This window comes from Phaseolus vulgaris, chromosome 1 (genome assembly GCF_000499845.2).
Source record: "Phaseolus vulgaris cultivar G19833 chromosome 1, P. vulgaris v2.0, whole genome shotgun sequence".
Classification (NCBI taxonomy): domain Eukaryota; kingdom Viridiplantae; phylum Streptophyta; class Magnoliopsida; order Fabales; family Fabaceae; genus Phaseolus; species Phaseolus vulgaris.
The window spans coordinates 4,214,473-4,332,023 of record NC_023759.2 but is presented as its reverse complement, the minus strand read 5'-3'; the positions used below and the strand labels follow the sequence as shown (position 1 = coordinate 4,332,023).

The 117,551-nt window shown below is 29.9% G+C and overlaps 12 protein-coding genes and 1 non-coding gene across 24 annotated transcripts; 6 read left to right on the top strand and 7 right to left on the bottom strand.

The window, feature by feature from the left end:
• The first annotated feature begins 2,527 nt into the window (after positions 1-2,527).
• Positions 2,528-4,476, top strand: LOC137816714 (L-type lectin-domain containing receptor kinase IX.1-like). Its single transcript, XM_068619986.1, has one exon. It carries the CDS (start codon positions 2,528-2,530, stop codon positions 4,388-4,390), a length of 1,863 nt encoding a protein of 620 aa, XP_068476087.1. The 3' UTR covers positions 4,391-4,476.
• Positions 4,477-7,019: 2,543 nt separating this feature from the next.
• Positions 7,020-13,914, bottom strand: LOC137816712 (enhancer of rudimentary homolog). Its single transcript, XM_068619983.1, has 4 exons — positions 13,747-13,914; positions 13,503-13,596; positions 7,964-8,084; positions 7,020-7,388 (listed from the first exon to the last, which is right to left on the bottom strand). The coding sequence occupies exons 1-4, from the start codon at positions 13,747-13,749 to the stop codon at positions 7,298-7,300; spliced, it is 309 nt and encodes a 102-aa protein (XP_068476084.1). The 5' UTR covers positions 13,750-13,914; the 3' UTR covers positions 7,020-7,297.
• A 4,314-nt stretch (positions 13,915-18,228) lies between these two features.
• LOC137816711 (probable folate-biopterin transporter 6) lies at positions 18,229-21,112 on the bottom strand. The gene is made up of 4 exons (XM_068619982.1): positions 20,219-21,112; positions 19,612-19,707; positions 19,212-19,385; positions 18,229-18,889 (listed from the first exon to the last, which is right to left on the bottom strand). Exons 1-4 carry the CDS (start codon positions 20,825-20,827, stop codon positions 18,296-18,298), a joined length of 1,473 nt encoding a protein of 490 aa, XP_068476083.1. The 5' UTR covers positions 20,828-21,112; the 3' UTR covers positions 18,229-18,295.
• A 3,442-nt stretch (positions 21,113-24,554) lies between these two features.
• Positions 24,555-30,406, bottom strand: LOC137816710 (phospholipid hydroperoxide glutathione peroxidase, chloroplastic-like). Its single transcript, XM_068619981.1, has 6 exons — positions 30,014-30,406; positions 29,697-29,773; positions 29,452-29,513; positions 28,805-28,923; positions 28,556-28,723; positions 24,555-24,915 (listed from the first exon to the last, which is right to left on the bottom strand). Exons 1-6 carry the CDS (start codon positions 30,368-30,370, stop codon positions 24,886-24,888), a joined length of 813 nt encoding a protein of 270 aa, XP_068476082.1. The 5' UTR covers positions 30,371-30,406; the 3' UTR covers positions 24,555-24,885.
• Positions 30,407-36,360: 5,954 nt separating this feature from the next.
• On the top strand, positions 36,361-43,803 carry LOC137816708 (probable protein phosphatase 2C 60). Of its 2 annotated transcripts, none has more exons than XM_068619979.1 (11): positions 36,361-36,688; positions 37,524-37,645; positions 38,511-38,574; positions 39,743-39,851; positions 40,161-40,314; positions 40,703-40,828; positions 40,931-41,054; positions 41,281-41,357; positions 41,552-41,604; positions 41,896-41,950; positions 43,325-43,803. In XM_068619979.1, exons 2-11 carry the CDS (start codon positions 37,529-37,531, stop codon positions 43,487-43,489), a joined length of 1,044 nt encoding a protein of 347 aa, XP_068476080.1. In that variant the 5' UTR covers positions 36,361-36,688; positions 37,524-37,528; the 3' UTR covers positions 43,490-43,803. The 2 variants fall into 2 exon arrangements, with proteins under 2 accessions (XP_068476080.1, XP_068476081.1); XM_068619980.1 differs by having other exon boundaries at positions 36,472-36,688; positions 37,528-37,645.
• Positions 42,332-42,403, bottom strand: TRNAC-GCA (transfer RNA cysteine (anticodon GCA)). The gene has a single exon. It is a non-coding gene; the product is annotated as a tRNA-Cys (tRNA).
• An 8,972-nt stretch (positions 43,804-52,775) lies between the features above and the next one.
• Positions 52,776-57,042, top strand: LOC137816706 (uncharacterized). 4 transcript variants are annotated; one of them, XM_068619977.1, is made up of 5 exons: positions 52,776-53,090; positions 53,189-53,244; positions 53,388-53,442; positions 53,904-54,127; positions 56,772-57,042. In XM_068619977.1, exons 1-5 carry the CDS (start codon positions 52,880-52,882, stop codon positions 56,778-56,780), a joined length of 555 nt encoding a protein of 184 aa, XP_068476078.1. In that variant the 5' UTR covers positions 52,776-52,879; the 3' UTR covers positions 56,781-57,042. The 4 variants fall into 4 exon arrangements, with proteins under 4 accessions (XP_068476078.1, XP_068476075.1, XP_068476076.1 ...); XM_068619975.1 differs by having other exon boundaries at positions 52,779-53,090; positions 53,388-53,480; positions 53,909-54,127; XM_068619974.1 differs by lacking the exon at positions 56,772-57,042 and having other exon boundaries at positions 52,777-53,090; positions 53,388-53,480; positions 53,909-54,384.
• A 108-nt stretch (positions 57,043-57,150) lies between these two features.
• Positions 57,151-58,477, bottom strand: LOC137816707 (early nodulin-like protein 14). The gene is made up of 2 exons (XM_068619978.1): positions 58,153-58,477; positions 57,151-57,668 (listed from the first exon to the last, which is right to left on the bottom strand). The coding sequence occupies exons 1-2, from the start codon at positions 58,334-58,336 to the stop codon at positions 57,289-57,291; spliced, it is 564 nt and encodes a 187-aa protein (XP_068476079.1). The 5' UTR covers positions 58,337-58,477; the 3' UTR covers positions 57,151-57,288.
• Positions 58,478-60,743: 2,266 nt separating this feature from the next.
• Positions 60,744-61,230, top strand: LOC137816705 (uncharacterized). Its single transcript, XM_068619973.1, has one exon. It carries the CDS (start codon positions 60,796-60,798, stop codon positions 61,054-61,056), a length of 261 nt encoding a protein of 86 aa, XP_068476074.1. The 5' UTR covers positions 60,744-60,795; the 3' UTR covers positions 61,057-61,230.
• A 1,423-nt stretch (positions 61,231-62,653) lies between these two features.
• Positions 62,654-67,567, bottom strand: LOC137816704 (transmembrane 9 superfamily member 9). Its single transcript, XM_068619972.1, has 7 exons — positions 67,151-67,567; positions 65,279-65,443; positions 65,085-65,194; positions 64,895-65,000; positions 64,700-64,812; positions 64,444-64,597; positions 62,654-64,156 (listed from the first exon to the last, which is right to left on the bottom strand). The coding sequence occupies exons 1-7, from the start codon at positions 67,256-67,258 to the stop codon at positions 62,999-63,001; spliced, it is 1,914 nt and encodes a 637-aa protein (XP_068476073.1). The 5' UTR covers positions 67,259-67,567; the 3' UTR covers positions 62,654-62,998.
• Positions 67,568-87,362: 19,795 nt separating this feature from the next.
• On the top strand, positions 87,363-92,617 carry LOC137816703 (phototropic-responsive NPH3 family protein NPY1). Its single transcript, XM_068619971.1, has 4 exons — positions 87,363-88,390; positions 89,523-89,592; positions 90,311-91,492; positions 91,795-92,617. Exons 1-4 carry the CDS (start codon positions 88,329-88,331, stop codon positions 92,332-92,334), a joined length of 1,854 nt encoding a protein of 617 aa, XP_068476072.1. The 5' UTR covers positions 87,363-88,328; the 3' UTR covers positions 92,335-92,617.
• An 832-nt stretch (positions 92,618-93,449) lies between these two features.
• Positions 93,450-104,702, top strand: LOC137816702 (small ribosomal subunit protein mS47). Of its 7 annotated transcripts, none has more exons than XM_068619968.1 (15): positions 93,450-93,799; positions 93,896-93,976; positions 94,059-94,127; positions 94,270-94,333; positions 95,452-95,531; positions 96,612-96,695; positions 96,792-96,876; positions 97,782-97,867; positions 97,952-98,073; positions 98,274-98,334; positions 100,945-101,043; positions 101,127-101,228; positions 101,302-101,343; positions 101,423-101,572; positions 104,354-104,702. In XM_068619968.1, exons 1-14 carry the CDS (start codon positions 93,674-93,676, stop codon positions 101,531-101,533), a joined length of 1,212 nt encoding a protein of 403 aa, XP_068476069.1. In that variant the 5' UTR covers positions 93,450-93,673; the 3' UTR covers positions 101,534-101,572; positions 104,354-104,702. The 7 variants fall into 7 exon arrangements, with proteins under 7 accessions (XP_068476069.1, XP_068476070.1, XP_068476071.1 ...); XM_068619969.1 differs by having other exon boundaries at positions 93,494-93,799; positions 104,396-104,702; XM_068619970.1 differs by lacking the exon at positions 104,354-104,702 and adding an exon at positions 102,752-102,800 and having other exon boundaries at positions 93,494-93,799.
• Positions 104,703-106,340: 1,638 nt separating this feature from the next.
• Positions 106,341-109,838, bottom strand: LOC137816701 (chorismate mutase 2). Of its 2 annotated transcripts, none has more exons than XM_068619962.1 (6): positions 109,463-109,838; positions 108,910-109,120; positions 107,991-108,077; positions 107,754-107,897; positions 107,136-107,228; positions 106,341-106,730 (listed from the first exon to the last, which is right to left on the bottom strand). In XM_068619962.1, the coding sequence occupies exons 1-6, from the start codon at positions 109,750-109,752 to the stop codon at positions 106,488-106,490; spliced, it is 1,068 nt and encodes a 355-aa protein (XP_068476063.1). In that variant the 5' UTR covers positions 109,753-109,838; the 3' UTR covers positions 106,341-106,487. The 2 variants fall into 2 exon arrangements, with proteins under 2 accessions (XP_068476063.1, XP_068476064.1); XM_068619963.1 differs by having other exon boundaries at positions 108,910-109,236; positions 109,463-109,646.
• Positions 109,839-117,551: the final 7,713 nt, after the last annotated feature.

The following is a 117,551-nucleotide window of genomic DNA, read 5'->3' as shown; positions in this document are numbered from 1 at the left end:
AATAATAATACTGGATTTAAATATAGTTTATCGGTGTGAATGGGATTGAGTTGGAAAGCATGAACACTGCTTCGTGGAAGTTCTGTGAGGGAAATTGTTCTTTGTTTTTCCAAGTTTTGTGATTAATGTGTAGGCCAACCTACTTGAGAAGAAGCTCCATTATTTCTTTATTATAGTAATCAAGTTTTTTTTTATGAGCATAGTAGTCAAGTATTCACATCATAGAGCCATTTGTATTTATCCCACTACAATTCAGACGTATAAAACAAGCTCTGCCTTGACAAATACACATAAAAATATGGGAGGAAATTCAATTGAATTAGGTTGAGACTAATTCCTCAACCTATAGTATAGTATAGGTCACATATCTATTTCCAATTTAACATCAACTAATTAAGTTAAGACATATTCAAAACCTAATCCAAATGGTTGCTGCCCAATGACACAGAAATTAAGGTAAGCAAAATACTTCCGGAAGAACATAGACACATTTTAGTTATTGTTAGGTTATTTAGCAAAAACAAATACCCAACTAATATATGTTTGCATTGTTTCTTGGTAAACTAATGTAGATTCTCCTCCTCACAAGAAGATGACCTTCATAGTTATTATAATTAGATAACTCCAAGAAATAAGATTTTTTTAACAAAAAAATTGGTAATAAATATAAACTTTTTCACTATTTATAATTTTTTATTAATTTTTATTTATCATAAATATTATTTATAATAGTGAGATATATAATTAAAAAAATAAAAAATATATAATCAGATCTCAAAAGAAATAAAGAATATTTTTAAATAAAAAATAAAATATGTTCCCTCCTAAATTTAGAGGTCTATACCAACCTAAGTTCACAGTTATCATGCATCAAGATTATAAATATTATTCAAGATAAGATACTATAAAAAAAAAATTATGGTCAAAAATCGATGCTAATAAGTAAATGTTGATCATAATTAATTCATAATATCAAATTTGCCTCTGTCTTACGTGTAACAAAGTCTAAAATTATGGGTGCTAATTTCTTAGCATTAACTTTTAAAGACTCATTGTAATTAGTGTGAGTTAACTTATGCTAATTCATCTCTAATTTTTAAATTATTCTTTTTATTAAAACAGTTTAGAATTAACTAAGTTGATGCTAATTCATATTTATTTGAAAATTAATTTAATTTAGCGTCAATTCCATTTATTTATTTTATTTATTTATTTATTTTCATTATTAATTTCATTTGCGTCCGTGTGTCCGATGCTAATGACAATAATTCAAAAATTGAGAAAGATGTTTCTCATACAATGTCTCCATTCTTTAGTAAAAAAAAATATAAACAAAAAATAGACATAAAAGCAAGTTTTGAGTTGAAGGTGTTTTATGGAGAATGGACAGAGAACAAAATTCCTTCATGAGTAAATGAGATAAATATAAATGAAGGAGATGGATATGAATGAAAGAGATGAGTGTATGAAAAATTATATAAAGAAGTCAAAGAGAAATTGTGAGTGAAGATATTTGTTATCTTAAATTTAGGTATTGAATTAAGAATAATCTACTATTCTTTTTCGTTGTCATAAAGACACATAGATTTATAACATATAAATAAAAGTTTTGTTGGTTTAATCGATGGTAACATAAACAAATACTAAAAATATATCATATTAGTGACAACCTAATTGATACTAGCTTAAATAAATATAAATACTAAAATTAATTTAAAAACAAGTATCAACTTAGAATTGATTAAATTGACTCTATTATAGTATCTAATATTAAGTAAACTATAATAACATTGCCTTAGTTGATACTAACACAAATATTTTTACTTATTAAAAAATTATCATCTTAGGTTCTGTTCTCATATAATAAACATAAATACAAAATTAAATTTAAAAATAATTAAAATTAACTTAACCAACACAAATAACATCTCATTTTGATAAATACTATTGTTTGGAAGCTTTTAATGTTTTATAGTAATAAGACACACATAAGCCTGAATTCTTAATTATTAATTAACCTATAATATATCTGAGTGACTTATTACATCCACTTAGATATAAACTCTCTTGCAATTAGGAAATTCATAACATATAATCAAGACAATGCCAAGCTTTGATAGCAACATAATGCCTAAAGCTTGAGAATTATTGAAGAAAAAATAAAATAAAAAATATAAAAAATGGTAAAAAAGAGTTGGAAGAAAAATTGCTAATTTATATACTCCGTAATGTATTATAAAAAAAGTATTGTTATGAATTTTTTTTATGAGAGTGCTCATTCACCACATCCATGATTATTTTTATTTATTTTGTAGATTAATTATTTAATTCCTACGGTAGAAGTAAAGTTTTTGGATTGTGCTCCACGTTCAAAAATTAATTCTTATGAACCATTCCCAAACGAAGACCATTTCAAAACGTTTGGTTAGAGTCTATAAGTCATCCTATTATAATTAATGTGCGTCATAACAAAAAATATATAAGACGATATCGAAATAGGTTTGGCAGACATAGACTCTGTCGTGACATGTTGGCTACCATGGAAAGTCTCCACAACCTTAAAACTTGTCTTCTTTTCTGCATCTTCCTCATTCCAACAATAACCATAGCTCAATCACTTTCCTTCAACATAACTAACTTTAACGATACTCAAAGTGCAAGCCTTGTTGGATATGCTGGTGTAGCCAAGAGTGTGAACAGAACCATAGTGCTAAATCCTCTCATCGACAATGGAATTGGAAGAGCCATCTATGGCTTCCCTCTACGCTTCAAAAACTCTTCTAACGGACATGTCACTGATTTTTCTACTCGTTTTTCATTCACTATCGATGTGTCCACTAGAACCAACTATGGTGACGGTTTTGCCTTCTTCGTCGCACCCCTTGCCTACCCGATTCCGACGGATTCAGGTGGTGGTAACCTCGGCCTTTACGGTGCCAACCAAAATAACATCATTGCTGTCGAATTCGACACTTTTCCAAACACTAATTCTGATCCACAAATGAAGCATGTGGGGATAAACAATAACTCTGTGATATCTCTCAACTCTTCCTTTTTTGATATTGACAGCAACATAGGGAACATGGGGCATGTGTTGATAACTTACAATGCTTCTGCCAAACTCCTTGCTGTCTCATGGTTCTTTGAGGGAACTAGTTATGGTTTTCTGCCCAACACTTCTCTTTCGTATCAGATTGACCTAGGGGAAATTCTCCCCGAGTGGGTAACTGTTGGGTTTTCGGGTGCAACCGGGGCGTCTAACGAAGAGAATGTTATTCATTCCTGGGACTTCACATCAACTCTGAATTCCACACATTTAAACAATAAAGAAAATGATGATGGAAATGACATCACAGTTAGAAACAAGCTTCCAGTCCAAGTAGTAGCTGTTGCAGTGAGTTGTTCTATTTTGTTTATGCTCGTGGTCGTTGGTGTGTCTTGGTTTATCATCATCAAGAAGAGAAGAACCGACGATGGCTTTGGTTTCGATGGAGCAGCTATGCCTAGAAGGTTTGCTTATAAGGAGTTAGTTGCAGCCACCAACGGGTTTGCAGATGATAGAAGGCTGGGAGAAGGAGGCAGTGGACAAGTTTACAAAGGGTTTCTGAGTGATCTAGGGCGCGTGGTTGCGGTGAAAAGGATTTTTTCTGATGTTGAAGATTCGGAGAGAATATTTAGAAACGAGGTGAAGATTATAAGTGGTCTTGTGCATAGAAACCTTGTGCAATTCATGGGGTGGTGCCATGAGCAAGGAGAGTTGTTACTGGTTTTTGAGTACATGACAAACGGAAGCCTTGACACTCATATATTTGGCAACAGGAGAAGTTTGACATGGGGTGTGAGATACAATATAGCGTTAGGTATGGCTAGGGCACTTCGTTATCTTCATGAAGAGGTGGAGCAGTGTGTTCTTCATAGAGATATAAAGTCAAGTAATGTTTTGTTAGACACAGATTTCAACACTAAGATTAGTGACTTTGGGATAGCAAAGTTGGTGGATCCAAGACTGAGGACTCAGAAGACAAAGGTGGTGGGAACATATGGGTACCTGGCTCCTGAATATGTGAAGGAAGGAAGGGCTAGCAAGGAGTCTGACATGTACGGTTTTGGGGTTGTGGCTTTGGAGATAGCGTGTGGAAGGAGGACTTACGAGGATGGAGAGAATAATCAGGTGCCTTTGACGAATTGGGTGTGGAAACAATATGTGGATGGAAATATTTTGAATGGTGCTGATGATGGATTGAAGGGTGATTATGATGTGAACGAAATGACATGTTTGCTCACTGTGGGAATATGGTGTAGCCACCCAGATCACAGGCAAAGGCCAAAGGCAGAACAGGTTATTAATGCTCTAAAGCAAGAAACGCCATTGCCAATGCTTTCACTATGACTTCACACACCAATGCCCTATCTGTTTCCTTTCAATTGTCTCTCTTTAACACCATGCAAATGTATCAGAAGACAGAATGTTGCAAATTTTGGGCTAGTTCTATCTGTGTCAGTGATTTGTATTTTATGCATTTATATGTTTTAATACGAATGAAAATATTGATATATGTTTAGAGACTTATTATAATTGGTCCAGCAAAAACTTGTCTGGAGATTACAAAAATATTTCTGCAGGCCGAAGAGAGCATTCCTCAAAAATTTGATGTACTCAGTCATCATCCTGTCATTAATATACAACAAACGCAAAAATACACAAGTTCTTTAAAAATCATACTATGAAGGAATTTAGCATCACCAACACTTTTAACTTTTCAAATTATTTCCTTGTGGTTGTCTTTTTGGATGGCAAAATAGTACACGAGGGAGATTACCTCCAAGGTTCTACTACCAAAATGTGTTGGGATATTTTAGGAATACATCTTGAAAAGTATAAAGTTGAGAGATGTTAGTGTTGTAGACATTGCAGACATTAACAAATTTTATGTTATGACAGAAAATGACATGTAGATTTATAATACAACTTAGCTATGTGGCGATGTCAACTTCTTGCACTTGAGTAATTTAAAGTTCCAATTATCTTCCTTCACAATTATTAAATAATCTATTGTATTTAAAAGGTACGTGAGAAATTATGCGTCTCATGCGTCAACCTCAAATAAATGAAATGCTACATTAAAGTAGTTTTACTAATTTTAAGCTTCTCGTGTTTAATTGTTACTGTTTTTCCTTTTTAAGTACTATTTTAAAAGTACTTTTATATGTATTTTAATTTCAATTTTTCCACTTTCTTATCATGCTAATTCATAATATTTTCATTTTCAAGTTTTCATTTTTTTCAATGAGGGAAACATAACGGCTAATATCATTAAAAAATTTAAATGCATATGCATACATGTAGCATTAACTTAAATAATTAAATTAAATTATAACCTAAATTTTCAATTTTTAGTATCTAATAATTTTGGCACGATTCAATAACTCAAAATATTAATTATCTTTAACTCAAACTTCCATTATATAACAATTCTTACTTTTAGAAAATACCATAACACTAAAGTATAAAAAATTAAAACATTTCATATTAGTAATCACATTTGTTAAGTTAGTTTAATATATAACTGGTACAAATTATACATGTATTATATAATTCAATTAATAAATTATTTAATATTATTTCGTGTGTGTATATAAATAGTTTAAAGAACTATCTTAATTTTAAATTAATTTGTTGCATAGCAATTTATTTATTGAACATTTTAATTTTTCTTTAGTTTGTACTTTTAAAAAAGTAGAAAAACTAAACAATTCCTACCAATTTTCCTGCGATGATACATGAGTTTTGGTCAAACAAAAGTCAGAATTTCCTTCATAGAAACTGAATTCTGAGCATAGACAATGAACCATGTTATCTATATAAAGATTTGTCATGTATATTATCAAGGTAAAATTTTGTAATCCTACGCTAGTTTGGGAAAATCAAGAATGGAGAAGAGTAGATTCTCCTATTGGCCCATTTTGTGATAAGCAAAAATTTTTAGGCTGTTGCTTTCTGCACTCAATCAATTCTAAACTGCATTCTTTAATTTCTGAAATAAAAATAATTGATTTTGATTTGGAATTAGAAATCTGAAATTGGGAAATACTTTCCAGAAATGGAATTCTAGAATAGATTTTTTGCGCTTTAAAAATGAAATATCATAATAGAATTGAAAACCAAAATCCTATTTAAAAAAAAAAATCAGAATACAAATAATAAATTCCAGAAAAAAAATCTTGAAAACATATTTTGAAAAGACTATTTCAGAAAGTCTAATCCCTAATAAAAAAAATCAGAAAAGGAATTCTTCCCAAAAAAACAATAGAAACGTATTTAGGAAAGACTAATCCAAAAAAGGTGTTTTGAAAACCCAAATTTAGAAAGGTGTTCCAAAAATACAGATCCAGATTACATTCTACACCTTCACCCCTATTTAAAAATTAAAGAAAACATTTTTTATATGTTCATATCAATGTGATAGGTTACATGTTAGAATTGATTGGAAGAAGGAAGCAAAAGCCATATTTTTCAGGTTACACAACTTGTTGGTATTAGCATTAACTTGGTCTGGTTAATTATCAGGATAGGCAATGAGAATAATTTTTAAAAAAAAATAGTGAAACACTAGTATTTCTACTCCTGTTTCTTTCTTTTTTTTTTTAACCAATCCCTTTTAATTCTCAATTTATTAATTTATTTTATCTAACTTTATTTCTCTCATCCTTACCAAACAGTGATTTTTGTGCATATATTTAAAAAAAAACATTTAGACTAAAATTAATGTAAGACTAATCAATTTAAACAAAAATCTGATAAATACTCAAAAAGAAAAAACGAAATCATCATATCTTTCAAGTCGAAATTCTCTTCTTAAAAATAAATAACTGAATATATTGGTTCTGCGTGCAGTTGATACCTCACATTTATAAGCATGTCATCCTCCACTACAGAAGAAATGAGTCATGTGGAATATGAACTCTCAAAACTAGCATTCATACGACATCGTGAATTATAATATAGATAGATAGATAGGTTACTCAAACGCTCCAACTTACTGATTAAAATTACAACTACAAGATGAAGATTTTTTAAAAAGGCAAGTCCTCAGACATTGAAGATAGAGCAACCATGCCCACGACAATCATTTTAGTTTGTATATAAAACTTCAGTAGCAGAGGTCGAATTATAATTACGTACCAGAATTTGCAGTATTCAGTATATTACATAGCCAGGGGGGTATAGCCACATAACAGACAGGTTCAGCCTTTAGCGATTTTCTTTACATTAAATTGCCAATAGTTAAGGGACTAATCAATGTGCCAATTTCTTCAAATGTTGGAAGGTTTTTTGCTTAATCCACTGTCGATCATGCGGCAAGTAAGCATGAATTGAACTATCATACCTGTGCAGGTAGAATCAAAACAAACTGTCATATTAATCAATGCCAAGGCAAGCCACAGGCAGAAAAAACCTAATAATTAAAAAACTATCTGCATAGACAATTGAAATTTCCTGTCACATGAGACCACTCAACTTTCCTAACTTCTTTCCGAGGGTCAGAACATGCAGAGCAAACATATGATGCAACAATTGCCATGATTCATTAAGTTCTTACCGACCCTCAAGGCTGATGCGAGGAGGAAGGGGAAGGAGGGTTGCAAATCCTCTTTTTTTCTCCAACAATGTTATCAAGGATATAAGACCTCTAAAAAAATATTCAAAATTTATTTGTGGTGGCTTATTTCATCTATAAGAGCACAGCAGCAATAAACAAGCTACTCTATTAAGACTCAATTGCTACCAATTTTTCACCCCATAATCTTAATTTCATTGGACTTGTGAGGATAATAATGTCAATTAACCGACAAACAGAAATATAGTGGAAGCTGTCACTGTGACTGCCTTTCTAATAAAATCTGACAGAATTAATGAACTATGCACGCACTTGACTTTTGAGTGAGAAAAAGAGAGACATACACTAGGGCGCTCATGTCCGCAAGACCATCTATGAAGTTGTAGAGATCAGTGATATCATAAGAGAGATTTCTGATGGCTGGATTCAACTCCTTCAGTTTCCTTTCATACAATGCGCATATGCCTGTACAAGCACAATATTAAAACCTGTATTTAATGCTAAGAATTTATGCATAAAATAAAAAATACAATATAAGTAAAAAAAAAATACACCAGCTTGTACCACAAAAAGAGAAAGAAATTATTTCCACCGTAAGCATCAGTGATCTATCTAACATTTCTAGCATGCTATATTTCTAAGTTCTGTAGACTAAAACCGCTGTTTTTTATGTATTATCTACATTTGATAAGTTATGGACATTCCTTTAAAATGTCAAAAGAATGTAACACCTTTTCTATGAAAATGGAATTCAGATCAAACAAAAAGTGAAATAGTCAATGTTCAAGGCTTTATTTGACTCTAGAACGGTTGAACCTACAAAATGACATGAAAACATTTTATTTGCTCTCTTTGGTTGAGAGCATTGCCCAAATAAGGGTTCAGTAAATTGCAACAAAAACCTATGAAGATATTGGTCCGATATTTTTGTAAATAGCAGATTATTAAACAAAAATATTCTCAATAAAGTGATTAGGAAAAATATATTTAATCTTCCTATTCATTTCTACATATTTTTATTTCCTTATGTTAAAGAATTTGATTATTACAAAAAGAGGTGATAAGAATTTAATTAGTGGGATTATTATTAATAAATAATTATTTATTCCCTCATAAAGTTTAAGTTGGTATCGTACTCCCATCTTGGGAGCCTGTTCACACTGCCACATTAACATTCGCCATCGTCGTTCACCATTGTTGTTAAAGTCAATGGTGAGTCAAAAAGATGTGTCCCATGTCAGCGATCACATTGCCAGTAGTTGCATCATAATCAGAGTTGTCACGCACTGTCATACATCACCACTAGTATTGACCCATGTAGCTCGCACCTTACTCTAGCAAAGCCCACTCACCACCACCACCATAAACACGATTGTTAGGACCTCCAAAGCCCACTCCAAGGGATAGTGACATCTCATTTAGTTCCGATTTTGAGTTGATCCAAGTTTTTTGGTTCTTTTGTCAAACAAGTTCTCTGTGCTACATCTTTGTTTTGTGATTTTTTCCAATGTCCAGTGTGAAAGTCTATAAGGAGGAACTTGATTGTTTCAAAACAATGATTGAATCAACAACTAAGTCCTTTAAATCATATACCCTATCTATGAAAATAAGAGTACATTCAATATCATTGGTGATGTCTCACGGCATTTGGATTCTTGATTCAAGAGCAACTTATCACATGACCATGAATTTGAGGACCATGTCATAAGGAAGACGATTTTAATTGCAAAGGAGCAAAGTCGGTTGCATTTGTTGTAGTCCAAGGAAAGAAGTCGGTTGCATTTGTTGTCTCAACAGTATTGTTCATAAACTAACATGTGTCTAAGTAGCTAGAGCGCTCTTTTTCCAGATGTCCATTCCCAAACCCTATTGGGGATATGTAGTATTAACTATCAGATACATCATCAATAACCCATTCATGTCTTGCATGAAGTTAGACCTATTGAGTTATTGTCTTTATTTCCCTCTTCTCCTTTAGTGTCAAACCTAACTTGTCAAGTATTTGGATATGTAGTCTTTTGTTCACTCTCATGATCCTAATCGCAATAAATTAGATCCTAAAACTTTTAAATGTGTATTCATTGGTTATCCTTCTAATAAAGGGTACACGTGTTATCATCCTAAGTTTTAGAAAGTGGACTATATGTCTAACTCAACCTCAAAAAATTAGCTTGTAAGGTGAGATTTAGACACAAGGACTAAATATTTCAAACATTGCAATTAGATATTTGTAGATAGTATGATAGCAAGTAATAAGCTCAAATAACCTTGCTATGATAGACTTAAATACCATTTTAGAAAGTGGAATTTAAACCTAACTCAATCTCACAAAAACAAAATGTAAGATGAGGTTTGTACTCATTTATATACTAAAATTTAGTCATATCTCTAGTTGATGTAGAATTTTCAACATTGAGAGTCATCATGTCTTTGTCACCATTGATGTCACCTTTCATCAAACACAATCCATTTTTGTCAACCCTCCTATTCAAGGTAGAAAGCACTTTAGGCACATAGCTCTCCTTCCAATCATTACCACAACTGTCTTTGCAAGATGCTCAAGATCTAAGTAATGAAGCCACCACAAATTGGATCGAACCAAGGTGAGGAAGAAGACAAATTCTTTGGCAAAAAGTATCAAAGAAGGAAACAGTCCCCTTTGACTCTAGATCAAGAAGAGTTGTCTAACTCAAAGGTGAGGATCCCTTGAGATAACAATGAGAAGGTAAGTGTTATTGAGAATTTACACATTACATTGAGAAAGGGGAAAAGATCATGTATTAAATATCATATTTCTTAATATGTTTGCATTGACAATCTATCATATAAACATCAAAGTTTTATTGTTGTCATTGATGTAACAAAAATTCCCACCTCAATCAAACAAACCATGAAAAGTGAACATTGGACTCAAGCAATGAAAGACGAGATGAATGCATTAGAAAGAAACTCAACATGGGAGATTGTTGACAAACCAAGAGACAAAAGAGTTGTGGAGTCCAAGAAGCCATGAAAACATCGGACTCAAAGTCATGAGAGAGGAGATGAATGCATTAGAAAGAAACTCAACATAGGAGATTGTTGACAAACCAAGAAACAATAGGTTATAGAGTGTAGATGGATGTAAAATATAAAGCAGATGGGACAACAAATAGTTATAAAGCCAAATTAGTTGCAAAGGGATACACTCAAACTTATGGAATTGGCTATGTAAGACATGTTCTCTTGTAGCAAATATAAATACAGTTTGAGTTGTTATTACTCTAGCCACTTATTTAGGTTGGGACTTATAGCAGTTGGATGTGAAGAATGTCTTTCTTCATGAAGCTTTAGAAGAAGTACACATGGAGATTCCTCCAAGATTTGAAACTCATAGTGGAAGGAATAATGTATGCCTATGCCTCCTAGAGAAGGCTTCTATGGCCTTAAGTGATCTCCAAAAGCATGGTTTGGAAAATTTACGAAAGCATGGTCTTCTTAGGATACAAGCAAAGTCAAGATGATTATTATACTTTATTCATAAAACACTCTGTTCGGTAAACTCGCTATATTGTTGGTATACGTACTGATATAACTATAGTAGGAGATGATGAACAAAGAAATTGGCTTTAAAGGAAAAATTGCCATATGAAAGATCTACTTGGAATAGAGGTTCCTTATTCCAAAAACAGGACTTTCATTTCCCAAAGAAATTAATTAGTTGATCTCCTCAAAGAAATAGCGTTGAGATGTAAAACTTCAAGTGTTCTTATTGAACAGAATCATAAAAAGGGAAGTGAAGAAAGTCCTCTATACAAAAGATCCACTATCAAATATTGGTAAAAAAAACATTTATTTATTGCAACCAAGACCAATCATTGCTGCTTATGCAGTTGATGTGCTAAGCCAGTTTATGCATGATCCACAAGAAAGACACAAGCAAGCAAAAGACAATCTTCAATGCTTGAAGTCAAGCCTTGGAAAGGAACTGTTGTTCAAGAAAAAAGATACCTTGACCTTAAAGATATATTCTGACAGACTATAAGGCTCTTCTACCAAAAGAAAGTACCATATATTTCTTGGAGAAAGTCTACTAACTTTGAGAGAAGCAAAAAAATAATAATAGAGTATCTCATTCTAATGCAGAAGTTAAATTTTGAGTCCTTGCTCAAGGTGTGTGTAAAGGACTCTCGATAAAAATTATACTCAAAGACCTTCAAATAAAGGTTGACATCCATATGCAATTGTCCTATGATAACAAGTCATTCATGAGCATTGCCCATAATCGAATACAACATGATAGGTCCAAACATATTGACATTAATAGGCACATCAAAGATAATCTTGACAAAGGACTTGTGGTTACAATTCACTAAATAACTTCCTTAACAGATTCCAAGATCTTATAAGCAAAATGGGAATAATTGATATTTATTTATCAACTTGAAAGGGAGTGTTGTAAATAGTTGATTATTAGGTAAAAATATCCCCAATATCTCTATAGTGATTAGCAAAAAATATATTCAAAATCTTCCTATTCATTTCAGCATATTTTTATTTCCTTATTTTAAAGAATTTGATTACAAAAAAAAAGTTTATGGGAAGTAGTATACTGGATAGATGCCTAAACAGTTTCAATTTCATGGCCTTTGAAAGACAGTTATTGATTGGGCCTCAGTCCATGCCAAACAAAAGACACCCAAAAATTATGGATTTCCAAAAGGCCAAGAACTTGGTCTTTTGGCTAAGATGAGACTTCACCAAATCACCCAACGAAACATCACATATTTTAACACTTACAAAATGAAGGATCCAAATTTATTTATTGCATAAAAACAAGACAATATTTAATCCCAATATATCAAATTCAGCACACCTGAAAAGATTCAAAGAAAAAAAAGAAAATACTGTGAATGACTTAATTATACAATGTATGACATTCTATTCTCAACGTTGGCTAGGATTTTAATAATGGATCAGCATTAGGTTTAATTTAAAACGGTTGATTGAGGAAAATTTGTTATGTATGTTATGGGAAGGAGTATTTTCCAAGCACAGAAATAGAAGAGGGTTAAAGGGTTATCTAAGAGCAATACTTGCATTCAATGGGTTCTAAAGCAAACTCAAGTTATAGTTTTAAAGGGATGAGTACAAATTACTGTTTGCAAAGGTAAAAAAATTTGATCAGAGTATAAAACTAAGGCAGCTTAAAAGGAGTAGCCTAGATATCATACCAAGGAACTACCGTTCTTTATCATCAGCATTACAATAGGATTTTGGAAGTTTACAAAAATTTAGAAATAATTCTTAAACAAAGAAAAAAGAATCTAAAGCATCTAATCTACAGAAAATAAATCCAAGCCCAACAACAGCCAGACCCTGGTCTTCCCAGAAAATAAATATTTTGAATATTACTAAAAGCTTATAATAAAGTTGTGGAAGAATACTACAAATTCAAAATCAAAACTAAACAAAAGTACAAAGATGAATTGATCATAGACGGGGTTTTTTTCAACACTAGTGAGTCTTGCATGCATATCCCATCCAGAATCTAATAACCCAAGAACAACAAAAAAAAACAGGGGCAAAAGTTACATGTACCAAACGTCACAAAAATCTTCTGGTTAATTATTGCTGTAAACAAACTGCTGACCTCTAGATCTTATTTCCAGTTCTTCTAATAGTTTTTCTCAACACCAAATTAATTAAACAAAACAACTTAAGAATAAAACCCAACACCAAATTACACTCGCACACAAATTCATTTAAGCAAAGCAAAACCCACAAACATCTAATTACAGTGAAGTCAAGCAAAGAAAGTCATAAAAAGGTGAAAAAATGAAAAACAAAAAAGTACAAGTGCACAGGTACAGTGCAAGATGCAAGTATTAATTAAATCAGTACCATCCATGGCCTGAGTGATGGATTCATAATCCATGAACGTCCTGGTTGCTCTATTCTGAGAGGTCTGCATTAGGATAATGGTGTGCCGATTAGCCTGCAAAATTTAAGAAAAGAAAAGCAATGGTGTTGAGTGAAGAAAAGGCGTGAACATGGAACAATCGGTGAGAGCGAAGAGAAATAGCCCTAATTGGATTATAAGGGGAAAGGGAAAGGGAAGAGCGATGGGGATAAAGGAAAAGCTTACCATCTAAGAAGAAGGAGAAGAAAAAGGGTGTGAAACTCAAAAGGATTCCCACTCTATTTGTCCAGAGTTTGCGTTTTGCTGCAGTGACGCGGACGACCACACGGTACAGCAGTGTTATTGGAAAATATGCCAACTTCAACTCCCACACGCGTACTGGTCAATTTCGACATTTTATAAGAAACCACGCTGTTAGCCTTTTTCCCTGAAATTATACTACTATAGTTTTTTACTTAGATCAAATTTATTCATAGACATAAATAATACATATTAAAAAATATTTAATATTTTATTTATAATGATTAAAATTTATTTAAGATCTATTTTTCAAGTACATAATATTATATTTGATAAAAAACTATACATAAGACTTTATTTTCTCCATATATATATATATATATATATATATATATATATATATATATGCACACATTTGTGTATAATTGTAATAGTTTAATAAATTTAGATTTCTTTAGTACTTTTTACAATATATTTATTTTTAAAATTAAATTGAAATATGTAATCTTATAATATTTACTAGAGCTTATTTTTTTCAACATGTTATATATGAGAATTTTTTATATATTTATAATATATATATATAATAGCATTGATTTTCTTATTAATTTTTGTAAAATATTTACTTTAAAATGTTTAAGTTTTAATCCATTTAAAATAATTATTTTATGTTTACTAGTCATTTGGTGATTCAAGAGCTTAATTTGTTTTGTTAAATATATTTTTTATTTATGTAGTTTTACATAAAATTTCAAAACTTTAGATTACTTGAATATTTGTAATATGAAAAAATTATTAGAATGTATTATTGACATTGCGTTAACATTTTCCTGACGTGACAAATAAATTTTTAGTATAATTGTGTTTTAACATCCACATAGATCGTTTATTGTGTTTTTTTTTTTGTTCATTATGAACAGTAGAAACGTGTTTAGTGAAATCGTGGTAAGTATTTTATATATCATTTGTTCATAAATTGGGGCTTTTGTGGGGTCATCTTTAGGGTTGAAGATCATTGCTTGTTTTCATAGGATGACATTAGTTTTAAAAGGTAGGTTGACACTTGAATAAAAATGTAGGAAATGGGGTTCACAGTGAGTATTCATCATATGAAAAAGTTTATAACGTCTATGTTGTTACATTATAAAGGATGTGAAAAACATGTTTTTCATTGGTTAGATTCAAATATGTGGTCATATTTTGTAGCGGTTGAGATAGTTAAGGAGTTTAAGTATGATTTTGAGGTCAAGTTGTGGTAGAAACCTAAGAAATGAAGGATCAACAAGATTTGAAACAATTAACCGAGGACATCGGAAGTAGAAATTTACTTTCAACATGGTGTCCTTAATGAACTACACATAATTTAGTATGTTCGATTTCATCAAACTGATGGAGTCAGTGCTAATGAGGGTGATGGTGTGGATGGTATTATGGAGGATGATAGGAATGATGTTCGGATTGTACTTGATCAAGCGGAGGAATTGGGGATTGAATTTGATGGTGTGGAATATGATGATATGCAGGATTTGGGGTCTGAATTTGATACGGGAGGATATTTATCAACAAACATTCTAATAAAGACCGAGTGACAAAAGTTGTGTTAGACAAATTTAGGACTGTTGGGAAACATGACAACCAATGACCAGTATTTTTCTTTGCAGTTGCGGTTGTGGAAAATGAAAACAAAGACAATTTGAGATGGTTATTGACCTTACTATTAGAAGATATTGATGATATCCAAACCCACAGTTGGATGTTTATTTCACATAACAACAAGTACCAAATATTATATAATTATTAATCTTATATGATGGGATTACTAATTACAAATTCATTATTTGCAAGGTTTTCTACACCTTTTTATGAAATTTTACAAGGGGTGGAACAGGTTTCTTCTGAGACATTTATACAACAATTTTAAGAAAATGTCTGGAAATTGCTCATGAAAGACCTCGGGGGTGGTGGCTGCAAAAGCAACCTACTACAAAACTTGGGATGCAAAGCAAGAGCTGAAAGAAGTAAATAAACTTGTATATTAATGGTTAATTGGAATCCCACGTTTAGCTTGGTGTACGCATGTTTTAAGCTACTACCTTAGGTGTCTGCAAACAAATCCAATAGTAAAATTAGTAAATCAGTGTTTAAAATATATCTGCAAACAATAAAAGTTAACAATAACAATAAAGATAAAATGGAGGTTGAGATAGTTGTGCAGAAAATATAAAAAAATTAAAATAAAAAAAAAACAGTTGATCCCAAGTTCTCCCACCATTGAATTCTTAACACGGGTTCTCTAAAGATTATTTTTTTATCAATCCTCTAATAGAGCTAAACCAAATTGAACATGTGTCAATCTTATTTTGTTTGAGATATTGTAAATTTTATTTTCTCTTTCTTCTTAAAATTTGTTCTCTATTTTGATTCAATAAGCAATTTGGACTTTTGCATATTCACAAAGGTTCCTTCAAAACATTTACTCTAAAAACAAAAAATTAACAAAAATAATAGTTAAGACCCAATTATATAAATATTAATTAAAACAATAGATTTATTTATTATTATAGTTCAAAAATCTATGATTAAAACTATTGAGTGTGAATAAATATATGCTCATCAATCTCATAATCATTTAATAGTATAATACCCATTGCTATAAATAAACTCATCCTTACAATGATTGACTGGATTATGATGTATCTAATGAGTAGGTTTACAAGTTTAAGAGAAAAATATGTTAAATATACTAGTATTGTTATGCTAAAGCATAATAAAAAGAGAGAGGGAGGTTGAGAGAAGTGGAAGTTGATTACCTATGTGGTCTAGACAGAATAAGTTTAAAGTTACACATGGTTTTACATTGGGAAAATATGTTGTAGATCTTAAACACCACATTTGTACATGTTACTTATGAAATTTAATAGGTATGCCCTCTAGACATGTTGTTCCTTCAAACAATTATAAGTTAGAGGTGTTGTTCCTTCAAACAATTATAAGTTAGAACAACCTCAAGATTATGCTCATAGATACAACAAAAGGGGAGTTTCAAAATCATTGGAAAGTAATTGTCATTCCAAGGGTGAGTAAAACCTTCAGTAATTCGTTAGCGATGTTGGATCTTTCAGGGAAAAACAAATCACGGATAACACACTTAGCGGGACTTAAAATCGCCAAAAATGCTTAATATAACCTCGTTAAAAATCATTTTTCTTGTAATGTGTTGTGACAAAGAATGAGTCACTTATTAAAATCTTGATTTACCAATAAATTTTTTTGAATGACTTATTCGTCAATAAATATAAAAATATTATTAATTTTTTTATAAATTTATCACTAAACTCTTAGACCTTATCGATAAAGATATTCATCAATAACATAAAAAAAAAGATATATATAATATTACTGACGAATTTTTATAATGTAGATATTATTGACAGAATTATCCATTGACAATGTCAAAATTGCTTATGATTGTCAAAATAAATTTAAATTCTTAAATAAATCAACATTTTTAGTAGATTTTATTTTGTCAAAATCAAAATCAATTCGTAGATAATATTATATTTTTTTAGTAAATTACCAACGAATATATCCATCAATAATATAGAAAATAAAATAAAAATAAATGTTTTAATGTTCCATCATAATATTTATCTTTCAATAGATTTAGATTCATCCATAATATTTTGTTAATAGTTTATAATTTTTTTTATAATGATAGTATAAATAGTTAAGATAAAATTGTCTCATAATTACATTAAATGATATAACTTTAAAAAAATGGGTGTATTATCTATTTTTTACATTTATTAAAAAATGAATTAACATATAAATTATATATAGAATTTACAAAATTGTCACTATGTTAATTTCTTTTTAAACCGATGTCGTATGCATTATGTAAACTCACCTTCTTTTATACGTGTCACTTTCAAACTTTTGTTGCAAGTCCAACAACAATTCAAATTTTCCAACACAATGAAATCAGTATCAATAATTAATTGATGGATGTTGTTGTCTTAGTAGATAATTTTCATAGTTAAATAAAGTAAGTACATGGTGTTATGAAATATGCACCAACTTTGTCAATGATCAAGAAATTAGCCCGTATCATGTTTTACTTAAAACAAAATAAATATATAACACTTTTATTTGTGAATGAATTTTCATAATACTAAAATAATGTGTTATGCATGTGCTTAGGTGTTAAAACGAGTTGAACCCAATAGATCGACCCAATTAAACCACTAAAATGTGTACAAAAAAATTTGGGTGATTCAATTTTTCAATCCATATTATCCAACTTGTAAACCTGCCATCAGAATGATTGGTTGACCTACTAGGTTGGTATTTTCTGGTTTTAGATGCTACAAAAAAATTAATATTTTTTTTTCAGTGTTAAATTTGAATGCTTATATTGTTGATGCTAAGATCATTGTTACCTAAGAAGAATCTATCTATCTATCTATATACATCTAAAAATCTCCAATTTAAGAATTGCAGTGGTTAAAAGGTGTATAATTGCAACAAAATTGATTTAAACTTCAGTCTTGCCTTTGGTAGGGACAAGCTCCAAAGTCTCTTCATCTACCTCATGACTTGTGTTATTTTGTGAAACATCAGAAGGAAGCAGTTCCTCATATTGACCTGTTTTAGGGACAAGAAAAACCAAAGCAAGTATTGCAAACCTAAGCATATCCCTTATGAGAACAGCCAACCAAAGGTTTGTGAAGTCAGTTCTGGTGACATGGAGAAGACGAAGAAGCACCCCTCCACCCCATTTGGATAAGAGGGCACCAATGCTATCAATGCACATTAACAGAGCAAAAAATGTGCCCTCAATGCCTAAAGGGCACAACTGGGTGCTCAGCACCAGCATGGGCATCCATCTGATTTTGCCTGTAATTCTTGTGGCAGTTTCTTCAATGACAACAAAGAAATAGTCAGGGATTCCAATGACCAAGTTCCAACGGAGGATGAAGATCAGGTCCAGCACACCAGATATGCCATATAGGAGTTGTGCATAGAATACTAGGTCTCTGAATGCGTAGTCTTTTAGAGCCTTGTGGTAGATTAAAACCCCTATTAATGATGCCACTGCACCGATTGCATAGATCACCCCTACAAACTCCTGCAAACAGAGGGACAAAATTAAGTTATGATGTTTGAGAGAACTAATTTACCAGAACCATCGGTTTAAACAACCATAAATTATTACAGGTTGATTTTTTTAAGTAAGAATAAGTAAATGACTAATTTAGTTACTGAGTTTGTCTCACATCCAAAAATTTTCATTTTGATCATTAAACATATGCTATTACCAAAATACATAAAATTGTAATACATTTCAGACTTATTTCAGAAACTAATAAGACACTAAGATACATTCCACAGATTACATTAAGTATTTATTCTTTACTATTGATCACTTGTAAACAGAATAGTAGGGATACCTGAGAGAATGCAGGGCCCACTTTTGGCTCTGTATACCAATAAAAATGGCCTTCGTGTGTGCTTACATTGAAAGCCAGGGAAAGGAACATGAACAGAGAAGGCCTCCACACTTGAGGATACCTAATTGTCTTGAACATGCTTCTAATAGTCGTTCGTACACTCTCCACCACTGCCTGTGAAATCTCATGTGTCTAGTTATATAATGCAGGTAACAAGCATATAGATGCAGAAATTCCAAAATAGGAAAATTCCTAGTTTTTGTCTATCGTTTCTAAAACACCATGTATCTTGAAATACATAGCAATTAGCATACTCTAAAAAACTAATAAGATGGGACGTGTGAAAGAGAAGATAAAGCAGTAAAAATAGTATATAAAAATAAGAAAAAAGTTATGAAACCTGTTTCTTTTCAATATGCGAAGTTCTGTTTTCGTAAATCACAAAACCCAGCACAGTGGTCAAAGCAGGAGAAAGCGCCATGAGACCAAGCGACTCCTACAAAATGATATTAACACTGTCAATCAAATCATCAATACCTGAACTTCTATTATAATCAATTATTTTTAAAATATATTAATAAAAAAATTTAATTGGTTTACCATAAAAAAGTTATATTTACTCTAATTTAGTTGTGTTAAGTTTTTATTCCTACAAGTTTAAAACAAATCCAATTTTAATCTTTCCAAATTTAAAACACTAAATTTTTTTAAAATTGTTTTTAATTTTTAAGCAGTAAATATGAAAAACTAAAATGGTTTGTTTTAAATTTAAAAATCGATAATAATTAAATCTAAAAGGCCAAAATCATATCACCTGCAATTTCAGAATTTAAAAGAAAAAAGAAACAATCCAAGAAAAAAAATTATTTTACTACAGATTTTTTTAAAAATATGCTAATAAGCAAAATCTAATTTTAAAATAATTATTACCCGATTAGTTCAAACAAAAAACCATGGAACCGTTGAAAAATGTAGAACAATGAAATCTCTTGGTTCTGTGTTCGTACCTGGGGTCCAAGCCGGTGCACGAAGAACCCACTCGCGAGGTATCCGACGAGGGCGCCGGCGCCGGAGCAGTACCCGCAGAGGCTCTGCAAGTCCGGCGCCAGCTCCCTCACCTCGATGCTGTTTCTCGCAATACACGCATCGATCGTGACATCCGCGATCGCTAGCGACGCCGACACGCCGAGGAAGCACATGAGCGCGGCGGTGACGGCGAGGTTCCCGGTGAGCGCGACAGTGACGGCGGAGACGGTGCCGATGACACCGGAGATGATGAAGTAGGGTCGGCGACGGTATCCTCTGACGGGGAAGGCGTCGGTGAGGATTCCCCAAAGAGGTTTGAGAACCCAGGGGATGAAGTAAACACCGACTAAGAGTTGAACTGTGGAGGGTTGAAGCTTCTGCACGTCTTTCCAGTAGTAGTCTGCAACTACCTTGAAGAGTGAGCCCGAGAGACCTTGTCCTAAACCGTAGATGAGGAAGACGCCGATCATGAAGGTAGGGTTTAGCTTTGAGGAGAGCATTTGCAGCCATTGGATTGGTTCTGTTAGAAGAGAGAGAACGGTTTTGGATTTGGCTCTGGCGGTGACGGTAACGTTAGTGTTCTCACCCATTGCCTGGTTGTTGGTTGGGTTTGAGTTTCATGGATTCATAAGATGCAGATTTGGTTTGACTTCAACGCAAGAAGAAGAAGAAGAAGAAAAACAAATTAAGCACAATATTCTCATTTTAATTATAATAATTTGGTGAAATATATTATATAAAAAAAACTAATAAAGATTAGCACATGTTTCACTATGCAATAAACTATATGAAATTATTCTTTTCAAAATTAAACTAAAATAACAATGTAATTTAATTTGGTTTATACAATTAGTGTAATATTTTCAAACTCTTTTTGACAACCGATCATTGTTGACCAAGAAAGATTGAGATGGGTACTACAGGTTGAAAGAGAGTTAACAGCTGTTCTTGACAGAGAAAAATCAAATATAGAAGAAAAAAAAGAGCACTCTGATCTATTCTATTACTATATAGGGAAATATATTAAATATGTGATTTGTAATTTTTTAAAATAATTTAATTTTTAAAAATACAAATTAAAGTTACAATAAATTTTGTATTAAAATAAAAAATTATTGTAAAATTTTCATAAATAAAAATTATATTTTAAAATTAAAATATATTAGAATAAATTAAAATATAAATATGATTAGAATTAAAATAAATTTAAAATAAAAATAACATAATTTTTCATAAAAAATTATATTACAAAATAAAGATATACTAAAATAAATTAAATAATAAAATATCTAAATTTAAATTAATTAATTATTTTATTATATTTAAAATATAATTATTAATATAATATTTTTAATAATTTGTTATAATAATTCAAACTAAATTGATTTGGACCAAAGTTTAAGCGAGTTAGCTCGGGCCTAGGTCAACTTGAGCTAGCTCAAGCATAGGTCAAGTTAAGTCAGTCCCAAACCAGGTTTAGTTGAGTCGACCCAAATAAAGTCTAGTTGAAACACCCATACTAGGTCTAATCGAGTCGATTCAGGTTCAAGTCGACATGCTAAGGTGCAACTAAGTCAGTCAATCTTAGGTTGAGCTGAGTTAGCCCAGGTTAAGGTTGAGCTAAGTTAGCCCAGGTCAAGGTTGAGTTGAGTTCGTCAAGCTGAGATCGAGTTAAGTCGTCTTTGGCTCAGGTCGAGTCAAATTTTCCCAAGCCCGTCTCGAGTTGAGTTGGACCAATCCCAAATTGAGTCAAGTTGCACATGCCTAAGTTAAGTCGAGTTGGCTCAAACATGTGTTGAACCAAGTCATCTCGTACCAAGGTTGAGCTAAGTTGACTCGAGCCCAAGTATAGTGGATTTGACCCATGCCCATAAGTTGAGTCGAGTTGGCTTAGATCCTTGTAAAGTGGTGTTAGCCTGAGCCTAAGTCAAGCTTAGTCAACCTTGATCCCAAGTTGAGATGAGTCAGCTCGGGCCTGGGTCAAGTCAAGTCAAATTGTGTTTGCATTAGGTCGAGACATTGGTCCCACATCCGGTTCGGGTCATGTCAAGATAAATTGTGTTGATCCCATGTTGAGTCAAATTAAGTTGATTGGGACAGAGATCAAGTTAAACTAGCTTGACCCCAGTTGAGTGATGTTTGACTCAAGTTAGGTTGGGTCCAATTAGGATTAGGTTGAACCCATATTAAATCAATTAGGTCGATCTCGTGTTACGTTGATTAGATGATCCCATGACAGATTGATCCCGTGTTAGGTTGATTAGGTGATCCCATGTCAGGTCAATTAGGTTGATAAATTTTATCTAATTGACAAAATAAATTTAATTTAGTTTTAATCCAATTTAAATTGAATTGAAAAATATTAAATCAATGTTATCTAGTTAAAATGGATTTGGATTTTAGATTCAATGTATTTTATTAGATCTGGATTGGATTTAGACTAGACTTTGAAAAATTTAATCCATAATCACCCTTAACGACGATGGAATGATGTACACAATATTTGTACAAAAGATTAAGAAAATCAATTGCAAATTGGGAAAATTTATTGTTGTTGAGACACTAGATGGTTTAAGATCCCATTAGAAAATCTTATGTATATAAGAAGTCTATGAAATTTTGATTATCACCAACAATATAAGATAAAAGTGTTTACTAAGAAAGTATTTTCATGTGCACAAATATGGAAAAATCATCATAATTATTACTATGTTTGTGTTCAACGCATTAGATAAGTTTATTATCTATCAAGTTAAGCCTATCAAGAGTTGTTAATTTTGAATTGATATAATTATGATTTCTCTGTATTTAATGTTCATTAATCAATAATGAACTTTGTGTTAATTTTGTTAAAATGATTTAGAATCTAAGATTGACTTCAATATTTTAAATATATAAGTTTGAAAAGAATTGGAAACTTAATATTCAAAAGAGGTTTTTGTTAAAAATGTTTTTCATTTATATGACTATGGTTAATTCTAATTAATCTGTTTTTATTACAATATATTTTAAATATGTTTGAATTATTTATATAAGTATATTAAAGCACAAGACGTAAAAAATCAATTACATCATAAGTTTCCTTTTCGAGCGTTAATTGCAATAAAGATGAAGGCATGCTTTTAAGATGTTAAAGCAAAGTTGAAGATCAATGATCATCTTTTGAAGCTTATATAATGAGAACAAAGGAAATGCTAAAGATACACAAGCCACATACAACACATGTTCATAAAAGATTCATTGTTCTTATTTACTAAGTAGAGCATCTAATGTACTGAGTTGTGAGAAAAGTTATATAATTCTTTGTTATGTAAAAGCTTACCCTGGTAAGCTTTAATTATGATGTTTTTGAAAGTGTTTCTTTGTTATCTTGAGTGATGGTGTATTAGTTTGTAACATGAAGAGGTTGGTGTACTGTATGCATTAATTATTTTTTTATCATTGAAACCTTGTAAGTTGTTTGCTTAAGAGAAAACTAGATGTAATCCACATTTTGTGATGAACTAATATAAATCTCTCTTTCTTTGTTTTGTTTGTGCTAGAGAGTCTCGTCTAGTTTGTTAGAAAAGAGAGTCTACAAAATCCCCCTTCTAAAGTCAATTGTTTCAATCCCCCTTCTAAAGTCAATTGTTTCAATAGTTGGTATCAAAACTAAGCTTTCCGGTTATCTTTAGTGGACTTTTTGAAGGATAAGTTCCCAATCATTTACCCACTCTTTAAGGTAGAAAAGTATGAACTCTGAAAATTGAAGATGATTGCCTTTGTGGAGTTCAATAATCTAGATTTTTTTTATGATGTTGGAAAGTTGTTGCAATAGGATGTCTGGATTGAAGATCAAAGATATAGATATTAGCTATAAATATATTGACATGTGCTCTTTCATAGGACAAAATCTCTAAGGTTCATTCCATGACAAGTGCCTAGGAGATCAAAGATATAGATATTAGCTAAATGTATTGATATGTGCTCTTTCAGAAAGAGCACAAAATCTAAGGTTCATTCCATGAAAGTGCCTAGGAGATGTAGGAGACTCTTGCACTGTCATATGAAGGATCCAAAGAGGTCAAGCAAAACAAGTTAACACTGCTTAGTCAACCGTCTATGATTGAACTTGACCTAAGAACAATAATTTGCATTTTTCTCTCCCATGAAACCAGATTTCCACTCAAAAAATGTAAACTAAAGTGGATCATGTATCAACTGCTTCCCTCTGTCGCTCTTTCAATAATCTTTTTAACGAAAAGAAATAAATTTGACTTAATTTATATTTTAATATTCTGTTAACCTAATTTTTAGACCAAAGCAGGAAAAAGAAAATAGTATACTGCAGCATCTTCATTAATTATCGCATGTTCGGATACACAAGTTACAAGCTTTTATATGACAGCAAATTACTTAGATAATATAAATGGCCAGAGAATTTTTCCACAAAAACAGAACGAACAAATACTAATATGAATCATTCTGGACCAACCAATTATAATTTTTCTTCACTAAACTGGTCATTTCTTTAGTATAGACACCATTCTAATTAACATGGCTATATTTATAGCTCCTCATCAGTTTTACGTATTAACTCCTTCTGCATGATCTTTCGCTTTATGCTCCTACGTACAGTTCTTGTTTCTGTTCCGAGTTGCAGACCTCATCATGCAGCAAGTAACCTCTGAATATCCTTCTGAAAAAATAAAACAAAAAAAACAGGTTAATCGTAGAATCTTTTTGATAGATTTAGTATCCATTCTCAAACATACACGTATAACTTGTCTTATATATAGTAAGAACAAATATATAGTTTCTTTTTAACTGTAATTCACTCTCAAAATCCAATGTAGAAAGCTGATCTGGAGTAAAAACTCAGGGTAAATCATCCGTGTTGGCTTAGTTCCTCTCCTAATATCTTCAATGAATGCAGCCCATTTTGATGCAGTTACAAGAAGCTATAAGAAAACCTAGTACTAAAACTAACAGTTATAGCTACCAAGTAACAAACTCATTTTCTGCTGCTCTTAAAAGCCTTGGAGCATTTTTAGTGATACAGAATCATGTCAATTCAAGATGTATCACACAATTCAAAACCATATGTGATTCCTCAGATAATTCGAATCATTGGCTTACCAAATCTTATCAACTTGAGCAATTCCAACAACAATGGTTAGAAGCTTCATTTGAGCCAAAATTTACGGGCATTTAGAAGTGAGCCAATGAAAATTGTATCCTTAAATATATCAAGATCTAGGGCCTATTTCAAAACTCAACTGTGCTGAAAATAAGTTACTCTAGTTTGTTAGAATCCTACCTACAATGAATGTAAGTGTAAACTGCTGAAACCATTCAGCATGCAAAAGGTTACTGACTACATTAAGCACAAATTACTTCGTTAGGCACTTAAAATATCCAGTTTTCAGCATTAATTTATTGTTTGGTAGAAGAAGGAAACAGAGGGAGTGAAAGTAGGTAGGTGAGATAAGGATAGAACATAAATAGAGTGGAAATATGTGTTTTTTGGTTTAAGAGAAATACTATGAAAAATAGAGTGGAAAAAGAAAAGAGAACAAAAAAAAGTTCATTATAATTAATCACTTGAGATAGATAAAAGAGACTATATTTGAGAGACCTTAACCTCACCTCTCTTATGCTCTCGTATTTATATTGATAGAATTTTGATACAATGAGTAGAGGGAAGAGCAAAGATAAAAAAAACCAGAACTCGAGTCCTAGGTACAATTCATAGGTACAACATATAGCAATTTTCCAATATAACTACTTATTACGTATATTTAATACTTATTATAACACTTCTCATCAAGCTGGAGGCATACAAATTGTATGTACCAAGCTTGGAACAAATAAATTCAATCTGAGGTCCCCTTAAGGATTTTGTTAATATATCTGTAAGATGGTCATTGGATCTGACAAACTCAACACAAAGTTCCTTGGCCAACAACTTTTCACGAATAAAATGACAGTCAATTTATGTGTTTAGTCCTCTAACGAAATACTAGATTGGAAGCAATGTGAAGAGCAATTTGGCTATCACAATACATCTTCAGTTGCTCAATCGCACAAAGTTAACTTCTTAAAAGAATTGTTACACCCAGACAAGTTCATAGGTGCGAGACATAATAGTTGATCAGACAACTACATTTTATTTTTTATTTTTCCAAAAAAATATATTTCCTCCCAGAAAAACACAATATCCGGTAGTAGAGAGTCTGTCAGTAAGGAATCCTGCTCAATCAGAATCACAATACCCAGAGATTTGGGTGTTTCCTTTATCTTCATATAGCAGACCTTGTCTTGGAGCCTTTCTAAGGTATCTTGGGATATGGATGATAGCATTCCAATGGCCAGTAAAAGGAGCATGCATGAACTAACTAACAATACCAACTACAAAAGACATATCATGTCTAGTAATAGTAAGATAAATAATTTTTTCAACCAGTTTTCTATTTTTGGATTATAGAAAGATTCACCTTGTCCTGTCATTAATTTCTTATTTGGGTCCATAGGATTATCCATTGGTCTAAATTCAATCATATTTGTCTCTTTAAGGATATCTAGAGCATATTTCCTTTGAGAGATTAAAACACCTTCTTTTGACTGAGTTACTTCAATACCCAAGAAATATTTGAAGCTTCCAGGATGCTTAGTTTGAAAATGTTTACACAAGTGTTCCTTAGCTGAGATATTCTAGAAGAGGTATGACAATAGAGAACTGAATGATTTGTTTCATTATGTTTCAGCCCAAATGTTTGAACAATGTGACTAAATTTTCCAAACCAAGCACGTGATCATTGCTTGAGACCATAGAGAGAGCGACACAACTTACAAACCAAACTAGACTCTCCTTGAGCAACAAACCCAAGAGGTTGCTCCATGTAGACTTCATCTTCAAGATCTCCATGAAGAAAAGCATTTTTAATATCAAGATGATGGAGTGGCCAGTGACGAATAGTTGTCATGGCAAAGAAAAGATGAACAATTGTCATTTTGGTCACTGGAGAAAAAGTATCACTATAATCAAGGCCACAAATTTTAGTGTATTCTTTGGAAACTAATCATGCTTTGGAACAATCAACTTCACCATTGGGGCCAACTTTAGTGGCATAAACACATCGACATCCAAATGTCTCCTTCCCACGTGAAAGGGGAACTAACTCCCATGTGCTATTTTGGTCAAGAGTCTACATCTATGCAATCATGGCTTGTTGCCATCCAAGATAATGAAGTGTTTCATTCACACTTTTGGGAATAGTAATAGAAGACACAAAGGATATAAAAGAACAATAGGAAGGAGACAACCTATGATAGCTAAGAAAATTATAAATAGGAAGTGGATTACGGGTAGAACGAGTACATTTTCAAAGTGCAATGGGCCAAGCTGAATCATCATAACAAAAGTAAAAATAAACCTAAGTACATCTGGAATATTCGTAATGAAAGTAAAAAATAATTAAAACCAAAAGATGTGACATGACTTGGCCCCAAATATCAGAATGAATGACAGAAAAAAATAGAATTACTCTAGATCTGGTGGTTACCAAAGAAAATTGCGACAAAAGACGGCGAGTTAGGATCAACTCGATCTGATACCAACTTGAGATAAGTAAAAGAGACTATACTTGAGAGAGCTTAACCACACCTCTCTTTTTTTTTATCAGCAAACTACACCTCTCTTATGTTCTCGTATTTATAGAGTTCTCATAAAATGAGTAGAGGGAAGAGCAAAGATAAAAAACCAGAAATAAAACTAGAGTCCTAGGTACAGAGATAGGTACAACATATAGCAATTTTCCAAAACAACTACCTATATTTAATACTTATACTAACACATTTTTATAAATAATAAAATATATAAAAACATCGAAGGAAATTACTCTTCTTGTTCGACATAGTGATATAAGGAACTAAAGAGAAAGAGCAAATTGGGTCACGAAATACAACAATAATCAATTATGTTGCCATCCTTGTCATGATTTATTTTGTGAACAAACAAAAAGGTGCGAGATTTGCACCTTTTTATTTCTTGCCTATCTAGTTTCACTAAACCAAACAGGGCATGTTTCCCAACATCTCTTCATTTCTTTGCTCTACCCTACCTTCCTCCTCTCTTCAACGCTATCAAACAGGATGTAAAAGTTTTAACACTGAATTTTCAGTGCTAAATTTCCCAATATTAACACTTACTCTATAACTCTTACCATCAATCTTGTGTAGCAAATCCCAAAGCACAATGACAAACTTCACTGGCTAATTCATTTCTATTGTAACGATTAGAACCTAGACATTTCCTTTTGGGGGAAAGCTTAACATACCTCAATTTGGAAAGGCGACGTTGTTGGTGGGTATCTTTCAATAACTTTACCATTCTTATCAACCAAGAATTTCTCAAAATTCCACTTTATAAGATCACCCAGAAAGCCTCCAGCACTTGATTTCAGAAACTGGTACACTGGAGCCGTAAATGGTCCATTGACATCCACCTGTTTTACAGAACTTAATTACTTTGTTTACTTGTACTTTAAAACTGTTCTGAACTGCTGACTGAAGAAACATTATCAAACCTTGTCAAAAATTGGAAATTCTGCTTTGTATCGAGTGCAAGCAAACTGCTTAATTTCTTCATTTGATCCAGGCTCTTGCATACCAAATTGATTACAGGGGAAAGCCAGAACCTCCAAACCTGAAAAGAAGCAGCATAAGGGCACTAGATGTGTGTTGCTGAGAAAACATATTAATTTAAAACTAAAAAGCTTAGGACCATATTCATAAAAAACAACAAAATATAAAATTGAATAAAAATCACTTTTGAACATAAGCATTGGAAGTATTTCAATTTTCCAAAAACAAAATCACCAAAGTTCTTCAAGCATTAAGAGACCAGAAATTATAAGACCAACACTGACCCATGTTCCACCATAGAGTAACATTTAATAAGAAACTTAAGGCGTGCTTGGTAGATAGAGATAAAAGAATGACAGATTGAAACAAAAATGGAGCAGCTACAATAGGCACTCTATCACGTAGGCAGGAGGGACATACTTCTTTCCTAGTTTTATACAGTACTCAACAAAAATAGAATGATTTGCACAAGTAGATAGATTCAGAACCAAGAAGATACATAAGCAAACACCAAGTAAAACATGACCAATCGTCATTCTCAGAAATATAAAGAACATACACACATAACACGCATCTGTACAAAACATACCTTGATTCTTATACTTTTCATACAAACGAGACAGCTCCGAGTAATTCGATGACGTCAAACCACTGCCATAGGAAGGAAATTTATTAAAGGGTATCATAACAGACAAGAAAGTTTGACACAGCTGTTAGCTATAACCAATTTGGTTTTATGATATAGAAAATTGTAAGAAAAACTAATGAAGAAAACTAAGGTTTCATCAGACATATTGAGCAACATATCTTGCTTGAACAGTGCATAACTCATACCATCGTGAAGCAACATTGACAATCAATAGAACCTTCCCCTTAAATTTGTTAAGAGGGACATCCTTTCTGTCAATATCCTGCATCATAAAATATAATATAATATATACCCTGAGCACATAACAAGTAAAAATAATAAAATATAAGACCTTTCTTATCTAAATCTCAAAAGGGTATCTCCATTCAGTAAAACTATCCATAAAAACAAATTGTCACGTTAAATTTTTTTATAGACACCCCACTTCTCAAATTCAAATTCCAAGGTTGACCCAATTATTTTCAAGTGAAAGGGTTGTGGAAATTGAAATTAAACATGGTACCTTGACGGTAAAATCATAAATGGTTTTTTCTGTGGCAGCTCTTGCATGAACTGAAAAAGACCTAGGCTTTATGAACCTGGGAAAAGTTGATAAGGTTTGCAGGGAAAGGGTTGGATGGAAAAAGGTTGAGTTGGAGGAAGCAAGGGAGGATTTGATGAAAGGAAAAGAGGGAGAATTTGGTGGGTTTGTTCTGGTATGAGTGAAATCATGGAGAGAAGTGAAGAAGGTGGTGGAGAAAGCCATGGAGGACATTTTTGGTGATTGGGAAGTGAAGAGAGTTCTCAAGTTTGATCCTTTCTTCAATTGAAATATGGAAGATAAGTTGTGTCTCATGGAGATGTGTGAAACCTCAAACATTCTTAAAGGAAAAAAAGAAAGAAAGAAAGAATAGTATGTGTATAAATTTGTGTTAGTGAAGAATATATAAATGACAATTATTTGAATGTCATAATTTAGATTTATTTTATTTTATTTTCATAAGTATATTTTATGTCATAATATTAAGTATCAGTACTAAGTAAAACTTTTACAGTTCTAGAAACACATTTTAAATGTTATAATTGTACAAATTCAAAAAATATCATACATTTATGTGAAAAAAGTAGTTTAAATGTAGAAACGAAAATAAGTTAAACTAAACTATTATTTATCATTGGAAACAATAATTAACACTGTTGGGATTTTGAGAATTTAACATTAATCATCTTAAATTTTAAAAAAATTATAAAATTTTGTCTATTTAACAAAGAATAAGTTTTAATTCATAACACAAAAAAATAGAAAATCAATTAATTAAATAGATACAAATATTCTTTTTTTATTACATTATTTTAGTGATATATTAAAAATAGAGATGTATTGACTTAAATATTAGACATTTTATATACATGTAAAAAGAGAAAACAGGTTTATCTATAAAAAGAATAGAGTTTATAATTTATTTTCTATATCTTAAGTATTACATTATTTTAGCATATCAAAAACCGAGATTTTATCTTTAAAGATAAAAATGATAATATATGTTTTAACTTTTAGAATAATAATATAATATATTAAAATTATATGTAATATAAAAAAATAATCATAACTTTTTATCTAACCTTGCATAATTTAAAATTCACATAAAATAATTGATTTTAAATATAAATTGCTCCCTGTTATTTTAGTTTCTATAATTTTTTTTATATTTTTAAATATTTAACATTCTATTGATACCTTTTCAGTTATTATTATTAATTATAAACTTAGAGTCAAATGTATAAATATTAATTATAAACATTATATTATTTTGAAGCACACTTTTTTAATTAATATATTTAATATTTTCTACAAATAAGATAATCATGATTTTATCAAAATATTATTTAATTTACACAAACAGATAATTGAATAGTATTTTTTTTTATAAAAGTTTTCATGTTAGGCATCATTATGTAACTTGACATCTCAGCTAGACTGATACCTCAAGTAACAACAATCATCTGCCATCAATTGAATAATATTTTTGAATTGATAAAGTATCAAAATTAACCTTATTCATTTTTCATGGTTTCTACACATCCTCTTTTCCTCTATTTCTTTTTTGTCTACCCTATTTTTGCCTTTATCCAATGAAACATTTTTTTCTATATTAGTTTAAAATGTGAAAACATTAAGATAATTAAGATGTGTGAGATGTGAGGAGGTGGAAGGTTTGAAACCTCAAGTCAAGATTTGGAGGAAATTGTTTTGTGTGGTTCATCACTCACCACACACTCTTATTTGTCTTCATTTATCACTCTTATAAACAAATATTATTTTGTTTGCTATCAATTTACTATTTTTATAAACAATTTTTTTTTTCTATTTTATTCTATCTACAAGTTTGATCTCCCTATTTAAAAATAAAATAGAGACATTTAATTTTCTTATTATAAAAAACCGACAATGTTTTTTTATATTAATTTCTTATATTTTAATTATATGTGTGTGTGTTTTTTAATGAAGCCAAAATAAAATTAAAAAATATAGATAAATTTGAGAATTTGAACAAAATTATAGAATTTTCAAAAAAAAATTATCAAATGCTTCTATTTTAAAAAAGAGATAAATTAAGGAATAAATAAAATAGGAAATCAAAATTATATTGAAACCTTTGTTTTTCTTTTTCATTTTTTACTCATACTATAGATATATACAAAAAAAAGGACTTTTTAAGTATGATTTTGATGGTTTTCAAAAGTATATACAAATTTTGCTGGTATCCAAAAATATATAAATTTGGTAGATTATTTTTAGGACAAATTTTAATGGGCTTTAATATCTTTTTAATGTGATGTAAAACATGGTATTTTGCCAAACTCTTTTTCTTTTCCTGTCATTTGCATGACTTTTTTCATCCATCACAAATTATCTCTTCTCTCTTAGATAAAAATAATATAAATATTCATTTATTATAATTGATAACTTTTCTTACAAATATAATATTTTAATAAAGATTATAATTTAAATTTATTGTTCAGAATAATAGGAACATGAAGATCTTAATATATAATAGAAAGAGAGTTAGAATTAATTAACGGCTTGATTGGAAAGAACTTAAACAAACCTAAAATCCATAAAACATGTTTCAGAAATATCCTCAGAACAATCATCCTCAAAGGTCACCTCATGTTTTAACTAATAATAACTGTCACCCTCTCAAATATAATATTAAAATATTAAAATAACTTAAAAATTAATCTATTTATTAACTTATCAACATTCACCTCATTGATGTGACAACTTAATAACATTAGAAAAAAATACATTTAAGTCATTCAAAAAATATACCGAATTAAAATTTTCAATAATGATAAAATAAAGCTGAAATGAAACAAAATAAGTCATTAAATCTTTAATTTAATATTTTATTTTTATTCTTAGTTATAAAATAATTCATTAAAGTGTCATTTTTACATCAACGATTTATTTAATACACTTGTTCGATATGTCATGTTAGGTATATGTTAGATCAATAATAAAATACACTTAGAAAACTATAATAAAAATTAATTATATTATTAAAAAGACAAATAATAAAAATTATATTTACAAGCTGTAGTGGATCTTCAGAAAATATTTTAGGGCATCAAAACTTTTTCATTCTAGATGTACAAAAATTTAAAAGTGTCAAATATATAAAATACTAAAATTAAAACTATATTTATAAGCCACTAAACTAAGTCACTCCTTATAAGTTTAATGCATAAATTTGAATAGGGTTAAGAAAACGAAAATTAGATTGAAAATTCTCCATGAACAAAATTTAAGGTTACAACTCCATCAACTTATATTCACCTTAGCATTTCCAGAATAGCAGAACATCATCTTCCACACAAGTCAAATCAATACTATGTAACACCATTACCCATATAAATTACTAAAAACTTAAATCTATCTTATTGTTCCACCATCATAACACTTCCACCTAAGCTAACCTAATACTACGTGTCAAAAACTCATTACACACACCTAAACAACAATAACAGTATAGTGCACTGTCTTCCACACAAGTTCATAAAACACTATGTGACAGAAACCTAAAAATGTAGTTTGTGGTTTGTATGGAACTCTACTTAGTTAAAGTTATCCCATATAAATGAGGGCCTATGCAAGCTGTTGTTTTTCCTGAAGGTTTGTGGGAAGAAGGTAAATTTTTCTTACACCTCTATGTCTTTTTATTGAACATTGTAAAAATTTGTTTTTAATTTTTTTTAAAAAATTAATAACCTAAATGATGCATAATCTCAATTGTATTATGATAGTCTATACCTTTTTTTTTTTTGTGCATACCTCCTTCTCAATTATAACACTTTCATCTTTAGTCATAGTGTTTGAGAGAACAGTTTCATATTTTAGTGCATAAAAAAAAGTTGACGAGAAGATTCATTGTATTCAACATTCACAGTGTGAAGATAATTCTTTTTTTGTACTCCTTTTTGCACTTTGCTGATTTTTTTTCTAGGTTTTGTAGCTTCTAAAAAAAATACAACCACCACTAGTAAAAACACTACAAAACTTATCTCAATCACCAGTAGTCACCACAAACAACTACCACCACTTGAAAATGAAAAGGAAGGCATCATATTTTTCGCCATACTCAAAAGGAAATTTTTAGAATTAAAACAAGTATGGAGGTACAGGTGGAAAATATGGAGGTGCAAAGAATTTGGCAGACAGAATCATTAAACCCAATTAGCATATTTATTATTGACAAATTCTCCCTTCACTACCATATTTTTTTTTAATTTCAACAATACCCTTCTGAGTATGGTGGAGAGTGTGTATCTTCTTCATTTTCAAGTGACGGTAGTTGCTTGTGATGGTTTCTTGTGGTGGTTGATGGTGAAAATTGGTGGTTGAGATAAGTTTTGTGGTGTTTTTATTAGTGGTGGTTGTGGTTTTGTCACTTTTTTTTTCATTTTTTTGGAAGCCACATAACCCACAAATAAAAATCAGCAAGGTGGAAAAAATGGGGTACAACACTAAAAAAAATTATTTCACACTGAGAAATGTCGAATACAATGAATCTTCTTCCCAATTCTCTCACATACGCTCAAATGATATAATTGTTTTCTCAAATGTTACAGTTGAAGAAGAATGAAAATATTGCGTATGGAATGGAGGAATAACGGTGCAAGATGCATCTAAGATTATTTAAAAAAATAAAATTATGTTTCCTTTAAGATTATTTAACTTTTTTTTAAAAATGTTAAAATCGACTTTTCACAATACGGAAGGTACATGAAAAAAGGTACTGAGGTGGAGGAAGAATTTGTTTTTATTGTTTGCAAATTGGAAGAGAACATTCCTTAAGCTTTTACTTTGTACACTTTCATTTTTTTTTTCTTCCACATCTTATTGTAATGAAAATAAAGAAAATAACCTTTGAAATTTTGATATATTTTAAAAAAAATTATTATCCATAATAACATTTCCAATAAAAAAATATTTTGAAATGTGGATTTCTAAATACATTTAGAATGTAAAATTTAAAATTAATTTTTGACTGCTTTAAATTATTTATTCTAAAATATTTCATAATAAAATTTATCATTATAAAATAATTTGTTTATAACAATTAAAATTTATTCAGGAATACTCTTTTCCAAAACTAAAAAAAAATCTGATTCAACTTAAGGAGAAGCTTTCAAATGAGCAAAATAAAGTTGGAGGATCTAGTGAAGATATTATTTTAGTAGTATAATGCAATAACTTGCATAGCTTCCCATATATGTAAAAGCTTGAAGAATTTGCACAAATTCTTTCCACAAAATATCTTCCTATAATCACTGGATTGACTCACATAATCAAAGCTCATCAATTCCAAAAAAAATAGAAAAATATCTTCAAGCCCTAACCATTCAACAAAAAACAACAAGGTGATCCACAACTTCACACTTACAAAGACTTTAACCCTAAACCCAGAATTAAATCATTACATAGAACAAAATAAATGATTTTTACTTGGAAAATAATTTTTTTTTTATGGATGTTTGAATCCAGCTTAGCTTAGCTTGGCAAAGACTTTGACTTAGAGAAGAAAAGTCATTGTCCTTCATCAACAACAACAACCAACTACACCCATAGCAACTACTCATACCACATATCATTTACTATGTGTACCACAATTTTAAATTTTGCTTTTGTTTATTTCTAATTCTATTCTATTCCTCACTTCTACATCATCTCTATCTTTCTCCACTCCAAAAAAATCTATTATTTACTCTCTGCATAATAAATATATTTACATATTCTTACATGTCACTGTCTTGTGCAGAGATTTTTTCTTCGTCAATGACTTCTTTGTAAATTCTGGAAATTATCAATTTGATTGAAATGAAGGTTGGTGTCTGATCTTGACTATCTAAGTCTTGTTTTTAAGAACAGTAAATAGCAGACACTGCTTTTTTTTTAAGGAGAACAAAATCAAGAAAATGACAACAAGATGACACCAAAACAACAGAGACAGCAAAACTAGTTGTATCAATAGTTACATATTAAGGTGATTATTTTTTTACAATTTTACTTTTTAATATATATCTTCTAATTTATATCAAAACTGCTTTATTCATATTTAATCTATAAAACAGAAATTGTTTTGTCATAGTTAAGGACAGGTGTCAGTAGCCTTGTAATAAATTTTATGTTTTGAAAAAACTAATTTTTAGTGAAATTTCTCTTTCAGTCACATTCTATTATCTGCATCAAATATTCACTAAGAGAATTGAGTAATTGGTTGAAAACTTTTCTGAAAGCATGTATGATAAAAAAAAGTTCTTTCAAACATATGTTTATCTTCTAAGTATAAATTTAGAAAGATTATGCAATCATATAGTTGAAATTGCATGAAAAACTATCGGTGGATGAACAGTGTCTGACAAATTCAAAGGCTCTAAGCCATAAATAAAGAAATATCATTCTTTTTCACAAAGTCTTTTTCTTTTCTTTTCTTTCTTTATAATAGTGGGGGTAGTAATTGTGCCTGTTTCTGTGTTCTCTTCTTCATTCTCTTTCCTTTACCTTTCTGTCTAAACTCCAAACTCAACTACTCACTCTCTTCGAACTTCAGACCTGTTAGTAGCAGTCTTCAATCTTCCCATCATACTTTGTTCATACTTCTCAAAAGTTTAAACAAAGAAGAAATAATTAAAAGTAAAGTCTCATGAACTGTTGTTCATTAGATTCTCTTTTTTTAACTTTCAAATTACAAAAGACAGAATTATGAGTTGTGAACTCTTATGATTAATTTATTGTCATCTCGGTAGTCCTTGATTATGGATTCTACCCTCTATTGGTCTTTGATTATTGCTTCTTTGCTTCTCTCTTAATTGTTGATTAATCTTGATTTTCCTTATTTTCTGTACATTTCTCAACACAATTAAGATTCCAAGAATTTCCAATTTTTCTCTGTGGTCATCTTTCCATATTAAGCTCTAGTTCTTCTTTATCCAGCTTTCATTATCTATAGCTTGAATTCAGTTTGCTCTGTCTCTTTATATTTTATTTTGGGTTGAAACTTTCTGTTCCTTCTTGTGTTGCATGGCTTTAGTTTTAGGATCTGTATTCATGTCAGTTGTCCCTTTTTAACCCTGCCACTAAGAAAATGGAAAAAGAAGAAGAAAAGGAGTTTAGATGAGCTTTTCGTTGACTGGAGTCTTCTTCTTAGTTCCACTGTCATGCTTGAAAACTATTCCCTCATCATTATCTTTCTTCTTCTTCTTTTCTTTTAATCTTTCTTCTGAAGTACTACTGCCATGTACTAGAATAGCAAAAGTTATGCTTCACACTGTTCTCCCCATTTAAGTGACTTTTCCGTTGACATTTTCTTTTATTCTTTCTGCTTACAGCTTATTCTTAATTTTCAATGTACACATTAGATTTGTCTTTGAGCATCATGACTTTTCTTTTCAATCTTTTATTTTGGTATGGTTTTCTTTAATTTTTCATGCTTGAAGAAATAAAACTAATGCTTATTTGTTTTGTTCAGAAAGAATGGGAACAAATCTCAGCTCTCCCAAAACTGAAAAGTCTTCCGATGATGGTGAAAACGACCATCTTGGATATGGTTTATCATCTATGCAAGGCTGGCGTGCATCAATGGAAGATGCAGTGAGTTTCTCTGGAAAAGTTGCTAGTTAGTTTATTAAATTGATAATCTTGTGTGTAAGAAATATTGAATTTTGTCTACATCAAAAAGAACTTCATTAGAATGCTTTTTTTTTTCTCTCTAGTTGCATTGGAAGGAATACATCTTCACTCCAGCATCTGTTTTTCCAATTTGTTGTACTGTTTGTAAGATTGATGGATTGACAAATAGTTTTAGTAACAGTGGTTTATGGATTAGAAGGTCATTCCTAGCTAGATCAACATGCAGTAAGAATTTTAGGAAATGATTTATTCCATAAATAGATAGGAGGGACTTGCTTCCCCTTGCATTTTGTCATACAGGTCTTTATTTCTTGTATAAGTGAATAAATTTCGCTTATTGTATATCTTTGATATGCAATTTACCATGGTAATTATTGGTTCTTTTAGTCTGATACACATATTATTCTTGTAGAATTGTATAAACAGAGTATTAAAGTCTATGAGAAATGTGCAGGTCCTATGATTCCTTAAAATTTTGAGCACTCTGGTAGGGATGTTTACAATAGGTCTGATGATCTGATATTTTCTGTGCCGCTCAGTTCTTCAGTTTACTACAAATTTGGGTTTTGCTGAATGCACTGGCTGGTAGATGCTCAGGTTGTTAGGGGATTAGAAGATGTAATTTTATCTTCTGTCTCATGTTTTAGGGACAATGAGATTTTGGGTCCAGTCAATTATGTTTTCTGGAATGAATGTATATACCATTAATTATGCTTTTATAGTATAGTAGTTTGCAACTTACTTCGACTTATTTGTGTTGCATAGATTGCTTTAGTTGAATCATTAATCTGCTGTTAACCTTCTTCATTCTCTTTCCTTTTGCTAGCATGCTGCACATCTTGATCTGGATGCATCCACTTCCTTTTTCGGAGTTTATGATGGTCATGGAGGTAAGATTTGAACAAGTTTGAGTATTTAGAAGGATGGCTAAGAACCAGTTTTACAATTTTATTACTGATGTCTTCCGTACAAGTTAAAAATGACTTGCTGTTTCAATATCTTTTTCAGTTTTACAACTTTTGTACCTTTTCTGTTTCATTTTTCTCTCATTATCTTACCCTCCTAACCCCTGTAGTTAAAAAAATTATAATTATGATATGATATATTCTTGAGGAAAATATATTCTTGAGCAGATAATATAAACACCAATGCTCTCTAACTGATAATTCAAAAGAGAGGCCTTTTGCAGAAATTAATTTCCTAATCATACAATTTTCAGTTTTCTTTTTTCAGCAAAATTTCTTATTTTTTCATAGATAGCATCTAGTTAGCCTTTGGGTGACTAGTTTCTTGTTGCCACTTATTTGAATATTTTTATTCGAACCACAGTTAAAAGTTATTTGCTGATACTTTATTATCATACTCTAATTTATGTAAGTTGACTAATATACTTCTAGGTAAACACTCAAAAGAAAAGAAAAGAAAATAAGTCAAGAAGGAAAAATGAGTCTAAAGTTCTTTCGTAAGTTAAATTTAACTTTGCCCCTCAATTTTTGACAATTTCTCCCATCAAAATTTTCCATATTTTGATGTCCATAAGTTAAATTAACAAATAACTTATGACAGAAATTTGATTCATTCCTCCTAGATTATTTTATATTTCTACTCTTGTTAGTGTTTCTTGAGTTGAGAGACATACTCAAACTCCAAAACTTGTGAAACATGTGTGAAGACCCTAGCACCATTGCATGTTTAGTAAAACTCCTATGCATTGATTCAGATTACTCCTCACAAGATTCCATCTACTGCTAATTGGTTTTTCTGCTAAGCCTCTAAATTGAGTATGTAACTTACTGTATATAGAACATATCATGTTCCATTTTTTTTCTTTTTCCTTTTCCACTTAATCTTTTCAAAACCAATATTTGCTGGCTTGCCTGCTAGACCATTATCTGGTAGAAATTGTGTAACTCATGTACCTCAATGAATACTCCTCTACTTGTTGCTTCAAGGCTTTGGTTATCCCAACCAAGGAAAAAGGAGACTACAAAAGAAATCGTGTCTTATTTTGGAATCAGAAATATGTTATGGATGCTGAATTAACCCCAAAATTTTCAGGTAAGGTGGTTGCTAAGTTTTGTGCTAAGTATCTTCACCAACAGGTGGTGAAGAGTGAAGCATACATAGCTGGAGATATAGGAACCTCTCTTCGGGAATCATTTTTCAGGTTAGAGGAAAAAGATTGGACTTCATGTTTATTACTAAAGTGGTTCTTGAGAATATAGAAGCTGAAGCTGGTTTTATATTTTTCACTATAGAAAGTTTATCATATGTTCAATTTACTACATTTCATTAAAATCACAGAATTGAAGATCACATAGGAAGTATGGCATTCAAATGGTATCATAGACAAAAAAATGTGTTCACTGGTTCCATATCCATTCATTATTTTTCTTCCAATCCTTCAACCAAAACACAGGAATAAAATGAAATAAAACAAATGAGTAATGAAATAACATTTTTTTAATTATTGCAGGATGGATGAGATGATGCGTGGTCAAAGGGGCTGGAGGGAATTAGCAATTTTGGGTGATAAGTTCAACAAGTTCAATGGTAAGATAGAAGGATTGATTTGGTCTCCACGAAGCAGAGAATATAAGGCTCAAGAGGATAGTTGGGCCTTTGAGGAGGTAGGTATGACATTTGAAGGTCCATTTTTAAAATCATAGCTTTCATGGGTTATACCTGGTCTATTGTTACCAGCCATATGGCTTTTTAGGTAAAGAAACAAGGTTTTAAATTGTGGTCAAGACTAAGGTTTTGTTGCAATCCTTGACATTGAAGGAAACTGTGGATAATGCAGTCACAATTACAGTTGCAATGCCATTGTTTTTTGGCCGAAATCACTGACCATTTTTTGAGACCTTGTAAAGAGTATTGTTTCCATAGATTTAGAGTGGTGTTTCTCCAAATGTGTTGGTTGTGTGTGTGTGAAATTATAATTTCTTTGCACCTCATTTTTCTTTTCTGGCGTCTCTTTTGTTGCATTCAGTAATATGTCTTATGTATTGTAAGCAGGGTCCTCATTCTAATTTTGCTGGACCAACTTCAGGAAGCACTGCATGTGTTGCAATTATCAGAAACAAGCAACTTTTTGTAGCAAATGCTGGTGATTCACGTTGTGTAATATGTAGGAAGGGTCAGGTAACTTCAAGATGGAAATTCTTGGATTTTCATCTTCAAAATAACAGATATCGTGTGTAATTATTACAACAATTTTCTGACTATTGCTCATATTATCTACAGGCCTATGATTTGTCTATAGATCATAAACCTGATGTTGAGACTGAGAAGGAAAGAATCATAAAAGCTGGTGGTTTTATTCATGCAGGACGAGTTAATGGGAGTTTAAGCCTTGCAAGAGCTATAGGTACTTGTCTACTAGCAAATGAGCTTTTACAAATGTTTATTAGAGGTTCCTCCAATTTTAGTTGCTTTTGAATTGGAAAATTGAAAATTTCATATATATGTATTTGTTTCTTCTGGATGCTAATTTCTTTATGACATTAATATAAGTTTATTTTGGATTTTTGGGCATGGTGTACATTGGTCATGGTTTATATGGTCCCCATTCAATATGTTTTACTATTCTGCAGGTGATATGGAGTTTAAGCAGAATAGATTCCTTCCTGCTGAAAAACAAATGGTGACAGCCAATCCAGACATAAATACTGTAAGTTTGTTCCTTACAAATCAGCTTACTTCACATGTGATACATAAAATTGATCAATTCTACCACAGTTTCATGGTTGCAACATGGAATAACAAAAAATGAAAAGCTTGGTAAAGACTTAATAGTCTCAATATTTACTACTGCATTAAGTTTTCAACTTTTGACTGAGTATTATTTTTTACATTTGATCACAGATTGAACTTTGTGATGAAGATGAATTTATAGTGCTAGCTTGTGATGGCATATGGTATGCTTTCTATCCCCATTTCAGTTCTGAATGTTCTCTATTGTTTATTTGGGGGAGAATTATTTGTTCTTGAGAATTGATAGTTCCTGACTAATCTCTATATGACACTTAAATTGAGTTTATTAATCATTTTATAATTCAAAAACTCAATTATGTGTCATGTTAAGATTAACCAAGATCACAAACATTTGATGATCTGAACCATATAATAACTTTTGGGGGAGGTATTGCCATGTCTTCAAGATTCTTGAGTGGTTGATTTATATCCTTTGTTGGCTCTTATTGCTTCAGGGATTGCTTGTCAAGCCAACAATTGGTTGATTTCGTACGTCAACAACTTCTCATTGTGAGTTTCTAAGTCTTAAATTTTTCCTAACAAGATGGTGAAACATTCAATGAAACATTTCTTGAATGGATTTTCTCATATTCATTGGTTTTAGATGGTGAAACATTCAATGAAACATTTCTTGAATGGATTTTCTCATATTCATTGGTTTTATTTTACTCACCACAAAAGTCTCTATAAAACATTATAGTTTTGACATTGATTGCTGGAGGCAAGAGATGTGGTGAAAGTCTTGGCTACCTTGCCTATTGTTGAAACTTGAGAGTTGATGATTAAAATCTTGATGTTATTTTGCAAACTTAAAACTAAATTCCTTTATTACCTATACTTAAAGTGATCATGTATAACTATAGTATTATTAAATAAAAATTAAAAAATTAAAGGGCCCAACCGGGTTCGAACCGGTGACCTCTTGATCTGCAGTCAAATGCTCTACCACTGAGCTATGGACCCTATATTTTCTTTTTCTGTGCTGATCAATAAATACTTATATTTTACTTGAAATTAAAACATCATGTGAAATAATCCTTATGTGAATTTTTCTTAGTTCTAGGAATAAGAGGTACTTGGAGAACATATATGAAAGGGAACCTTATTAAGAGAGGATCACGTTACATAAATGAATGAATGAATAGTATGCTATGGTCAAGAACTTGTTGTTTCTTAACCGTTTTCACCCTAGTAGAAGAAGAAACCAAATCACAACAACTTAAAGGAATCAATGATATGTGTTAGAGATCTCACACCGACTAGAGAGGTAGGACATTTAATTGTATATAAGTGAGTGCAAACCTTATCTCATAAGCTGATTTTATGAGGTTGAGTTAGGCTTAAAATCCACTTCCTAATAATATGTCAGACTCAAATGTAGTCTGCTGAATGGTAAAATCTTTCACTATAGAAGAAATTTTAAGCTTGATCCAACTGCCACCACAACATTTAAAGCATTCATTTTGTCAATCTTGCAACTCTACTTCTTGGCTACATGGATATCCAAGAAATTGTGTGTTGCCACTATCTATAAGGATATGCAAGGGCATTTTTTTTATAGTACCCTGCAATCCTCACAGTGCAAAAACTAGCAACACCTGTTAGAGCATTAACAAACATTTGTGGTTCCTCTGCTGCCAATACAGTACCCATGTTCTCTAATTGATCATCTTCATCAGAAATAATACATATACTTTTCTTTCCAATGTTGTGTTGTTTACTCTATTTTTCTTGTGTTGGTTTCGATATGTAACAGTATGCAGATTTTGAATTTTCTATTCAAGTGATGTGTCTATTTGGTTAATGATCCAAGTTATTATACCAATGTGGTTTGAACTGATCCATGAAACAGATGTTTTGACATTATACCATTTTGTCTCACAGGAAACTAAACTTTCTGCGGTTTGTGAAAGAGTACTTGATCGATGTTTGTCACCAACAATAGCTTTTGGTGATGGATGTGATAACATGACCATGATTTTAGTTCAGTTCAAAAAACTGGCCCAGTTCACTGCACCAACACAAGAACAATCATCTTCAAATGAATAAGTTACATTTATCTGAACTGAGAATTGAGAGCAGTTAAATTTAGCAGGTTTTGGACAACAACACTACACACATGTATTGTATAGTGTGGACTACTCCTTTCTGCTTAGAATGAATCTAGATTGACATCTTCACCTTTTGTGTTTACATTTTACTGATAGAGTTTTTGTTGCTTATTCAATAAGCAGCTCCAAATGTTAGTGTTTATAGCTATATATTAGCACCAATTTCAGGCATTTTGTGATGTTTAGTTTAGGTCTCAACTTAGTATATTGTATATATATCTCAGTAAATGACCTTATTATGTGAATGTCTTACCAGTGAGTCTGAAATTGATTTATGGTTTTGTCTGACCATTAAGAGAGAAGGGTTGAATGAGGGCTTTTTTAAAATTACAAAAAATCAATAAAATTCATTTGGTGCTTAATTTTGTACTTAGGAATATAAACAAATTGAGATAAAGATATTATTTAGATGATCATTTTCAAATGCATGAGTAATACTGATTATAAGAATAAAACTTATTTTTTAAGTTTTAAAAAGTAGAAGTCTTAATAAAATAAATAAATTTGGAGTCTTATGAGATTTTTGCATTGAAACAAAAATTGCAAAAATAAATATTATAAATTATTTGACATAATGATATTACATAAATAAAAATGGGGTTTTTGACCATCATGGGGTTATTTTTTTTTGTTTTTACTAAAATGGGGTCTGTTTAAAAAAAATTACAAATTTAGGCAAGTTGTGTCAATTCGGCACGACTTCATATGCACAAATCGTCTCAATTAGGCACGACTTCTGCCATGTCATACTGAAATCGTGCCAACTTGGTACGATTTTTGCCACGTCATAATTTATATTTTTTTTTAAATTTTATTGTTTATATATTGTGTAGTAAGTTATATAGTGTTAAAAATTAATTTGATACATAATGTAGCAAATAAGTCAAATCACAAATAATTTAAAAAAATTATATATATTTTAAATAAGTCAAATAGTATAAATAATTTGACTAATGTAGCAAATCACAAATAAAAAAAATTATAAACAAATCATAAATTATGATTTTTTTTGAACTAATAATTATTTTTATCACAAATCAAATAATACATTTTTCGTAAACTTGTTTATTCTTTTAAATGTCATTTATATTAAAATATAAAAACGTATAAGTACTATAATTATTTTCAAATGATTAAATAACTGTAAATACTTTTATTTATATATATACTATGAATAATTTAAATAATATAAATAATTGCATTTTTGTAACAAATCTCAAATAACAAAAACAGATTATTCATGCTTTCAAACAAGATTTTTATAATAATTCATTCATGATATTGTAATATCTTTAAACAAATTCAAATAAAATAATTTATTTATATTATTTTGTTATTTATTATATAAACAATAAAATTAAAAAAAAAAAAATATATATATATATATATATATGACATGGCAGAAGTCGTGTCAAGTTGGCACACGGCTTCAGTATGATAGGGTAGAAGTCGTGCCAAGTTGGCACGACTTCAGTTGACATGGCAGAAGTCGTACCTAATTGCGACGATTTGTACATATGAATGGCACGACTTGCCTAAATTTGTAATTCTTTTTAAACGGACCTCATTTTAGTAAAAAAAAAAAAAAAAACTCCATCATGGTAAAAAAACCATAAAAATAATGTTATACTGATAATATTATTTATAATACTACTTGACAACTATTTATTAATTATTTGTCAAAATATCATTTTTGTAAATTTAAATGTTACTACTATTACCTTAATGTGAAAGGGTTATCAAACCCATATTTTTCTAAAGTAAAATAAAATCTCATAATAGGACTATTGTATTGGAAATAATGTTATAAATTTAAAGTTGGTGTCTGTTACAAAGGATTACTATGAAAGATCGATCTTACTTTAGGATATTAGTTTTTAATTTTTATGTTTTAAAGAACTAATTAGAAGAGGGCTTATATAAGGCATGAAAAAATATTAAATTTATTATTTTTATTTTTATTATAAAAGCTTTCTAGTTAAATTAATTTATTTGTTAAATGATTTTTTTACAACAATGTTAATAATTTCTTTTGAAGAATTCAAGTGTGAAATTAGAAATTTTGAGTGAAGATGAATGAGACTAACAATATATAAAGAAACCATAAATATAATATTTTAAGATTTTTGGTTGGAAGTGGTGTGAGATGTTTTATATATAGGTTAACTCATGTCTTGAAAGAGTAAAATTATGTCATTTTTTGTTTATCTATACTAACATATAAAAAAAATAACAATTTCATAACTATTTTTTTGTGTGTATTTTTTTACAATTGTATCTTTAGGGTTTTGATAATGTACCCGTTATTCTATTTTGATAACTATTTTTTATTACTTTACAAAAATATTTACATATGCATTATTTTCATTAATTTGCCTTTGATTTTTATAAAACGAAAGATCAAAGTGAATTTTGTAAATAAATGTAAGAAAAAAATTTAACCTATTTTTTACTACTAGTTTTTAAGAAATGTTAGATTCAATTTAGAATTAAAAAAAATAAAAAGAAATAGAAGAGACTACACTAAGAAAATCATGAAATAGAAATCAATTTGTAGAAACCAAAATAATTAGTTGCAATAGTAACTAAATTAGAGACCATTTTAGAAATTAAAAAAAAATTGGTTTCTAAATTAGTTTATATTATTGTTAAATAGTTTCTAAATTGATATCTAATTAGCAACCAAGGTTTTTCTACCAAATTTAGAAATTAAATAATTGGTAGTTAAAATCTTAGTTGTTAATTAGATATCAATTTAGAAACTATTTAAAAATAATAGAAACTAATTTAGAAACCAATTTTTTTTTTAGGAAAATTCTTGAGAGTGTGATTGAAGAAAATTCTCTAAAAATGTATTATTCAAGATGGTTATTCTAGTTTATATAAATGTATTATTCTTGTAAACTAGTGATTTAGTTTGTACATTGTACAGGGTATTTTTTTTACACATTAATTATTATTTTTTAAATAATATTTAAATTATGTTGTAACTACAATTTGTAAAAAAAATATCTTAAAACACGTTAATTATATTTTGGATTTATAATAAACAGTTTAAATTGTTATTTATTCAATTTAGAGCAAAATATAAAAAGATTGTAGATAACCAGTTAAATATAGATAACAGAATAAAGAAAGATAGTTTGAAATTATTCAAATAATATACTTGTTTAGTAGTTACCGTAATTGTGCAAAATACACATTCAAAGAAAATGAGAAAAAATATTAAAAATATGTAATTGAGAATCTCATTTTCAAGCTTGTGTATTTTAATCTATTAAACTAAAAATATTTGTCTTTCTTATAATATTAGTATTTTTCTTTCATCAGCTTTTATAAATCATTAGCTAAATTTAAAAACAAAATAATTATTTTAAAATATTAATTTTGAAACTAATTTATAAATTTTACTAGTAATAAAAACTATTTTAAATATTAATATTTTTTAATTTTTAAAATAGATCTAATTTAGTCAATATAATAAATAATTATATTTTATTTAATAATTTTTTTATATGGTGGATAAATGTAATTTAAAGTGATATCTTTATATTTTAAAATTATAGTTTATTATTCTATTGTCTGCATATAATAATAACATTAAGAAAAAACAAATTAATTAGAAAAAGATAGGAAAAATTTAAATTATATATATAGTATATCAACACCAAACAATCTTATTTAAATTGAGTTAGATAGTTATTATAAAATAAAAAAATATTTTCAAATATCCAACACGTTTAAAATTTGAATTCAAACTTCATTAAAATGAAAAAACTTCATCAACAACAACATTTATCACCTTAATTTTTCTCTCCATAATATAATCTTCAATCAAAATTATTGAAAGATATTATAAAAAAGAATTCATTATATATATATATATATATATATATATATACCTACCTCTTTTTCTCTTTCCTTTATTTTCATTCTCTCTCTACAATTAATTACAAACTTTCAAAAAATACACTAAACTTATTTTATTTTTTATTTTATTGAAAGAAACAGAAAATCAAATCAAGAATTACAAAATCCACTTCGTTATCTTTTTTTTTATCTCTTATCTTCAATATGATTTCAATTATCTATTTAAGTTTTTTACTTTCATCAAAGCAACACAAAATCGTTCTTCACTCAAGTATGTAGCACAAAGGACCCTCTTCTTCTTCGTCAAGGTAATGATCATTGTACTATTCATGTATTTTTTTTATCCCTTTTTTTTTCTCAATTCAAATTTTAATTCTTGGGTTCAAACCTTATCAATGCAGATTTTTTAAGCAAAAAGAAGTGAAGAAGGTTGTGAGAAATTTTTTCATAGAAAGTTGATTCCTCTTGATTTGAAAACTCATAATTAAGGGGAACATGGAAAGGAGTAGTGAAGCTAGTAACTACAGTGAATATGGGAAGAGCACTCTTGAATACAATTTACTATTGGAAGATTATTTACAGATACAAAAGGTTAGAATTGTTTCTTATTTTTATACCAAAAAATCATAATTCTTGGAATAGTAATTTATTATTTTTATTAAAATCTTTAATTTATTGCAACGTATATTTGGATTGAGGAGTGGATGTGTGAGGATTTGAGGGAGTAGATGTGTGAGGACGTGGGAAGAAAGTGTGAAAAAAGTGAGGTTGTTTGTTTTGTAATATGATTTTATCTTTATTTTTTATTTGTTTTCTTGTCCCATTTATTTTTTTCTTTGCTTTCGGCATGTCAAACAAAATTTGGAGTAAATTGGGAAAATCACCAATGCTGACGTGTCTTTCCACAACAATCTCTGCATATAGAAGAAATATGATTTTCACTATTCATGTGGACATCCTTCCTCACACTTTCGCGTACATCACTTGATCCAAATATGGGATATCACTGCACTTTCATCCTTGTGAACAGTACTTCCCTTGAAACAAACCGACCCTAAAAGTTTTAGTAACATTTTGATTGGAAAAATTTAACTTGTTTACATACTATGAATTGATTTATATTTTAATTGTAATGTATTTCAATCTCAAGTACGTGAGATAATATTATTAGGATCAATATTACTAGGATCAATCACGGTATCCAAAGTATTGTCCATTTTGAAGGTTGGTGCTCCGTCACGATTTTATCCTTAAATGAGGAAGGAGTTTATAAACTATTCTTGACTCCTGAACAAAATAAGACTATATTGGCAGTACCAAACCAAGCCCCCCAATTGAGATCTAAGAGAAGTGATGTTTTCCTAGATAAAGAACTTGAGACACATTTTTACTCTTAAGCGATATGAGACTATAGGAACATAATATAAGATTTTTACTACAATTTCAAATTATCGAATTAAAAAATTTTCAAAATATCAAACTTACTCTAAAGTGTATAAAACAGTAAAACATTGACAAATCTATCATGTTTAAGTGGCATTGAATATTTTTGTCTTATACAATTAGAAATATTAATTTCAAAGGATGTTTGCTAAAAAAAGATTATGACAATGTTACAGGAGTGTGTTTCCAAGAGAAGGAAAGTGCAAGTAGAAAAGCATAAGAGAGAGATACTTGTACATGAAGTTGGGTATGAATCCTTCCTTGTCACCTCTTATATTTTATTTCACAATGTTGTGACCAATGTTTTCTGATTTCAGATTTTTGAGACAAAAGCATAACTATTTCACCACACCACTCATAGCTACAGATACCCAAAATGAAGAACATGTTCATCATGTGCCCATTGTTGCTGAGGTATTGTCACTGCTTAAAAGATCAATTTTTTGTTTTCAATGCAAAAAAAAAGTAAAGTAAGTATTAAAATTACATTTTTTATAAAAGAAATCTTAACGTATTTTTACTGTTAATTAAACTTTGTGAAAAACTATCAAATAGTAAATTTTATTTAGCAAAAAGTGAGTGGAAAATTTAATTTATATTTCCTAATAAATTATAGTCAATAATAATAATAATTTACAAAGTGTGTTATTTATTTCATTTTTCTTTATAACATACTAATAACCAAGAATACAAATGTTCTGAGTTTATTTGAATGGAAAAAAGAAATTAATTGTGTTTGAAATTGTTTGATGCAGAGTAACTTGCAGGAAGAAAGCAATGATAGAGAGGAGGAAATGGTGGACAAGTCAGTGCATGTGAACTTGTCGATTGATGAAAACAGAAGTAAAAAGAAGAAAGTGTCATGGAATGAAAAAGTGGTTGTGTACACTTTTTAACAACAATTCTGAATTATTTTCTACGTTTTTGAAAGTTAAAATGTGAATTTTATTATATTACTAAGCAATTCAAATTTCATTTTGTTGAAATAGAATTAATTTTAAATAATTTATTCTTATTTAAGTTAGTGTTAGTTGAGATAATATTATTAGATAATCATTATATTTAAAGTATTATTCTTTTAAAATTTAGAATTTTATATTTTGTTTTTTTTTTAAATTGTTTTTAAAAAATGTTTTGATAGGTTAAGAGGGTATAAACTATTTAAAATACAACTCTTTATTTTATAATTTTTAAATATTAATAGAAAATAATATGTATTATTAAAAGTTAGTTATTGTTTTTAAATGTATTAATAGTTAATTAATTACTCAAAAATGAATTTTTTTAAGATTACTTGAATGAATAGTTTGTAACTGATAATAACATTTTAATTTAAAAATAATGTCAAGTGCATAATATTTAAATAAATGTCTAACGATGAAAATTAGATGAGACTAAAAACTAATTTTCATTATTATTGTTATAGAAACTAATATGTTTAAAGTTGTTGTTTGTGGCTAATATAGTAACAATATTTTTTGTGATTTTTTTTTCCTTAAGTATGTTAGACATGTTTTTTAGCAGGATTTTATATTTTAAATATATTTTTAATGGCTTCTTTAATTGAATAAATTACTTTATTTGGTGTTTTTTCTTGATTATATTTTTTATACCATATAAATTAACATAAGATTGAAGTTTGTACTTGTTTTTCTTTATTCTTTTTGTAATTGTATTTTGTCGTAGTGGGATATTGGTGATAGAGTTATAAATTTCAATAAGTGTTTTTGGTGTATTGTTTATTGGTCTAGAAGATAACATCTCAATCCTTTAAATTAATCTATATTAAACAACCAAATAATTAAACACTAATTATGTATAAGAGCAACCTGCCCAATTAGCCTAGACTTATTTAGGTAAAAATTCATTAAAGAGCTATTAAGATTAATTTTCAATCTATGTATTTTTCATTGAGTATGTTTTTATTTCTATACCTAAATCTAAGCTAATTTGAGTGTAGAAATGTATTCATAGGCATACATACCCATCAAACAAATGTTAGAAGGGTATATCTAGGATAAAAGGAAAAAAATGAGAACATCTTGAAGATAAAAAGCTAGAAAGCAAGAGTGAAGACTCTGGTCCTTTTAAGAGCATTTGGTGTCCATCCGAAACTAAATTGAACTTTCACATACCATACGGTATCAACAAGAGGCATGTCAAATGGCTAGCAACAACAATTATCAGAAGTGCAAGTAAAGCATCTAAGAAAGCAACAATATTGTTTGAACATAGAAAAGAATTATTCGATCTGAAGGAGAGAAACATAGAGGATATGGAAGCTTTAATCAGTTTTCACTTACACTCTTTACACGAAGTCTTAATCGTCGTCGAAGTACTTTTTTCAGGTCAACCTCGATCGAGCACCAACAATTAAAGGAGGAGAATTGAAGAAAGGAATGAGGAGACAACTAACACATTAGAATTCTACAACCAGTTCTAGATACTATCTAGACCTACTTTGTCTATACAAGTATCGTTAATATAATATTTTTCTTTAATAGATGGGATTAGATAAAAGTTGGATGCAAATTGTTGATTTATATCATTTTCTAAAAAAAAAATTGTTATTAGTTATGTTTATTCTTAATGAATCATATCTATCTATTTATTTTTAAAAAAAAATAGAGAATATGGATGTCGTACCTATCCACTTTCAAGAAACTTGGGTTTAACGTATACTATGATTGTTATGAATATTGAAGTTGAATCTAGTAGTTTGGTACTTAAAAACTCAACGATTGAAATTTAGAACCGAAAGTCAATAATCAAGTTTTCAATAAGCAAATATATTTATGTAGATGCTTATAAGTTTATAAATACTCATCAACATCAAAAGAAGTACTCACTCAATTCTTATTTTTCATTATTATTATTACTTTAAGCTCTTACTGACTTGAGTGACTAAGAGTCTTATACAGGTGAACCTTCATTTGCTCCTCAACAATCCAGTTAGAGTCCATCCTCAAAGAGTTCACGAGCTCGAAAAAAAGACTATACTCTTTTATAAAGTAAATCATCAACTAATATCATTCATCTTCAAATTATGCTTGTTAGCCATCCACCAGTAGAAACATCCAACATTAGAAAATACAATAGTTTATATACTCATTTAAAGGCCTATTTGACTTAAGCCTACCTCTATTATGATATTTAATAATAAATTGTTATCATGTTTTAAAAATTATACGTGAAAACATATAATTTTTTTACCATATCCTTTCTTCTCAAAGATTTCGGTTCACATTACCATCATAAACATAAATTTACTATTTTATAAAATTATATAATAAAATTTATAATTAATTAATAAATACTTATTTTAATGAGGTGATTTTTTATAAAAATACTTAAATGAAATGATAGACAAATTAAGCATGACGCGCGTTACTTGTTTTATTCAATAAGCCATTCAACATTTTCTCATTTTTTTTTGGATATTAGATGAATGTACCACAATTTGTTCATAGAATTAAAAGAAATGAAAAAGTTGTATTTGTTAGAATATCTTAGAAAAATTAAAGTGATTCATTGGAAAAATATAGTCAAACATTTATTCGTTGTAGACTTAAAAAAGGTTTTTCATAGCAAATCTTCTATTTATTTATTTTAAAATTAGATGTAACAAGTTAAAATCTTCAATAGAATAGTGATTCTTATAAAATGAAAAAAGAAAACAGAATATAGTTGACATTAAAACTCTTACTTGTTACATTTATTATGATCTTAATTAATATATTTAAAGTCGAAGTATTTTAATATTCACAGGACATCAAAATTTTATTCTTATATTTTATAATTTTATATTGTCACAATTTACGTCTCTTCTACGCTTTTTATTCTTTTTTCTTTCAATTTATGATTTAAACCAAAGATAAATTCATTTATATTTAATTAAAAAACACTGGTTTTGTTAAGATTGAGAAAGAAAGAAAATAAGGAGATTAATATTTGTATTTCATCTTCTTTCTTCTGTGGCTCCATGGGTAGAAGAAACTGTTGAAGAGAGAAAAAAATGGTGAAAGGAAGCGAAATTGATGGCGTAGAAGTACCTGAAGCAATGATAGAGACTCTGAACCGCACTTTGGGAAGCCTTCAACAGCTGGAGACTGAGTTACCGCAATTTCTCTCTCTCTCTGACCCTGATCTTCTCGCTCAATTGCCACTTCTCGAACGTGCTCACTCACTCTTCTCCCTCGCCAAACTCGCTTCCACCCTCTTCTCATGTCTGCTCTTTTCTTCCCTCAAAACAATAATCGCACACCCCTTTTTGCTATTCCTCTTCAATTCAGTGTTTTTCTCTTTTTTTCCTTTTTGTGTTCAGTGAAGTTGAGGTGCAGAGGGGTTAACCCAAATGACCATCCTGTGAAATCCGAGCTTGTGAGTTTTTTTTTTCTGTAATTGGTCTTCTTGGCATGTTTTAGATTGTGTTGCATGGTGCTTTTGTTGTTCAAGTATCGGCCTTTGGTGTTGTGTTTTGCGCTGTGTTGCTCGGTTTATGATTTTGCTTTTCTGTTCCCCAGGACAAGATAAATGTGTTGCAGAAGAAACTGGAGCGCCTTGCTCGGTTGAGTGAAGGTACCTCATGTGGTGTTAGCAATTTGTTTAGTTTTCAGGTTGAGAACGAGTGGTCCATTCTGGATTGATTTGAGAACATGCCTTTCATTTTTGGGGGTTTAAGGTTTTGTTAGCAGGGTTGTTTTCTTTGTTCCAGCTGTCTGATTTTAGAATTTGGTTGTATTAACTTTCCTAGAGTCTACATCCACCAGACATAAAACCAATTTGTAAGTTAGGCCTAAACTCATTTTTTTTAGTATGAGATCAAAGTCTATTCTATCGAGGTTTGTTAGAACTATTGCAAAGATAAAACCAGTTTATAGCATATTCCCCTTAATTTTGTTGTACTTATAAAAACAGTGATTGCAATGGAGGATTTGGCTTTTGAATAGTCTCTTTTCTAACACTCCTTATCTCGCCTTGCGTGTGTCTTTCATTTTGAATCTCATGTCTGTCTGTGAAGAAGTGGTTGTTTCTTGCAGCACAGGAGCAAGACATGAGGAACATAAATGGAGGGGAGGGACCAGAGATGAACTATGAGGAACGGGCTGGTCAAAAGAGGAAGTATCCATCTTCTGAAGAGCCATCTGTTCAAATTGATCATATGGAATCCCTGGAGAAAGTAAAGGAGGAACATCTCGGTTATGATACTGAAAATGTTAAGGGAACAGTAGTAATTGACATTTCAGATGATGATGATGACGAGGTACTTGCACCTTAGTTTTCCTGGTGGAATTTCTATGATTTCCTTGTTACTTTGCAACTTTGTTGGCTCCCAAATTTTATATATTTTATTGGAGTAACTGCATTGTGATTAATGGTGTTAAGAATTGACTTTCTGTCAGTAGAATAAGGAATTTTGAACCAACACTCATATTAGCTGGTTTTTGGATGTTTGTATATGCACTACTGGATCCACTATATTTTAACCAACAGCTTGAAATATTTGTTTGTTGCAGTTAATTATTGGAGTGCCCTTATACTTTTACTGATATTTAATAGTTGAAGTTAGATATTTAGTTTTTCAAACGTCTTCATATGTGTAGATCATTCTCATGATCGACTTGGATTTACTGTAAAGCATATGTAAATTTTTGGATGCAAAAAATTGGTAATATCAATTTTAAAATGTACTAGTTTTCAGAGAAACACAGGGTAATTTGGAATACAACTTAACCTTGTTTTTGAACTGTTAGTAAGTAGTGTAACAGATGCAACATGTGTCTATTTTTTCTCAAGTTGCATGTATGGTTCAACTTTTAAACATTTTTTGAGGTTTCATGCAGAATAGTACCAACCCAGCTAACACTGGGGTTTAGTAGTCATAGTTCTTGACATTGGATGAAGTGGGTGGACGCATGTTTTTTAAATACTACTAAATAAGAAAGTAAACCTTGTTAAAAATGTTGATGTTGAATAATGTAAACCTATACTATCTTACAAGTAATTATGCATATCTCAAACCACTAACGATGTCCAAGGTGGATTCATTTGAACAATTAAAAAATGTTCAATGAGATCAAGGGTTTTATGGCATCATTTCATAATCTTATACTTTTGAAGTAGAGGAACGGTTACCAAAATCATAGATTGTATGATATTTGAATGTGGAAGAAGAATAAAAGTTTGTATGATATTTGCATTTGAAACCAGTCATTATGTTCTAACAGTTTCCTCAATAATTTTGACTAGAATTTCGTTCCCTGTATATTTGGAGATTATTCTGTGATTTACAACTTAGAGTAATTAATGTGACTGAAGGAAAGATGATTCCTAGTACTTATGTGTAAAGTATTTGTTTCACATTTAAGTAAAGTTTGTTTGTCTATGGATATGAAGAAAAGAAAGTATGAAATAATTAATTCGTTCATTTATTATTTTATTCATTAGTAATCCAAGTATTCCTAAACCCTAAATCACTCGTGGGAGTCCAGTAAACTCGACTCGTAAATCCAACTTGTAGACTCGTAAGAGTCTACTTCGCATAAAAAATTTAACAAAAAATAATAATTCAAGATACCAAATTCATAATATTGAAATAAACAAGTTCATACACCAATAAAATAACTAAAACAACACAAATGTTATAATTTAAAAGTCTCATTCATCTAATTCTCAAAGAAAATCATCTAACTCTAAAAAAAACAATCAATTAGCCAATCTGCCCTAAAATTAAACAAAAATCCAATTTAATTTGTCCAAAGTAGTAAAAAAACTGCAGGATACCCAAAAATCTGCACCAAACCCAATGAACAAAAAAACCCCAACCCATTTTTAAAAGCTCAAACCTAATTTTAAAAACACTAACCCAATCTGTCCCAATTTGTCCTCAACGCAGCAGCAAGACTTACCTATCGAAGTGTTTCGCGAACGGCGCAATGCGACGAGGATCGTGGCGAGGCGAGGAGTAGTGCGGCGCAGTGCGGTGCGACGAGCAGTAAGATCCTAAAAAATCTAACCTAATCATAAAGAAACACACCGTTTTGGGCCCATTTTACGCAACTCGCTGACTCGACCTTAAACTCGCAAGTTTGACTGAGTTTGATCGAGTCAATTTCGAGTTTACTTCTGAGTTTACTCGCCAACCTTCACCTGACTCTTAAACTCGTAAGGATTTACGAGTTAACTCTAGAGTTTGAAAAGTTGTTCATATGATAATATGAGAATTAGTTCCTGTAAAAAGACAAATATTTAGGATTTCAAAGAAGCGTTTTATTTGATGACAAGTAATTGTTCATTAGGGGGTGAAATTTGAGTATTTTACTTTCTACATTCTTATATGCATCTCTTTATGCCCTTGGTTTTTTTGAGAATACCGATAAATCATTAATTTTAGGGGATGCACTCCTCATGTAATTGAGACAGTAAAATAATAAATGCTAATAATAGGCTCCCCTTGGCTACTCATAATTCTACTCAATTTGAACAATCTGCACCAAAACTAGAAAGTGTGAAAATTAAGTTATGGTTTTAAAGCAATTAAAAACAGTCAGGCACTAGTAATACATTATTACTGTGATTTGCTTATTTTTTATTATGAAGTGAAAGTGAAAAATATTGAATTATTGTAATATTACATTAAGAGTAACATTACATTTTTTAACTGAAATTCACTTTTATTCAAAGTTGTTAAACTTTAGAGTGTGACTTGTGAATTCAACTTGCTCATTTAAAAAAGTTATTATTAATAACATATATATTAAATGTTTTAACTTAATATAAACCATAATTCAATATTTCCACTTAATAAAGAAAAGACGCAAATCTATATTAAGTGGTTGTAAAATAGATGACTAAATCATATAACATGAATTTTCATTACTGTTATGACTTTTGCTTTGTTTGTGCAGTATATGTGAGAATATATGGAGCTGTGTTTATGGAGACTTTTGGTTATCAATTCTTGGTGACATATACCCCTTGAAGAGACTTTTGGATGAGTTTCTTTCCAATTCTTTGTGACACTCCTTCAAGAGGCAAGTGATGCATGCTTTAACAGTGCATCTACAGTTCCAATCGCCATTTAACTACATTCTAAATGTTGGATTTTACAATTCCAAAATGTGCAACAGCCAGATTTTGAAATTTTCATATTTTACCAGCTTGCTCTTCCATTTTCAACTTCTCTTCTATTTTCATGCCACGTTATTTTGAATGTACCACAGCAAAAATAAATTGTCCAAATAATTTTTTTGCTGAAACACTGGAAAATCGGAAACTAGCAGAACATATTAAAAAAATTAATCATATATTCCCTACAAAAAATTAACACCACTTGACAATCACCTCACTGTGACTGTCTCATCCCACACACACTATATTTAGGTAACACCAACATAACATCCAAATAAAGAGATCAAACAATTTTCACATAGAAAACCCCCACATAGCAACCATTCCCAGGGCCACCATCACAATGCCCCCATGCAAAACAGTGGCACTGCTAAGAGGTGCAGAAGCAACAGCAGGACCTTCAAACTCAGCAGAAGAAGGTGCAGGAGCAGGTGCTGGTGAAGAAACAACGCCACTGGACCTTCCCCTTGGAGTCAAAACTACCACAACAAGCTTCTGACCCTTCTCACAGTGGCCCTTTGCCCCACTGATGAAGTAGAATGGCCCAGGATGGTCAAGTTTCACCTTGGTGGTTCCATCACTGTACACCTTTAATGGGTTTGAGATGCTGCAGTTTGCGTAGTCCTCTTTGCTCACTTCCAAAACTGAGTCTTTCCCACCATCATATTTCCAAACTGAGCACACACAAAATTTATGAATGTGTCAGAAGATTAGGAATTCCACACATTACAAAACATTAGACGAATAGTCTACTTGTCACTCTAGAAATGAAAAATAAGTTTAAAAGTTATTTAATTAAATTCACTTTTATCACACAAAAATCATACCCTATTTTGATTCAAAACATAAAAAATCATTTCTTTTGATGGTTGCTAGTGTGATCAATCATTTCAGTTCACACAGATCAACCCAAAAAATGATCTTGGTCACTAACTACAAAATAGAAAACCAAAAGTCATTACTTAAAAAAAGTTAACACCATGATTAATTTTATAAAATATTGAGATACTTGAAAACCTAAGTAATGATTTGAATTAAGAACATGCAACAGCAAATGTTTACAATTTAAGCTACGTGCTGAAAACATATAATGGTAGAAATAGCATCAAGAAAAGGTAAAAGGAAAACGTTTGGGAAATGAAGGTAGCAGATAGTTACCAAGAAAGTCCCCAACTTGGAAACGAGATCTTTGTGCCCATTGGTTAAGTGAGTCTGATTCAGAGGCTGGAATCCTCCAAGCATCAGTCTTACCTCCAACCAGTATTTCCCTGGCTACAGAGAGACCAAAGAGGAGGAAGAAGATGAGCAAAAGAGAGGCAGATACTGAAGAATAAGCAGCCATAATTTCTTATTACTAAACCCTTTTGAATCTCAGAGTTAGAGAGAAAAGAAAGGAAGAGAATAAGAAAGATGGTGAAAATGGAATGAGAGATTTGGAGTGAAGCAGAAGAACCTTTGATTGTGTGGTATTTAAGGTAGTGGAGAGTAGAAAGTAGCCGTTTAGTGACATTGGGAAGAGGAAGATGGAGCATGACATGGGGTCCACTAAGTTTTGTCTTTGTTGTGACGTGTTTGGCTGCCCTCTGAATAGTAACGGTCAAAAACACTTATAATGGCAAAATTAATTGGAATTTTGGAAGCTACTGCAGGGGTGTCTCTGTGGAGTCCTGAAAATGGAGGATTCAAACGGTGAATTCTGTCTCAAAGCACACCATACTTGTAACATTTTAAAAACAATATTTTAAAATAAATTATATTAAAACACTTCTCTGAATTTGTAATTATATATATATATATATATTATTTTATTTAGTATGATTTTCTTTATTTTATAAAAATAAAATTATTAAATACATTATATTGAAGTTATGTGAGATAAATTATATAAGATTAAACATTTTAGTGGGAGTTATCTTGACTTCTCTCTTACGTTATTTTTTTAATACTATATCTTTTATTATAAATTTTGTGTTATGATTTTAAAGTAGGAGTTATTTCATTCAAAGTCTCTCTTAGTTCGTTTGTTTGTTTTTTTAAATTAGTGCCTTTTATATTGTAATTATAAAGTATGATTAAAAATATAACTGAAAAATAATGTGTTAAATAAAGATGTTTTCATTATATATTATTACAAAAAAAAGAGTAAATTTCTGATTGTTTATACCAACATACTATATTATTGATAAGAAAAAATCGTATAGACATGTTTTTAGATTTTTTGGAATTTAAATCTAAGATCATGTTGTAAAACCATGTTATCTTAGTTTAATTACATGTGTTCTGATTAAAAGTATTTCTCGGTGTTTAAATAAAATAATTAATTATTGATATTTTTATTTTCCAAAAAGTTCGTAGCCTAGTTAGGAGAAGTGAAAATTACTTGGATTTGACACGTCATGCTTAATATCAATCTAATATCTTCTCATGGTATACATTTTTTCATTAAGTGACTCACTTCTTATTTTAATAAATCTTGTATGTGATTTATAATTTTAATTAAATGCCCCTCCTTATTCATTAATAGTTTTATTCCTCTTTATCTTTCATTTTAATTAATATATGGATGGTTTTTTAAAAGTCAAATAATAATATTCTATAAACAACATATTATACAAAGAGTGTAAATAAAATGAATTCTATGAATAAAAATAAATTATTTTTAATTTCCTAAGCAAATAGTCGGGTATATATAAATAGCATGCGCCCAAACTCTAAAAACAATAATACTTGAGTTCTTTTTCTGATAAAAATTATTGATTTTTTTTTATTTTTTTCAAAAATAAGTGTGGATAGTGTTTTATCAATGAAATAAAATATTTTAATAATATTTCAGGGACTAAAAAGATAATTCTTTTTATTAAAGATGAAAAATAAAAAATCTTAAACTAAAAATAAAATTCTATAATTTATTGTAACCAAAAGTATAATTAACGCAGAGAGAAAAGCCAAAGTTACGAAAACCCACGTCAAAATCAAAGTGAAATTGGGCAAGTACCAATGGATTTAAGCTTCTTTTTTTTTGCCTAATACGAATAGTTCAATTACCTTTTAAATCCCGTAAACAAATGGCAATTACTTCCTACACCACCCAATTACAGGGAAAAAGACAAAAATACTCTTTAAAAAGGAATACATATAAAATTTTCAGAACACAATAATTTTTTTCAGATAAATTTTTCTGTAATCTATTATTTTCAATTTCATATTTTTTTATCTGGAAGATTTTGATTTTTCTTTCTGAATTTTTATATTCAAAATATTCTTCCATATCTATTTTTCTAGAATGCATTATTTTTAATTCTGGATTTTCATTTCCGCAATAAAGGATATTTTCGGAATTTTTTAAATTGTGATGGTTGCAGCAAGCAATTGCCTAAACAAATTATGATTGCTGTGCATTTTTTTCCTAAAACTACGAATAAATTAACTAAAATTTGAATAAAATCATATATGATTAAAAGTTAACAAATAAATTTAAGATTAAAACTACGAGAAAAATAAAAAATGATAGATTTTATAAAACATTAAGAACAAAATACAATAAAGTTTTTCTTTTCTTTTTTCCGAATAAGATAACACTTGTTCTGAAATGCTTCGAAGAAGTACAGAAATAAAACCATGTGAAGCTGGATAGCATGCATACTAAATCTGCTGACACGTAGTGGGTACGTGTTGGGAAGACACAAAAGTTGGGGTGTTACGTGCCTTAAGAACACTTCATTTCATGGTTAATTTGAGACATAAAAGATGGCTGAAGAGGTTGATGGTAATATATAGAGAAGAGGTACAGAAGGAGGAAGAATGGAAGAAAAAATGGATCCACAGAAAGCACAAGCAGAGGCCTCAAAGAGACCACCGGGTCATGGTGCTACTGAAGTGCTTCATCAGAGGAAATCACTTCCTTACAGCTACACTACAATGGCTGTTGCTGGTTTCTTAGTTACAGCTGCAGTGGGTTACACTGTCTTGTATGCTAAGAAGAAACCTGAGGCTAGTGCTAAGGATGTGGCAAAGGTTTCTGCTGGAGTTGCACAACCTCAGGATACTCATCCTGAGAAATAGTTAACATCTACCTTTATCATGTACTATACCACTTTTCTCAAACGAATCACTACTCTTTGCATTTTCATTTTATATGTTCTTTCTTTCTGTGGGTTTATTTGTAAGGGGAGAAGCAGATTATGCTTATGAAATTCTGCAATGCAAAATCTACCGTTCCTACTCTTTGGTAATAAATTGTTAATCACTTATAACTGGAAGAGAGAATCTAGTGGACTCTGCAATATTAATAAAATGACTACATTTAATAGTAAATGAGAAATATACCTCAAAAAAATAAGTTTATATAAATATTATAAAATGTTATAGTCCTGAAAAATTATGTATCGTATTTTTACTTATTTTTAGTAGATGAGGATGCATTTTTACTTATTTTTTAGGAGGTGAGGATGCACTTAATTTGTCTCGAGTTAAATTTTATTTACTTTCATATATATCTTAAAAAACAACACGAATTTAAAAAATGGAATTTTCTGAAGTTAAAAATAAAATTAATTGGAAAAAAAAAACTTCCAACATTTTCAAAACTATTTGCAGGTGCACTATTAATGTTCTCTCTTGCCAAGCTTAAAAAACCTCTATGGTGCACTGTGAAATTTCTAATCTTGGTCAAATAAATTCTAAACCCAAACAGAACAGAGAGATGCATCAGATGACCACGACATGACAACATGATGAATGGAGATCGTAGACGATGACATGAAAACTGCCACGACACAACCACGAAAGCTAAAAGAAACTCTAATGTGAGCAAGGTGAGTTTGTTTTTGGATTCAAAAACGGGTCATTTTGGGTTTAAAGAAAAAGTCTCGCTAACTCGATTGCAGACTCACAAATTCAACGGAGTTCAGTGCAATTTTACTGAATTCAACCGAGTTCAGTTTGATTTTACTGAGTTCAACCGAGTTCAGTGCGATTTTATAGAGTTTGTTTCTGAATCAACTCGTACAGGTGAATAAAAAATAAAATGTAAACTCAAATGAGTTAACGAGATAACTCGAGTTTAATAACCATGTGTATAATTAAAGATAACAGTCAACTTTATTCCCTTGCTTTGTACTTTATTCGCTGCCTAAGTATTTATTTTGGTAAACTTTAAGCAATTATTGTGACACTAGAGTTGTTTAGAACTTGATATTCCTTTGCTTTTATTTTCTCCTTCGATGCTTAGCACGCAATCTAAGCAACTTCCGTGAAAGCTTTTGTGACAATCAGAATAGTTGCTTTGAAATGCATAAACTTTTCTTTAATCCTGTTGTTCTTGTCAACAACTTGACATATTGATTGCCAAGGCAAGTATGAAAGCTAAACCTCAAACGTACATAACTTTAGGTATCATCAGACAACGACCTCATGCAAATACCAAAAATAGAATGGTAGCAGTGACCAATGCACCTATTGCCTTTGAAATTTTCGATTAGAACAACAATCTAAAACAGGCAACCCAACAAGAAATTCCAAGTAAAGAATTTTGGCTGACACCTTCAATCATTTATCAAATGTGAAAGAAATATCAATTCATATATGCACTTATGCTAAAGAGTAAAAAAAAAATATAGAAGACAGGTGAGCATAATAACAAGATAAAAACTTCAACAGATGCTAATGAATGTGCAAACTACGTTGTTGGGATATCATTTTTATTACACAGCTAATAATAAAAAATCATCTGACAAGGAGCCAACTTGTAATTCTCCGAAAGTAACACAGAAAACAGCCAAGTTAGACTGCAGCGTACACCTTAAAATCTACATTTCGACAACTCAGGCAAGTAAAAGATATTGAAACACAAGAATAACGGTGTTGTCACGATTCAAAATTGTATAGAATAGGTTACATCTGATTCTGAACATGACAGCAGTACCTGAATTTGAAAATCCTTACACAAATGGTCTTCGTCCTTTAAGAAGTATAGTAGATTAATCCAACCCACTGATTGCTATAACTAATCAATCTTGACCGAGGAATAGATGAGCCTTGTGAACCAAAAGCATGCGTAAAATCCGATGGATCCAGTTACAACAAAGAAGGCGTAGGAAGCTATAAGCATGTAACCGAAGTATAATAACCCAGATACCAACTTTGTGATTTCAAGCTTGGTGAAGAAGTAGAATGTTGCATAAAGAAAGAGATACAGAGCAGAAGAGCCAGATGTGAGGTAAGACCGCCACCACCACAAGTAATCCTCACTGCACAACTGGAAGTAGCAGAGCACAATGGTTATTTCAGCACAAGTGACAATGAGGATGGCAAAGACCAAGAAGAGGAAGCCGAAGATGTAGTAGAACTGATTCAACCATATGGAAGTGAGGATAAAGAAGAGCTCGATGAAAACAGCTCCAAATGGAAGTATTCCTCCGATCAGAATTGAGAAGATTGGATTCATGTACCATGCCTGCTCAGGGATCTGCCTTGGGATTTTGTTTGTCTTCACAGGATTCTCAATTGCAGGCTTCTTAAATCCAACATAGGCACCAACAAAAACAAGTGGAACCGAGATCCCAAACCATAAAAAGATCAGGGCAAACATTGTTCCAAATGGCACTGCTCCAGACGATTTTTGTCCCCATATGAGAGCATTTAATACAAAGAAAATGGCAGAAACGATTGCAGGGAACATGATTGCAGTTTTGAGGGCAATTTTCTTCCACTCTGCTCCTTTGAACATTTTATATAAGCGGGCCGAGGCATAACCAGCAAAAATCCCCATGAAAACCCAAAGCAAGAGCATGACTGTCATTAGGCCACCTCGGTTTGAAGGAGAAAGGAACCCCAGGACAGCAAACATCATTGTTACTAGTATCATTCCAAAAAACTGAACACCAGTTCCAACATAAACACATAGCAAATCTGGGTTGTTTGGTGGCCTAAAAACATCACCATGGACAAGCTTCCAACCAGTCTCTTCCTGTGCTTCTTCTTGGGTTTCTAATTCATTGTATTTTGAAATATCACGGTAAAGTGTACGCAGCATTATCATTGCTACCATGCCCGAGAGAAAGAGAACAATCATCAATGAATTCACAATTGAGAACCAGTGAATTTGGTCATCACTCATCAGCAAATAAGCATCCCATCTTGAAGCCCACTTCACATCACTCTCCTAAAAGCAGGAAAAGGTAAAAGCAGGTCAAAGAAGATGACAAAAGATGAGAATAGTGGGATTAAGATGACTTCCCTTGGTTAGAACAAAGCATAAAGAAATTAAGTTACGAGAAGGAAAAAAATATATTAAACTAGACAAACTGCCCATTAACACGATGAATATTATCTACTTGGACATAACTCATAAATGAAACCTTATTTTGAACTACTTGGCTTATGTCCACCAATACCCATCACTGAGTACCAAAGAAAGTATACAGGTACTATTTAATCAAATAAACTCACCTGGAATTCAACATCATAAGTGAAGATAATTTCCTTGTTCTCTTCGACCTCTTGAGGAGTGTTGGAATTGACAACTGTGTGTTTAGCATGAGGGTCACAGGTTGTCAAACGGGTGGCCTTTTCATCCCACTTCCCTTCAAATTCATGTTTAACACTGCACAGCAACATTCATATTAGGAAAATCAACATTGCATACAAACCACAACTGTTAAATGGAATAACTTAATCAAACAAAGCAAGCACAAAAAATACTGACCTGAATGGCTTAACCTCAAAGCCCACAATTCTGGCAGATTCAGTTAGAGTATCTCTATGATATTTCACCGTAAAAGCCAAATGGTTGTGAATAAAATACTTCTCCTCCTTGCTCTGTGTATTTTAAAAAAGTAAGCACAAGAAAACACATGGCATTCACAACAATAAACATTGTTCTAAAAGATGTAGAGCATACCCCAGTATACTGCCCTTTGAGTCCAACATGGAAACCAAGTTGATAAACAGTAGAGTCCGGTTCCACCCGTTTTATGGGAACAACTAGAGGAAGGTTATCTAGGATCCTGAAAGTAAAAGGAAGGTTACAAGATGTCAGGATTGTGGCAGAGAAGTGGAATGAAAATATATGAAAATTATTGAACCCATACATGTTTACTCGATACTCATCATCAATCTTCTCTTTGAACTCTTTTGCAGTTTTGGCATCAAGTTTAAGCTTACATACAATATTGCACATTTGTGGTTCACGCATTTTAAACTGCAAATGTGTCTCTCGGTAAATAAGTTGACAACCATAACACAATTAGCCATGCAAGAATTAAAAATGTCATATAAAACATACCACATATCGAGAATTTTCAATGCGATCACCCCGAAGCACTTCTCCAAGATTTTCAGCACTATCCACTATTTTCTCTGGTGGACAGTACGGAAGAGAATAATATGTATATGGAAGTTGAGTCTTCGTTGAAGTTAATTTGTTTACTTTTACTTGCAATGGATCTCCCTGCACCGTATAAATATATAGTCAGTAAAGAAATAGATCTATACATCTATTTTCTGGATCTTCGTCATTATTAATTTAAAAGACAAGAGTGGACAACAAGAATACAAGGGTAGAAAACAACACAAACAAGATAAATGAGGATGGCCAAAAGCTTAATCACATATTAATTGTGTGCACCCAATGAATCTGATAGGTTGTTAATATGTTAAAAGAAAACACGGGGCAACAAAAACCACCCAAAGATGAATAATTATTAAGTTTACATGTCCAAAAATAAACAAATAGAAGAGAAATATAACCAGAACCAACAAAGTGAAAGGACAAAGTACATTATTAACAGATTCACAACAGTGTGGCACAAGTGGTTGTTGAGTTTAGGCATAAGAAAATCTAAATATTCAACTGCTAGGGAACAAAAAGTCACATTTAGATTCCCAAGAAACAGCTACCTATCAGCCTTGGACAAGATCCAAAGCCATTAACGGGGCTATAAGTAGAATAACTTTACATGAATTTGTGAAACAATTCTCAGAAAAGACAGAATTTAATTCTATTCTCCTCCTCATCAAAACAACATAAAACAAGTACCCACAGAGTGCGTGTGTGTATCTGGTGAGAATGTGAGGAGTTAATCTAAAGATATCAGTCAAAATTAGCTTCAAGTAAACCAATAACTCTTCTCAAACTCCCATTTGACCCCTAACTTCTTTAATCGTAACAATAAAATACATTAAAGTAGAGAAGACAGTAAAACTCACCTCTGAAACAACATAAATAGTAAACACACTAGTCACCAGACCTATATCCAAAATCTTCTAAGTATACAGTTAAAAACCGTCCTACACTACATGCCTCCACTTCGAACAGGCTACTTCTAATTAACACGTAAGGAAACATCGATACGACATAGGAAAATTGAAAAAAAAAATTGGGCACGGGCTAGAGATAAGACAAATTCTAAAAACCGTGAGCTAAGACATTGCGTAAATTTAATCTAGAAACTAAAATAAAATTAAAATTTTAAATCTCAGTAAAGAATTCATGTCTTAAATATGAGTAAAAGTCACTATAGACATAATATAATACAATGCTAAAACTCATCTAATTATTGTGGTATTCTAATTAATATTGATATAGATTTTTAAGAAACAAAAAGTAAAAAAACAAAAAATACAACTAAGTATTTGAAGCGTCCATTGAGCATCTAACAATTAACATGAGCCCAACACAGCTAGCCTTTAGAAGTCTCCATGCTTCTTACATTACAAGTTGAGCTTAAATTCCATCCACCGACAACCATATTTCGACAACAGAGTCTAACATTATCACAGAGACTAGAACGGATCAAATCATCAAAATGCGTAACATAAATCGGACCGAAGCAACTAAACCTTTTCACCGACACCAGATCGAAGTCAAATTAACAAACACAATATCAACAACAACACTTCCACACACAAAAGGCGCTGAAACAATAATACCGCAATGTCGCCAACCTAACACTCAGAAAATGCAAACAACAACCGGAAATCACAGCCTAATTAAAAAGAACAATAAGAAACAATGTAAAACGAATATAACATCGGTCATATTCATCTCAGATCTCAGATTCAAATGCAGATCGAGCGGTTATGAAGCGAACAAACGATAAATTTCAAAAAACGAAACAATGCGTGAAATTGAAATGGAAATGCAGATTGAGTGAACCTTCTGGAAGTCCTGTGGAGCGACGCCAGGGAGGTAGAAGCAGAGCGCGCCGTGGATGAAGAGCGGAAGAAGAATCGCAGAGAGCGCGAGGGACCTCCAAAACGCCATGGCGTTTGAGATCGAAACGACAGAGAGAAAAAAGAGAGAACGATAGATCTGTGTGAGGTCTTTTGAATTCGTATTGTTATGTTCGTTGAGAGCAGAGAGTGATATAACAAGGGGTGAAGAACGAGGTGAAGCTTTTTCTCCGGTTACTCACGGGTACGGTTATTACTTCATTCTCCTCACTGATGTCGCCACGTCACTGCTTCGGCTAGAAGCGAGGGCAGGATCGGAATTTTGTCTTTTTTGGGATTGTTGATTGGAGGGAAAATTAGGGAGTTACTTATTATTAACTCGTCAATGCTTCTTCAAGCCAGATCTGTAGGAATGGTAAACACTACTTTTATGTTCCTTCTTCCTAGGAGAGAAAATATACAGCAAATTTTTTTATATATTTTTTATTAAATAAAAAATTGTTTAAAAATGAATTAAAAAAATGAGATCTGGAAGTTTCTTATATTATATGATAAAATAAATAGTGAAAAATTCAATTTAATTAAAATAGAACTTGACGAGGAAGCAAGTTTGGTAACCATTTTAAGTTAGCGTAGTTTGATTAGAACGTATAGATTATTAAAACCTTAAGCTAAACCAATGCTGTCGGCAACAACAGGAATGTGTTTATTCATTTACTCCCTAATCAAAACCAAAACCTCACATAATTCAAATAATACTTAATTAACATTATACTAATTACTTATGGTGAGATATTGAAAACTCTCCACCTGTTTTTAGGTTGGGTTGTCACTTATAATGAAAACAAAGTTTCATATATGCAGAAAAGGATAAGCATTTATTCATAACTTACCTTTTATTCCTGTTAAAGTAAGTGATGAGGAAAGAAAAATACCAAAAAAAAATTATAATTGGTCGTGGTTAAAGAAAATGGCATTTTCTTAATCGTAATTTTTGTCTTCATCTTGAAAAAAAAATGTATGCGTTTTCCACGTGTAAGAAGAAGAAAGTACTTAGGTTGCCACCGACAAAGTTCCAGCTCAGCAAGTGAGTGCATCTTGGCTGCAACGTAGTGGTTACGGTTTGCACTTCAAAAGTTTCTCTATCAATAATTCTAAGATGAAGAATAAAAAAATAAAGTGAGTCTATCTATAAACAAGATTTATTTTATATATAAATTATAAAATAAAAAATTTAAAGAAATTAAGAGTAAGTTTAATTAGTTTTTTTATAAATTAATGTACAAATGCTAATTCATTTTTAATTTACTTATAAGCAAATTTTAGTTTAAAGAAAAACGTTTTTTTTTCTCATATTAGTTTTTGTGGAGAATTTTTCTCAAACATATCCTAAGTGAAATATTTTTTCTATAAATTAGTTTATATAAGTTAATTTTAACTTGTAGAAAATTGCATTTCACTTATTCTTTTTTTTTTTTGTCCTGAATGTGTTCATGAAGATTTGTTGGAAATTTTACCTATATATACTTATTAGAATAAATTAATGAATTCATACTAAGAAATGTGCATTAGTAAATTATTATGAGAACAAATTGCTAATAATTACATTATTTACTCGTTAATTATTATATATGTAATTATTGTTGATATGATACCTTTTGTGGGCCTTATCTATTGCTGGACTCGCACTCCAAGCCATGTTACATCTAGATAAAATATGTATTATATTGAGGTTTAATTCGACAAAATATAATAGAAATTAATGTACTTATTTTACCATTCTTTTTCTTCTAAAATAAGAGGAATGGGAAAAAAAAATTAAACACTATTTTATTGTCATAAAATATAACATATTCAAATGATAGAATTATGAAAGTTTTATTATCCTCTTTTATTGCTAACTTGCCCACTTTGAATACCCATTGGAAATTGGGATGCTAAAAACTAAATTAAATTCAAAAAACAGTGAAGTAAACTCAGTTAAATTAGAAAAACTATAATATTTTATTTAAAATTAAATTAAATCCTTTTCAAGAACCAAACTACTGAAATATCATTGCAATACATTACTTAAATTATTATAAAAATTATAATAATAATAATAATAAATATCAATTTATAAATTTTTGTTAATAATAAAAATTATCTAAATACTAATATTTTTTTTATAAAATAAAATTTAATCTAGTTAATATGATAAATGGAGGAAGCTCAAAAGATGGGGCTTACTAATGTCTCACTAGAATGTGATTCTACTTTGGTTTCTGTTGCGTTTACGATTAGGACCAATGTTCCTTTGATGCTTCGTAATCGATAAAATACTTGTCTTAATTACGATGGGAAAATCAAGTTTATGCTTATTCATATTTTTCGTGAAGGGAATGCATGTGATGATAAGTTGACTAATTTATGATTTATTCATAGATCATCTTTTCATTGGTATAATAGTTACCATCTATTCTATTCTTAGAATTTGTATAAATAGGTATAGTCTACCTACTTATCATTTTTATTAATATATGGGTTTTGATCCAGTTCCACCATATTTTTGTTTTTTTTTTCTTTTCTTTTTTAATAATATTTTTTTCATGCGATGACAAATGATTGTTGTTACTTGAGGTGTCAGTATAACCAAAATGTCAAGTTGCATAGTGATGTCTAACATGAAACCTTTTATTTAAAAAAAATTAATTATTTTTGTTTATGAAATTACTTTTTATTTAATATTTTTTTGTAATATATCACTAAAAATATCATTAAATAGAAATTATTTTAAAAATAAAAAGTTATAAATTAATTTTTAAGCTAGTATTTAATTAGTTACAAAGATTTTAGCTACCACTTACTCTATATTCTAAAATTAGTAGTTAAAACTTTATAACTAATTAAATACCAATTAACTAATTGTATATAAATCTAGAAACTAGTTTATAAATTTAGAAATTAGTTTATAAATTTATTAACTAGTTTAATACCAATAAATTTGTAGTATATAAAATAGTATCTAATTTATTCAATATACTAACTAATTGTTTATTTCAAAAATTAATTTTTATTTAATAATTTTTTAGTATTATATATATATATATATTTAATAAAAAGTAATAAATTGGGTAAACTGAGTATTGTAATATCATTTAGAATGGCATTAAAAGTAATAAATTTTTATGATCATACCTCAATCAAAATTAAATCACATGATTTTTTTTATCTTTTGTGCGTGTTTTTTTATCTATTTTTCATCACAATTTATGAGTCCTTCGCAAATTCAAATTTGAACACTGTAACATTTTTTGAAATCGGTAAAAAATAATTGAATTAAATGTTGAATTTGGGGTTCAGTAACCATTTTACAAATAAAAGATATATACAGTATTTGTGGATGCAATGCACACTCAGCAGCAAAAATAAACACGAAGCATGAGAATATCCCTTCTCCCATTTCTTATACTAGATGCAGGAAGCACACTAACAAAAGTTGAAACCAATCTGCAGAATCTCCATGCTCTCATCAAAACTATTTTCTAGTTACTTAATTGTTCAACACCTTTGTGCAACCAAAGTTTCTCTCATGCAATGTGCTTGTATCGCTTAGCTTCTACATCTGACCCCATTCACTCTGCCATAATCATATGTAGAAATCAATGTTTCTGTGATACATGGAATGTTTGGACAGTTAATCCTAAGCTCTCCCCTCATAATTTAGTATTTTTAACACAAATCATGGGGTTTCATACCTTCAACTATTCCACATATAATGCCTCTTTAGCATTTACATTTCCATTTTGAAAAACAAACAAATTCTTTTATTTCCAAACGATCCATATTAGAAACAAAACTAGTATAATTTAATAAACAAATTCTCTGGTATATACAACATTAATTAAACCTATTAATATGTTAATTTTTATTTTTTTAATTGAAGTCGTCAATTGGTTTAACAACTTCGTTTAAATAAAATGTAAAAAAATTATACACTTTAGTGTATTTTATTTAAATTGAAGTTGTAAATTTTATTGGTATTTTAATTTTTTTTTTTTTCAAAAGTAATAATTAATATTTTTTTAAATAAAAATATGTATGTAATAATAATTTATAAGTTATTTAAAATTACATTAAATAAGAATGTTGCAGACATTTTTATTTTATAGATATATAATATAAAAAAATTGTTTTGACAAAAAACGAACTTGCCTTATACATATACACTCTTAAAAAGGTACTCATTCAAAGATGTTGAATGTATCATTTAGAGAGTGCATTAAGCATGAAAGTTGATAATGATAGAGAAAATCATCATAGTAAATGACATTCAATGCACTTATTAACTAACATTTTTTTATATGATAATATAGTTTGTTTGTCGTGTTGTATTAGGTAGGTTGTCTTTACTTTGCAAATGCATTGATATGTAGGAAAAAATATATGTTTCTTTCTCTATTTTATTTTTTTAAAGTGTTTTTTTACTATCTTTAATCCAACATATTCTCTTGAAAATGAATTCATCCAACATATTCTCTTGAAAATGAATTCATTTTCGTAAATGTTTGAGAAGACAAGATAGAACGTTATACAATATAACACATATATACTTATAATTATACTTAACCCTACTAAATTTATGTTTTCTATGTTTTTTTAAGGTATAGATGATGTGTTTCGTACTTAGATAATGTTGAGTCCTTAGATAATATTTTATTTTTTGTCTTAAAACATGTTTATTTGTATATTATTATTTTAAACATAGGTTTTAACCATTTTTTTGTTTAATGATAATGTATAATCGACTTCTAAGATAATGTTTGCACCTCCACTTATATATTCTAATTTAGTTATTTTTAGTTGATCATGCCAATAAATGAACATTTTGAGCGTGTGATTAGTGATTAGATATATGTGAGGTGGTCCAACATGCATGTGTGTTCGTGAGTTGGGTAAGATCTCGGCAAACCCATTACCCAACCCACTAAAAAAATACCAGGTTGACATTTTTTTATGTTAAACAATTCAACTAAACCCACTCTTAAAGAGGTTGTATTATGTTGGGTTAATATTTTTGTTCCTTTAAAGTTGTCATTTTCAAGGATCAAACTAATAAAAAAAAATAACACAATCTTACAAAAATCAATTCAAGACTTGAAGCAAGTCAATTCATAATAAGTTTGTCTAAATTAATTCAAGCCATATAATTTGTTCATAACCTAAATATAAGAGAAATTCTTGGGTTGGATTAGAGTGAAATAACTTGGATTAGACGAGATTAACTTGATCATAAATGAAACTGAACACAATTATCAATAGTCAATTTGATCAAAGAAATTAAAGTTTGTTCGTGAAATTTTTTTTATTAAAATAAAATAGCATTAGTTTTAATATATATATATATATATATATATATATATAATTTAAAATACTGAAAAGAGAATAAAAAAAAGATAAAATTGAAAAACATAAGAAAGAAAGAATGTTTTGATAATTGAAAAACGTAATAAGAAAAAAGGGCAACCACTAGAGAGGAGGACAAATAAAAAGGAGAATAACAACATCTCACTATAAGCGTATTGCTCTTTGCACCACTATATTTTGGACAATTTGGTTATCCTCCTACTAACCGTGAATACTTGCTCCTGTTGTAGTCATAGAAAATGTTGAGTGAATCAAAATGTATGCTAGTTTATTTATTTGTTTATCAAGTATGTTTTAATATATTTCTTAAACAACTAAACTCTAAATTTTACATTAAATTATAATAATTGAGCAATATTTATTAAAATAAAATAATTTTAAAATTATATTAATCAAATTATAATTATAAATTGATATCAAATTAACATTTTCTTTGTTTATGAGGTTGTTTAAAATTTTGCTATGGCCTAAATTTTGGATTGCATCAGGTATATCCAATTTCATACCCTTCATTTTGTTTACTTCAATTCATTCTACAAACTATATAAATATTATAAATGTTTTCATTAATATTTAGATCTTCTTTACATTTTAAATAGGTATTGTTTAATACTTTTATATATTATTTTATTAGTTAAATATATATATGTATGCTTGCATGCACAACTTTTTTTATTTAAAATTTTTGTACCGATTCTTTTAAAAAAAATTGTACTGATTCTTTTAATATAACTGTGTAGTTTATAGTGCATTTAAATATTAAAAAGTCATTCAGATATATGTATGACCAAACATGTCATATTTTATCTATGGCCTATTAATTAAAATACGTATTTAAAAATTTGATTTTTTTTATTAATAGTTTTACGTTATTTTGACACACTTAAATAAAGTTTAGATATATGTATAAACACACACGTCATTTTATTTTACATTCTTTTATTTAAATTTATTTTAATTAATAAATTATTTAAAATAAGTATACGGTCTATCGCATCACTTTAATTTTAAAAAATATAATTCAAATATACAATAAATATTATATAAGTTTATTTCTAAATAAAGTTGATGTGCAACAATCTACAATCTTACATGTAATTCACATTATATTTGTTTATTATATTTTTTTTCAATAAAAAATAAAATTAATTAAAACAGGAATATTTCAGGAGTATTCATCCGTATACTATTTGTTTATTATGTGATTTGTAAGCATGTTATAGTATTTGACAGAATCTTATTGCCTGAACGATGTTAATAATGTAACCTTTCATTTAAATACTTAAAAAAATATTATAACTTTAACACTAAAAAGCATTTAACACACAAAAAATCGTTTTTAAAAAAAATTATGTAAACATTGGTTTCAATTATGAATGAATATGCCAAATAGCAAACTCAAATTTTGTTGGGTCGAAATAAATAAATCCATAAATATTTTCTTGGTTCTAAAAAATAAGTAATTTAAAATAATTTTTCATATATTTTTTGTTTGATTTTGGAGAAAATCAGACAAAATGTTATATTTTCTACAGGATCTCTAAGCTGAACTCCCATCTAAAAAAGAATAACCAAATTTTTCATACTTTTAGAGAGAATGCATAGAAAATATATTTTAGAGTTTTATGAAATATAGTTTGAATAGTTCAATTTTTCAATTTATAAATTTTTTAAATTAAATAATTAAATATTTATAATTCATCTTATTCAAATGAGTTATACTCTTAAACTCTTAAACACATTAACTGAACTGTTTTCATCTTAATACTTATTATAAGTTAATTCTTCACAAACCAACAAAATCTTTGCATCAACAATGAGATTCAACCAATATATGAATTTCATTTAGAAAAATTGAATTGGTAATTAAGGGCTTTCTTTGTTAATTCAATTTTAACCCATCACCAACACACACATACACTGCAAAAGACCATAGAAATATATATATAGCATCAACATAACTTTTAAAAAACTTATATTATTCTTGGGCTATTTAATGATTACTCTATTCACAAAAATATGAAATCGGTAATTAAGTAATGATGATATTTTTCGATTTACAAAAATGCAATGATGCTCTCTTTTATACCTTTGCATCATGATACATAGGACTTGCCATGATCATCATAGGTTCTCGTCCTCTCCAACAGAAAAAGAAAAAAAAAAGCACAAAATGGCATTGACATCATTATTATTATTGTTATTGTAACATAATTTTGTGCATGATGGGAAGCATGTGTTAGAAAACATGGCATTTGTGTAACCCTAATTGGTGTTGAAGGGGTGGAAGTGATAGTGTGAGTGGGGGAAAAGGTAGTGATGTTAGATAGGGTTTTTGAAGAAGAGCTTCTTGAAAGCTTGATAAAATGGTGAAGCCAAACAGAACCTTGACCCAAAAATGAGGAAGTGATTCTAAAATGTGAAGGGAAAGAAGTGGGGCATAAAGGGGGGCACATGGTCCCCTAAAAGGGTCAATTTGCCAACTAAAAGACCCTCCACACCCCAACCATTATCAAGTATTGGGACCCTCCTTCAAACCCACCATTATTTATTTGTGATAGCCTTTTGCCCACGCCTAATCTCACCCCATCATTTCCCCTTACCCACACATGCGCATATGATTAGACAAAACCCCCTTAAGTTGCATCAATCTCATACAATACTTTACATACATAATCACCTTCTCTAAATATCAAATTATAATCAATAACTAAAAAAATCATGAAATATAAACAAATTTTAAACATAAAATAATTAATTACTACAATGACTAAATTAGAGAGCATTTTAAAAATTAAAAAAATATTTAGTTTCTAAATCAGTTTACATTATTGTTAAATAGTTTCTAAACTGATATCTAATTAGCTACCAAGATTTTTCTACCAAATTTAGAATCTAATACTTCAAAATTTCAAAATATAAGTTTGAGTTTAAATTTTGTGAATAGAAAAAAAATATATATAATTGAGAAAAAAAATCTCACTCAAAATAGTCAACCAGATTCTTTTGTAGAGATTACTTTTTCAATTATTATATGTATTTGTTTCAAATAACACTTGTTTAAGTATATTAGTTTCTTATCAGAACTTTTGTATTTTGAATTATTAATATTCTCGGTTCAACAATACTTTATGTCACCAAACAAAATTAAACTTGAACACTTGTTTTTGTTACTTGAATATGTTGGTACTTGAATTAAAGGAAACTTAAAAAAAAAAAAAGTCGAAAACACCTTGGTAACAAAATTTGTAAAAAACTAGAACATTTGGGTTACGTGCTAATAAATATTTAGATAATTAATCAGGCTACTAAACAAACTACTTAAAGAGTCATATCGATTATATATTTACTGTTTCACTTATTTTTAACTAATTTGAGTGTCATAAACACACTGTCCATATATAACTAATTAAAATAAGGGTAAGTAATTTATCATAAGTTTATTTAACACTAGAAAGTTATTTAATATTTTCTTCGTTTGAGAAATTAACATGATTATAAAAGAAAATATTTTGGTCTCTTTAGTATCATAATGGTGTGATTTTAAATCTTCAAATTTAAATTCTTCGGATTAGTTATATAAGTATGTGATTTGAATCTTGCATAATTAATTGGATCTAAAATGTAAGCTTCATATAGGAATTAAAATCGCAAATTATATCTTAAAAGATCAAATTTGTAAAATTAAAATGAGAGATGTTTTTATAAAAACTTTTATGTTAGATATTATTATAAAATTTGAGATTTCAACTAAACTAATACTTTAAATAATAACAATAATCTGTTATTATGAAAAAAAAATTTATTAAAAAATAAAATTTTAAAACCACATATTTATGACACTTTAATGATTCAATTGGATGAGATTGAAATGAGAAAACTATAATGCCTAAACTAAAGAGTGAAGTGAAACCTTAAAGAAATAAAAGAGAAAAGTGGTTTTAAGACCTTTATTGCAAGGTTTTAGCTGAGGTTTGGACATAATTAACGAGCATTGTCCGCAATTATGGTAGCTATTAACGACACTTTTGGAGTTGTTGCACTAAATTATGGTTGAAGAAAGAGGAAAAGAAGTGATGGTTTTGGCATGGGGAACTTTATAGACGAATTTATTATATGGCATTGGACTTTGGTGAATGGTATAGTGTCACCATTTGCCTAACTTATGATTAGAGGATTTTGTGGACCCATGTGAAAGCCACTTGCATCACACATGCTACCACACCAAGGTCACGTAGTAGCTTCACATTGTGGATACATGTCATTTCATATTTAAATGCTTCAAGGCAAAATAAAATATTAGATCATCATCATCATGGAGAAGGGAATATAGACTTACAAAATCTATTTGGTTTAATAACTTCTAATACTCAAAATTTTATTATTATGATGTAGGTTTTGAATTACAACTTTTATACTTAAAAAACTTTTATTATGAAGTAATGCTTATCAAACACAACTTACCCAATCTTATAATCAATATCAATTTGTTTGATGTAATAATACTTTCAAAATTATATTATTATGGTAAATTTTCCTCTTATACTAGTAATATTTTTAAAACTTACTTGTTACATAATGAAAGTGTACATGGTGTTTATGTCAAATAATCAAAAAGTATAGAGAGAAACTACTCTTAAGATATATCAATTTTTTTCTTTGCATACATAAATCCTTTTTGAATAATTTAGGAACTAAAAAAAAATAGTTAGGGATATTAAATTTGTTAAAATGTTTTCTTTAGAATTGGAGTTATAAACTAAATAATTGATTGGTTGATGTTATAATTGAATTTGGAATTACATCTTATATTGAATTTGGATATGAAATTACAATTGAAATTGCAAGTGGATTTGAATTTTGAATAAGAATTGACATTGTATTTAGAATGATATTGGGTTTAAACTTATAATTGATATAGATAGGTTTCAAAATTTAAAAAGCGAATTAGATATGCTTTTAAACTAATTGTTTTTTCATCACTCATGGTGTCAACTTAACTGATGTTGTCAATTTTTTTCTACCAATTAGCGTCAATTAGACCGACACAAACCCTTTAATTAAAATGTTTTATTTACTTAAAGTGTTTACTTATGTGACACTAAGGTTATCTTTTTTTTTGTTTATTTAATGTTAGTCTGGTCAACCCTATCATTATATTATTAAATATTAATCATCCAATTTGCTTTTGTTAGGTCGACGTTACTAGCGTCCCCTCCATACACCGACACAAGATTCAATAACTTTTAGACATGGAGCATGGGTTTTTTTAGCTGATGCAAGACTGACATTAATCACGCTTTAATGTTAACTTTTCTTATTTTGTGTCAGTTTTTGGCCGACGCTAAAACTATTTGTTCTTGTAGTGAATTGTCCAAATTGTTACCCAGAAATTGTGCATCTCTATAAAAGAACATGCACAAAACTTGAATCATTGGGTATATGGACCAAACAAGTCATAAGTTCGATATAGCATTATAAAATAGGCAACGTTCTATTTATGCATGTACAATACCTCATTTCATAATTCATGGTCAAATTTAACGATATTTTTTTTATCGAAAAATAATAAATATATTTATATTAAAACACTTGTGGTGCTGTAATCCATTTACATATTATATGCATTCATTGTTATCCATCTATATTAGGTACATGATTAAGGTTGTATAAAAAACTTCTAAAGGAACACTTGTTATATACAATCCAAGTTTCTACAATGTGTTCAATTCATTAATCAATTCGTTAATAAAATAAGTATGATGTCAAAGCTAAATCTCATACAAACCCTTCAAAGCACGAATCCTACAATCTTAGTGTTTCATCTCCAATAGCTTAATGTGACTATCTAGATATGAAAGACAATACAAAAAATTAAAATGTAAAAAAATAAAATAAAGTTAAATTATAGTATATAAACAAGTGTTGACCTAACTTTAAAAATTCACTTTGTAAAGTTGAGTTAGGTTTCAAATTTACTTTTTAATATGTCATTAAAGTTTATCCTAGTGAGATTTTTTGAATTTATCATATTATCTACTATCGAATTGTTATTGAATAATTTATAAATATATAGTCTCATACTCAAGATAATCATGTAAAAATCTTATTTTACGGGCATTATAAGGTTTATTTACTCTCAAAATCTATTTTTAAGACATTTTTATTTCCAAAAAACACTAAAAGAAAATTATTAAATAATAATTAATTTTATAGAAAAAAAATTAATTACTAAATTGACCAAGTGAAATACTATTTTATAAACTAAAAAATATTGAGATCTAAAGTTGTTTCTATTATTAATAAAAAATTATAAAATAGTTTCTAAATTAATATCTAACATTAGCAACCAAAGTTTTAACCACTAACTATTTTAGATTCAAAATTAATCACTAATTTATAATTAAAAATTAATTTAAAATCTTTAAAGTAATTAATAGTCAAAACATAACTTAGTTAATATAATGATTAATTATTTCTTGTTTAAATTAGTTAATATATATTTTTTATCTCTAAATTAATTACTATTTAATAATTTTATTATAGAGAAGACTTAATTATATTTTAGGTATATTATTTAACTTTGATTTCATATTAAAAAATTACTATCCTTAATCCTATTCGTTGAATATGAGATGCTCATATTTAAAGTAGTGTGAATACACTTTTGAAATGACAAGATTAAATAAATTATAATTAGTTTCATTTTTAATAGTTTAGTTTACTGAATTTTGATAATAGAGACAATTTTGTTTAAGTTGAGTAAAACTATATTAAACAATATAATCTTATTTTTCATATATTCTTAAATATACTAGTCTCCTTGACTAGGCAGAATAATCTCATGTAGTTGGCTTAAGTTTATGAACATATAATAACTCATAATAAAGAATACTATTTTAAGTACATGTCCATTTAAAGATAATTTCACTATATATATCTTAAAATAAATAACCAAACACACTTAATATTTGTAAAAAAAAATAACTATATCATATTTAATGTATCATTTTAACAACTAAATTATTTTATTTATTGTATATATATTTTTATATTTTGATGTATTTAAGGTAGTTAGTCAGTAATCTTCGATATCAAGTATTATCATATCATCCCATCCTAACCGGTATAGTTTTAATTCATAATAATAGAAATAAGAATTCAAAATATAAAGTGTAATTAATTGTATTAAATTTGATGTTGAATTAATATGTATTTTTATCTTATCTTATCCTTTAGTCCTTTGTGGTACATGGTGGTCTTAGGTTAAAAGGATGGTGCATTTAGTTAGTCTTTATCAAATGCATGTGATGTGAGGACCATTTTCCTTTGATTGTGGTCCTTATAACCTCATCTTATCTTATTAATTGTTATTTCCTATAGTCTGCTTTATAGGTCAAGTATTCATAAGCATTAAAAAGAAGATGATTAATTTAATATCTTTTTTTGTCAGACAAAGACATCACAAACATATTTTTATTCCTGTAATTTTTCCACCATTTTCCACCTTTTTTGCCACAAAATTGTGATTTCCATAAAACATTTTAAATTTCAAAACAGATTAAATCCCCAGAAAATGACAAAGAATTTACCTTTGTTTTCTGAATCCACCAAAATTAATTTTTAATTATTATCAAAGTTTGAAAATCTAATATTGCATGTGAAGGTGGTGGCTTTTCCAAAAGCATTTATTTTTTCATTGGAAAGGTTCATTAGCACCAAGGTGTCAGTTTCATATTCTAGCAATTGTTCTAGTGAAACCTGGAACAAACTTTGCAGGAAAAACCTTTTCTATTATATAAATATTGACCAAAGTTTCCAGTGTCAGAACAGAAGAAGGTCATTAAAATAAACTATATATGATATCTTTGATTAAATGATATTTTGGTATATTTTTGTATTTTTCAAATAAATATCTTCATCTCTTAATTACTTTCAATATCCCTTCTCTTCCTACATTCTATGTTGTCCTTTGCTTATTGTCCTTTTCCTTCTTCTTCAATTCCTTTCAATGACATGGTCTCTTCTCTTCAAAACTTCTATAAAGTATATAAATAAATGTATTCAAATTGTACATATAAATGTTGTTATTTACAATTGATCAATTTGAAATATATATAAAGAGTTTGAGTAGTGGATGCAGTACTTTTCTATTTAGAAAAAAAACATATTTTTTAAATAATTTATATTATCTAAATGCACTAGTTCAATTGTTTCAAAAGCTTCAAACAATACAAATTATTATTTTTTATATGTAAAAGTTACTAATTGTCTAATTGACTTCTTTTGGCGTGTTTAATGATTTATAATTGACATATACAAAAAAAAATGTCGGCATTCCCCTCAATTTATCTATCTATATCTATTTTTATATATATATATATATATATATAATATAATATGTTTAAATAAGTACCTTTCTAACAAAGTATAATTTTGAATTTTCAAAAATCAAATTTGAGACGTATTATACTTACAAATGTTGTGTTTGGTTAGTATTTATTTGGTAATTAAAAAAGTTAAACTTTTTTTTAGTTAAAATGAAAAGTGAATAATTTTAACGATGAAAATGTAATATTGAAATAAAACATAAAAAAATATATGTTCATGATCATATAACTAATATGAAAATGTTTATTTTCATCCTTAAAATTCAGATAATAGTTTTATGCTATTTTTTTTAGTATTGATTAAAAATAATATTAAAATTTTGAAATTAGTGAATATTTATTTTATTTAGTTAAAATAAAAAATTAATTACAATATAGTTATTATATGTGACGACCGTACAATTCTTACTCAAGTAAAATACTCTAAGTGTTTATCTTATATATTAACAATTGAGATATAAATTATTAAATCAATTTGTTTTTATATTATTTATTTTTAATCAAATTTGACATAGATAATTATAAATTAATAGTTAAATTGACAAAATTCACCTTTTTAAAAAAAAAAAAAGATACTGGCGATATAACATATCACAAAAATTATAGTGATGCAATTTGATCTTTCCCGTATCTATATGTGTATAGATGACACTCTAATCTTTATACACAAACAAACAGTAAACTATTATTGATTTTGATAATAATATATGTATATATTAAAGCATGTTTCTCAAGAAAATTTCAACACGGTGTCTTTAAACAACCCAAACTATATTCTTTAAATAACTTAAACTACAGTGTTATAAAATCATCTTATATTCTCAAATTGTTGTGAAAAATAAGAAATAACACAAAATAGGTTAAATTTTGTTTTGAACATTTTGTAATTTTTTTTTATTGTTGTCTATTTAGGTGATATGCATATAAATAAAAGATTTGATGAAATTAGGTGATATGCATATAAATAAAAGATTTGATGAAATTTTGAATGATTAGGTTTAATTGTTCCTTGATTCTTTAGTTAGTCAAATAGTATAATAACACGAAATGTAAAAGATTAAGGAAAGAAAATACTCATTATTTTTATACTAGTTCGTCTATTGTTAGAGACTGTATATGTCTAATTATTCACAAATCAGTTAAGTTCTACTAAATAGTCTATCATTTTGAAGTACATCTGAGTACTTTTTCATGAAGTCAGTTTTGGTTAACACTGAGTATTTTTTACACTAGCAATTCCTAGCTCATGAATGAGTATTCTTGACATTAGTCACTATTGGCTCAACCTAGTTACAAGGTTTGAATGATCAACATATCACTAGTTTCTACTCTCTAGAGAGGGCAACGTCTTTCAATGTATATAAAGTTTAAGCTCTATCTACTAGTAGGCAGGAATGAACACAAACATTGTTTTTACAAAGCTTTAGAGCACACAAAAAAAATCAGTAGAGTTTCAACACTTGCAAAATATGATTCACTTTCTTGTCTTCTTTTTCTTCAAAACATGTATTCTTATAGGCTTTAGAAAAGTATCGTTGCTTGGAACTCTCTTCATTGTTTTCTTTCTTCTTTTGTCATCCTCTCGTGAGGTCTTATGTTGAGAAACATTAAAAGCATGACATGGAGCATTAAATTCTCTTATCTTTTTGACGCCACATCTTTAATAGTTGGTAGTACTTATCTTCCTTCATATCACATCCTTTTACACCAAACATTAGTCAAAAGTGAATATTGTGCAAGATAGACGATCGAGTTAGAGTTAAAATTAGTCGTGTCAGGGAAGTTGGTGGTCAATTTAGCTTTAACTCACATATCCATGTATTTTTGAACGTTGTTGCTTGGCACGAATCTTCCTAGAACAAACGTAGAAGACATTTTATGTATCTTCATACTTAAGCTTTTAAATGTTCTTCATGTGTATCAGCTTGAAGTCTTGGTCTCTACTTATAATTTGAGTGATCTTCAATTTGCTTATTAGATGGAACTTGATCCTATCATATGTCAAACAATATATATGCATTTGTAATATGATCAGTGTTAATCAAACACAACTACTTCACATATTTCAAACACTCAACTTGTTCTGGTTCATATATTCCAAGCACTAGGCTTATAATGTTTTAAGCGCATAATCAAAATATGTTTAGGATATTGTATTTTTGCTTTAAGAGTTGTAAATGATGTTCTTTTAAAACTCATACAAAAGAAGAGACAATTCACAAAACTCGACTTTAAAATAAGACAAAAATAGTATTCAAATATAACCTACCACATCATGAAGCCATTAAAGTACTCACTCTCAAGTGCTTGAGCGACATTCATTCTAGAAGAGAAAAAAATGATATGATTTCTTCACTGCTCCAACAATGAATTGTTGTTTGGGTGACAAAACTCACTACGTTTTTTAAATTTAATTTTTCTATTATGTATAACATATATGTCGGTAAAGTAAACATTTATTACAATAATAGAGTCTGATTTTAACTGAAATAAATATTAAAAATAAACAAGGTTAGCACAAATACTAATATTTTTTAGTATTTATAATTATTTAAGTTAGCATCGGTTAAATTAAAACTAATGTTATTTATTTTATTATTTACTTAAGTTAATATCGATTAAGCCGATACTATTATAATATATCTTTAATATTTATCAATATCAATATTAACTAAGATGACATGAATCTATATGTTATTGATAGTTGTCGTTTTGCTGTCAAATTAATATGATTTTAGTGTAGACTTGTCTAACACTAGAGAGATGATAGATAGTATAATTGTGATCAGATGACCCCAAGTCGTCTCCCAAACAAATCCAATAATCAGTAAATCAATGTTTAGAATCTATGTGCCAACAATAAAAGTTAGCAATAACAATAATAATAAAAAGGGGTTTAGATAGTTGTGCAGAAAAATATAAAAAAAATTAAAATAACAAATAAAAAGCAGTTGATCCCAAGTTCTTCCACTATTGAATTCTTCACAGGTTCTCTAAAGATTAATCCTTTCTCAATCCTCCAACAGAGCTAAACCAGATTGAACAGATCTGATTCAACTGGAACTCACCAGTAAAACATGCGTCTACTAATTTAATCAATACCCACTTTGTTCCGTGCGTATACTCCATGGGAATGCATATCTCCTCTCTCTTGAATCATGCGTCCAAGAAATTAATTAGAACAATGCGAGCTAACTAAGAAACCAAAGTTTAAGATAAGGAAGACTTCAATCATGCGTTCAAGTATAACCTCTCACAAAAACTAGTTTTCCAGAAGATTAGACAATAAAAACAACTGCTATAAATGATTGAAAAATGAAACTTTTATTGAACAAAACCTCAGAACTCAATGGGAGATTACAAAAGAATCAACCAAAAATGTTTAGCCTTCCATGCGGAGGCAAAACAAAAGAATTACAAAGAAGAAAAAAAACTAAGAAAACCCTATCAAGCTCTCCCTTTTCTCTTTGATGCTTGTGTACTTTTATAGGTTTTTCTACTCCAAGGATCTTGGGAAAATATTGTAGTTTATATTTTGTTAACAGTTTCCAAGTTTCCATCTTTCCAGAATTATTGTATTTTGCAGAAGATTTGTTTCCAATTCTATTTTTTAGATATTGTAGATTTTATTTTCTCTTTCTTCTCCTCAAATTCTTTTTTCCTGTTTTGGTTCAAGAAGCAATTTGGACTTTTGCATATTTGGCCCATTCACAGAGGTAGATGCTTCCTCCGAATAATTTACTTTAAAAACACAAAATTAACAATAATAATAGCTAAGGCCCAAAGAAACCCAATTATAAGAATATTAATTAAAACAATTGATTCATTTATTATTATAGTCCAATAATCTATGAATAAGACTAGTCTGTGAATAAATATATGCTCATCAGCTATGGATATGTGAGTATTCGTGAGAACAAAACTAATTGTACATTATTTTTAATGAAAAAACTCATATTTAAAGATGACAAATCATCTCACTATTTTCTTCTCTCACTTTTCTATTTCCCCTCACACTCATTCACATTCATCTATTTCTTCCACACTCATTTCCTTTATGGACACTCGTCTTCTTCATTCACATTCATCTCCTTCATTCAAATCATCTTTCATCCACTACAATTTTTTTTTTTTTGTTGAAGATGGAGATGTTACACAAGAATTTTCTTTTAAAATTAATGTCACTAGTGTCAGTCACACCAACACCAATTAAATTAATATTTAAAGTATATTTCTTTTAAAAGCAACTAAACTGATCCTAAATGAAATTAAATTTAAAATAAAAAACATAATAGTATTGACTCTAAATTACTTTACTTAAAAATTAATCTAAAAACACGTTAATAAATAACGTCGATTTAGTAAATGCTAAAAATTGATCTTCAAAATTCGACACTAATAAATTATACATTACATATTTTAGATTTCATTATTTCTTGTAGTAGAAATAAATAAAAAGTTATATATATAATTTTTAAGCAAATGGGATCTTAGTATAATTTAAAAAATATAAAAAAATAGTAAAATGTATTCTTTCCTCGAGTAAAAAACCCAGTGCATATTTGGGAGTAGTATTTACATTCTGAAAGTAGATTGAGAATAAAATAAAATAGGTGAGAATTTATTTGAATCTGTAGAATCCTTATTCATCCTTGTGTTGTGTCCTTGGTATGCAAGTTGTTCTGAAACTTCCCACGATTTGCATCAATCTTGGGTTTGTGATTGAGATATGACGTTTCAGGATTGTGACCATGATAACAACAACAACGGTGAGAAGAAAGAATGTGCTGATTGAAACCTCTTTTCAACCTCCTTCTTCCCTCTGTTCGATCCAAACAAAAGTATCATAGTTTGGAAGTGACTAAAGATAACCATTTCCAACGTTACATTCATTTGTTTTCTGGAGAGATGGAGAATGACGAAACTCAGATAATTAATTTCACAAAAAGTAAAAAAAAAAAATTGTACTTTTATGTTTTTCGTTATTTTCTTATGTGTGAAATGAAAATTCTAAATTCATTTCAATAAATATTGCAGTGTACAAGTTGTAACGATAGCGAGATGCATGGTATGAATAAATTAAATAAGAAAAAGACCGTGAGATTATGATATATACCTAAACCCTAAATAAATATAATATATAATAACTATCTTCAAAATTTTACTATTAAACCGTATCATTTTAATGACAAAACATTGTAAGAAAATTCTACTATATATGAAATATATTTATTGACATTAACTCGAAGATATTTCAAATTATGGGAGACATTCCATTAATAAAGTTCTAATTTATCAACTGAGACTATCTAAGACAATCTCAAACTACAAAAAATATTCTATAATAAAAAATAATATGAACAATAGCATCTCAACTACCAAAAATATTCTATAACAAAACTTATAAACAATAGCATCTTAATTACATGTATGAAATATATGTAGTGATTATAAAGTGACTATCAACGTCAAACCATAAAAAAAACATTCCATAACGTATTAAGTAGTTGGTAGATGTTGATAAATACTTAAAATTTAGTATAAGATGTCAAAATTGGTAGCAAATTTCAATCATTAACAAATATTTATAAATTAAAATCTTGATTTGTTTTCTTTACGAGGCTTGAAAAATGTTAGGCTTAAATTTTTTATTATATATTTTAAATATGTGAAATTAGTATTCTTCCCATCGCAGATGAAAAATGTAGTTTAATTTTGTTCTTGTTTGATGGACTAGGTAGTAGTATTTATCAATTGAATGATTGAATCTTCTCATTTGATTGTTCTCATTCTTCTCTTTTTGGTCTTTTCAGTCGTTCAAGTTTGACTATAGGTCGAAAGGATATTTGTAAAAGATTTTTCAAACGCTCAAATAAGTGTTCGGTATCTAGGTGCAAATGCTACAATAATAACGTATTTTATATTAAATGTAGTATCTATTTATAGTATACGATGAATCCTTTCGTTGTTTATCTAATTTATTTATCAATTAATACATATATTTAATAATTATACTTGTGTGATTTGGTTGATACTAAATATCGACACACATGATCGCTTCATTCTAGACAATACAAATCTATTGTTAAATATCTTACAAATATTTAGTAAGTGCTTATGTTTCTAAAATAATGAAAAGTATATGATAACTAAAATATGAAGTGTTAAAGTTTGGTATTTTATGATTTAGAAATAAAGAAAAAAGGTGTGAGAAGATCCGAAAGATGAAACAGAGGAAGCACCAATTGGCAATGCATGAGAAGAGTGGATTATTACACTCCTTTTAACAACGAAACCGTGACGATGTGTGGCAGTGGCATCTAATGTATTGTGAATTTTGTGGCATCTCAATGAATGACGAAAGGGAAAGTACATAAGGCATGCTTTTTCGTTGGTAGAGGAGAAAACTCTTAATCATCAACACATCAAAACAAATCCATTCCTCCTTCCTATGCTGCACCTTTTCTCTCTCAATAAATCATTTTTGAACAAACTCTTCATGTTTTTTAGAACAAGAGAATAGAAGAAAAGAGAAGGAGAAAAGGGTAAAAGGAAAAAGATGGCGTGCTTTCTGGGCATAGACATAAAACATATAACATAAAACATAAAACATAAACATAAAGCCTCATAAAGTACCTCTGAGCCACCCTGTCACCATAGTCCCCTACTCCCTACATAACAACACTATATCACATTACCCTCAAACCCAAACCAACCAAACACAACCTTCTCTCTCTAACTTTCCCTCCCTCCCACACTCTGCAAAACGCTCTTCTTTCTTTCTTTCACGTTCCTTCTAAACACCAAAAAACCAAACAAACCCTTCTTCATTCACCTCCTCCTCCTCCTCCTTCTTCTTCTCTCGAGATTCGCGCCCCAACCAAGATCTTCACAGAATCGCTTTCATTTAAACCAAAGGCGGCGACCATTTATTTCTTTCACTACAACCCCCCCATCTCTGACGCCATTTTTCTCCGTGCACACTCTTCTCACCAAAATTAAATAACCAATTACCGCATTCAATTCATTCCATTCGCCAACACGCTTCCACAACCTTCCCTTCCCCAACAACTACTTCACTTCACTTTAGTTTACTTCTGGTTCCTCAACAAGCTTCACTCACCATCGCCTGCTCCTGTCCCTCTTCTTACTTACTAGTACTCCCCTTCACACGCTCCTTCTCACGCACGCACGCGCGCTTCTTCCTGGGTTTGTTGGCATGGCAGGAAACGAACCAAACGGTGGTCTGCCTTGTCGTTTTGTCTGAAACTGAAAAAAAAAAGTTGTTTTTTTTTGTTTTATAATATACCATATAGTTTTCTCTTGTGGTGGGTTTGAAGGAGAGTAATTAGAAAGGCTAAAAAAATGAAGTTTATGAAGTTGGGTTCCAAGCCTGATGTTCTTCAAGCTGACGGAAAATCTATCAGGTTGGTTCTTCTTTTTAGCTTCTTTTTCCCGGTGTCTGATTTTAAGGTTTTTATGTTTCGTGTTTTTCTATGTTTTTGTGTTCTTTGTTATGTTTTTTTTTTGTTTTTTTGCGTCAGGAATATGAACTAACATGATCTTGTTGGTCATTGAAGAAACGTTAGAGGTGTACTTCTAGTTGGAGTTTCATTACTGAATGGCTTTCCTTAAAAAAAAAGAATATTATTTTTTTCTGCATAACCGTCCTGAAGTAATGTTAACACGCTGTATGTTGGTATGATAAAGAAGAGAGTAAAAGTTATTGAATCGGGGGTGGTCCTGAATTCGAGTTGTGAAATTTTTTATTAGTTTGTGGTCCAAATATTGGTAAAGTTGTATGGAGTTCCCAGCATGTTAAATCATTGGATAATGCAGAACCTATTTAATTAATATTTTTGTTATTATGCATGTGATTTCAGTGTTGTACTTATACTTTTCTTACCACCTTGCGAATGCAAGATAAGGTTTGAGAATTTTACTTGTGGATGGATTCTGTGTGGATTTTCAGCCTGTTGTGAAACCGTATGCGACAACGAAGTGTCATCTGTCATGCATGTGGTATATGTATGTATTTCACTGAAAAGTGAGAAACACGTTTGGACAGGTGATATTAATATTGATGTGTCTCCAGGTAGTTATTTTGCTGGGGACTTTAATGTGTTGATTTTTCTGCTGTGTAAATACAATTGTCCTTGGATGTTTGACAAATGAAATTGAATGCTTCCCAATCCCTCAAGATCAGAAATTTCTGGCATTATAATGCGGAAGATATTCTCTAGGGGATGATGTGATATACCTTTCTTTGGACCTGTTTGATTGCTATCAAGATGTAAAACATAACTACTTTTTTGTCACATTATGCTGAACAACATTCATCTTTGTTTAATACTCGTGGCTGCAAGTGTTCCACTGAATACTTTTCTTCTGCCATAATTTGTGATAATGATGTGACATGATCTTGCATGCACCATTGGATGCGGTTTAGTTATAGTTTGGGGTGAGGGTTCAGTGATGCCCTCCTTGTCATGTTTTTCACGACCTGAATAAGTTGCCCTTTTTTTTATAAGCTAAGTAATTCATTTCCAATTTTTGCAGGTATATATCATCTGAATTGGCTACAGATATTATCATAACTGTTGGTGAAGTGAAGTTTCACCTGCACAAGGTATGTATTATTTTCAGTATTTTTGTTTTATAGCCCTCTTAGATAAGAAGATCTTTATGAAAAGAAAAAAAAAGAAAACCTGATTTAATTATTTTAATAAGAGATATTTACAATGACCACCCCTGTTATTTGTGATAATAGCACTCACACCCTGTATAGTTTGGAAAATTACACATACATCCCTTTATTTTGTTTTTAAAGGGGACTTTGTGTATGGTCCCTACGTAAGAGTGGGTAGGTATGTGTAACTCTCTAAACAAAAAGGATGTCAGAATGAGAGAACTGTGCATCCAGTGAGGAGGTAAGTGATTTTTCAAACAATAAGTGTTCAAGTGTAATGAGTCTAACCATTAGGGGAGGTAAGTGCAATTATGGTTTAATTTGATTAATCAGCATGTCTACTAGTAATGTTAGCAAATATTTTTAGTTGTCCATTGTATAACTAGTGAGTTAGCAGTTATTTTGGACATATTTTGTTATTCAACACCTTCATCTCTTACTTACCATTTAATAGCTTATTGTCACTGCTTTTCTATTGGACTGAATGGAATGATTATATAAAGTCCGAATTTGACTATAAGGCCACTCCACTACACCAGTTTGTATTTTAGTTAATGCACAGTTTTCATTTCCTTTTATAATTTCTGGTTTGTGTTGAGGTGAACTACTTTTAGCTTCTTGCTTTTGTTTATTAATGATGTTTTCTCTTGAATTTCAGTTCCCTCTATTGTCCAAGAGTAATCGTTTACAAAAGTTGCTGGCAAGGGCTAATGAAGAGTATTCTGATGAAGTTCAATTGGATGATTTTCCTGGTGGTTCCAAGGCCTTCGAAATATGTGCAAAGTTCTGCTATGGAATGACTGTTACTCTTAATGCTTACAATGTTGTGGCTGCTCGTTGTGGAGCTGAGTACCTTGAAATGACTGAGGATATTGAGAAAGGGAACTTAGTTTTTAAAATTGAGGTGTTTCTTACCTCCAGTATATTTCGTAGTTGGAAGGATTCTATAATTGTTCTCCAAACTACTAAATCTCTTCTGCCATGGTCTGAGGACCTAAAGATAGTTGGGAGATGCATAGATTCCATAGCATCTAAAACTTCTGTGGACCCAGCAAACATCACTTGGTCTTATACTTATAACCGGAAATTATCAGAACTTGATAAAATTGTTGAGGACAAGACAGCACCACAAGACAAAATTGAGCCTGTTCCCAAGGATTGGTGGGTTGAAGATATATGTGAGCTGGACATTGAGCTGTATAAACGGGTTATGATTACAGTCAAATCGAAGGGAAGAATGGATGGAGTTGTGATTGGTGAGGCACTAAAAATGTATGCTGTAAGATGGTTGCCTGATTCTGTTGATGCATTGGTTTCCGATGCGCATGCCCGGAGGAACAAATCTCTTGTAGAAACAATTGTCTGTTTGTTGCCATGTGATAATGGCATGGGTTGTTCATGTAGTTTCTTGCTGAAGCTATTGAAAGTGGCCATATTAGTAGAAGCTGATGAGTCTTCAAGGGGACAATTGATGAAGAACATTGGCCTAAAATTGCATGAAGCTTCTGTCAAAGATTTACTGTTTCCAGCAAGGCTTCCTCAGATCACCAAATTTGATTTTGATCTGGTGCAAAATCTTTTGAACCTATACATGACTAACGTAAGGGGAAGCCGTGATATGGAGATCGAAGAGAAGAAAGATAAAGCAAACGAGTATGAGTCTATTTTAGGCCAGAGGTCTTTATTGAACGTTGGCAAGTTGGTAGATGGCTATCTGGGAGAGATTGCACATGATCCAAATCTCAGCCTCTCTAATTTTGTTAATTTGTCACAGTCAATTCCAGACTTTGCTAGACCAAATCATGATGGTCTGTACAGAGCTATAGACATCTACTTGAAGGTAGGATTTTGTAAACGTGAAGCATACAATTATCCTATGATATAAAAAATTGGCATGACATGACTGAGTCTATTTTTGCATCCTTGGAGAAGATTGTATGAATTACTTGATAAGTTATGCTAATGGTTAGCAAGTTACATATCTAAACTCTATCATTTTTCTACTGTTACTCTAGTTAGTGATGGTTAACTATGTGCATATTTGGTAAGGACTCTAGGAAATGTCAATCTTGTGATTGGTAAGTTTTAGCTAAGCTGATTAATGACATTGAAATATTCATATAGAGTTTTTTTTATCTTCAGGAGCACCCAGGTTTGACAAAAGCTGAAAGGAAGAAGATATGTGGACTAATGGATGTCAAGAAATTGACAGTGGATGCATCCATGCATGCTGCACAGAATGAACGCCTTCCCCTTAGAGTGGTTGTGCAGGTTCTCTATTTCGAGCAGATCAGAGCCGCCTCGAATGGCCGGACACACGGTAACAGTCCACGCGACTCCTCAAGCACTCTTGTGAATGGCAATGAGGAGTGTGTGAAAACTGGGGGAGAGAGCTGCCATTCCCTCAACACCCAGATGTGTCACTTGAAGATCAGAGACGAGGAGTTTCACAAGAATGGGAAACTGAACAAGAAGAGTAGCAAAAACAGCAGAAGTGGCATGCAGTTGCTGCCATCTAGATCAAGGAGAATCTTTGATAAGTTGTGGATTGTTGGAAAAGGGCAAGGAGAAAATAGGAGTTCAGAGACTTCAGGGAGTTCTAATAGTCCAACTTCTGTTGTCCCTGGAGACACCAAATCATCTGGTTCATCATTGAGACACAGGAGGCATTCTATCTCTTAGGAAAGTTGATAATTTAAAAAAACAGGTGAAGGAGAGTGAAATTGCTGTGAAGTGTAAAGTGTTAGGATGTTAAAATGTCTCGTATTATTCATATGCATGCACAAATCAGGAAAAGGTCTCACTACTAGAGTTGCAAAAAAATGTAATGACGTTATAGTTGTGTCTTAAGTCTCTGTATCATTATTCTGGCTAGTGTATCGTCTTAAATTCTTCATAAATCTCTCACTAGTTTAGGGCCTTTTTGTTTCTCATGGAATCACAATCCTTATCTTCACTATTTTAATTTTTTTTTGAGAAACTTCTCAACACTTCTTCTAGCAGAAAAGTTAAATGATTTTCTTCATAATTAAAAATCCAAATTTTCTTGTTTGCATTTTTATTACATTAAAATATAATAAATTTAAAAATATAAAATAATTTAATGACTTGTATGATTATTTTTAATTGAAGAATTATATGATTGTTTTTAAGGGTTAAATAATTACTTTTGGATTATTATACATCTTATTAAATAACAATTATTTTTAATTATAAAAAAGTAAAAATTATATCATTAGAAATGATATCAAAAGTCGTTAAAGAAATTAGTGTTTCTTTATACAATTATATAAATATTATACATTTTTAATGGCATGTAGCATACACCCAAAAAATATTAATATAGGTTCCTTATTACTATGCTTCTTCAATATGATTGTTATGCTATTTCTTATTCATTATTATACTTTTTAAATAAAATAGAGTGTCACTATTTATTTTTGGGCCAGAAAAAGAAAGCGATAGTAACCCAAACAAGGCAAATTTTTCCAGCACCATATCAATTTCAACACCCTATCATTTTTCAAATTTTCTAAAACTATTTTTTATTTTAGATTTAAAAATCCAGAATTCAAAAATACAATTTAAAAATTAAAAAATTCGAAATACAGAAAATACATTAAAAAAAATATGAACACAAAATTAAAAATACATTCTAAAAAAGAATTTTCGAAATTAAGAAACGTGTTCCAAAAATTTAAATCTAAAAATATATTCTGAAAAAAAAAATTGAAAGAATTTTTTATTCACACATTTATCTAAGGTTATTTTCACTATTTCGTAGGAGTATTTTTGTTATTGAAATTGATATGTAGGAAAAATTTGTCCCCAAACAAACCCTAAGTACAATTCAGGTTACGTATATGGGCCTCTAAAACCCACTCAGTTCTAAGTGGGTTGCGGAGGGAAAAGCGTTCTTCAACTTCAGGACTCGAGCTTGATATACGAATAACACTACACAGTTCAAATATCAAACACCTTGTCTGCACGCAAAAACTAGGAACCAGAAAGTGAATCGAAGATGCAGAGACTCAAAGCTCTGCTACCGCAAACTAGGACCTCACTTCGCACTCTCTATTCTCAGCATCGAGCTTTCTCTGCTCAACCAAATTACGCAGTGCACGACGATGGTGATTCCCAGGAGCAGGTCACATGACTCACATTTCTTGTGTGCGCTTTCTCTTCGTTTCGTTTTTTTTTGCGTTTTAATTTTTCAATTCACGACGTCGTTGTTGGATTCCAGATTCTAGTCGAAGGAAGAGTGAAATCGCGAGCAGCTATTCTCAACAGGCCTTCTTCTCTGAATTCGCTGAATTCTTCAATGGTACGGCGTCGTTTTTCCTTTCTCTTTTCGTGTTTTGAGTATGTTCCTCTGAGGTAAACGCCGAGTCGTTTTCATTTCGCAGGTGGCTCGATTGAAGAGGCTGTACGATTCGTGGGAAGAGAACTCTGATATTGGCTTTGTTTTGATGAAGGTATCACTGTTGTTTTCACGCCAATAAGTTGCCATTGAACTAAACGACATAATGATATTGTAATTCATAATTTTCTTTTTACTATGTTTATGGATATTGGTCATTCTGTTGAGTTTGAGTTGCTATATTGTATGCTTTGAAGGGTAGTGGCAGAGCTTTCTGTTCTGGTTCAGATGTTCTTAGGCTGTATCACACACTCAATGAAGGTGAGTGGTATATTAATATTTTATTTATTACGTAGCAAGTATATTGTCTTTTTAGTTTCTTTAGTTTAATTTCTACGCACACTCAATATGAAAATTTGTACTCTGCTAATCAATCAGAAATGATGGTAGATATGAATTTTGAGGTAGTGATTACAAAAGTCAGCAAACGTATCAAGCATAATAATTTGTTATTTATTGGCTGACATGATAATGTTGCACTGCCACTGCATAAACTGTTTTCTCTATTTTATTCAATCTTTCAACTGGATATATCAAGTCATGTCAATAATTTTCACTGAGTAATTTATCCGATTACGGTTTGTAACTTTTCTTATGTTTTAGAGACTATAGTTCTACTGACAAGCACATCACCATTTTAAGTTATACTTGTCATCTTCCAAGCTCTATATAAAAAAAAAGTTATTAAGTAGCTTTCGAAAATCTGTTTTGAATATAGGGTTAGTGCGTGCTTGTTGTTTTGGATAAAAAAAATATGACGTAGTAAGTTGATTTGGTTATTTTAAGGAGTGGAGGCGTAATATATGTTTTTATATGTATGTATCAATTCCTTGTGTGGAATGTGAAGGGCTGTTTGTTACTTTTTGTCTTCATCTAAATGATGTTGTTTTTCTTTAATATCAACATCTTCTACCTGTGTGTGTGTTTAGTTAGATGACGCAGAGGGACTACATCACTCTTCTATGCTAATGGCCTCTGTACCTCAAGTCTTTTCATTTTCATTTTTACTGCCTGAAGTTTATCTTGTCCTCGTTTCTGTTTTAATTTTTTGTTTTCATTTTAATAAAATTTGTTTACTGAAAAACAAAACTATTATTTCGACATAGGACTCCTGAATCACATTCAGACTGAGTCCTACTGCAAGGTGGTGGTGAGAGGTTCACGTGCTTTGGTTTATTGGTCCCTAATTTTGGTAAAAAAATATTTCTGAAGATACTCTTATAGTAATGAATTATGATCAGATGGGTTGCAGATTAAGGCAGTCATGTCAGTATCATGATCTGTAATTAGTTTTGGTCACTTATAATTTTCAGTTGCTTATTCATCAGAGTGCCTTTGACATTTGTCAATGATGACATTTTTAATTTTATAATGAGCAGGAAATGCTGACGAAGCTGAACAGTTTTTCAAAACATTATATTCATTTGTATATCTTCAGGGGACTTATCTTAAACCACATGTAAGTTTTGAATTATTGCATAGTGTTTTAGTTGAGATATTGAGTACTCTGGGTTGAGGAATTGATATATACCTATCATAATTCTTTTTGCTTATGTTCTTCACTCTCCAGTGGACCAATATTGATAATGCTATGCATGGTTGTTAAGCTACAGTGTTAACATGTAAACTTGTCCAAATTACGAGTTTACAAGTTGTCTGCTGCTAATTGAGCTGAAGAAGTTGTGAAGTTGTTTCTTGGTGAACTTGGATAAACCTGGTGGGAATGCTCAAACTCACTCAGAGCTGAGTTGGCGAGTCTGCCTCCATAGCAATTTTAAAGCCAAATGACATTAATCTTCTGGTCTCTTGCATAACTAGGGCCCACTTTTAGATATAATATAATATCTTACATTCTCCCTTTACATGTTTCCTGCCCGTCAAAGTGATGAAACCACGGTCTGGCATTTTCTGTTCTCAGCTCTCTCACATCAGTCAATCAACAATTTTTGCCTTGCCATTCCCCTCTCTGTCCCTCGATTCATATGTGAAGCTTACTGAATCAGCCTTCCTTATCTTATCCCAATTACAAGACCTATTGAAAATTTCCCATTAGTGTAGATGTGGAGACTAACGAATATATTTAACCTTTTTTCAAATAAATTTAAAGTAAGCTTAACCTTTAATAAGTTTAGCACAAATAATTTTATGATACGTACATAGGCATGAGTGAATTTCTATAGTAATGGTACAAATGCAATCTATTACTGGAAAAAAGAGGCTATGAAAAAGAGAAGATTTAGTAAGAGTCTACTTTAAATTTCTTCATGGTTAAAACAACTCCTGTAAATTGAAATAAGATGAAGCATTAAACACACCTATTTGTGTAGAATTTAAAGCAACTAGCAAGATGATTAGAGTAGTTAGTTTCCTCATATATTCATTATGAATGTGAATATTGTCATCTACTGTAACGTTATGAATATTATCACAGTAATGGGTTACAATAGTTGTCTTCTCTATATGATGAATTTTGCATGTGTTTCTTAACTTCCAAAGCTTCTTCAATACCTTAATGATGATCTTGTGGGCATTTATGCAGGTTGCCATTTTGGATGGAATAACAATGGGATGTGGATCTGGAATTTCTCTACCAGGGATGTTCCGTGTGGTAACGGATAAAACTGTATGTGATTTCTTCATAAGTTCATTCACTCAATAAATTGTTTTCTGAGTGCAATAAATGCAGGCAGCTAAACCTTTTTCTGCTTAATCATTTCAGTTTTTTTCTCACCCGGAGGCTCAAATAGGTTTCCACCCAGATGCTGGAGCTTCTTATATTTTGTCTCGCCTACCTGGCTACTTGGGTAATATACATTTTGCATGCTATTTTTGAGCTGGACTCCTGTGTAACACTTTTTATATTCATTTTACCAAAAGATATAATTATATTAATGTATCATTTAAAAGACATTGGAACAGAAATCATGAACTAGTCCTCCTGATTAAGTTAAACTACACAAAGTTGAGGAGAAATATTTGTAGAAAATATTTACTGGAAGATAATTTTCATTTTCTCTAAAAGAACCCAATTCCTTTTAGATCAATTCAGTTATTAAACTTTTGAATGGTTTCTGCATTATATATCCTTAGGTTTAGAACTGGTCCAGAAATTGGACAAAGTGATAGATTTATTGCTGTAAACTTCCCTGATTAGTATGGACAAGATACAGAATCAGTGACATAAGTTGATTTTTTTTTTGAATTTTTATATTTCCAATAAAATATAGTTTGAGAGTTCAAATTTCGGGATAAATATATTTTTCTTATTTTATCGGACTAGATACACCAATTATTTTTCATACGGAAGAGTATTTGATATGGCACATACATAGTATCTGTTCAAATTTCCCATAGAATGTTTAAACAGATGTTATTATGACCAAATTATTCTTGTTTTCATATTCTTTATTTCTTTTATTATTTCTAATATTATATTTTCTTCTCAAAGCTAATTGATTTTTGTGGTTGCAAATATTTTATGTATGAAAAATCTTATCTTCTCTAGACATGGAGTTAAGATTCCCTTACTCTAACCCCCTGCATATCTCGTATTGACTTTACAAGAAAATATTTCATACTGAATATTTATACAATCATTTTCTTTCAAGATCATTGGGATATTCTTGATTTAACTATTGTTTTAAACTTTTACTTATAGTCTTTGCAGTAAACCAGAAAATGATTCCGAGAAATTTATTTATTTATACAGGGGAATACTTGGCCCTTACCGGAGATAAGCTTAATGGTGTTGAAATGATGGCCTGCGGCCTTGCTACTCATTATTCACTAAATGCTGTATGCTTTTCTCTGTTTTTGTGCCTTTGTTTTATCTTTTGGCCTACTCTTGTTTTGCTTACTGTATTTGTCTTCTCCTGACAGAGGCTTGCTATGCTTGAAGAACGCCTCGGTAAACTAATCACAGATGAACCTTCTGTTGTGGAGGCATCCCTTGCACAGTATGGTGATATTGTTTATCCAGATAAGAGCAGTGTCCTTCACAGGTAGTGTTGAACAAGCTTGTCCATATTTCCTTTTTGGGTCTTTGATTTCTATGTATATATTTTTTTTTGGAGAAAGGGTGTCATGAATATGTAGAAAACAGAAATGAATCTAAGAACTACACAGCGACTACTGAATATAGAATTCTAAGATTGTAATTTGAACTAATTTTCAGCTTCTGAGTGTTTCTTTCTTGGCACAGGATTGATACTATTGACAGATGTTTCAGTCACGACACTGTGGAAGAAATTATTGAAGCTTTGGTAAGAATTGTATTAAATCTCTATATTATCTTTCGTGAGTCCAGAGAGTTAAATTAAAAAATAATTAATATCTTTTGATCCATGTATATATATTTATTTATACACGAATGAGCTGAGGGAAAAATTAATCTCTTAGCCTTTTTTCTAATTTTTTTCATCCTCAAGTGTCTGTTTTTTGGTTTTCTGTTTCCTGGCAAAATTTACTGAAGCAAGCATTTTTGTATCAGCGAACTTGTAAGCATTGCACTGATTAAATCTAACACGTAAAAGTTTATGATTATGATTAATAACCATAAAAAATGTGACCAATTATTAGTATAATAATTATTCTTTATATCATAATTCAGCATATAGTAGGAGACAATAAAGTATTAGAAGTGAAACATATAAAATGAGACTCAAAAGCACCCAGTAATAATTATTTATATCATAATTGAGCATATAAGACAATAAAGTATAAAATGTGAGCATATAAAATAAGACTGAAATGCACCCGATCACTTGGGGAACCGACCCACTTAAAAGTTAGCTGTTAAGGTGAGAGAACCAAACACTTAACATTCTACTCAGCATCTCATACTAAATTTAGGATTTACACACTCCGCAATAGTCAAACCCCTGTCATAACACTGCCGCTGAGAACTTACATCTCAATGACTCACTCTCTTACACTTCATTCAACTTTCTCATTTTTCCGTGAAAACAAATACTAGCTCTGATACCAATTGATAAACATCGAAACACTTGGAAAATCCAATCATAAGAGCTTGCTTTAAGGGGGGAGGGGGAGAACCCAACTCACGGGGAATACTCAAATTGATACTCTATTATAAGCACTAAGCATCCCATGCTACTCGCTCTAGGACTTAGGTGCTGGAAAAGATAACAAATGAAAATACCTAATACAACAAGGCCAAAAACTAATTTATTATCCCTAGACTTATCTTTTCCCACACACTGTGTAATCACAGTGAGATAATAAAAATATCTTCCACTAAAATTATTGTGTGAATACAATAATACTAATCTCACCAATATGGTGGCTAAATACTCTTTTGTTTTCTCACTCAAAAGGATTATCTCTCTTGAAATGAGGTTCTCTTTCTCTCAAAATTCTCCTGTTTTGGTTTCTATGAAGTTATACCAAAATGAACAAAAACATTAGCTTTTAAAGTCAGTCTTCCTTATTTGTAGCTATATTTGAATAGACTAGCTTTTCTATTTGTAGCCAATGAACAAAAACATTGGCTAAATACTCTTTGTTGTTTTCTTGTAAAATGTCTTGTTTTTACTTATTATTTTATTTCCTTATATTTCTTTTCACCACTACTGAGGGAAACTCATCCCTCTCCCCCTCCTAATTTAGGTGGAGGGTTAAGGGCTCTAGTAGGCCTGTTGCTCTTCTACGAAATTCATACTTGTCATTTGATAAGGACTTGGTCATCATATCTGTACTATTTTCATTAGTATGGATTTTTTCAAGTTGCTGTTGCTTTGCTTAGATCCAAACTGTCATGCACCCAGTGATATTGCACATCAACATGTTTTGATCTTAAGAAAACTTGAATTCTTGCTAAAATGATTTGCACTTTCACTGTTGCAATTACACAAATATACTCTTGTTCTTCTCTACCTCATGCAGGTATCACTTCATTCATAACATTTAACCATTTGCAAAATTCTAGTTTTGTCATTCCATCATGACATGAGGACAAGAATGAGTTTTGCAGAAGAGCTGCAAGACTATTACAATGCTCAACATAAATCAGGAAGGGGAGGTTGATGGGTTTCCTTCTTTAGTTATGAAGAGAAAGATAAGGAAATAAATAAATTAGTAAGTCAAAATAAAATCTTGAAGTAAAATGACGGTTTTCAACCTTATATGTAGCATGTAGAATAACATCAAACTGAATTTATTTACAAGTCCACTTGTTGACTTCACCAACTTTAAGCTGCACACTTTTAACTTTCCTGAGAAATAGTTAGAATTTGGAATGCGCAAACTGACAAAATCTTTAATCATGCTCACCCTTCAACACTTGTCCAATTTCACAGAATCAACACCTCAAATCAAAGCCCTTCCCGTATCTGCAACCCTTAGAAGTTGTGGCTTCTTTGGGAAGCCCATCTGAGTGTCATAACTTGTCTGTAGCCAAGTCAAAATAACAAGAATTTGGTTCCTTTCTATGTTCCAGTCTTCAGTTGAAGAAGGTAATGGGAACACCAAGCCAACATAAAAGATACAGGCAATACATAAGCATTTTGGGTTCTTACATAACGAAATTTCAATATTGATGGTATCTTGATCCACACTCCATGGTATCTGTTTTTATCTTTTACCAGCTCCCTGTCATCAAAATACTGAAAATAGTGATTTCAGAAGAAGGAACCTTATTGAAACTTTTTCATAAAGTAATGGGGGCTCCCTAACCCAAAAAAAAATAAATTAAAGCAATATAGGCAGAAAAGTAGGCAGTTAACTGAACATTTCTGATTTCGTTAGAAGAAAGAGGTGATGAATTTTTTGATGTTTTTCTTCATCTGGTGCTTAATTACACTGCTTTTTGATACTTTGCTTTACCTTTTCAAAATGAAATGTTATTCCGTCAGGAGAAAGAGGCTGTCGAGTCTTGTGACAATTGGTGTTCGACTGCTCTAAGGAGAATAAGAGAAGCCTCCCCATTGAGTTTAAAAGTTATTTTACGATCTGTGAGTTTACATTTCCCTTGCATGTTAATTTCCCTTTAAAGGTCTTTGTCTTTTGCATTTACCTCCTTCTCTACTTAATCTAGATACGTGAAGGTAGATTTGAAACTCTCGATAAATGTCTTGTACGTGAGTACCGTATTTCCCTACATGGAATTTCTAAGAATGTCTCCTCCGATTTCTTCGAGGTAATGATTTCTCTGTATCTTTTCCGTAAACAATTTAATTTTCTTTTTTATTTTACTTTACTCATTCATGCAGGGTGTTCGAGCAAGAATGGTTGATAAAGATTTCGCACCAAAGGTATATCTATTTTATCTATGCGTCTGTTAAATACCTATGGTGGGAAGTTATCTGAAGCATTTCATTCCCAAAATTGCAGTGGGATCCACCTAGTTTAAAAGAAATATCAGAGGACATGGTTGACTACTATTTCTCTCCGTTAGAGTCTGAACTAATGCTACCGACGGCTTTGCGAGAACCTTACATGTGAAACTACCATACTTCCAAGCAATGCTCCTCACTAGCAAGAGTAAGGCAAATAAATTCTAATTTTGTGCTTAAACTTCATTAGAACTATTTAACATATGTTTGTTGTATTGGTATAAAAAATGTAGAACCCACATTTATATATTTGGTGGGGAGGGGTGGTTGAATTTCTACCGCTCTTCCATTAAAAATGTACGCCTTCTAATTTTCTCATTGCTTGCACTTAAGCATAAGCTAATCTAAAAGTCTAGTCCATTAGTTGAAAGGACTGTTTCTTCCTGTACCTCAAAATGTTCTTCTGACACCCAATACAAAACATGAAAATATTTTTTTATTCTTCTTATGCCACCTCCATATTTCGGATTACATAATCCAAAATGGTATTCCGGAATATATAATTCGGAAGTCTGGATTTGATAGTAGCTTCTGGATTATGTAATCCAGACACTTATTTGAAAAAAAGTTTCCGAATTACATAATTCGGAAGCTAGAAAAAACTTTTGGATTATGTAATTCGGAAGCTAATTACGAATGTAAAAAATGACTTCTAGATTATGTAATTCGAAAGATTATAAAGGGACATTTTTGGAAATATGAAAATTTATGTAGGTGAGTGAAGAACATATGGAGGTGCAGGAAGAAACAGTTGTTGAAAGAGTGTCAAATAGACTTGTAAATTTGGCCCAGCCCACAGAGCTTGGCTCAAATCCACATGGGTTGTGTCGAAAAACCCATAGGGCCAAAAAGCCCACATAAGAAAAAGCTCATAAGGGCAAAATGTCACCAAAAGCCCCATGGGTCAGGGCCAAAATGCAAAATTTATATATTCTGAACAATTTAGGAAACAAATTTTATGAAAATCTAACTGAAAAAGGTAATTTTGGTATTTTTCAAAGTATTGGGTGCAGGAAGAATTTGTGGGGAAATGAGTGTGGTCGGTTCTGTTTGTTCCAATGAGCCAAGGGAAAAATTGAGCTAGGTCGGTCCTGCCTATAAAATAATTGGTTTTGGCCAATTTTGACTTGATTTAAAAAATAAAATATGATTTTAAAATTTTAAAATTTTAAAATGTAAAAAAAAAATACCTATTTTTCAAAATTTGAGTCACAAGGAAAATTAATTTTGATTTTTAGATGTAGTATACATTTTAACCCATGTACATTTTTAATAAAACACTTTTATTTTTAATTTTTTAAATTATAATAATAATTTTTAAAAACAGGTGTGTCCATAAGTAGGCGCGGTTTTAGTTTGGGCCACAGGTAAAACGGTTCAGGTAGAAATTAATCTGATTCAATTTATGTTATTATTTTTTAATCTAGCCTGGTTTATTTTATAGGTTATTAAGTCCTATTTCTGTCATCTTTGCTTTCCGTAGTTCAATTTTAATGAAAGTACTAATTGTTAAGTAAAGAGGAAAATCTAATCCAAAAGACAAAAGTCTAGTCCACTGGACAGGAGAACTTATGCTTTGTTTGGTAAGAGTCATTTACTATTTGTGAGGATTTTGAGATCATTTATCATAATTGTGTATTTGGTTTTAGTGATTTATAAGGATATATGATGATTTATAGGGAAAGTTTTGAAAGAGAGAATGAAGTGGGAGATGAAAAGAAAGGAGTATATTTGTAGGGTTTATTTGATTTATTACTAATTTACCCCTATATTTGATATTTTGTTTTTTAAAAAAAAATCTATTTATTAGTTAAATCATTTTTAAAATTATTGGAAAATAAGAAATAATATTTTTAAGAATTTTTTTTTCACATAAAAATTTTCATATTTTAAAAACTCGCCTCAAGACAATTTTGTCATTACCTTAAAAGTATATCAATCACATCAATTAATAAAATGTCCATTCAAATTCACTGTCTTTTTTATTTACTATCTTTTCAACCCATTATGGTTGTGTTTGGATTGGGAAAAATTTGAGTGAGTGAATTTGAAGTGATTTAAGAAGAAAGTATAAAAAATGAAGTTGTTTGGCTTAAGGTATGTTAGAATGAATTTGTGAAAAAAGATTATTATAGTTTTTGAGTGATATGATGGTCGTAAGAAGATTTTTAAAATATGTAAAATATAAGTTTAGAATTTTATTCTTATTTTTAAAAATATTTAAATAATAAAATATAAGATTTTTTTGTATAGATTTGAGTTAATTAAAATATTTAATTGTAAAAAATATTTTTTATTATAAATACATATAATAAAATATTTATATTTTTACATTCATAAATTTATTTTTTAGAATTGAAAATTATGTAAATTTATTTATCTTTTTATTTTTAAAATTTGGTTATGTTTTAAAAATTAAAAAATGAACTATGGACAAAGTAGAAAAAATAGATGTTACGTGTTTTTCTCCTTTGTTTTGTGAAGTTTCTTTACTTATATGTAAAGAACACATTTCAAGCAATCAATGCATTTTTTCTTCTAACAAATCTCTGCCAATCTATAGAAACAAACACAAATCCTTCCACAAATCTTTATTCGACTACAGTAAATGTACAGAAACAACCATAGCATTCAAGTCAATTCTCCATTTTTCACTCTTGACCAAACAAAGCATAAGGGCTGAAGTACACATCAAGTAAGCTTGATGTGCATGCTACTTAAAGTGGGGGGACTCGTAATAGTCTCCCTTGGAAGTTTCAACTTGTTATCTATCCCTAAATACAAGTGGTTACTAGGAGGACAGAAAATTTATAAATGCACGCTTTATGCTGATAATCGGTTACTAGGTGGTGTGTAAACATTTTTATAAAATTATATGCATTTTTACGTCTTTTCGCAAGTCATGCAGTGATTTATATATCTACTGTAGATTTGTTTATAAACAATTCCGGATAAAGAGGCGTTGATGCAGTTGGCAGATGCACCATGGACTGTCGCATTCGCCTGCTTCGACCAAACTTTCGCCATCAAAGGTTCTTGTCTGACTATCTGTTGGGTTATCGGATGAACTTCCAATGTTAGAAATTATCATTGTCCTTGGATGTGTAGTGTACTTTAACGTTGGTTCACAATACAAGTGAACGGATCATATATGTTTCTTTCGTTGTTTACTTTCATTTAAGTTATATTGAAATCCTAGCTGTTCGTATACTGAAAACCCTCAATCAGGGGCCCGGTCATGCAATGAAACTAACAAAATATTTCCTTGTAAGTTTGAAGCGAAGCCATGACCAATGCCTAGGAAGACAATGTCTACTCTCTGGAATGCGTTTGAGTAAACACCTCTAACTACTTGTTTAATTAGAGTGTAATTTGGAAGATTTCTTATCAAGTTTATAGAAGATAATTTATTATGAACCCTTTTTAATTTATTCTAAAATTTTACAGTCAAATTTAGCATAGATTTTCAGTACCAAAAGTTGAATAATTTTTTCATTTAAACTGATTATTCACATTGGGACCAGATGCTTTTTCTAATATATGTCTAGTTGTAGAAAACCTTAAATATCTATTTTTAGAAAACTACCCACTCTGAGCTCTTGCCCTTAATAGAATGCCCCGGGAAAAAAAGGACAAAAAGGCACTATGGTGATCTCGATCAATTTTTTCTCTCAACAAACTTGTTTTTGGTACACTATCCCAACTCAACACTAAAACAGATCTCCATCACATTAAATCATCAATTAGGATTCATTATTTAAAAGGCGATGAAGCGAGTTACAGCAAATGTTTAATGGTTCTTAGTACTGTAGTAAGACAGCAAAAAAATTCTATAAGGAGGTAAAATAGTAGATATTTAAAGAATAATTAGTTGTTGGACTGCAGTGTACCTGATATATTTTTACTACACCTTTTCCATCTCCTCTCACGATCATACTTTTTTTTTTTAAACTGTAAACGGCGCATGTGGTTCTTGGCGCTCCCTTTGCGCATAGTTATAATCATAAAGTTGTCTTTGACTCTCCTTATGGATATCTTGTCTTCCTAAAATTAATCCTCTCCATACATTATTATAAAGAGGGAAAAATTAATATTTCATTAACATCTTAAAAATTATATTTATAAATAATTAATTTGGTTTTATTTTAGTTTTGAATAAATAAAATAAATATATTAAACCTTTAGTACAAAAAAATTATATATGATTTTAATAGTTATTTTTATAATGGAATATAGTTTTCTGCAATCTTTTACTAAATTTGTCATACCAAAAATAAAATTGAAAATTTAAATATTTTTTTTATTGAATTTCAACAAATGACTATTTTGGTTGGGCATGATATAGATGAATTTCAAAAACAAAATTCACTCTGACCTTTTATATTTTTTAGAATCTGATTTAATCCACTTAAAAAACCATTTACGTGATTTAATTCATTTACTTTTTTTAAAATAATTCTTGCAAGTTTAGAAGAATACTGTCAATTATAAAAAAAACATGCTATCGTGTACACATTGTCTCAATTTCAAGATTATTAAAGTGTGAATTAGTCTGCATTGGAGTATTCTCATAGCCATGATAAACCACACCAAGAAATGGGTTGATATTCTAGTTTGAAAATATATTTTTTGAAGTCAACAAATCAAACAATAAATAAATGTTTAATAATTTTATAATATTATAATAAGTTTAAATAACAATACAATAAAAATGTATTCACTTAAATAGGTTGATCGGTTAGGTTTAAAAGATTATTTAAATAACCTAAGACCTGAGTTTTTAACCAAATAAAATAGACTTTCATGAAAGTCTAAGCTTAGTTTACTTCTTCAAAAAGTCTGGTCATCATATAGCCAAATTTATCTTCATCTTTAAACATAAAAGGAATCCATCAAAATTCATGATTTCTAATAACTTCATGATGGAAAATGTCGAAACTGAAATAACATTTCTTTCTGAATCAAGAGTAACATGAAATTGGCAATGAAGGATGACTTAACTAAGAGCTTAATCAACTGAACCTATCATATTAATCTTTGGTTCTTACAAATTCTAACTGGATTCAAATGCCTTCATTCAGACGGCGCTTGAGGTACTCAACCTGAACGTCCTTGGTAAGAGGTATCACCCCATTTTTGTACAAAGCAGAAGCCAATGTTGGAGTTAATTTAGTCTTTACAATGCCATCATTTTCACTGTCAAGACTTACTTCCTGACCAAACACTGTGGCCTTCTTTTCAACCCTCTTCGTCACTGTCTCTTCAACGCTAGGAAATGTCAACAATTTCATCAAACCTTCGCTATCCTGCAAAAATATAGGCTGTACATTTCAAACAAAATCGAAGGTAGAATGAAAACAAAGAAAATTATATGAAATATAACAAGGTATTGGAGATTACACCATCTTCTAACTATTGTTAATAAGCTAATCAGGTCACTTGTTTTCAAGTTATCATCAGTTCATTCTTGGATGTTCAATCTTACAAACTTTACATTCAAGATATTTAGTACTAGAACTCGGTATAAGGGTGTGTTCAAGATCTTACATTGACTGCAGTATAACCAAATTAAAGTGTGTAAATGGAAATAACCCTTGTATTATATTTCAGTTATGTGGAATTGAGTAGGCCAAAACTCAAACTATATATGAATGATGGAAATCATGGAACTAAATAAGCCAAGCCAACACAACACAAAGCAATCCACACACCTTGGCTCGAATTAAAGGCTCATAGTCTTGAGGAGCATCCCTGAATTTCACCTCAGCTACAAACTTTCCATAATGAATCCTTCTTGAGATAGCCTGCAAATATTTTATAGAATGAACTGTCAGAATCATTACTAACTTAGGAGCTAGCAAATTATCAAGTTAGACAAAAAGGCTACGTTTGGATAAACTTCTTAACGAGCACATGTAAATTGAAATCAACTTGTGTAAAATAACTTTGCAGAAAACTTTCATTTAACCTTTCTAAAAACTACTTGGTTTGGTGTATAATTGTGTGATTGCATCTGTGTTTCTAATGCATGTATCTCCCTGTTTACACGTCCAAAGCAGGAAAAGTCACAGAATCTACTTTTTGTAGCTTATGTCACCGATAACAAAAATGTTATCAGATTTGATTTTAAGTTATGGAATGGAAAAAGTTTGATTCATTTTATTATCCTATTAGTATTTAGTGATCAGTTTATCTAAACATGGCTTAAAGTACAAACACGAAACAATAGTTGAGTTGAGATTGCTTTCCACAAAAGTTAAACTGCAAAGATAGTTCTACATAAACTCATTCATAAACATGCTCCTAAAGAACATCAGAGCATATATTACCTGCATTAATGAAAGATCAGCAGCAGCAGTTTCCGCATAGTTGCCATCATCACCCGGAGTAGCAAGAGATGGAAGTAAATCTTTGAAATACATTTTCAAGATGGACTTGTTTATGTTAATTGAAGCAGCTCCAGGATGCAAAAACTAAAGATGGAATTAAGTTAACAGAGTGACCCTTTATCATCTAAATTTCATGAATTGTGGAAATTGGAAAATGGTATCACATGACTGAATTACCTGTGAGAAGGGGTAAGATGGCACACTTGATGGTGGTAAATTTTCAGGGAAGAAGGGGTTTTCTTCAGGGTTTGTGTATCTTCCAGCCTGTAATTCACCCTATTATTTTAGACCTAACATTCTTTCAAATGCATAAAACAGAATACGGAAAATAAGAACAACACATGCTGATGACTAGCAGAGATTCAGTATTATGATGGTCATAACTCATATCAGAAGCAGAAAATTCTACAGATACCTCTCATCTTGAAAAAGTTCTACAGAAGTTCCATCTTGTTAAAAGAAAAGTACAAGGGCATCACATTATGAGAGATGCCCCTCCTTTTTTTTTCACCTAAGATAAGAGTAAGAAGAGACTGGATTTTGCAATGACTTACAAAATCAACTTATCCTTTCATCCACATTTTTCTTTCAACAATAAAAAGAAGTACATAAAATTAAAATTAAGATCCCAAAACTGATAATCAAATTAACTGCCTGGGTTAGCATGCTACTAGGAATGTTTTGTCTGAGAAATTTGGTGTTCTAAGTAGTATTCAACACGGGTCTTTAACTCTCTGGTCTTGATGCTAGATTCCTATTCTTGGTTATATGGTTCCACATCTCAGGTGTGATTTTTTTTATGTTTATTGAGAAGCTAATAGGTATAGCTTCCAAATCCTTATTTCTGAAAAGTTTTCAAACAAGTTGATTATCACAAGCATATTTCAATGATATTATTTTAACATCCATTTGCACACACCTACAATCTCAAGAAAAAAGAATATGCCAAATTCATTGAAAGAAAAGCACATGCCATCCATTCAGATGCACTATCACTGTCACAATACCATTATAACGACATAATCTGACAACCCAGCACAAAACAAGACAACATAAACAAACAAGCTAAGAATAAGGTAATAGTAACGAATAGTACCTTAGCTTGAATGTCCTCTGTATTTTTAACAACAAATTCAAACAATGAGCCAGAAAAGCCAGGGATTTGAGCATACTTCTCATCATAGGTGTGAGAATTGAAAGGAAACTTGGCTCTCTCAATGAGAGCATAAATGATGGTATCCTCTTGCCTAATCAAATTCTCCCTCACCGAAGCCAGAGTGTACACTTTTTCTTCTGCTTTGGCCATTCTGCATCTCACGGCACATATTGTCAACACAAGAATCACCAATGGAAACCGATGCATCATATCATCAACCCAAGAAGTTGAAATTGAAACACCAAGATTATGATTCTGATTCTGATTCTGATATGAAACAAATGATGATTGTGCTGACATTATATAGTACAAGGAGATACCAACACGGGTAATATAATAACTTAAAAGTCAAATTCAGCGCAACCCATTTAATCATACGATTCAAAATTTCATTTTACATATATCACAATATCCATATACATGTTTGACATCCCAAACCAAAAAGACAGATTGTGCATTGTAGAAAAAGTCAAATGGTGGAAAAAGAACGTACCTTGAAATTAAGGTGCAGGAAATGAAGTGGGGTTGTGGGGATTGGAATTGAATTGTAATTAGAGACTCCTTTTGAGGTTTATGCAATCTATAACACAAAAATGAGAGAGAGGAAGATAAAGGGTATAAGGGATTAATAAATAGCAGTGAAGGGAATAAAAAAAAGAAGAACGTGATGTGTTGGTGTTGCATTGCGTAGATTGGTGTAGGTTTAAAGGGTTGGTCTTGTTGCCATTTCCTTCCAAGTTGGAACTTGCCACACCCCAACAAACATGTGGGTCCCACACCCATGTCCCTTCTTAACTCTTAAGAATTCATGTATTTATGTGGGACCCACTTAAAAGTGTTGGATTTTTTAATAGATGAAACTCTTGTTCTAGAACCCTATCAATTCCATAGGTAGTTAAAATTGAATCCATTTTAAAGTGTTGACTTTTGGTAAAAACTTTGAAAATGCATCTCCAATGGATAATTTTTGACATTGTTAATTAAAAAAAAGTGATTATCATGCGACTTTTAAACAAGTTAAAAGTATATAAAGTAACACATAATAAAATGACAAAGTATAAGTATTTGGTGAAAAAAGAAAAGAGAAATATAATTAAAATTGTTTCAACTCTTTTTCCATTATGATTTCCAAGTTTACTAGTTATCTTTTGAAAAAATGAAATTTAAAAAATTGTGTAACAACATATTACAATATTAAATAATAAAAATAATTTTAAAAGATCATAAGCATTTTTAAGAATAAGAAGATAAATGTCAATTAATAGCTTCAATATTTATTGTACTAGGCTTCCACAACTTGGCTGACCTAATGATACACGTTCATGAAGGTCGACCGATACCTTTGTTTCATTAACGTTCAATCAAGGTCAGTAAAGTTAAATCATAATTAAGCATTAGGTAATACACATCTAAGTACGACCCACCTCATTAATCCTGCCAAATAAGGTAAGACCATTCAAATAATATAAATAGCACACATTCCAAAAAAGTATGTACATTATTAATTACTGTACTATGACATTCGAGTGTCGAACATCCCTTGTTGACTTGCATCAGAGTGTCTTCTTTAGGTACTCCCATTCTGCATCCCCAGGAGGTCGAGTGATCAAGCAACCGAAACCCAAAGAAGTAGAGAAAGACTGAAGGAGTAAGTTGAGGTATAGGTCAACCGACCGATAGGAAGGACGAAGACGAAACTTCTCAATAGTTATCTAAGTTTCATATCCCTAACAGGAACACTTACTATTTTTGTGTATTATTGTATAAAATATTATAACATCTAAAATAAAAAATTAGAAAATGAAAAATTTGAAAGATAAGAAAATGAAAATCTTCCTTCTTCTTTATTTTTTTATGGAATTGGTTTCCAAATAAAAAAATGTAAAGACCAAAGATTAAATTAGTACATAAATTAATCTTAATTTGAAAGTAAAAAAGGTCAAAAGAACTAAAAAAATATAATGTATTGGCGGAAAAATTAGTTTTAACAATGTAAGCCGGAAATATTTTCAAATTTTAAGCGTGTTTGTCAAAATTGTTAGATGTGAAATAATTCACTATTCATATTTTCCAATAAGTAAATGTCAATTCTAATATTCTTGAAAAAAAAAATTATAATTTTATCTTTTTATTTGATTGACGAAAATAAATGTTAATTGTACTGTCTCATTTATCTGAATAAAAAGTAAGATTATGGACATGAGAATTTTCTTTTAAATTTTGATTGATATGAGGAAGATTATGGATGATATTTGATTTTTTAAATTGAATACATAAAAAAAATTATATACTTTTCTTTTTACTCTTTATTTTAATAATTTTTTTTTACAAAATCTTTTTTATTATTTCTCAACTATTTGATTGATCAAAATTCACAAAATTCATCAGTTATTTTGTATTAAAAAATATATGTATAATTTTAATATTAAATTATTGATAATATCATGTTTGTTTTGTTATGTTTTTTAGTTTATTGTAAGAATTTATTTAATTAATTTTTAAAATCAGGAAGGAAGATGACGATGGAAGAGTGAAGATATAAATATATAATAAATAAAGATGTGAACATGACAAATTTATAAAAAATATTACAAATATGGATGGATAAGTTTGTTTTGAACTGAATTAATTTTTTAAATCAAAATGGAAATTTAATTTAATCTAATAATTGTATTTTATTTTTTATTTGTTAAATTTTTGGTTTATTTAGTTTTCAGTTTTTTAGACATTTTATTTTTATTATATTATGGTGTAGTGGTTTTGAAACCTTTGAACTGATATAGTTTTATGGCACAGCTTCAATAACATGAAAAATCAATTTTCAATATCAATATAAAATTCGTGGCTGAGATAAATTTGACCAAACATCTTAATTTAGAATTAATTTCACCAAATTTCAAGCACAAATTAACACTAAATCTGATTCTCCATTAACTGCTACTTTCCCTTCTCCATTTTCTTAATGATATTTCAAAAAACTTGTTTAACAGAAGATATAAGTAACAATTTTCAGAAAAGTAGTTATTAAAATAATTAATTATTAGTTATTAAGATGACATAAAATTTCAAACACCCTGAAAACTTCTTGAATAGCAAATTAAAATCATTTTATCTGATCTTATTCGATAAAGTTAATAAAACAGAAATAAATAATTGAATAAAAGAGATAATTTATTTTATAAAAAAGACAAGTTATTAAAATTTGTTTTAAGTAATTTTTTCAAACGATAAATTCAACGCTTCTTATCCATAAAAAAGTTATTTAAAATATTTATTGTAGACAATCGTTGACATTTATCACTCGTACTTAAATTTTATCACTACACGAAAATCATGAAATAAAAATTAATTTTTAGTGACAAAAAATATTAGTTACTACAGTAATTAAATTAGAAATCATTTTAGAAATTAAAAAAAATTTATTTATAAATTAGTTTTTATTATTGTTAAATGGTTTCTAAATTGGTATTAATTAGCAATCAAAGTTTTTGTTACCAAATTTATAAACTAAATAATTGGTAGTTAAAATATTGATGGTTAAAATTAATTTCTATTTCATATTTTTCTTGTAGTGTATAATTTATTATGGTATAAAATTCATACACAATTGCTTCTTTAGATGTGTTTTTATCTTTATTCTAGTTATAATAATTAGAGTTTCACTTTAGAAACAAAGATTTTTGTTTGTTTTTTTGCATAAATAATTTTATAGGTCATTGTGATGATAAATTTTATTTAATATGCTATTACTTAACTTGAAGCAATTTTTATAATCAATCTATGGAAGATGATGAAAGTAATTACATCTAAATTTTCTATTTTTAAAACTTTATAATATAAATTCCGTTAATCAAGTGAAGTTGTTGGCAGTTATGGCACTTTCTACTTTATACAATTAGAAAGTCAAAAGTTGACCTAGAAATGTGGCCAATAATATTCTCTTCCCACACTAATTGATTTGCATGGTTAGACATTGCATCATCTTTAAATAAGATTCTGAATTGTAAAAATAGAAAATAATTTCTATTTTAAAAAATATATTTTTAATAACAATTAAATATAAAAAAAATATGATGAGTTTTATAAAATTTTAAAATAAAAACTAAAAAATAGTTTTTTACCGGTCGAGACTGGATGGTTCTAGAATGTCTCGGTACCTGATACCGATCAACATGTTTAAAGTAAAAAGATGGTTAACAAGACTAAGTCATACGAAAAATTAGGTAATACACTCTTAATCACAGTCGTATAAGTAGGTGCAACAATCAAGACGACAAATATAATGCATTTATTGTATCGAATATTGAACACTTACTTGAGCGTCTAAACACCTTTAGTATGTGTCCTCCCAATCGAGAATGAAGATAAATAACTAGGAGTGAAGGAATGAAGCAAAGTTCAATCAAAGTGAAAGGAATAATTGTTTAACCGGTTAAATATTTTATCAGCCTTTTAGAACGGTTTTAAAAATAATGTATTAGAACGATTTTAAAAATATTATAACACAATACAATTAAAAAAACTAAATTAAAATGAACATTATGTGAGAATTTCGTTTTAAGAAAGTGATTATCACATAAATTCCTTCAAGTTGAAGGAAACGTGTAATCAAAATATGGAATATACTTTGCATAATTTATCAAATCAAAGCTTTTGCTTGTTATCATGTGGATTGATGAATGCATGATGGGTTTACACGTCCACAAAATTATGTCTACTAAAGTATAATATTTGTGTTTGATTAACTGCTTGTGAAAATTCATCATAGTAGTAATAAATTAGTTTTTAATTCAGAGGGAAAAGATTGTGATTGGATAAAATGATCAACTAATCATAATATAAGTGAATTCAACTGATTTATTTTTTAGTTTTTGTTAATTGTTGCTTTTCCTTGTTCATTTGCATAAAAAGAAAATGATTTTTTTTGCTAATAATTGAATTTGTTTCCTGCACGTTTTCTTTTCTTTATTTTTTTCTTACCAGAGTTTTTAATATTGGGAATTAATTTAAAAATATTAATACAATAAAAAAATATTTCATGTATTAAAAGTTTGTTCATTTTCATAATAACTATTTTAATTATAAATTAATATTTTTTTGATTTTTTAAATTGTATATTTCTTACACAAAAAAATGATTGATTCTAAAAACTTACAATTGAGTTGATTGTTTCTTTTAGTTTTCTCTTTCATCTTCAACTTTATGATATTTTCATATGATTGGACTCTAATTAAGGCCCATTCTTGTCGACCTAGATCTAGGAGATTTATTTTCTAAAATTTTGCTCACAATCACAATGTAAAGCTATAAAAACTTATACATATTTTTATAATTCACTTGAAATATATGAAATTGGAGAGGATTCTAAGCACTTGCAAAAGTGATATTCTTCCTTTAAGTCTTATTTTTATTTTTTAGGAGTCAAATGATTCTTCATGACATTTATCTTAAAAGGTGAAGATTCAACTTCAAGTGATGTATTTTTCCATCTCATAAGTTTTTTTCTATCTTTTCTGGTTGAATTTATCTACTTGTTCTCATGTTCTTGTTTTCTTTTATTATCACTTTTACTTCCCAAATTCTAATCTCCTTTACTAGATGAACTATTAAATAGAGCATGATGTAAAATAATAATGAAGAAAAATATATCTTCAATTGACACAAGATAGTGTCAATTCCGTTTTCTAATTTCATTGAACCTTTTAAGAAATTCAACATGTTAGTATCAATTATTTTGATACAAATAACTTGAAGAATATACATAATTTGAAGAATATGCAAAACAAGTAATGAGTTGTCTAACTTTTTAAAGTTAAATGTCACTAAAGAATTTGTTGTATAAATTGTAACAAGTAATGTGTTGTATAACTCATGAGATTTAAAGTTAACAAGTTTGAGATCTTATATTCACACAAAACTTTTAATATTTGAAAAGTGTCATTGTGATAGTTAGACTTCATGTACACATTGAGAAAAAATTATTTTCTCACTTGCTAACACTGTATTACATGATAAAAACTAATATGTTCGTTTACCAAAAACTTGTAGCTATAACTCCAAACATACACCTCTCTCAACTAGATCTTGCGAGCATTTAAACCGTCTTTTGTCTTTTACATACATTTTTTTATTGCATTTATATAATGTCTAACATCTAATTTAAACCAAAATATGAACTAAAAAAATATGGATTTCTTCTTCCATGTGTCCTTCTAAATAAAATTTGTTGTGTTGTTCCAAATATAACATCGATGTATCTCACTCGAATATAAATCATTTAAAGGAGTGGTTCAATTTCATCCTTGTGTTATCCATCAAAATCCATTTTCAAATATACGATGAGTGATTACATTTTAAAAATTTTTTAGGGTTGATCTAAGATGTCTTATTATATTTTAGTTGATGATAACTTCTGTTTTCTTTATAAATAAGAAAAACTTCATGTCCATTAACATTATAACTAGTAGTCGATTTTACTTATTAATATTGCTTAAAATACTTAATTATTAAGTTTTTGAAAGGAAATACTCGTGAAAACTTATAGAATTAACTTTTATAAAGATATCTTACCCCGTGAAAAGTTAATAGATGAATTAATGAAATTTGGTGTTTTTTTAAATACAAATGAGAAAACTTGGAAAATAAGCTTAAATATGGAAAATATTTATTGAGTTAGAAGGTTGTTTGTTGAGTTTTTGACCATGATAGGGTTATTTTTATTTTTATTTTACCAAAATGGGGTCCGTTTAAAAAAAATTACAAATTTAGGCAAGTCGTGCTAATTTGGCACGACTTCATATACACAAATCGTCCCAATTTGACACGACTCTGCATGTCATACTGAAGTCGTGCCAACTTGGCACGATTTCTGCTCTGTCATACTGAAGTCATGCCAACTTGGCACGACTTCTGCCATGTCATACTGAAGTCGTGCTAACTTGGCACGACTTCTGTCACGTTATATTTTTTTAAATTTTTTTTTATTGTTTATATATTAGGTAGTAAGTTATGTAATGTTAAAAATTAATTTGATACGTAATGATTAATTTGAGAAATAATGATTATAAGTGGCGACATGGATCAAGTCAGCTAATAATCTTTACTTCTCAAGTTATTTATTTTGCTAATTCACAACAATAATTCTCTATTTATTTTCCAAATACAATAAATTTTCATTTATCTATTTATTTCCAAATTCAATAACAATTTTTTTCATTTTTTAATTAATCAAATAATCAAGTTATTGTATTACATTACCGTGATCCATACACGATTATCCAATTTTTTGTTCCTTAAAACTAACACTCTTAGAAAATTATGTATCAAATTAATTTTTAACATTACATAACTTACTACCCAATATAAACAATAAAATTAAAAAAAAATTATGACGTGGCAGAAGTCGTGTCAAGTTGGCACAACTTCAGTATGACATGGCAGAGTCGTATCAAATTGGGACAATTTGTGCATATGAAGTCGTGCCAAATTAGTACGACTTGTCCAAATTTATAATTTTTTTTAAAAGGAATCCATTTTGATAAAAAAGAAAATAATAATCCCATCATATTCTAAAAAAACCTTGTTTGTTAGGCGAGTAGATAAAAATGAAGAGAAGATATCTTCCAGTATTTTGTTGAGCGAATCTTCACATGCACAACGATTCTTATAAATTTTTTCTTGTAATTTTTTATCAATAAGATATAAAATAAGAAAACAAAGTGCATTCAAAACAAAGTGATATAAAAAAAATTAAAAGAAAAAAGAAAAAGAATTAAGAAGATAAACACATATTTTATATTAGTCCGATTCTACTAAAATCTATATCCAAATTCAGTTACAATTATCTTAAAATATTATTAAATCTTGAATATTTAATTACAGTCACATTTCACATGTAAAACATGCTATCACTCAATATGTATAAATATATGTATAAAAGTTATTGAAAACTTCAAGAACAGTACAGCACCAAATGCAGAGAAAGTTAAAAACAAAGTTTAAAAAAATTAAAAGCAAAAGATTATGTAATATTTTCACCAAATGCCTTCAAGAAAAAACTTTTATAAAATATTTTTTTATCAAAAGTTCTTTTGTTTCTTAGACAATTCTTGAAAGACAAATTATGTTTATAAAATGTTCTGATAAATTAATTTCAAAATATACAGAGAATCTTTTATACAAACTGACTTTTAATAAATTTAATTGATTATTTTAAGATATAATAAATTATAACGTTGTTAATTGATTATGACAATTTAAAAAAGAACAATCTAATCCATTTTTTTCGGTGATAATAGATTATTTGCAAATACTCGTATTTGAACAAATTTTAGATAAATGATTCTTACTTATGATAATCAATTAACTCACTTAATATAATATATTAGATTTTAACATAATCAATTAATATGTTCTTAATTTTTTTTTTCAAAACAGATTAGGTTGTACTCAAAGGCATAGATTAGATATGATAAATAAATTAATGCCAACTTATTACTGGAATACTTACATCCGCATATAAAATTTTGATGCATATTAGTTTATATTAAGGATATATTTTAAGGATTTTTTTTTTCATAAGC

Coding starts and splice junctions, on each gene's coding strand:
- LOC137816711 (XM_068619982.1), bottom strand. CDS start 20,827: ATGGGTGAGAACACTAACGTTACCGTCACCGCCAGAGCCAAATCCAAA. Junction 19,708..20,218: donor TGCACCGGCTTGGACCCCAG/GTACGAACACAG, acceptor ATCATTTTGTAG/GAGTCGCTTGGTCTCATGGC. Junction 18,890..19,211: donor TGGGCCCTGCATTCTCTCAG/GTATCCCTACTA, acceptor CTCTGTTTGCAG/GAGTTTGTAGGGGTGATCTA.
- LOC137816708 (XM_068619979.1), top strand. CDS start 37,529: ATGGGAACAAATCTCAGCTCTCCCAAAACTGAAAAGTCTTCCGATGAT. Junction 40,829..40,930: donor TAATATGTAGGAAGGGTCAG/GTAACTTCAAGA, acceptor TATTATCTACAG/GCCTATGATTTGTCTATAGA. Junction 41,358..41,551: donor CCAATCCAGACATAAATACT/GTAAGTTTGTTC, acceptor ATTTGATCACAG/ATTGAACTTTGTGATGAAGA.
- LOC137816707 (XM_068619978.1), bottom strand. CDS start 58,336: ATGGCTGCTTATTCTTCAGTATCTGCCTCTCTTTTGCTCATCTTCTTC. Junction 57,669..58,152: donor CCAAGTTGGGGACTTTCTTG/GTAACTATCTGC, acceptor GTGTGTGCTCAG/TTTGGAAATATGATGGTGGG.
- LOC137816714 (XM_068619986.1), top strand. CDS start 2,528: ATGTTGGCTACCATGGAAAGTCTCCACAACCTTAAAACTTGTCTTCTT.
- LOC137816705 (XM_068619973.1), top strand. CDS start 60,796: ATGGAAGAAAAAATGGATCCACAGAAAGCACAAGCAGAGGCCTCAAAG.
- LOC137816703 (XM_068619971.1), top strand. CDS start 88,329: ATGAAGTTTATGAAGTTGGGTTCCAAGCCTGATGTTCTTCAAGCTGAC. Junction 89,593..90,310: donor TGAAGTTTCACCTGCACAAG/GTATGTATTATT, acceptor CTTGAATTTCAG/TTCCCTCTATTGTCCAAGAG. Junction 91,493..91,794: donor CTATAGACATCTACTTGAAG/GTAGGATTTTGT, acceptor TTTTATCTTCAG/GAGCACCCAGGTTTGACAAA.
- LOC137816701 (XM_068619962.1), bottom strand. CDS start 109,752: ATGGGTGTGGGACCCACATGTTTGTTGGGGTGTGGCAAGTTCCAACTT. Junction 108,078..108,909: donor CAGAGGACATTCAAGCTAAG/GTACTATTCGTT, acceptor GGTGAATTACAG/GCTGGAAGATACACAAACCC. Junction 107,229..107,753: donor CTGATCTTTCATTAATGCAG/GTAATATATGCT, acceptor AAATATTTGCAG/GCTATCTCAAGAAGGATTCA.
- LOC137816704 (XM_068619972.1), bottom strand. CDS start 67,258: ATGGCGTTTTGGAGGTCCCTCGCGCTCTCTGCGATTCTTCTTCCGCTC. Junction 65,001..65,084: donor GATGAGTATCGAGTAAACAT/GTATGGGTTCAA, acceptor TTTTACTTTCAG/GATCCTAGATAACCTTCCTC. Junction 64,157..64,443: donor CTTATGATGTTGAATTCCAG/GTGAGTTTATTT, acceptor TCCTGCTTTTAG/GAGAGTGATGTGAAGTGGGC.
- LOC137816702 (XM_068619965.1), top strand. CDS start 93,674: ATGCAGAGACTCAAAGCTCTGCTACCGCAAACTAGGACCTCACTTCGC. Junction 93,977..94,058: donor ATTCGCTGAATTCTTCAATG/GTACGGCGTCGT, acceptor TTCATTTCGCAG/GTGGCTCGATTGAAGAGGCT. Junction 98,074..98,273: donor AAGAGCAGTGTCCTTCACAG/GTAGTGTTGAAC, acceptor TTCTTGGCACAG/GATTGATACTATTGACAGAT.
- LOC137816710 (XM_068619981.1), bottom strand. CDS start 30,370: ATGTTTGAGGTTTCACACATCTCCATGAGACACAACTTATCTTCCATA. Junction 29,774..30,013: donor TTTATGATTTTACCGTCAAG/GTACCATGTTTA, acceptor TTTATGATGCAG/GATATTGACAGAAAGGATGT. Junction 28,724..28,804: donor AATTTCCAATTTTTGACAAG/GTTTGATAATGT, acceptor TCTGTAAAACAG/GTGGATGTCAATGGACCATT.
- LOC137816706 (XM_068619974.1), top strand. CDS start 52,880: ATGGTGAAAGGAAGCGAAATTGATGGCGTAGAAGTACCTGAAGCAATG. Junction 53,245..53,387: donor ATCCTGTGAAATCCGAGCTT/GTGAGTTTTTTT, acceptor TCTGTTCCCCAG/GACAAGATAAATGTGTTGCA. Junction 53,481..53,908: donor GCAATTTGTTTAGTTTTCAG/GTTGAGAACGAG, acceptor CTTGCAGCACAG/GAGCAAGACATGAGGAACAT.
- LOC137816712 (XM_068619983.1), bottom strand. Junction 8,085..13,502: donor CATCACTCAGGCCATGGATG/GTACTGATTTAA, acceptor GTGCTTGTACAG/GCATATGCGCATTGTATGAA. Junction 7,389..7,963: donor GCGGACATGAGCGCCCTAGT/GTATGTCTCTCT, acceptor CTACCTGCACAG/GTATGATAGTTCAATTCATG.